Source organism: Loxodonta africana, chromosome 25 (genome assembly GCF_030014295.1).
Source record: "Loxodonta africana isolate mLoxAfr1 chromosome 25, mLoxAfr1.hap2, whole genome shotgun sequence".
Classification (NCBI taxonomy): Eukaryota; Metazoa; Chordata; class Mammalia; order Proboscidea; family Elephantidae; genus Loxodonta; species Loxodonta africana.
In genome coordinates, this window is record NC_087366.1 from 34,664,720 (window position 1) to 34,808,898 (window position 144,179).

At 39.6% G+C, this 144,179-nt stretch overlaps 1 protein-coding gene and 1 pseudogene across 1 annotated transcript; one reads left to right on the forward strand and one right to left on the reverse strand.

The window, feature by feature from the left end:
- The first annotated feature begins 4,438 nt into the window (after positions 1–4,438).
- Positions 4,439–74,443, forward strand: MAP3K21 (mitogen-activated protein kinase kinase kinase 21). The gene is made up of 10 exons (XM_010591015.3): positions 4,439–5,264; positions 26,652–26,835; positions 35,218–35,366; positions 36,228–36,403; positions 45,997–46,237; positions 51,597–51,719; positions 62,627–62,777; positions 63,147–63,244; positions 66,841–67,626; positions 71,261–74,443. Exons 1-10 carry the CDS (start codon positions 4,439–4,441, stop codon positions 71,686–71,688), a joined length of 3,162 nt encoding a protein of 1,053 aa, XP_010589317.2. The 3' UTR covers positions 71,689–74,443.
- LOC100674155 (small ribosomal subunit protein uS2-like) lies at positions 71,765–95,711 on the reverse strand (annotated as a pseudogene).
- Positions 95,712–144,179: the final 48,468 nt, after the last annotated feature.

Below are 144,179 nucleotides of genomic sequence, written 5' to 3' on the forward strand. Positions count from 1 at the left end.
TATTGCCACTCCTGCTCTTTTTTGATTGTTGTTTGCTTGATATATTTTTTCCACCCTTTGAGTTTTAGTTTGTTTGTGTCTTTGGGTCTAAGATGTGTCTCTTGTAGACAGCATATAGATGGATCGTGTTTTTTAATCCATTCTGCCACTCTCTGTCTCTTTATTGGTGCATTTAGTCCACTTACATTCAGTGTAATTATTGATAGGTATGAGTTTAGTGCTGTCATTCTAATATTGTTTTTGTGTGTGTGTTGTTGACAGTTTCTTTGTTCCACTTAATTTTCTGTGCTGAATCATTTTTCTTAATGTTTCTTAATGTATATCCCTTTCATCTTTTTCATTGTAGTTAATTTTGCATTTGGTTTTGGTTTTATGTTTTTCTTGTTTTTTATTTTGGATGTGTAGGATTGTTAGTTTCCTTTGTGTTTACCTTAATATTTACCCCTATTTTTGTATGTTTAAATCAATTTTTTATTTCTTGATATTGCCTTGACTTCCTCTCCATATAAAAATTCTATGCCTATATTATTTAATCCCTCTTTTTTGTTTTAATGTTGTCATCTTTTAGATATTGACATCTCTGTTTCCCTATTTTCAAAGTTTTAGCTTTGATTTATTTTTGTGACTTCCCTGCCTGGGTTGATATCTGCTTGTTTGAGCCCGTGTTCTAGACTTGGGTTGTAATCCGATTTTATTGATTTTATAACTGGAGGGCTCCCTTTAGTATTTCTTGTAATTTTGGTTGGTTTTTAACAAATTCTCTAAACTTCTGTTTATCAGGAAATGACCTAACTTTGCCATCATATTTAAGAGACTGTTTTGCTGGATACATAATTCTTGGCTGGCAATTTTTTTTCTTCAAGGCTTTATATATGTCATTCCATTGCCTTCTTGCCTGCATGCTTTCTGCTAAATAGTCAGAGATTAGTCTTATTGAGTCTCCTTTGTAGGTGACTTTTCATTTTCTCTAGCTGTTCTTAAAATTCTCTCTTTATCTTTGATTTTGGCAAGTTTGATTATAATATGTCTTGATGACATTCTTTTGGGATCTACCCTATGTGGGTTCGATGAGCTTCTGTTGACTATTTTTTTACTTAAATAAATTGAGTATAAAACTTATTTCCATTACTTTGAACAGAAAATTCCTATCACTTGTCATAAAACAGAAGGCAACCATAAATAGAAATATTAGAAATACAAAAACAAATAGAATTTCTGGTCTACCAAGGGGGCCAAGCTAAGGACCTTCCTTCTATCTTTATTAAAAAGGGATATTAATAACACAGCCAACACTTACTGAAAACTTACTAGGTGCCAAGCATCTTTCAAGTCCTTTATGTAGTAACTCATTTAGTCTTCCCAACATCTCCATGAGATGTTGTTGTTGTTAGTTGCTGTCAAGTTGGTTTCAACTGAAGATGACCCTATCTACAACATAATGAAACATTGCCTGGTCCTGTGCCATCATGTTTGTGGGTACATTTTAAGTTCATCATTGCAGCCATTGTATCAATCCATCTCGTCGAGGGTTTCTCTCATTTTTGTTGACTATTTTACTGAACATGATGTCTTATTTTTCTAGTGATTGGTCTTTCCTGATGATATGTCCAAAGTAAGGGAGTCAAAGTCTTGCCATCCTCACTTCTAAGGAACATTTCGATTCTATTTCCTTTAAGACTGACCTGTTGTCAATTTGTCCTAATGTGGTGGCTTGGGTGTTGCTGTGACACTGGAAGCTATGCCACCAGCATTTCAAACACCAGCAGAGTCACCCATGGTAGAGAGGTTTCATTGGAGCCTCCAGACTAAGACAGACTAGGAAGAAAGGCCTGATGATCTACTAAAACAACTCTACGAGATACTCTACAAGATAGGTACTGTTTATTATTATTTCCATTTTACAGATGAGGATATTGAGCCACAAGAGATATGGTATCTTGCTCAAGTTCATAAAGCCAATAAATGGCATGAGCAGGATTGAAAGAAAACCGAAAAGGCAATGAATTTCTCATTATATGAGTCAATATTATTATATGTCCTGTTCTCATTACTCCTAAAATAATCTCTCCTGTCACCCACACTTCAGGAGTGTCTAGCATGCTATAGGATGCTCTTTATAATTTTTATAACTTGACTCTTTTCTATCTTTCTAGCCTCATCCTCTGCCACAGGAACCTGTCATCCTCTTGCCATTGCCTGAGGCCACTATTTACTGTATTTTCATTCTGTCTGCCTGGAATGTCCTTCTTCCCTTGCCCTGTTAATTCTAATCATACTCAGTTCAAATGATGAATCACAAAGCAGTCCCCAGCCACCCCAGTTGTAATTAATTGCTCCTTCACCTTTTTTTTTTTTCACCTTAAGTCCAGACAAGTTGGTTTGTTCTTTTGTTGTGGACCTTTATTCTTTCTTGTCATCTCTAGAGCAGAAGCCTTGCTCATTTGTCCCTGTATCTGCCATTCCTTAGCATAGTGTCTTACACAGAGTAAGTGCTCAGTAAACAGTCAGTGGTTACTTTAAATTTATACTTGGAGAGTTTCTTCCCACATCTCCATCAGTATAGAGAGTAAATGGGGGTAGGATGGGGTTAAGAGGATGGAGAAGGGAAAGCCCCTGTGAGTCTAGGCCTGGGAAAAGTAGAAAACCCAGGAGAGAAAGAGGCACCACACTGCTACCTTTTCAGCTGCAGAGGAAGAGAAGACTGCCTACATCTAACATCTAACAGTAGCAATCTTTTTCATGAGAACTAATTATTTTATTCCTTTTAATAACCCTTCTCATCAGTAAATTCTCAAAAAAATTTTTTTAAAACAAATGCATTCGTTAACAAACTACAGAGTAGGAATGCATGTTCCTATGAGAAAATTCCAAAATTCCTCCCTGTTCTTAGACCAGAAAGAGTTCCTAGCTCCAAATATAAAACTTTTATTCTCTAAATCTGTTAGAAAGCTATACAGGGCAAATAGAGGGAGGTGAGGCCTATCAATCAAGAGAAGCAGCAGTTCTGCTTCCCTGAATGTTTAGGTACACACTTTGTATGCTCTTTATTTATCCCACATGATAGAACACCAAGTAAACACCCTTAATGCATACTCAGGAGTCCCTGCGTGGTGTTAACTATGCGTGGCTGCTAACTGAAAGGTTGGAGGTTTGAGTCCACCCAAAGGCACCTGGAGATCCACTCCCAAAAAATCAGCGACTTAAAACCCTATGGAGCAGCTCTACTCTGACGCACATGGGGTTGTCATGAGTCAGCAAAGACTCTATGGCACTGGTTTAATGAATAGTCAGCACACCATTGAGGACTTGAGTTTCTGTGTATAACGACTCTATTACCTTATTTACCTTTTCTGGGAGAGAATGAAGCCCACCTCCGGGGGGGAAACAAGCCTTAAGAGGTCAGGGCCTCTAGCAGCCAGTCTTTTCCTATGTCTGATCAACCCAAACTGGTGGGTTCACGGGCTCAGGGGCTCCTTTTTCCATTTGAGGAGGCAGTAACGCAAACAAAGAATTAAAGGTTATGATGAAGGGACTTGCGGGGGTGTACAGACCTATAGCTCGCTCTGTACTGTCACCCGCACCCTACTCCCTGTAAAATGCACTTTGATTTCAAATACACCAGGCCTGGTGATGTGGCAACTGCCCCGTCCCAGGTTTGGGACCACTCTCCGACCTATTCAGAGATGTCCTGTCACTCCCTCCGCGCTACAATTCACTCCCTTCCTTCACACCTTAAAGCACCGGATCTTGGATCCTTAAAGCTCTCTAGCCTCTGCCCGTCCATGGGTCAGAATGAACTCTGCTGCAACCAACCACCACCACCACCCTGTACTTAATTTACAATTTTCCAAAAACTTCTCTTCCCTCTTGGACCAGACGCCCCGGCTCGCTCCCTCGCCCCGGCTCGCTCCCTCGCCCCGGCTCGCTCCCTCGCCCCGGCTCGCTCCCTCGCCCCGGCTCGCTCCCTCGCCCCGGCTCGCTCCCTCCCTCGGTCACGTGGCTCGGCGTGCCAATGCCCGCGAGCCCCGACGTCTGGGGCGCGGCGGGGCGGCAGGGGCGCGGCAGGCCCGGAGAGGGGCGGGGCGGCGGGCAGGGCGCGCCGGCGGGGGCGGTGCCGAGGGCGGAGGGCGGCCCGCGCTCTCAGGCCGGCGGAGGACCCGTGAGCCACCATGGAGCGCCCGCGCCCGCGCCCGCGGGTGCAGCTGCATCAGCAAGAGCCACTGAGGAAGAGCTGGGCTGAGGCGGGGGCCTCCGGGTAGCGGACCCAGCGGCCCTGTAACCCTCCTCTCCCCATCCCCGGACCCCCGGACTCCCTCCTCGTGGCCGGCTCCGGGGGCGTGGGCACCGCGACTCCGCCGGACGATGCGCCCGCCCGGCCGCCCCGGAGGCTGAGCCCGCAGCCCTGCGACCCTGTCCTCCTCCTCTGGACCACCCCTCCATGGCCTTCCCGGGCGCCGCGGGGGCGGCCGACAGGCCCGCGTCCCCGGCGCTGGGGGCTCCCGCGGCCGCCGGCTCCTCGTCGTCGTCCTCAGCCTCCTCCAGCGGCTCGTGCTCCGCGGCGGGCGCCGGGCGCCTGTGGGCCGCGCTCTACGACTACGAGGCGAGCGGCGAGGACGAGCTGAGCCTGCGGCGCGGCCAGCTGGTGGAGGTGCTGTCCCAGGACGCCGCCGTGTCGGGCGACGAGGGCTGGTGGGCCGGCCAGGTGCAGCGGCGCCTCGGCATCTTCCCCGCCAACTACGTGGCGCCCTGCCGCCCGGGCGCCTGCCCGCCGCCGCCGCCTCCCGCCCCGCCGCCGCCGCCGCGGCCCGGCTCGCCGGTGCACATCGAGTTCGAGCGGCTGGAGCTGAAGGAGCTGATCGGCGCCGGCGGTTTCGGGCAGGTGTTCCGGGCCACCTGGCAGGGACAGGAGGTGGCGGTGAAGGCGGCGCGGCGCGACCCGGAGCAGGACGCGGCGGCGGCGGCCGAGAGCGTGCGGCGCGAGGCGAAGCTCTTCTCCATGCTGCAGCACCCCAACATCATCCAGCTGCGCGGCGTCTGCCTGCGGCAGCCCAACCTCTGTCTGGTGCTCGAGTTCGCCCGCGGCGGAGCGCTCAACCGCGCCTTGGCTGCCGCCGCAGACTCGCGCGCCCCCGGCCCGCGCCGCGCGCGTCGCATCCCCCCGCACGTCCTGGTCAACTGGGCGGTGCAGATCGCGCGGGGCATGCTCTACCTGCACGAGGAGGCCATAGTGCCCATACTGCACCGGGACCTCAAGTCCAGCAACAGTAAGTGGGAAACAGTGGCGGGCAGTCCTGGGGGTGAGGAGAGAAGTTGGGGAGGGCACTGCTAGCTCCAACCCAGTGCCCTGGAACAGCGCCGGGCAGGCAGCCCACCCCATGCATCCCAGGGTGGACCCTCCGGAATAGGGCGCCAGGTGGAAAGGGGCGGGGACCAGCTCTCACTGGGCCTGGAGCAGCCTTCCGGGGTTCAAAGTTCCAGCTAGACCTTGGCGACTTGCTTTGAGGCCGATAACACACTTAGTTTGACTTGTTGCTTTTGGGCGCTTTTTGAAAAATGTGGATCAGATTTGCATGTAGACGAAGTAGTTGAAACCTGTATCTCCTGAAAACCTTACGGGGAGATTTGGCCTTTAGGTACAATAGGTGGTTCATTTGGGTAGGACTTTGTAGACAGGCCTTCCTGAATTCCTTCCTTGAGGAACCCATGGCCCCCTTTCCTGCGTAATGGCTTTCACCCAATTTCCTCTCTCCTTCAGATTTACAAGTGCTGTATCGAGGTTGCCATTCTCCCACTTGAATATGGCTTTGTGTTCTTGAACTTCTATAGATTTTTCATTCAGACATCTCTGCAAATGAAGTGTGATTTTATTATTGGTTCCGTGGCTTGAGTGTTGGTGAACAGCCTGTAGTCAAGAAACACCAGCTTGTGTTATACGCTTGTGGGTTTATTGAGAGCGAGTGTATTGTCCTGGCACAGACACTTGACATCCTCAAGACCTGGCCTGTATCGTTTAGTGTGTTTATAAATCAGGTTGAATTTTCCAGATGTCCGTGAAGAACTGACATGACTTAAATACAAATCGTATTAAATTTTCACTGTACAAAAGAGCTAATAGAATTGCTGTTTGAAGTTAGTTCTTTAATATGGAAGCTCACTCCATGTGATAGTCTTAGAATAAAGTGAAATCCCATGACAGATTGAATGTTGCAGCCAGAACTGGTCGTGGCCTACTACAGCAGGATGGCTTTTAACCTTGTAAAACCTGCTAGGACAGGTGCTAATGCAAACTGAAACAGTGTCCTTCCTCCCTAAGTCGACTAGAGGCAGCTTCAGGGACAAGAATAAATGATGTATTTGTCATATGTTTTGTGAATTTTTTTTTCTTTTCAAAAATCCTTCAGTCCTGGAAAGTTTTTGAACACGAATAATGTAGTATCTTTATTTGGAAATTATAAATAATTTGGGTATTGATAGGTACTTATAGGAGCCCGGTGGCACAGCTGTTAAGAGCTGAGCTGCTAACCAAAAGGTTGGCAGTTCGAATCCACCAATTGCTCCTTGGAAACCCTATGGGGCAGTTCTGCTCTGTCCTTATAGGGTCGCTATGCGTTGGAATCAACTGGACGGCAACCGGTTTGGGTTTTAGGTACTTATAAGCATTTAATACTTTTAGGTTTTATTTTATGACAGTTCCCCTCCCCCAAGTCTCTTATTATTTAAAATTGCAACTGCTGAAGTGACAGGAGCAAAATCTAACAAAATACTGTATAGAAAAGTGGTAGTGGTAGTGGTGTGTTCTTGGAGCTTCTGACAGGGGCCAGATAAATGACTCTAGAATTAAAGTAGCACAGTTTTCAATGTACTTTTTTTTTTGGTAAATGCTTCAAACCTGACACAGTCTGCCTTGCTAATTTGTACTGATTCCCTAAAAATACCTTTACTGAAAGAAATGTTTAACCTGCTGCCATAGGTGGTGCAGTGGTCTAAGCATTTGGCTGCCAGCCAAAAGATCGATAGTTTGAATCCACCAGCCGCTTCTTAGAAACCCTACGGAGCAGATCTGTTCTGTCCTATAGGGTCGCTTTGAGTTAGAATCGACTCAATGACAATGGGTTCAGTTTGGTTTGGTTTATAGAATAGTGGCGTTCCATAAGCCTGGGTGTCCTGTCGGCCCTCTCGCCTGAAATGCTCACAAGCCTGTGTCTGCTGGGAGTTTTCTGAAGAACCAGGCATTCTAGGGACAGCAGTACCATCATTCCCTCATCTGTCCCTTGGCCCTTGCAGCAGGTCTGGGATAACGTGGCACCAGGTATTCCACAAACTTACTCCGTTGCAGAACATCACATCAGCGACACAGGTAAACAGTTCAGGTTAGATGGATCAGTAGACCCAAAAAAGGTAAAGGACCTATAAACTTTTTTTTTTGCATTTTGCGGTTTTGTTTGGTTGTAATATTACTTCACGTCTATAGGATGGGTGGGTGAAGTGGAGCATGCTTGCTACTAGGGCAGGCATGGGAGGGGAGGTTAACCCGTGTCCTTGTTGTTGCAAGTAGTAAACTTTTTAATATAAAATAAAAACTTTTAAGGAACTCCTAAAACTGTGAAATAGTAAGAACAAATAATCTGACCCTGGAGTAATAAAAAAAATACCTACGGTTAAATAGTTTTTATTGACACCAGAAAAACTTGGAGCACCACGTATATGGTAGATATTATGCAATTTGAAGGTAATTATATGTTGTAACTTAGTTTTTGAAAGACCTTTTCTCTCTGAGAATAAACTGACAGATTTCATGGAGCATTGTAATCTCTGTAGTTGTCAGGTAAGGCTCCCTTTGCTTTAAATTGTTGACCTTTTAAGAAGACTTAACTGGCTAGGCACTAGCCTAGCCAGATATTTGTTAAATGTGATCCTCATTGTAGCTATTGCTATAAAATTACTATAAAATGAAAATTTTGCATAGGGCCTAAAATGGGCAAATCACAGTGCCTAGCACCTTTTTTTTTTTTTCTGTTTTTATTTGTTAATGAATGCAGGTACTGTGGAATTCTGTTATGATACGAAGCTATAACTTCTTGTTTAGACTTTGAGTAGAGCAGACAGTCTATTACAGTGTGATTTGTTTGATTTTATTGGTTATTTGTTCAGACTTTGAGTAGAGCAGACAGTCTATTACAGTGTGGTTTGTTTGACTTTATTGGTTATTTGCTACTGATGGTGGTGAGTTGATAATGTAAACAAGGTTGTAAAAATCAATATTGGATTTTATTTTGATTTTGTAGCTAGCCTACTATGTAACGAAGAGCCAGCATGAGACTACTTGGATCCAAGTCAGTAGAAATCGCTGTTTAAAACAAATGTTTAAATTCGTCAGAAGAATATATTATGCTTGACAGATTTTTGTTCCCCTTTCCCAATGGGCCTTCCGAAGTTTTATTTTGCGTGTTGAAGCGATAGTTGATATATTGTGATGATACAGTTTTGTTGCTTTTCTAACAGATACCAGCAGATTGAAAGTTGAGCCAAATTAACAAGCAATAAGATATGCTAGTCCCTGTAATTCCTGGGGTGCAAAATAAGTACAAAGTATATTATTTGCCCTCAGTTTGCTAACCATCGAGTTGGCTCCGGCCATAGCAATCCTCCATACAAGAGAATGAAACTTTGGGTTACTGGAGGACTGCCAATTTTATGTGTATTCTGAGAATAGGAAAAAAAGTCATCATGTGCTGCATTTATTCACACATTTGAGTGCCCACACTGTGCCAGTCACTTCTGGGTCCCTATAAGGGACACAGGGGCAAACCAAATGACAGTATCCCTGCCATCCTAGAGCTTAATGTAGTAGGAAAGTTAGACAGGAATCATGGAATTACAGATTTTAATAAGCACTCTTAAGACAGCAAAGCATGGAAAGGGGTAGAGAGGGCTGGGGTGGAGGGTGGGGCTGCTATTTCAGGCAGGGGTGGTGGTCAAGTAAAGCCGCTCTGAGGAAGTGACATGAGCGGAGACACAGGTGATGAAGGCTGCTGAGCCACACCAAGATCAGGCAAGGGAACATAACGTGGAAACAAGCCTCGCTGAGCAGAGAGAAGGCAGGTCCTAGTGAATGAGGCCCAGAGTGGAGGGAGAGGTAGGTGCGGCTCAGACCAGCCCAGCCTGGCAGGCCTTGTAGATTATGTGGCATAATTTATATATATATTTTAATATCGTTTACTGTGTTCTACTTTTTTTCTTTAAGAGTGAAATACACATTACATGATAAACTGAGCCACAAATTATGGTAGCTACTTCTTTCCTTTTTATTTCAATAATTGTTTTATTACCTCATTTTTTAGCCTTCTGGGAATAATTATTATCAATATCTACAACTACATCTACAGTGTATAAATAGACATAGTTAATAGGTATACTTAGTATGAAATGCTATTTAGAGCTCCAACTAAAACTTAAACTGTAAAAGGAATCTAAATTTTTTTTTTAATCATTTCTTATTAGTACAATGTAAATAAAGGAACTATTTGAGACAATGATAGCAAATGTAATTTCAAAATAAGGTGCTTGCAGAGCTCATAAGCATGATTCGGGGGGGCTACTGAGTATGCTTTTGTCAGCCAGATGGTACATATCCTCTTCTCTCGTCTGTTCTTTTACTCAAGACTTATTGTGTCATGCCATAGATGCTTCCTGTTCAAATGGGCATAGAGAGGACAGTCTAGATATCTCAATGGTAACTGAGAGTTAAATTGTTTTTTTAAAAACAAAGGTAGCTGAAAGATGTATTTTTCAGAAGAGCAATCACAAAAGAGTTACCTCATCTCCCCCTACCGTTTTCATGCATGAGTATTAAAAAATAGACAACTTCTCATTTTTATAGTTGTGAGGGGAGGCAGTTTAGTTCTAGACTGTGCAAACTTGTTCTTCGTTGTGCACCTTTGATCGTTTTTGTAGTCACTGTCAAGTATATCAGGAGCCCTTGGGGGCTCAATTGCTGAGTGCTCAGCTGTTAACTGAAAGGTGGGTGGTTTGAATCTGCTAGCCATTCCGAGGGAGAAAGGTGTGGCAGTCTGCTTCCGTAAAAATTTAAGCCTTGAAAATCCTATGAGGCAGTTCTACTTTGTCCTGTAGGGTCACTATGAGCTGGAGCCAACTGGACGACAGTGGGTTTTTATCAAGTATGTGAAAGCGTGATAAGGAAAGAGGAGAGGTGGAACCTGTCCATCTATTTCAGAAGGTGATTTGTAAACCCTGCTTTCTCACACTAGCAATTAAGTGTTGAACTTTTCCATAATAGTGCAGGTAATGGAAAGAGCATTGGCTTCAAGTTAGTCAGACCCGAGTTTGAAAATGGTGTTATCATTTACTAGTTGTATGACCTTGGCAAGTCATATAACCTCACTGAGCCTGAATTTCTTAATGTGTAATATTGTGTACCAGATGGCTCTCTTGGAAATTCACAGAAATCCTGTAGGGAAAATCTACTTAACTTTTCTTAACCCCTCAAAGGCAGTTGGGTAAATACTGGCATGGAAGCTTTTGGCCTTTTTAGGGAAGAAGGAATAGGTAGGTGTGGCTGGAATGAAAGGCAGAGAAGGGATTTTATGAGCTAGAAACAGGCATTTAGCACGTGGAAACCAGTGAAGGTTTTTGAGGGGATAATCTACCACTAAAAGACAAACATCTACAAAATATATGTATATATAAGCTTGGAATAATTTACTTTATGACTGTACTATCATAGCTTGTCAGAGGGCAGTAATAAAAAAATAAAATTATTTACTTAGGCATTGGTTTGACGTAAATTATTTAGCATTTACAACTGGAGCCTAGTTTTATAATCATAATTTGTTGAGTGCATTTATGTATGCCACTTTAATGAATCCTTGTGATTTATTAAAATTAGAAGATACTGACTCGCTACTTTGTCAATCTGATGATTAACTCAAATATCAGTGTGTCTGTTCCCAAACTCTCTGAGGTACTTGCAGGGCTCTCAGAAAGTGGAAACACCCCTAAGGAAGGAATTTCAGTGGGCAAACGGTTCCCTGAGAGGCTGGGAGAATTATGGTGGTTTTATTTTGAAACGTGAAAACTTAAATGTGTACAATTGGCCCCTAATCAGTGTGATTCAGTTATTTTTTAAAATTTACCTTCATATATTTTTTCATCTTCTTGTTAGTTGCCATGGAGTCGACTCTGACTCAGGGTGACCCCATGTGTGCAGAGTAAAACTGCTACATAGGGTTTACAAGGCTGGGATCCTTCAGAAACAGATGGCCAGGCCTGTCTCCAGAGACGCCTCTGGGTGGATTCGAACTGCCAGCCTTTCAGCTAGTAGTGGAATGCTTAACTGTGCCACCCAGGGACTCCTTCATCTTGCAAAACCAAAAAGCCAAACCTGTTGCTGTTGAGTTGATACGAACTCATAGCGACCCTGTAGGGCAGAGTAGAACTACCCCATAGATTTCCAAAGTTTGGCTGGTGGATTAAACTGCGACCCTTTAGTTAGCAGCCAAGCTCTTAACCACTGCACTACCAGTGCTTTTAATTAGATAATAGTAGTAACATAACAGGAGGAACAGGTAACATCTATTAAAAAAAAAAAAAACCCAAATCCATTAGCATCAAGTCGATTCCTACTCATAGCTACTGTATAGGACAGTGTAGAACTGCCCCATAGAGTTTCCAAGGAGGGCCTGGTAGATTTGAACTACTGACCTTTTGGTTAGCAGCCGTAGCTCTTAACCACTATGCCACCAGGGTCTCCAAACATCTATTTAGGCCTTACTAAGTGCTGCACGCTTCCCAAACTTTATTGTCATTTAATCCTCACAGCAGCCTTTTGAGGTTGTTGTAATTGTTAGGTGCCATCGAGTTAGTTCTGACTCGTAGCAACCGTATGCACAACAGACCGAAACAGTGCCCTAAACAGTGCCCAGTCCGGAGCCATCCTGACGATCATTGTTATGCTTGAGCTCATTTTTGCAGCCACTGTGTCAATCTGTGTTGTTGAGTTTCTTCCACTTTTCCACTGATGCTGTACTTTGCCAAGCATGATGTCCTTCTCCAGGGACTGATCCCTCCTGACAACATGTCCAAAGTATTACATACAGTCTTGCCATCCTTGCCTCTAAGGAGCATTCTGGTTGCACTTCTTCCAAGACAGAATTGTTCGTTCTTTCGGCAGTCCATGGTATATTCAATATTCTTCGCCAACACCACAATTCAGAGGCATCAGTTCTTCTTCGGTCTTCCTTATTCATTGTCCAGCTTTCACATGCATATGATGCAATTGAAAATACCATGGCTTGGATCAGGCGCACCTTAGTCTTCAAGGTGACATCTTTGCTTTTCAACACTTTAAAGAGGTCCTTTGCAGCAGATTTACCCAATGCACTGTGTCGTTTGATTTCTTGACTGCTGCTTCCGTGGCTGTTGATTGTGGACCCAAGTAAAATGAAATCCTTGATAACTTCAATCTTTTCTCCGTTCATCATGATGTTGCTTATTGGTCCAGTTGTGAGGATATTTGTTTTCTTTATGTTGAGGTGCAATCCATACTGAGGGCTGTAGCCTTTGATCTTCATTAGTAAGTGCTAAGATACTTTATTCCCCTTTTACAGTTGAAGAAACTGAAGCAAGCCATTAATTGACTTGATTAAGGTCACTCAGCTTGGCAGACGTTTACGAATTGAACCAGGACCTCTGATTCCAGAACCTGAGCTTTTATCCGCCCCATATATTACCTAGATTACCAGGTCTCAGATGGTTGGACTCAAGACCACAAAGAGCTTTTGTTTATATGAGTTATATCTATTCACATTTACCATATTAGAAATTTAAAACAATACATTTAAAAATAATGAATTATACAGAATAACAATAGACTTATCACATGTTAGCATAGCATATTTAGTGGGGGAATTTTTTTTTTCCAAATAAGAAAAATTTAGCAAGGAGAGTGGCACTGTTTTACAGTTCTGAAGCTAACTTTAATGCCAGCTTCATGGAAGAGTGATGGATGCTCCTGTCTGCTTCTATATTCAATCTGCTGACATTTTTGGGAGCCCCAGGGGTCCATGGACCATCCTTTGAGAACCACTGGTCTAGGCAATTAGTTCTGTTGTAAAGAATAGCCCTCTAAAGCCGCTAGTTGTTCCTAAACCTAATGTAGCATCAGAATCTCCTTGGTGAGCTTTTAAAAAATGATCTTCCCTGTCTCACCTTGAGACATTCTGGCAGTGGATCTTAGTTGGGAACAAGCAATGGATTTTTTTCTTAGCATTCGATTTTTTAAATCTTCGAATATACAAAATTGGAAGAATTTTAAGTGAACACTTACATACCTATTGGCTGGATTCCACTGAAATTCTCAATGAGATGGATTGACACAATTGCCAAAGCAGTGGACTCAAACCTAGTAACAATCATGAAGATGGTGCAGGACTCAGTGACATTTTGTCCTGTTATCCATAAGGTTGCTATGAGTTGAAGCTAACTCCACAAGAGAGCAGTAAACTTTCTTTACAGGGACGTGGTCGTTTGATGGTAGAATTCTTGCCTCCTATGCAGGAGAGCAGGGTTTGAAAAAGCACCTCAAGTGCAGCCATCACCCATCTGTCAGTGGAAGTTTGTATGTTGCTATGATGCTGAACAGGTTTTAGAGGAGCTTCCAGACTAAGACGGAATAGGAAGAAGGGCCTGGCGATGTACTTCCAAAAATCAGCCAGTGAAAACTCTGTGGATCACAATGACCTGATCCTGTTGTGCATAGTGTAGCCGTGAGTCGGGGACTGACTCGATGACCACTAACAACGACAGAAATTTACTTTAACACAATTTAACCCTTATCCATCTATCAATCTATCTTAGTTTTTTGGTGGAGCAATCTGTTTTTTTAAAAGCCTCCAGGTGCAGAGGCAAGTTTGGAAGCTACTTTTCAAAGGGCCAGATTTATGGTTTCCATCTTATGTGAGTTTTCTGAATTGACAATTCTTCCAAGGCCACAGAGCATGCCTGATGACAGTGTATAGGTGATCATAGAAGGTGCCAGGCGAGCCTACAGATGGCTCATTCTGGGCATGTGACTGTAGGAAAAGTACCATCTCAAAGCGTTTATCCCTTTGACACTACAGACAAATAGTGTTATTGTGGTATCCAAGGTTTGACGGCTCTACTTAACTACACAGCTGTGGGCTCTTGGGCCCTAACTTTCTGAATAGGGTGTTGTGAGGGTCAAGTGAGATAGTGTACACCTGGAGTCGGCACACTTTTTCTGTACAAAGGGTCAGATAGTAAATAATTATGGCTTTACAGTCCATACGGTCTGTGTTGCAATTACCCAGTCCTGCTATTGCATCCATAAACAACACATAACAAATGGGCGTGGCTGTGTTCCAGTAAAACTTTATTTACAAACACAGTCAGTGTGCTGGATTAGTCCCATTTAAACACATATTTATTCATCTTGGTTGGGCGTGGAGGTCTTTTTAATTTAGAGCCTAACTTGGTTAAGGTCAGCCAGCAATGTTGGGAAACAATCTTGAGCTTTGTTCTCTCTCTGAGTGCTGAGATCTGTGTGTTTTGGCATGCCCGCTTATGACTTGGGTTGATAAGTTGAGGGTCAAGGAGGAGGTAGAAGGTACTAAATTCCTACTGTAACTGTTTCAGTACCATGGTTCATTATTAGTTGGTGCATTTTTTAAAACTTTTGGGAAAAGAGCAAATCACATGCCAGTTGGGGGAGTATTTTGATTCTGTATAGAATATTGGAACTGGTATTTGTGAAGATTTGGATTAATATGCAATTCTTAGATCAAATACTATCAAATATCTTACCTTCTGTTTATGAATATATTAGTGCAGAATACTGTGGAAGATTTCTGCCTTGACTGTTAAAATATTAAGACGGTAACAAAGGGACAAATATTGTATGACCCCCCTTGTATCTAGAATAGGCAAGTGTATGGAGACCAAAGTCTACTGTGATTAGAGGGAGAAAAGGAGATTCATTGCTTAGGGGACATTGTTAAGGGTGATGGAAAAATTTTGTAATGGATAATGGTGATGGTTGAACAATGTTATGAACAATTAAAGTCACTGAATTGTGTATATGATGTTGAAATAGCAAATGTTTTGTTACATATGTATTTACTACAATTTAAAAAACAACTGATTCCCCCATACGTGTGTGTGTATACATATATATATACACACACATATACGTACACACACACACATATATATATATATATTAAGGTGGTGGGAAGATAGAACTAGACTTCACATTTTAATGAAATGTAAGAGGCTCTATCGTTAAATTGAGTATTGTGTGTGTCCAGTGGTTTTTGTTTTGAGGCATAAGCAATGTAAATGTATGTTTGGTAGACCACTTCTATATTTTCTTTACAGAAGTCTGTCTTCTTGTATTTAATAAGCTAAATTGTTCATTCATACAATATTTATTGATTGTATACTATGTGCCAGGAGTACTTCCAGGCTCTGGGTATTCGGCAGCAAGTATTTCTCTTGTAATACTTACATTCTAGTGGGTGAGACAGACATTCAGTAAACAAATCAGTAAAATATGTAGTATGCTGGATAGTGATAAGTGCTTAGTAGAAAAAATAAAGTTGAAAAGGATGGTAATGATGTTGGAATGAGCAGCTGAAATTTTAGATAGTATGGCCGTCTTAGTTATCTAGTGCGGCTCTAACAGATATACCACAAGTGGATGGCTTTAAAAAACAGAAGTTTATTCTTTCGCAGTCTAGGGGGCTGGAAGTCCAAATTCAAGGCGTCAGCTCCAGGGGAAGGCTTCCTCTGTCTGTCAGCTCTGAGGGAAGGTCCTTGTCATCAATCTTGCCCAGCCAAGGAACTTCGCAGCACAGGAACCCCTGGTCCAAAGGACGCACTATTCACCCAGCTCTTATTTCTTAGTGGTCTGAGGTCCCCATGTCTCTGCTCCCTTCTTTTATATCTCAAAAGAGATTGACTCAAGACACAAACTAATCTTGTAGATTGAGTCCTGCCTCCTTAACATAACTGCCTCTAGTCCTGCCTCATTAACATTGTAGAGGTAGGATTTACAGCACATAGGAAAATCACATCAGGTGACAAAATGGCGGACAATCACACAATACTGGGAATCAAGGTCCAGCCAAGTTGAGGGTATTTTGGGGGGGACACAATTCAGTCCATGACAATGGCTAAGGAAGACATTACTGGATAGGATGGTTTTTTAGCAAAACCTGAAGGAAATGAAGGAACGAGTCATCTGGGGAAGAAGAGGAACACAAATTACATAATCCTTGAAGCAAGAGGCTGGTATGACTGGAGATGAGGGAAGGAGGGGGAGAAAAGTAGGAAATGAAGGCGAAGAGAGGTCACACCAAGCAGGGTCAGGTAGCCATGTAGGCCTTTGGCTTTTACTGTGACCCCAGAGGGTTTGGCAACAGAGGAAAGCTGTGATCTGACATGTTTTAACAGGATAGCACTGGCTGCAGTTTTGAAAATAGACTGAAGGGGGTGGGTACAAGAGCATGCATATAAATTTGGGAGTTATCAGTGCACACCAAAGCACTGAGCTCCATAGGCTGTGATCTTTCAGAAGTAGATTGCCAGGCCTTTCTTCCAAGGTGCCTCTGGGTGGATTTGATCTACAGCAGCTTAAACCATTTGAGCCACCCTGCAACTCCTCACCAGCATGTAGACGATGGTTAAAGCCCTGAGATGACTGAGATTACTTAGGGAGTGAGTGTTGATAGAAAAGACAAGAGGCCCAAGGACTGAAGTTCTCTAGCAATTAGAGATCAAGGAGATAAAAAGGAACCAGAAAAAAAGGAGCAACTAGAAAGGTCAGGAAAACCAAGAAGGTGTGATACTCTAGATGCCAGGGAAGAAAGGATTTCAGAGAAGAATGATCAGCTGTTTCAAATGCCGCTGATAGGATCAATATTCCAAATAACTGTTATTTTGTTTTTATAACAGTCTTCATTTCTTAATTATGCAATATCCTAGTACTCTTTCAGGAGGGCAGAGGTGAGTTGGTTTTCTACCATTGGCAGGTGACTCAGTATGCAAAAGCTTATCATAATTCATCTTCTTTATACTTATTTTTTCCCTTGTAGTATGCATTTACTCATTCATTCAACAAGTGTTTATTAAGCATATGAAAATGCTAGTTGCTATGCAGTAAAAGAAAAATAATTAGATGCAAATTCTATCTTCAGATTGCTTACAATTTAATAAGAGAGATAGAGACAGGAGAGACATTAAGATAAGGCAGTAATTAAGTGTCTTGGAAGTGGTGCAATTTAAGTGTATCAGATGCAGAGAACTTCTAGAACTGGAGGCTGTGAGGGAAGACACCAAGGGAAAAGCTAAAAAACCCCACCCGTTGCTGTTAAGTCGATTCCAACTCATGGTGACCCTATAGGGCAGACTATGAACTGTCTCATAGGGTCTTCAAGGCTGTAATCTTTAGGGTAGCTGTGAGTTGGAATCAACTCAACGACAGTGGGTTTTAATCTTCATGGAGACGCGCTGCCATATCTCTCTCCCGAGAAGCTGTTGCTGAGTTTGAACCACCAACCTCATGGTTAGTAGCCGAGCACTTAACCACTGCACCACCAGGGTGCATATAATTTATAGGCTTATAGAATATTGGAGCAGGAAGAGATTGATGAAGTTGCTGATTTTTTTTTTTTTAATAGAAGAAGAAATTGAAATTACAACGGCTAGCTGGCCTGTGAGCTGTGTTACGGTTAATGTTGCAGACTAAGACCAGTGTCTTCAGAGTCTTACCCAGGGCTCCTTCCCTGATGCAGGAGTGGGAGGTAGAATGGGAAGTATGGCTTTTAAAGAGGGAGGAAAGGAAGGCTTTCCCCACAGAAGGCACGAGGAGGCATGAAAACAGAGAAATACAATATTTTAGTTTTGGGCAATGGCTTTTAGTACACAGAATTGGTTAGGATATAGGATTCATTTTGAAGGGTACAGGAACTGAAGATAATAATTTAGAAGGAGATTGTGTTGTGAAGGGACTTGGAGGCCAAGATAAATGTCTGGACTTTATTCCATAAGCAGGTCGGTGCGGGGGGCAGTATGGGAGCATGGTGCTAGTGGGGAATGGATGGAAAGAAATATGAGAAATATTCTGTGCTATTTGGTAAATTTAGAAAATTGTCAATCATTTATTCCATGTAAATCATTGATTGCTTTCAAAGTTTAAATTCATAAAGTAATCTTAAAATCTTAGACTGAGAGAAGTGGTGTTTGTTAATACATCCATTCACATAGTTGCATTTCTCAATATGTTTTCTTTCTCTCGCTCTCGATGTATTCCTAGTTAAAGATTAATTGAAACTAACCCATTTGCCTCATTAAATGAAATTCAGGCACAGCAATTGCATACATGTGGAGAAAATGGATTAGATACATTGTGATGGCTTTCTAAAAAATACACATTACATGCTATAATTTTGAAAATACCAACTTGAAACTTCAGAGGAGCCGAGAAAATCAAGGGCCTCGTGGTTCAATAAGTAGGCTGAGTACAAGGTTGTAAAGGCCAACTGTTAAAGAACGGGGCTAACAAGGGTCAAAAATCTTTATTGAAGTTGTACAAAAGGATGCTGAAACACTTGTTGCTAGACTACTAGCGGGAATTTACCATTTCTCTGGCCAAAAATGATTATTTGCTTAGATTGTACGTGATAATTTCTTGTGGATGGCTAACATGCTGTAGTTCTTCCTGCAGGAATGACAGGAAGCGGAAGTTGGCTGCCACCTGATGTCCCTAGGCCGAAACCTGGCAGCCTGCCCAATTATACTACCTGTGGTGAGACAGGCTATTTTTGGTTTCGGTCACATTGCCCAAAAGATAAGGAATTTCAGGAATTCTGCTGAACACTTTTGAAATAGAATCCAAAACAATGGGCCTTTCATGGCACTCTGAACGTTTGACATTGAGGTTGTTATTTTAACATGTTTTCTTTTAGTTCAAAGTGTCAAGGCTCTCTCTTAGTTCCTATGGAAACTTTGGACCTGGCAAAGAGAAGAGGTGTTCTAAAACTGTGTGTCTGCAAAGTTTGCTAGCATTGCATCCCGCCATGACTTTTTAATGTAGAAATGAAATTTACTTTTAATATGTAGGTTTTAGTTCATATTTTAGTTGTTTTCATTTAGTTCAGATCTGCCTTGGTTGCTACGAGTCGAAACCAACTCGATGGTAGCGGGTTTGGTGTTTGGTTTCATTCAGCCTTTACTTCCTAAGGAACACCAGGGTTTATTTGGTGTCTGGGTGTGGGTCTGTGGATATGGAATGGTTTTAATGCCTATTTTAATCAGTACTTGCTTGAATGGCTTCCTATTTGGATGTTTGTAAGAATAATGAGATAATGTTAGAAGGGCTTTGGAAAACAACATTTTCTACATCTGCAGCTAATACTTTGGGGACTTTTTAGTGGTAAGAAGAGATATTGTTTACAAGTGAAATTAGTAGTTAGGGAAAAAATATATAGCTGAGTAAGTAGCTAATTTACCTGTTTCAGCTTTTGTTTCTGTGGACTTTTGAAGAATTGGAGGTCTAAACCTGTTTTTCAATAGATATTTATTTTTCTCGATATTTGTGAGGAGAAAGAACTGAGAAATAAATACGCCTTTAGTTGACATGGGCCAGTTGCCATAGAGTCGATTCTGACTCACAGCGACCCTGTAGGACAGAGTAGAACTGCCCCATAGGGTTTCCAAGGTGCTGGTGGATTCGAACTGCTGACCTTTTGGTTAACAGCCAAATGCTTAACCACTGTACTGCCAGGGCCCAAGTTGACATGAAAGGAAGGAAAATTCAAAAATTAGCCTCATAAGCAAGACACAAAATGAGAATTCTGGTTGTTTGGCCCCATTTTATAACTGATAGCTTTATGGGTCACACAGAAGAGGGTAGGGAGATAGTCATACAGACTGAATATGAAACCAGCACTATGTTTGTAACCATAGGATCTTGGCCTAACATTTCTAAACTGTAAAATAGAGATTATAATTCCCTCATAGAATAGTGTGAGGATCAAATGAGATGTTATGTAGACAACAAGTATACATAGCAGAGAATCAGTAAATGGTAGGTAGTATTCTTATTATTGAACTGGTGATAATTATCATTAATAAAAATATTCCATATTCCATTGACCTGTGTGATATACAGGATTCTGTGATGTGAGTGACAATAAAAACTAAGCCAAACCCATTGCTGTTGAATTGATTCCAGCTCATAGCAGTCTCATAGGACAGAGTAGTACTGCTTCATAGGGTTTCCAAGGAGCGGCTGGTGGATTTGAACTGCCAACTTTTGGTTAGCAGCTGAGTTAACCAGTGGGCGACCAGGGCTTCTGGACCTTTAAAATCAGTATAATATAGATGGACAGAGAATAAGAGCAGTTATTCCAAATGGAAGTGAGTTTCTTATTTCTTTCTCTACTACCTCCCATTCCTTCTTTCCTTTCTCCATCCTTTCCTATTTAGTATAACATTAAAAGTGGGAAAGATGGTAGAATTTTGGCCTTACCACTTAGCAGCTGTATAATCACGGGCATATAACCGCCCTAAACGTGATTCCTTATCTGTGTAATGGACGTACGAATAGTAGAGGGTCTTCACTCTCTAAGTCTTAAAGTGACAAGATGCTACAACACAATAGTATTTATTATTTACTGTCCCCACTCAAATATCCCTCCATGTTTAAACCTGGTGTGGTTCCTTCCATATTCATTAGATCTTCACCTTTTATTGTGAACATTTGATAATACACAACAAATATAAATCCATTGCAAAGTGAAACTTCAAGCCTTGCAAAGGATACAGGATTTCCTGAAATGATTTTGAAGACTCACTAAAACACTTTCAACCCATTGATAAAGGTGTGTGTGTGTTTGTAAAATGGTTACAAGGTTTCAGGACTGTTCTGAGCACTTTACGTATATTCGTTGATGCCTTACTCCCATCTTATGACATAGGTGCCAGCCTAATTCCCATGATAGACAAGGGACCAAAAGCACAGGGAGGTTAGTCCAAACCAAGGAGTCTGGCCCTGGAGCACGTGTGTTTCATCACTACACTCCGCTGTCTTTAATTAGATCAGTGGAGAATGAACCAGTGACAGGAAATCCAAAGGAGGAGAATGAGCACCTCAAAAGAGAAGAGATTTCCAAAGGATGAAGAATGCTTTTGTGAAAAATTGACGAAAGCTGTCGACTAAGCAGTCTAGGCACTGGTTATGACAATGGGCTCAGGGGACAGAGTGCTTGAGCTTCAACAGCTTCTCAACTGTGTGACCTTGTACAGGTTACTCAACAGCTCTGTGCCTCAGTTTCCTTATCTATAAAGTGGAGATAATAGTGTCTACCTAAAACATTGTTGTGTGGGTTGTATGATTAAAATAACTGTAAAAGTATGTAACATATACAATACACTCAGTAAATGTTTATCATTATAAACTAATAGTTGAAAAAATAACTGCTTTTATGATCTCTTCTAACATTTAAGCATGAAAAATGTCATGTCTTACTCCATTCTCCAAATTTGGTTGCATAATTTAGTCTAGAAAAACTCCAACACTTGTTTCATTTTTTTTCCTTCCAAAATTACCATAGGGTTACAATTATGACAAAAATGTCTTTATATAAAACATGAAGTAAATTTATTTTCATGATTTTTAGTTTTATTTTTCAAAATAAAACTAGAATAGCAATTTCTTCATACGCATACCCTAAACAAACAAACCAAAAAAAAAGAAAAATTGCTATGATCAGTTCCGACTCATGGCGACCCCACGTGTGTTGGAGTAGAACCGCACTGTATAGAGTTTTCAGTGGCTGAGTTTTAGGAAGTAGATCACCAGGCCTTTGTTCTCAGATGTCTCTGGGTGGACTTGAACCCCCAATTTTCACTTAGCAGCCAGCACGTGAACTGCTTGTATCTCTAGGAGCTCCCTCTGTGCCCCCACACATACCCTACTTACTCTGAAGTGTTTTTTTTAATTATTATAAAATATAAAAAAGTTTGCCGTTTTAACCATATTAAAGTGCACAGTTTAGTGACGTTATTTTCACCTTGTTGTGCTACCATCACCACTGTCCATTTCCAGAAGTTTTATGTCACCCCCTTAGCAGTAACACCCACTCCCTCCTGCCCCACACCCTGGTAACGACTAATAAACTTTGATCTCTATGCATTTGCCTATTCTAAATATTTCATATAAGTGGGATCATACAGTATTTATCCCTTTGTGATTGATATTTCACTTAACATAGTATTTTCCAGGTTCATCCATGTTGTGGCATGTATCAGGACTTCATTTCTGTTCATGGCAGAGTAATATTTCATTGTATTATGTACCACACTTCATTTACCCATTCATCTGTTATGGAATATTTGGGTTGTTCCACTTTTTGCCTATTATGAATACTGCTGCAGTGAACACTGGTGTGCAAGTATCTTATGAGTCCCTGTGTTGAAGTCTCTTGGGTATCTAGGAGTAGAATTGCTGGGTCATATGGTACTTTGGGTTTTTATGGTACTTTCATTTTTAACTTTTTTGAGGAGTCACTAAACTGTTTTCCACAGTGGCCTCACCATTTCACATTCCCATCAACAATGAATGAGGATTCCAGCCTCTCCACATTCTTACCAGTACCTGTTGTTTTCCTTTTTTCTGATAATAACCATCCTAGGGAGGCGAGGTAGTGTGTTAGTCATCTAGTGCTGCTGTAACAGAAATACCACAAGTGGATGGCTTTAACAAAAGGGAAGTTTATTCTTTCACAGACCAGTAGGCTAGAAGTCTGCATTCAGGGAAAGGCTTTCCCTCTCTGTCGGCTCTGGAGGAAGGTACTTGTCATCAGTCTCCTCTTGGTCTGGGAGCATCTCAGCACAGGAACCTCAGGTCCAAAGGACATGCATAGCTCCTGGCACTGCTTTCTTGGTGATATGAGGTCCCCATGTCTCTCTGCTCGCCTCTCTCTTTTATATCTCAAAAGATATTAGCTTAAGACACTAATCTTATAGACCTCATCAATATAACTACTGCTAATCCATTTTATTATATCATAGTGATAGGATTTACAACACATAGTGAAATCACATCAGAAGATAAAATGGTAGACAGTCATACATGGGAACCGTGTCCTAGCCAGGTTGACAGAGATTTTGGGGGGACACAATTCAGTCCATGACAGGTGGTAACTCATTGTGGTATTTCTTGGCATTTCCCTAATGACTAATGATACTGAGCATCTTTTCATGGGCTTCTTTTTCTCTCTTCTTTGGAGAAATGTCTATTCAAGTCCTGCTCTGGAATTTTGGTTACTGTCTGTGAATCATCTTGTTACTTTCTTTTTTCAGTATTAATTATCCTCTATAATGAAGACAAAGGATGAAATATAGGCAGTCCTCAGATTAGAAATGAGTTCCATTCCTAAGTCTGTCTTTAAGTTGAATTTGTATGTAAGTCAGAACAGTTAGGTATGGCTCATATCTAAGATCAGTTAGTGAAATGTTTGTCTTAGTATATAGCACATAGTTTACCTTTCTGTGCCTAAAAAACATTATAGAGACACTTCCAGATACACTAAAACATCTTTAAGATAAGAATACAGTAATAATAATGTTTTGATGCACATCACAAAGTAGCACCTATTTGTTATTATGAACCATTGTATGTATCTCAAATTTTTAATATACTAGGCTTTACGGGGGCTGGTTCATAACTGTGGGTTGTATGTAAGTGGGACTTTCATAACATGAAGTGCAAGGCATGGAGTGAACACACAGTACTTGTTAGCAAGTCTGTTACCAACTCGTTATTTCTGATAGGTGGGAATGGAATGAGCAAAGTATAGATACAATAATATACATTGTTCAGGATTTGTTCCATTTTTTCTATAAACATTAAGCACCTGCTCTGAATTAGACTGGACATAGAATAGGTATGTGAATATGAAGGGAAACGGAATATATTTTTCCTCATCTTCCTCTTCTCCCAGCTCACTCACTCACACACACACACACTCACACACTCCTCACATATTTATGCACACATTCATGCATACTCATTCACACACACACTCACACTAACCCACTGCCGTCGAGTCGATTCCGACTCATAACAACCCTATAGGACAAAGTAGAACTGCCCCGTAGAGTTTCCAAGGAGCGCCTGGTGGATTCAATCTGCCGACCTCTTAGTTAGCAGCTGTAGCACTTAACTACTATGCCAGCAGGGTTTCCCACTCACACTAAGAGCTAACTAATTGAGGAGTCAAGTATAAACAAAGATTATAGTACATTGTACTTCATAAGTGCTGTGATGGAGACAAAGTTTATGTGACTCTAGAGGAAGGAGCGTTTGTTTCCCTTTGCTTAGGGGATTTGGAGGGTTTCACCGGGAAGGTAACATTTGAACTGGATGATCACAAACATTACCCTAAAAAAACCACATACTCTTTAGCCATCAAGCTCAGTCTTCCCCTTCATCCCAGGCCCAGGCAACCATGAATCTACTTTTTGTATCTATAGATTTACCTATTCTAGAATTTCGTATGAATGAAATCATATGTTAAATGATTTTTTGTGACTGACATCTTTCACTTAGTATAATGTTTCCGAGGTTTATCCATGTTGTTTCATGTTGTCAGTACTTTATTCTTTTTTATGGCTGTGTGATATTCCATTGTATGTGAACCAGCCTGGTTTCAGCAGAGGAAGCTCACCTATTAAGGAGGGAGGTGTAGAGTGGAAGTGTAGGTCACTGTGCAAATAGGGAGGCTCATGATTGCCCAAGTGTGCTCATTATCCCTGAGTCATGGGAAACCATGGGAGGTTTTAAGGTTTTTTTTTTTTTTTAAATAGAGGTTTATAGAGGTATAATTTATATACAGTAAAATTTACCCCCTAAGCTTAATATTTTGACAAACATATGTAGTCCCATAACCACCACTACGATTAAGGTATAGAATTTCCATCACCCCAGAAAGTTCCTTTGTGCCGCCTTTGCAGTAGTCCAGCCCTCAGTCCCTGCAGCCACTGATATGATTGCTCTGATTTCCATTTCTGTCTCAGAAGGTCATGTGGAGTCATAGTATGTAGCCTTTTAAGTCTGGCTTCTATCACCTGGTGTAATGTTTTTGAGGTTTATCCATGTTGTTGTATGTATTGGTTGGTTGTTCTTGGATAGTTTTTTAAAAAGAGTAATTTCATGACGCTTTAGGAAATTTAATCTGCTCGTGGTGTTATATAAAACAGATTAGAGAGGGCAAATGGCCACGTCAGACCTGTTAGAACGATTGTAATTCAGGTGCGAGGTGATGAGGGTCAGAAGTGATGTCGGGACGAGGGAAATGGAGATGAGGGTATTCACAGAACATTCCATTTAAGTGTGAAGTACCAGGGTAGCACAAAGGTTTAAGCCCCCGGCAATTAGTCTCAGGTCCACCTAGAGGTGTCTAGGAAGAAAGGCCTGGCTGTCTACTTCTAAAAGGTCATACTCTTGAAATCCATGTGGAGCACAGTTCTACTTTGACATGTGTGGGGTCACCCTGAGTCAGAATGAACTGACAGTAACTGGTTTGTTTTGTTTTTTCCATTTAAGTAGAGCAGTAGAGCCAGAAGTTGGAGTGCATTGGACTGCAGAGTTTTAAGGAATGAACAGGGAGATAAGTTAGAAAAATACAGTAGGTTTAAACCATTCACTTAAAAGTTTTTGTAGCAAGTGGAAGGAGGCATGTGGGGAGGTAGCTGCATTAGAGCTTCGTGGAAACCTGGAGAACACTTCTGTGTGATTATGGGCAGAGGAAAATAAACCAGAAGAGAGAGAGAACCTGGAGGTTACCAGAGAGGGGCGAGAAAAACTGCAGGGGGTGGGGAGGAGAAGGGAAACTGCTGTGGGTGGGAAATATTGAGAAGCACATTTATTTTACCTAAAGGAAGAATTCAAGGGCAGACTGAGGTGAGCTCTGCCCCTGAAAGTTGGTCGTGGGGATTCTCTACTTTGTCAGCAATGTGGGGGTTGAGGAGTCCAGCAACTGGATGATGTTTCTCTGACGTTTTTACTTTTTACTGTTTTGAAGTTCACTAAAGCAATTATATCTCATAAGTTATCTTCGTGTGTTAGAATTGCTGTAAGCATTTTGCAGATTTAATTTAAGATGATGTTTGGTAACAATGAATTGTAGTAATATATAATTTATTTGCGATATTTTCTAATATAGTCAATAGAAAAGACTCTACACTTAGGTCAGGAATAAATTCTTGGAAGAAAATAATATCTTTTTCTCATATCAGGTAAACTTTAACAGACTTCTGAGACGACTTATGGTAAAGAGAAATACCCCTGTGCTACTGTGAATTGTGTCTGTGGGTTAAAAAAAATAATAATAAAAACTTCTAACTTCAGGCACAAATGATGCACTAAACGTGAAGAAATCAGGAAATTAAAGGTTATGACAGACACTCATGAAATAAGATAAAATAGTAAAATACAAGTTCAGTGTCATTTACTCTGCCAACCTCAATGACAAAAAATGCAAAAAAAAAAAAAGTGACTGAAAAATTATAAAGACATTAAAATAATCTCACCTGGGATTTTTCTTTAGTTTTGCTCCTTGAGAAGATAGAGCATGAGGACGACATCTGCAATAAAACGTTGAAGATTACAGATTTCGGGCTAGCGAGGGAGTGGCACAGGACAACCAAAATGAGTGCTGCAGGCACGTATGCCTGGATGGCGCCCGAAGTCATCAAGTCCTCCTTGTTTTCTAAAGGCAGTGATATCTGGAGGTAAGCACCACGTGCTTTGTTTTTACAAATTTCCCACAGATACTGGTTGCTCTATTTCACTTAAATGAACTCCAGACTACTCAGTCATTTTGAGCATAGGCCTTTTTGAAGAAGTTTTTTTTTTTTAAATGGTTTTGATCAAGATAGTAACAGGTAACTGGAGGTTTTCCATGTCATGTGACTTCTATTTGATAGGAGAACGTTCCTGTTCAATCTGAGGTTTGAGTTAAACTGGTTTTGTGCTGATGGCAGTGCCAAGATTTTTAAGTCCTGCCCGTAAATGAAAGTAAATTTTCACTGTAAGTAGTTTTGATTCCTTACGGTGTACAAACAGAATATTAACATGGAAGGCATTTGAGAATAAAAAATTTTAAACAAATCCCTTTATTTCTCTACTAGCTGCCCTGGAGCTGACTCCGACTCATGTCAACCCCATGTGTGTCAGCATAGAACTGTGCTCCATAGAGTTTTCAGTGGCTGATTTTTCAGAACTGAGTGCCCTAAGCATTTACACCACCTAGAGACTCCTTTATTTCTATAGATTGTATCGTCTAAGGATTAAAGCCTCCTGTTCCAAGGTGAAGAGCTCGGCTCAAATGGAAGACAAGGTTATCTTAATTTTCATGCAGATAATGTCTAATTGGGGAATGGCGATAAGTAAATAGTGTCAATAAAAGAACAACAAAGAAAATTATCTCTGTTTAATAGTTATCATGCACTGAGAACTTACTTGCCTTTATTTAATGCTCATAAAATCCTGTGTTTCAGGTATTGAAATTCAAGGGTTTTTTTTGTTTGTTTTTAACACATTTATTGAGATTCACATACCATACACTTGCCCATTTAATGTGTACAGTTCACTGACTTTTAGTATATTAATTGAGTTATGTAGCCGTCACCATAATCACAAACATTTTCATTACCCTCAAAAACTATGTACTCTTTAGCCATCATTCTCAGTCCTTCCCTTCATCCCAGGCCTAGGCAACCATGAATCTACTTTTTGTGCCTATATATTTGGCTATTCTGGAATTTCTTATGAATGGAATCATATAATAAATGACTTTTTGTGACTGACTTCTTTCACTTAGCATGTTTCCAAGGTTTATCCATGTTGTAGCATGTATTAGTACTTTATTCTTTTTTATGGCTGCGTGATGTTCCGTTGTATGTATGTACCACATTTTATTCGTTCATCAGTTGATGGACATTTGGGTTGTTTCCATATTTTGGCTATTGTGAATAGTGCTGCTGAGAGCACTCGTTTACAAGTTTTCGTGTAGACATGTGTTTTTACTTATCCTGGGTAGATACTGTTTTAGGCTGGCTTCCTAGAGAAGCAAAACCAATGTAGCATATAAACATATATAGAGAGAGATAATGTAAAGGAAATGGTTTATGTGGTTGTAGAGGCTGGAAAGTCCCAAGTTCTTGGGTCAGGCTGGAGGCTTTTCCTGACCCACATAGCTGAATGTGTTGGCGAATCCAAGATCAAAAGGTCAGATAGGAGGCCTCTGGCTCACAGGCTGTGGAGGCCAGTGAATCCCAAGATTGGCAGATAAAATGGCAAGTAAACTGCTATCTCAAGTACCAAGAACTGAAGGTCAGATAATTAGGAGCCAGCTGCAGGATCCAGACCCAGCAAAAGCTAGCAAATCTTGCCAGAAAGCCCACCAATATTGGATGCAGGCCACTCCCTCAAGGAAACTCCCTTTCAACTGATTGGCTGCTCATAACAGATCTCATCATGGAGGTGACCACATTGTATCAGATCTCATCATGGACGTGATTACATCATTAAAAAGCTGCCAGACTACATCGTAACTGCCAGACCACTTAGGATCCTGGCCCAGCCAAGTTGAAACACAACTTTAAGCATCACAGTTCACCCTTTGTCAACTTAGCACCACCTGTACACATCTCCTTAAACCATATATAATCTCTGAATAAAGACAATTATAAAGTCATACTTGCACCTAACTTGATACAACTAACACGTATAGAACCAAAAATGCATTAGCCATGTTTGCATCTTATATTTTACAAATGAAGAAAACAAAAATATTTGATGTACACGTACAAAGCAGAAATACACGTAAGAATTACAGTCTTCGTTTCTGCAACCATTCATGTTGTCGTAACTGGTGTTCATAACTACCTTCTTCCACCACCCTTTCTGTATTCCCTTTGTCCTCAGCAAGTGCCTCATCTGGTCGTGGTTCTTTGCCTGGTGGGGTGACCCAAACCTTCATTCCTGAAGTGTCTGGGCCATTAGTAGTCATGTCAGAATTGGGTTGCTGTAGTTTTCCATTGACTTTAATCACAGGGCATGGTAGTACTAAGATACACCTTAAGGGATCACCTGCATTCCAGAATACTGTTCTTTACCTCCATTATGTATTTTCAGTATGCTTTCTTCTTGGTAGTCAGGATCAATAACTCCCTTCTTTGCCTGTTGATCCAGAGGCATAAGGAGCCCAAAGTGGCCAGGTGGCATTCTGAGCTTCCAGTTCAGTGGAATCAATGATGTGTCTCCAGGTAGGAGCATTCCTCCCTTTAGAATAAGACCTCTAGACTCGCAGGGCATAGGGTCGTGGGGACAGGGAGCAAAAATTTTACAAGTGGGTCACTAGGGTTAATAGTGAGTAGTGAGAGGTGCCACTCCCATTTCCGTCCCTTGATTCCTGAACCAATGAATCCTGGCTCTGGGAGAAACAGTACCATATGGGCCTACTGCTGCACTTCATTTCATGTGAGGTGAGTCCCTTGATCTAAGGTGATGCTGTGTGGGATACCATGACAGTGGATAAGGCTTTCTGTAAGTCCATGGATGGTAGTTTTGGCTGAAGTATTGGCATACAAGAAAGGCAAATCCATATCCATAGTAAGTGTCTATTCCAGTAAGGACAAAATGCTGCCCTTTCCATGATGCAAGCAGTCCAGTGTAATCAACCTGCCGCCAGGTTGCTGTCTGAGTACCTTGAGGAATGGTGCCGTATTAGGGACTCAGTGTTGGTCTCTGCTGCTGGCCGATTGGGCACTCAGCAGTGGCTATAGACAAGTTGGTGGCCGTGGTGAGTGGAAGGCCATGTTGCTGAGCCCATGCATAGCCTCCATCCCTGCTGCCACGGCCACTTTGATCATGAGCCCATCAGGCAATGATGAGAGTGGCTGGGGAAAGAGCATGACTGGTTTCCATAGAACGTGTCATCCTATCCACTTGATTGTTAAAATCCTCTTCTGCTGAGATCACCCTATGGTGAGCATTCGTATGAGACACAAATATCTTTACTTCTTTGGCCCATTTAGAAAGGTCAGATAGGAGGCCTCTGGCTCACAGGCTGTAAAAGCCAGTGAATCCCAAGATTGGCAGGTAAGCTGCTAGCTCAGGCCCGAAGAGCTGAAGGTCAGATGAACAAGAGCCAGCTGAAGGATCCAGACCAAAGCCAGTGAGCCCTACCAGAAAGCCCACTTAGACTGGATGCAGTCCACACCTCAAAGGAAACTCCATTTCAGCTGGATGGCTGCTCACAACAGATTTTACCATGGAGGTGATCCCATTATGCCAGATCTCATTTGGAGGTGATTGCATCATTAAAACGTAGCCAAACTGCATCATAGCTGCCAGACCACTTAGGATTGTGGCCTAACCAAGTTGCCACACAACTTTAACCATCACAGATACTAGGAGTGGAAGTGCTGGATTGGATTGTAACTCTATTTAATCATTTGAAGAACTGTATTCCAAAGTGGCTGCACCGTTTTTCTTTCCCACCAGCACAGCATGCAGGTTCCAGTTTCTTCATGCCTTTGCCAACATTTGTTACCTGACTTTTTGAGTCTAGCCATCCTAGTGGATGTGAAGTGTATTTCATCGTGATTAAAATTCCTGTTTTTTTACGTAAAACTAGAGGTGAGAGAGGATATGGCAGTTGCTAAGAGTCCATATCCTGGAAGTGGCAGAACCCTATTTGAACCCAGTGTCTGACTTCCAAGTTCATGATCAATAAAATAATTTCCCCTCACAATCATTGGATACACTAGAAGTTACTCCCTCAAGTTAGTGGCAGAGCCTCTGACAGTATAAGTTCTGTGATGTTTCTTTAAAGCTTATACTATCCGTTTAAAACATGATTTAATTGTTCTGCTTGTAACTTTTAAGAAGTTTATCAACTGTGTAAGGGCTCTATAACCTCTTAGGGCCATTTTAAAAAACACAAATGTTTGAGCCTCACCCCTTACTTAGTGAATTAGACTCGAGGGATGGAGCCTGAGTGCTTTTATAAAGCATTAAATGAATTTTCTCTGAATTAATTAAACTAATTTTTGATGATATAACAGTACATAGGCTATTCATTTAAGAAATCAGACTTTAAGACTCTAGAAACTATCCAAATACATAATGAATTAATTTTACATTCATAGTAGTATATCTTAAGGCTATTTTGTGTGCTTCTGTTATAAACTGTGCAATTACAACCTGTACAAATGCTGTATAATCTATATAAATACTTTATAGAAGCCTGGTCTGTTGTAAATATAGAAGAGAACCAGTAAGTAAGAAAAAAAAAAAAAATCTAACATCAGTCAGAATATGGGTCTTCAAATCTCTTCACTCATTGGAGAGGCCTTCTCTCAGAATCTATTTATTTGTAACTTATTATCAGTTTTGAAAAGCTTGATTGTCTGACTTTCACTAAAAGCAGCTAATTAGAAGTTTGGGAAGGGCTGCTAAACTAGTAATAGTAAAAAAAATGGTAGCCAAAAGCAAACAGGAAAAGAAAAAAGGCATAAAATATTATGAAAAGGACTTGAAACGCTGACCTCTAGGGCCACCTAGTTGTGGAGCCAAACATCCCTACACATCTCTCGAATGCATTGATCTATGTTTTTTTTTTTTATTTTATGAAAGCATAATAGAGTTGTAGCGTGTCAGGATGGGCATCTGAACTACCCATACTACTGTTTTATTAATTGCCCATAAAAACAGTTTCATTCAGATATCATCGCTTACTCTCTACAGTGCTAGGCATTAGTGATTGTGTTTTTATTAGTTGTCGTCTTCTCTTCCCCCTCTCCTTCTAAAATACTATGAAAAGTTGACTGCCCTGTGTACTCAACATTATCATTTAGTTGTTACACAGCGAAACCCATGAGAACTGGAACTTGACAGGACTGCCTTGTTTTTCTGGGTCTCGAAAGCTTTCTGCCCTTGACAGGGTATGGCTTACCACTTTTCTGTCACCGTCTGTCAGTGGAAAATATTTGAGTTTACCTTCTTTGGCAGGTTTCCACCTTACAGTTTCTGGCTTTCTCAGGTTTTACTGTAATTGCTCTTGTTATTACTCATATTTACAGATTAGGAAACCAAGACCCTGAGAGGTTAAGAAATTTATTCAGGGTCAAAGGCAGGAAGTGCTAGACTCAGGTACCAGAGGCGAGATCCATGACTCGTGGTACCAAAGCCCTTAATCATTATGGTACTTTAGTTATTTGGAGAGCAGTTTCTTATACTATGTCCTCCCTAGTTTAATAGAACAGAAAAATATGTACTACACTTTAGAAAGAGTTTTTTCGAAATATTTTCATTCTTTTTACATTGATATTTAATGGAAAAGCCCTCTTTGGAAAAGTAACTTATCCTCAAGTACTCATTCTCTAAAACTTGCAACTACAAGGTTTTGTTTTTTGTTTCAGCTTTATTTGCTGATGAGAATAACAGTGAAGTTTCTTTGAATTTAGGCATAACAAGGAAGTTTCTTTGAATTTAGACAAAGTCCGGTTATTCTTTCTAAGAATTTTTTTGTCCTCTGCCGTGATTTTTGTGATTGATTTATGAGTTAAGTTTTCTCGTTCTTGAAATTAAGAAGATATCTCTACTAATGAACAATAATACAGATACTAAGCAGATTATCTTTGAAAAATACTCTTTTCAACTTCATAGCTAACAGTTAAAGCATTACACAGTTTACACGGGCTGCATTGTGTATTTCCTTATTTATTTTTTATGAAACAATGCTTTGAGAAGGTAGAGCAGATATCATAGTAAAAAAACTCTGAGACAAATTAATTGAAGACAAGCTATAAGGCCTCTGAGTAGAAACAGCAGGCAAGTAGTGATACTCCCAAAGCTCAAACTCAAACCGTCTGCCTCCACTCCCAGTCCTCTGTCATTGGTGCCCTGTTACCTCTTCTGTTCACAGCAGGAGCCCTGGGGTCAGTGGCCTGGGACTCAGATGCCTCTGTTTAGGGCTAGTAGCAAGTTAGCTGGAAGACCCCTAAGGCCCTTTGATGGAGCACATTCTGTCGTTTTCTACAGTCTTTTCTGTATGTTTTCAAAGCATAGTCTTTGAGTCCAGTGGCACTTGATGGAGAGGCCTTTAAGTTTTCACATCCAGGGATGACATGAGCCTGGAATCCAGATAGTGTTCCAACTCTGTAGAGCAGCTCTTCACTGTATTGTTGTCCTTTCCCACTCACTGAAGATGAGAGGAAAATCGAATGAGACTCATAAATAGATTCTGTAGCCAAATTTACATAACTTGTGTGTGTTATTCTGACTTGCTTTGCCTTCCCTTAAGGCGTTTCTTTTCCTTAATGCATATTTAACTACCTTCTCTCTGATATTTTTTTATACTTGTACAAGCAAGAGAAGAAATGAGAATTACGTTACTTCTCTAAATTTAGAATATTTTTTAACTTAAAATTATCGAGGTTTTAAAAGATTAGGTTTCATGGATTGAATTATGTCCCCCCAAAAATGTGTGTATCAACTTGGTTAGGCCATGATTCCCAGTATTGTGTGGTTGTCCTCCATTTTGTGATTGTAATTTTATGTCAAAAGGATTAGGGTGGGATTGTAACATCACCCTTACCCAGGTCACCTCCCTGATCCAAGGTAAAGGGAGTTTCTCTGGGATGTGGCCTGCACCACCTTTTATCTCTCAAGATATAAAAGGAAAGGGAAGCAAGCAGAGAGTTGGGGACCTCATACCACCAAGAAAGCAGCATCTGGGGCAGAGGCGTGTCCTTTTGACCTGGGGTCCCTGTGCCTGAGAAGCTCCAGGATCAGGGGAAGATTGAGAACAAGGACCTTCCTCCAGAGGTGAGAGAGAGAGAAAGCCTTCCGCTGAAGCTGATGCCTTGAATTTGGGTTTGTAACCTACTAGACTGTGAAAAAAATAAATTTCTCTTTGTAAAAGCCACCCACTTGTGGTATTTATGTTATGGCAGCACTAGATGACCAAGATATTAGAGTACAAATAGAAATTTATTATTAGTACTAATGGAATTAAGAAAAAAAAAAAAAAAACTACGCCTGTTTCTTATATGCTTGTGTATTTCAATTTAAAGTCAAGTGAATTATCTGGATTGACTCTAATTTTTTTATGTATTAAAAAGGGATAGTTTGAGTGTATTTTACGTTTTGAAGTAGAAGAAAGCTAAGATACTGGCCTGTATAGTATAGTAGAAGAGAATAAATATATACAAGCCACAGGTTTATTTCTATGTTATGGTATGCTATTTGTACTGTGTATGGATGTATAGTGAAATTTGGTTTTTCACCTTCATCTAAAAATTTATTTAGAAATTCTTTATGTGTGTATTCATTTGTCCTTGTTTATAATTGTATTTGCCTTTGAAGAACTGAAGAAGCAATTATCAGTGAACCCCGCACCCCAACTTTGATGTTGGAAGCTGTCATCCTTCATTCTTTACTCCCATTTCATTCCATCTTCCTCCATAAAAAAAGAAATATATGTCCTGCCAGCCCAGCAGGCTCAAGGAGGTCCCATTGATTTCTTTTGTTGGTTACTCTGAAGCAACATAGTGAAAACATTAGAAACAGGTCTCCTAAAATATAGAGGGGGACAAGACAGTTGAGCAGTTTCAAAAAACTTTAAAAATGGTTGCATTTCAGTGCTGTAGGATGTAGCATAAGATTTTCTTAGGGCCAGGATCTTCATTATCTTACAAGTCCTCTGGAGTTTTTATTTAAATGTGGAAAAATGAGATATAAGGAAAAAAATTCTCTTGATAAGTCTTATCAAAACCACCATGTTACTTTTAGTGTGTGGACTGGCTCTGACTCTGTTTAACTGAATTTTTTACTGCTCCTAAGCTTTCCTTATTCACTAAAAAAAAGTAGTTTTAATTCCGACCTATAATGGCTGTGTGATTTCTGGAAGGAGTGTGTTTGCATTTGTTGAGTTGCTGACCAGAGCAGCATACCTGCCACATTGGGGCAGTGGCCATTTATGGGCTTTGTTGGAAGAGAAGGATTCCTTTTAGGAAGTGGATGAAGGTACCGATGCATTCATCCCACCAATGAGGTCATAAGGAAAAGACACCATTTAACTTTATGAAAAATTTACCTTATAGTTATGGAGTGCTGCTGTGGGAACTGCTCACGGGAGAAGCTCCTTATCGTGGCATTGACGGTCTTGCTGTGGCTTATGGAGTAGCAGTCAATAAGCTCACTCTGCCCATTCCATCTACTTGTCCTGAGCCGTTTGCTAAGCTGATGAAAGGTATCAGTGTAGCTGTGTTTGCGTTTTGGTGGGAGGAAGGGAAGTCAGTCATAAGTACATCTCTTTTTAACCAAAAAAATAATTTCTGTGATTCTAATTTTCAAATACTTTGGTAATTACACTCTATTAAGAATTAGAAACCTTGCCTTTGATCTAAGATTTGAGGTAAAGTTGTGATGAACTAAGTAACTTAAAACAGTCCTCTTTTATCACTGACTCATTTACATATAAAAAGTTTCACCAAATACATTAGTAGAGTTCAAACACAATATTGAATCAGCTCCAAATTTGCTGCTTTAAATTTGATGAAGTAATCATCAATGTTTTACAGTCTTAACTGTCATGGTTTTTCCATGACCTTTTCTGTTTGATCCTTATCTTTTTTAAAATTTTAACTCATCCCGTAAGCACGTTACTCTACATTATTAAGCTCTTTCTTAGAACTTCTCTTGTGCCTATGACATTTCAGAGTCTTTGGTTTTCTTAGGTTGAGTTATATAACCCTATAGCAGTAAGCCATCTTTCCAGGGGAACTTAAGCCCCTCACACACAGAGTTCATGGTAAGGCATGGAACCCACATGGCCATATATTAAGTGCAATATAACATTGAAAACAACAGCCTCATCTAACAGTAATTATACATGCCTTTGACATGGACGCTCTGTGAAATGAATTATTAAAAGTCATTGTCAATAGGTTCTTAAAATCTTCAGTAGACACTTATGTCATGGACTGATGGTTTAGAATGACAAATGTTAAATTAAAAAAATATTTCAGTATAAAACATTTCTTAGAAACTCTTGTTGGAGTTCATTTGAGTTATGCCGAGAGATGGAATTAATGGGTTCTGGTTATTTTAGAATGCTGGGAACAAGACCCTCATATTCGTCCATCATTTGCCTTAATTCTTGAACAATTGACTGCTATCGAAGGAGCCGTTATGACTGAGATGCCTCAAGAATCTTTTCATTCCATGCAAGATGATTGGAAACTGGAAATTCAACAAATGTTTGATGAGTTGAGAACAAAGGAAAAGGTGAGAGATACGTATTTTTTAATAATATTTCATTGTGTTTTTGGTGAAGGGTTACACAGCAGTTCAGGTTCCCATTCAACAATTTCTACGCAAATTGCTCGGTAACATTGATTACATTCTTCACAATGCATAAACATTCTCATTATTTCCGTTCTGGTGGTTCTATTTTTATTAATCTAGTTTCCCTCTCCCCTTACACTCTCATTTTTGTTTTAAATTAATTGTTGACTGTTTGGTCTCATATAGGTGATGTTTTTAAAGGAACAGAGTACTTTCAGGTGATACTGTTTTTTGAGCCAATTTGTTATTTATCCACAAGGTGACCTCCAGTTAGTTTCAGTTTAAGGTTTGAAGAGTATATCAGGGCAGTTATCTTGGGAAGTCCTCCAGTCTCAACCAGTAAGTCTGGTTAGAATGGTCTGTAGTGGTAGCCGGGCAGCATCTAGTTCCTCTGGTCTCAGGGTAGATGAGGCCATGGTTAGTGTAGACTGTTTGTCCTGTAGACTAGTTTCTTCTTTGAGTCTTTGGTTTTCTTCTTTCTTTTTTGTTCTGGAGGAGTAGAGATTAATAGTTGTATCTCAGATGGCTGTTCACAAGTTTTTAAGACTCCAAACACTACTCACCACATTGGAATGTAGAACATATACCTTATGAACTAAATTATACTAGTTGACCAAGATGTTCCATGAGACTATGGTCCTAATCCTTCAAACCCAGAAATCCAATCCCATGAGGTGATTGGTTGTGTCTAAGACTGTCCATAATTATGGCCCCTTTGTGCTTTATTTATACGAGTATATGCAGATAATAGTCACACAGATGCATATACATATGCATACACCTATAGGAGTATATTTGTAATTGTATTATTACTAACATTTATGAAGATTATGAAAGTTATGAGCCAAGGACCACTGTTAGCATCATTCTAAAATATTTTCAGACATCAATACTTATGGATTCTTGCCTTCAGGTTAAAGAAACAACCAAAACAGAACTGTACTCAAAATGTATAATTGGAAAAACAAACTTTGATTAGGGGAATTTTCTAATGTCAAAAAAAAGTAGAGAGAATAGTATAATAAACCCTTTGTGTATATTAACCATCTTCAGTAATTGCCACTGTTCTGCCAGTTTTGTTCCTCTCTCTTCCCCGTCATTACTTTTTTTTTAATCGGAATATTTTAAATAGAATCCTAGATTCAGGTCATTTTACCCATAAATCGTATGCGTCTTGAATTGCTAAGGATTTTTGAAAATAACTCCCTTGCTATTACTATCTGAGAAAATTAACAATAATTCTTGAATATCATATAATCCTGTCATTTAGGATATATAATATTTAGTTTATGTAAGTATTTGAGTACTCTTTCAAATATCACGATTTGAATCTTTGCATTTTGTTGGTGCAAATCAGAATTTAAACAGTTTCTGCATTGTTTTTGGTTGTTTTATCTTTTAAAACCTCTTTTATGCTAGGTATCACCTCTCCCCCAATACACATCTCCTATTATTTTTATTATTTCCAGTGCCACTGCTTTGTTGGAGGAACCAGGAAAATGTATAAATTTTGAATTTTTTAACATGATGAATTAAGAAGGAAAAAAAAAAATTTGTATGTTAAATGGAGTCCCTGGGTGGTACGAATGGTTAATGCTAACAAAAAGGTTTTGTTAACGAAAAGGTTGGAGGTTCAAGTTCACCCAGAGGCCTGCTGATCTACTTCTAAAAATCAGCCATTGAGAACCCTATGGAGTATAGTTCTACTCTGACACCCATGGTATCGCCATGAGTTGGAATTGGCTTTACCACAACTGGTTTTGGCTTATATGTTATATATGCTGAGGCTGCAGTTAAGTTGCCACATACAAGGTAAAATATGAGAGAAAAAACATGTAATTTTGAAGGAAAACTAGCAGGAAAGTTAGTTCAGTTAACATAGTCTCTTTTTGAATGGTGACAAATGACCGTTACTGGGCATTAAAGAACCCTAAATTCAAGACATGGTTCTGCGCTAAAATTGTAGAATTTGTTTTTTTAAAGATTTTTTAAGGCTTTTTTAAAATTTTTATTGTGCTTTAGGTGAAAGTTTACAAATCAAGTCATTCTCTCATACAAAAATTTATGCATACCTTGTTATATACTCCTGGTTGCCCTCCCCTTCACGAGACAGTACACTCCTTCCATCCACTGTCTCTTTTTGTGTCTGTTCGGCCACCTTCTGACCCCCTTTGCCCTCCATCTCCCCTCTAGACAGGAGATGCCAACATAGTCTCATGTGTCTACTTAATCCAAGAAGCTCAGTCTTCACCAGTATCATTTTCTATCCCATTGTCCAATCCGTGTCTTAAGAGTTGGCTTTGGGAATGGTTCCTGTCTTGGGCTAACAGAAGGTCTGGGAACCATGACCACCGGGATCCTTCTAGTCTCAGTCAGACCATTAAGTCTGGTCTCTTTATAAGAATTTGGGGTCTGTATCCCACTGCTGTCCTGTTCCATCAGGGGTTCTCTGTTGTTTTCCCTGTCAGAGCAGTCATCAAGTGTAGCTGGACACCATCTAGTCCTTCTGGTCTCAGGCTGACGTGGTCTCTCGTTTTTGTAGCCTTTTCTGTCTCTTGGGCTCATAATTACCTTGTGCCTTTGGTGTTCTTCTTTCTCCTGTGCTCCAGGTGGGTTGAAACCAGTTGAAGCCTCTTAGATGGCTGCTTGCTAGCATTTAAGACCCCAGACGCCACTCTCCAAAGTGGGATGCAGAATGTTATCTTAATAGATTTTATTATGCTAATTGACATAGAAGTCCCCTGACACCATGGTCCCCAAACCGCCTCCCCTGCTACGCTGGCCTTTGAAGCTTTCAGTTTATTCAGGAGACTTCTTTGCTTTTGGTGTAAGTCCAGTTGTGCTAACCTCTCTTGTATTGTGTGTTGTCTTTCCCTTCACCTAACATAGTTCTTATCTACTATCTAATTAGTGAAAACCCCTTTCCCTTCCTTCCTCCCTCCTTCCCTCATAACCATCAAAGAATATTTTCTTCTCTATTTAAACTATTTCTCGAACTCTTATAATAGTAGTCTTATACAATATTTGTCCTTTTGCAACTGACGAATTTCACTCAGCATAATGCCTTCCAGATTCCTCCATGTTATGAAATGTTTCATGGATTCACCATTATTTTCCATCGATGTGTAGTATTCCATTGTGAATATACCATGATTTATTTATCCATTCATCCGTTGATGGGCACCTTGGTTGCTTCTATCTTTTTGCTATTGTAAACAGTGCTGCAGTGAACATGGGTGTGCATATATCTATCTGTTCATGTAAAGGCTCTTATTTCTCTAGGATATAGTCCAAGGAGTGGGATTGCTGGATTGTATGGTAGTTCTATTTCTAGCTTTTTAAGGAAGTGCCAAATCAATTTCCAATGTGGTTGTTCCATTTTATATTCATACCAGCAGTGTATAAGTATTCCAGTCTTTTTAGAGATATTTTTGTAGTACTTGAGCATTTTGATGAACCAAGGTTTATTCTTGTCTCAAATATATAATGGTTCAAAGGGTTAAATTCTTCTGTCAAATGTACAATAAATGTCTGGGCTAAAGTAAACCCTAGAAACCCTGGTGGTGTAGTGGTTAGGTGCTACAGCTGCTAACCGAAAGATCAGCAGTTTGAATCCACCAGGCGCTCCTTGGAAACTCTACGTGGCAGCCCTACTCTGTCCTATAGTGTCGCTATGAGTCGGAATCGACTCAACGGCAATGGGTTTAAAAGTACAACATTGTAAGTAATTCCATGTAACCTTCTAGGGAGGCATTTTAATATCTCATGTATTTGTGATGCTAAAATAATAGAGTTATTTTTAGGTAGGGGACATTGATTTGATTAAATCAATAGTCCATGTGTTTATTCCAGTTTATGACCTTGAAACGTGGAATTATGGTATACCTGGGAGTCATTCTCCTTGCTCATGTTATTGTGACTTATGTAGTGTGCTCTGTAGCACATCTCTAGACTTTCATATTTGCTTCTGGCACTGAAGACCCCATAGCCAGCCTGAGCCGAAAGGAAAAGGCAATAGAGGGAACAACAAGTTGTGGCTTGAATATATATGCATAAACATGTCCTGAGCTGCTGTATATAGTACTGTGTGTGATACCAAGACCTCATGTTCCAGAATTCTGTTCTTAAGTTATCCTGTTCTTAACATGCTAAACTAAGTATTAATACAAATTATGTCATAGGCATTTCCCCAAATACAAATTGTTTTGCATAGCTTCCTTGTGTCTTTGGGGAAATTGTCCTGAGTTTCAGTGGTATAAATTTTTTTCAGCAAACAATATGTTCAATATTGTTGAACATACTGTGTGCTGAGCACGGTGCTGGAATCCCAGGATACAGAGATGAATATGGCAGTCTTTATGCTTGAATGCTCCTTTGAGTGCCAGGGTGGGGATCTGGACTTTCTGTTGACAAGTTTTAAAAAGGGGCTTGACAGCACTTTCAGGCCAAACATGGAAGTTAGAACCTCCTCCTCATTTCTTCCAAGAGAACTGCTTTCCAATTCTGTTCCTCATTCTGCTTCCTTTTTTGTGATAATGGAACCACTGTTTTCTCAGGTACCCAGTCTTCTAAGCTGTTACCCACAGTCGTCTTCTTGTAACAAAGATCATCAGTGGTAATTCACTACCCTAACCCATGTTGTCCTCGCCTGTGTCCAGTCCTGCTTCCTTCATCGATCCCCCTCACCACTGCCAGTGACCTTCCTAAAGTCCTGCAAAACTGATCATCCTTGTTTCTAAGAGTCAACTTTCTTCATTATTAACTTCCATTCTCCTTACATAATTAGCCTTACTTTTCCGCTGTCTCCTGTACCCACACATGCCGCATTTCTTCTAGTTGCCCTGGTGTCATGCTCTTGACTTTTGGCCTTTGCACATACTGTTTCCTCTGAGGAGAATACCCTCCCTTCCCTAGCTTTATCCCCACCTCATGATTGCTGGCTCCTTCATTCTCACTTCTTCATATCTCCCTTCCCTCACTCCACTGCACAAGATAAACTGTATGTTATCATAGTATCCTTTATTTCCCTTGTCGTGGCAGGGAATCATACTTTATCATTATTTGCTCATTTAATTGGTGTGCCTTTTTCACTAGATAATAAGTTCCTGAGATACACTATTTCATTCTTGTTCATTTACATCCACAGTGTTGAACAAAGTACTTGACTTGGCACTTGGTAAGCATTAAATAAATATATTAAATAAACCTAAGTACAGTTTCTCAGTTTGCTCTTTAACTGTATCTAAACAGGTGGGAAGACTTAGCAGGTGAATGCAGTTTAGGCCTGACTATGAATAAATACATAAGAAATACCAATCACATGTTACTCTGTTCAGATCACACCCACAGTATTGTGTTTGATTATGAGCATCATGGGATAGCAAGCCTCCCAAGGAGGATGGCACAGAAGGCGAGGAGCCTGGGCATCTGAGCACACAGCCAGCAGTGGAGGACACGGAATAGGATGAGGAGTGTAATGGCCTTCCTCAAATACTGGGGAAACTGTCAAGTGGTGAGGAAGGAGATATGTTTCATGTTTGTTTCTGAGTTCAGAAGTCAGATGTCTTGGGAGAGTACTCCAGGGATTGAAATTTGGTCTCCAAGTCAGAAACCTTCTAGCACCTGAAACAGTGAGATGAAGGGCTGCATTAGGTTTTCAGCTTCCTTCAGTCAAGGAATTTAAGCAGAGACTGAGGGGTTGTTTATATGGAATTCTAAAAAAATATAATAGACAACCTACTCCCGCCCCCACCCCTATCACCCTATTAAGTCTTTTGCAGAATGCCAGAATCTATAGTAGCCTAGTGTGGTGGTTAAGAAAGACCAAGAACTCTCAGACAGCCTGGTTGAATTCTGGCTCAGCCATTTGCTAGCTGTGTGATGACCTGGACCCTGTGTTACCCTCGTTGCCAACCCACATTAAAATGGTAATAGAAATTGTCTACTACAGGGCTGTTGTGAGAGTTAAATGAGCAATATATGCGAAGTACTTAGAACAGTGCCTGTTGTTTTGTGTGGTCGAGTCAATTCCGACTCATAGCAACCTAATAGGACAGAGTAGAACTGCCCCTTAGGCTTCCTAGGCTGTAATTTTTCCCAGAGCAGATTGCCAGGCCTTTTCTCCCTCAGAGCTGCTGGTGGGTTTGAACCTCTGACCTTTCCATTAGCAGCCGAGTGCTTTTTCATCGCACCACTGGGGCTCTCGGTAAGTATTTGCCTTCTTAGAAAATGTGGTTGCTTTGATTGAAGCCAGAGCAGGCACTTCAGGCTCTGAGGAATAATTCTTGAAAAGGCTAACTGGATTACTTTTTAAAATCTTGCAGTTCTTTGAAAGATTACTGCTGTCAGTGATATTTTGATATATTGATGCTTCTGATAACATTTGTTGGGAAATGTGATTGTTGAGTTCAAAAGATAGGGAAAGTATTTTCAGGAATTTTTAAATTAGATGTTTAATAGCAAAACAGAAAAGTTTTGTGATGTGGAAGAGAAACTTGAAGAAAAAAAGAAACTTAAAATCACAGAATTTGAAATTGGGAAGTGATTATTAATAATTACTGCTATTTGAAGCTTTTTTATTTTTAATTATTGATAATTCATGAAACTGCAGGATATAGATATATAATGAATTGATTCTTTTATGTGGTATAAAAATCAAAGCATGCTTCAAAACTGGATGCCTGTGCCTCCTCCATTTGAGGCTTATAGTTCTTTCTTATCCTTTGACTGGTTTTTGAGCTGTCCTAGAGCTCTCGTTGCTTTTTGTTTTTACTTGACTTTTGTATAGTGCTCTTTGCAGTGCAGCACTTACACTATCTTTGAGCCTTTTTATTTTCAGTTGAAGAATGTACAATATAATTTGCTTAAAGTTTCTGTGTCCTTTTTGATGGGTTAAAAAGCCCAAGGTCCATGCTCTATCTCCCGTTCTTGCTCGCTGATTGCCTGCAGTGGGAGGCATCAGACTTGGAGTTAATGGGCAGTGACTTGGCTGTGGTCTGTGTTACTCAGTAGCCTGTAGGCTCCATAAATACAGGTTCCTCCCCAAATTCCTGGCTTCTTATCTCTGTATGTCTGTCTTTGTGCGTTTGTGCGTGCACCTGTCTTTGAACCACTGTATGAAGGCATGTGGCTGTTAATGGTTAACATCTGTTGCCAGGAATCTGGATTTTCCATTACCAAGAATGACCTGTGCCAAGCAATCAAACAAGTATTACTGCTAGTAATCTCATCAACTAAAAGAATTTTTTGTATGCTTCATAATTTCAAAGTATTCAAAAGGATTCTAACACCCCAGGCTTTTTTTTCCTTTACTTTTGAGTACTTAAAATCTATTCAGAAGGAAGATTACTTTTGTTACTTTCCTCTTTGATCTTAATTTTTTTATCTTATGAAGTCTTAAGTAAATTTTATTATCATTATTATTACTCATAAAGTCATGATAAGAGGATTCACATTTTAGCTTGGGACCTGGAATTAAAAATGGTTTTTTATTCCAATACTGTAGTAGTGGTACACAAAAAGCCTAATTGAGTTTGCTTTCCTTACCTAGTCTACGTGCCATTTCATTTAACAATAGCTAATTGGATTGTTATCAACACCACTGGGAGGTAATATCTTAACAAAAGGGCAGATAATGGGTGAATTAGATTAGACAGTTGATCAGAAATTATCTGCTGTCTCCAGACATAATAACAGTAAAATAATCCAATTTGGATAAACTGATTGGGGAAGGCCACCAGTTAAAAAATGGGTTCCAGATTTTTTTTTTTAACGTGTAGCATTTTTCCTTTTTTATTTTCAAGTAGTAAATAGTATTTGGCACCGAGTAATGAAGAAATACTGGTCTGCTTAGAAATAAGAATCAGCTGGTACGTATCAGCATGAGTGATTTGTGTATCAATTGTTCTTAAGTAAATCATTTCTCCCACAATTTTGTTCATGCAGTTCAAAAAAAAAAAAAAGTTTTAAAAGTAAATTTCAGTTTGCTTTGGTACAGTTATCACACATTCAGAATTAGTTTGATCTGAATAAATACATTTCTTTGTCATCAAGACTCCCCAGTCTTTCTTGATGTTGTCCTGTTTATTTGTGGGAGGATGATCTTCTGTGTTTATTTCTCTTCATGATAATTATGCTGACAGTTCGACTCGAATTACCTTTGAGCTCATTGTAAAAAGTCTGAGGGATTAGTCCATTGAATTGTCATTTTAGTCCCATGTTTGACTCTGTAGTTTTTTTCCATGAGCCTCTGTTTATATAGTATTTCTTCTTCAATCAGTGTTTTTAAAGTAGGCCTATTCACAGTGTGGCCTACATAGGCAAAGTAGGAAATGTTTGGGCAAAGCCCAGAACTCCATTTATGATTAACATTCCACCTGGGAAGGCATCTGCTGTGCTTAACAAAGGTGTTGGTGTTAGGGTAGTATAAGATTAAGGTTAAATTTGTCTCGAGCAGCATATAAAGGCTTGCGGATGCCTTGATTTCCATGCCAGTGCTTGATTTATTGCCAGGGTAATCTAGAATAGAAAGTAGTTCATCAATAAAGGAATATTCACGTCTCTGCCAAAGAACAAAACAGTTTGCAGAAATGAAATAAGAATGGGGACATAGTTTAAAAGCTTTGTAGAGTTCTCAGTTTTACTGTTGAATAATTTATTTCTAACAAGATTAAAATATTCCTCAATTCATAGATTTTCTGTTTCTAAGACTTTCAATAATTCTAAAACCAAAACCAAGGGAGAGTTAAACTTTAAGCAATAAGTATGATGGCACTGGGTTTTTTTTTATGATGACAGGAGCTTTTCTAGACTAATTTGTAAGATCTAGCATAATGCTTTTCATATGTTAATGTGATCCTAAAAACTTCTTTGTATACTGAATATGTTTTCCTTTGTCTTATAATTTTTAGAAGTGTCTTATTTTCATTTCCATTGGGGCCACAGCTGACTTGTAAAACATGAGCTTTGTTTCCCTCCCCCCCTTAATATCCCTACCAAGATGTGGTCACCTCTAAACTCTGAAGCACCCTAAGGAAGTCCTTATATAAAGATCAACTGCAGTCTTTTGTAACTAGAATAATTATCCTTTAATTAGCCAAGTTTTAACTTTTGGCCTTATTTTAAAATGGATCATTCACGTCTATACTTCATTGGTATGTGTTAATGTACATTTTCTGTGTCAGGTGATACCAAAGCTAGAGGTAAAAAGAAGTGTCATGTTGAGTTGTTAAAATTTGTTACGCTTCTTTTAGGATCATAAAGATAAAAGAGCAAGATGGAGCCTCTGCATCTTTTTTAGGTTTAGTCCAAGGTCTTAGCCCTGGTTTTCTTATCTATGAAGAGCTCTGTCCTGTGTAGATTTGAATGACCAGGTGGTTGGTTGAACAGAGGAAGAGGAAATTTTTGCTTCTCGGATGTGCACGGAAGTCAAATGGCTAAGGGGGGTGTGGGTATAGTGTTGAAGTAAATAATGCCTGAGAAGTGACCTTCTTCCTACTGGGAGTGACTCACGTTGGTGTGAATCTTTGTCTCAGGAGCTGCGGTCACGGGAAGAGGAGCTAACTCGAGCAGCTCTTCAGCAGAAGTCTCAGGAGGAGTTGCTAAAGCGGCGTGAACAGCAGCTTGCAGAGCGGGAGATCGATGTGCTGGAGCGGGAGCTTAACATTATGATATTCCAGTTAAACCAGGAGAAGCCTAATGTGAAAAAGAGGAAGGGGAAGTTTAAGAGAAGTCGTCTAAAACTCAAAGACGGACATCGAATCAGTTTACCTTCAGGTATGATTATGTCCTTAGATTTCGTAACGGTTTTCATGTGTCCCGTCAGCTACTTTGTTTCATCAGAGCTGGAAAATAAGATTTTAAAACATTAAAGAAATAAGTGTCTTCAGTTGTTTACTTCAGTTCATATTCATGATTAACCAGTTAACCAGGTGCTGTCAAGTTGACACTGACTCGTGGCCACCCCATGTATGTCAGAGTAGAACTGTGCTCCACGGGATTTTCAGTGGCTAATTGTTCAGAAGTGGATTGCCAGGCCTTTCATCTGAGGAGTCGTTGCCTGGACTCAGACCTCCATCTTTTGGTTAGCAGTGAGCACATTAACTATTTCCACTACCCAGGGACTCTGTATTCATAATAGAATGAGCTAATTAATTTTTCATATATAAAATAGCATAAAACAGTAGTACATTTCATGAGTTTTTAACTGTCAGCAGACTTTCATATTAATGAACTAAATTTATTTCTTTTGAAGTCAAAGTGGACCTTCTTTTTAGCTGATTGCCCTGAATCAGTGTTTTGTGGCATTGTAAAAGTCCAGACAATAAAATGACTGATGTTTCATTAAGTTTATTGCTTTCAGAGAATCTAAGAAGTCAACTGGTAACAGCTCATTTGGAACACTGATGTTGTTAGCACTTTCAACAAAATATAGCAAATACTTCAGTTTTGTTGCTGCTTTCATCTGAGGGTTTAGTGTGCTCGAGGTACAAAAATGAACCAGCAAATCTAGGAAATCTGTTAAAACAGTTTTAAAACCTTGTGACAAAAACTTAGAATAATTACTTGTTTTAGGAAAAATTAAACAGAATAGAAAATGCAAACATATTAACTCACTAAATGAAGTTCTTTAATATTCTGTTATACTTGATTTAGGGACAAACCAAATACCCTCACTGTATTTTGTGATTCTTTTTAATGCCAGGAAAGAATGGTAACAGAACAAGAGTAAGCTGTACTTTTATAGAATTTGTATTAAGTATCTACATCTCTATATCTGTCTGTCTCTCTAAATATATATATTATATACTAAAAAAAAAAAAAAAAATTTTCCTAAGGTGTGTGTTAATGGCATGGCATTTTGATTTAAACAACAGTAACTTGACAATTTTTTATATAAAATGCATTTATATAGCACTTGGCTGCTAACCAAAAGTTAGGTGGTTTGAACCCACTAGCCACTCTGTGGAAGAAAGATGCAGCAGTCCGCTTCCGTAAAGATTACAGCCTTGGGAACACTATAGGGCAGTTCTCCTATGTCTTGTAGGGTCACTATGAGTTAGAATTGACTGAGTGGTAACGGGTTTGGTTTTTAGGTTTTTTGGTGTATAAAAATGTCTTGTAAAATAATTACTGCGAAATACTGGAAGCCTTGAAGCATTTTTTTTTTTTTTTTGAAGCATAATGTGACTTTTTAGATTATTGGAGATGTCCTCAATTGATCAGAAAATTGCTAGTAAATGGTAGTCATGAGTATACAGCATTCATTATTAATTACTGGTTTATTGACGCGAGAATAGATGATGGGTCTTTATTGATTTTACCTTTAACCTCCCTGAAAAAGAAAAAAAAAAAAGATAATTTTTCAGGTTCTTTTCTGATGGTTGCTTTTAGTTGAAGTGTAACTTGGAGGACCACTTACTGAAATGTCTTATGTACCAGTCAGCCATAATTCAAAAATAAAATATTTTATTTATGGTGGGACATACACTTTCAAGTACACAGGGTGGAAAAATTCAGAGTCACTAAGCGTGAGTTTTCTTCTCCATTTCTCAGTTATATTAGCTTTCTTCTTCTATCTGTGTTGTGACAATGTCGTAATAATTAATACTCACAGTTTCCCTTGGGAAACTGGGGAGGGAGTAATGAGAAATTGATGGAAAAGGAAATAAACTCAGAAGAATAAATGAAATAATTGCAATAATTCTTTAGTCTTCATTGGTAGAGTGATTAAATATCTCAGGATTCAAACTTTCACTCTTGGTTTTCTTCTCCAGTGTTTCCTAGGTTAATAAAAAAAAAAAAAAGGTTAATATCTTGAGTTTATTCAAAGTTGACAGAGTATTTTTGACTATTTTTGCCAGATTTATTTTATTCCTGGATTGTACTGTTTGACTTTCCTCCTTCTGAGAATACAGGGAGCAGTTTAGTTACACATTTATTTGCCTTGTGGCACTTAATAAAGACTCCAGTTAAAACATAACCAAAAAAATCTTTATAATCTTAATCCATCACGAAGGAATGGAGTCCGCTTCTGGAATTTAGTATTACAGTTACCTCTCTTGTCCACAAGGTGGTGTTACATTGTTGTAATACTGGTACTAATATGGAAACTTTCTTTTTCTCCTTAAACCTCTTGCTATTGAGTCGATTCCTACTCATGGGACTGAGCAGAACTGCCCCTCATAGGGTTTCCAAGGAGCAGCTGGCTAGTAGATTTGAACTGTCAACCTTTTAGCTAGCAGCTGATCTCTCAACCACTGTGCTACCAAGGCTCCTTTTTCCCATTAGAATTCCCAAACTCTCTGTCCCCCGCCTCCCCACAATACACACACATACATTTAGAACAGACATCCAAAAAAGAGGAATAGCTATAGAAATATTTTTCTTCTTCAGGAATTTTGCTAAAAGAGAAAATTATTGGTACCTTAAGTTCAAAGGAGTTTGTTGCCTCTGATGTTATTTTCTACTAGAAAATTCTTTGAATTATGAAATCTTAGCACTGTTTAATAGTATAGTATTAAGAAAGAAAACATCTGATAGGTATTAGATTGAGCAGTGATCCTTTACCCTCAGGGACTTGCCTTGCCAAATTACTTGAACTCCTTTTGTAGGATTTTTCCACATATGTAATTAGCTTAAAGAATTTCTCAGAAACATATTTGAGATTTCTACAAGCTGACCCTTAATATTTGTGCCTGCAGATCTTTTAGAAACTTGTTACTAAATGTCAGTAATTGGATTCACTTATAATTTTGTGCTTGAGAGTCAACCGATGGTAACTTTTAATCTTTTGGTTCTTTCTAGCCATGGTGGCTTATTACTGTAAAACTCAAGTGTAGTTATTCCTGCTAGAGTTCCTTCATTGGCTACAAAATAAGGACGATTAATGCTTTAAAAATGAGACAGCGTAATAAAGGATAATAGGCTTTAAATTATACTTTGTGAAAATTTAGTATTTATCTTGGCATTTGTAGAAAGAAAAAGTACAGCCGTGGTGGAGATATTTATTCTGCAACTGCTTTATACCACCCCCTCTCTATTATGTCTGTTTCAAGCCAAGGTATGCTTTTAGGAAGTGTAAAAAGAAGGCAAAGTGGTTTTAAAGTTTCCAAAAGTTGCTTTGTTTCTAGAGCAGTGGCTTTATAATTTCAGCTACTTCACAAATGCATAAAGCCTGCAGAGATCTCCCTACCGTGTATGCGTGCGTGAGAGTGAGTGTGTTCATGTGTAGGTAGGGGAAAGAAGGTAAAATACCTCACAAGAATTCTTTCAAGAATACTACTTTTATTGCAAAAATGATTATTCCCACTGAGGGTATATTAGCTCTGCCCATGATCAAGGAAGTATAAATATTAGCAATAAAAACACATGTATAGGTTTTACTTAAAAGTCTGATGGTCTCCATCAGTGAATTTCTGGAGAATCATTATTCTAACGTGTATAAAGAAAAAATGAATGCCAGCCACAGTTACTTGTCAATTAGGTGTTAGTTTTCCTAAATGTAAAATTGGGGCAGAATCAACCTTTTCCTGCTTTATAGAGACAAAGATACTTATGATAAAAAAAGGGTTTTGTTTTTGTTTGTTTTAAGTGTTAAGTATGTAACTTTCAGAAGATCAGAAGCACTCTGAACCCGAATCTTAGGTATTGTTAAAATGTGGTGTTGCACCTATGATACACATCCTTGGCTTTGCAAATGCTCCATGTGGCCTACCTGATGGGCGTTTAGTATCTCTTCTCCCATCGGTGGTACAGATGATTTATCATTCAAATACTGTGGCCTGGTTCTTGCATTCTAGTCCTGGGGCATTCAAGAACACACCTGCCTTCTGCTGTAGACTGGAGGGCTCATCCTGCTGTAAGCATCCACAGGGCATTTGCTTTCGTAGTGTTGGAATGAATCACATGGCTAACTAGACCTATCTAAAATAAAGTTCCATATCTTATGGGTAAAAATATTTCTTTTTATCACCTCCTTTCCTTCCCCTGTCCACTCAGTCATCAAGTCCTACTGAACTGTTGTCTTGCTTCATTCTTTCCTTTACTAAAAGTGCTCTGCCCTGGTTAAATCTTTTATAATTTCTTATTTAGTCTACTGAAGAAGCCGCCTCTCTGGTACTTCGTTTCCATTTGTTCTGTGTTCCGTACCAACATCCATCCTGGTGTACGTTTCTGGGCAATTAACTCTAAGCAGGAGTTTGATTGTGTTGAAAAATCTTACAAAATTTTTTATTCAGCAGACACTTGAGGATCTACCATGTATGTACAACTACTAAGGGATATGATAAATAAAATAAACATGATCTCTGCCCTCATGTTACTTATAATGTTAACAGAAAATGGTTTTTCAACAGAGATTGATTCAGCCCCTTTTATGTGCAAGGCACCGAGCTAGTTTGGAGTGGGATAGAGCAGTGATGGAGACAGTAGTGGGCCCTGCCCATATAGAAGCTAGATTGTATTGGGGGAGAGGGAGTGGACCTTAAGCCAGTAATTAAATAATTATTTATTTGCTGTAATTGTTAACTGTCATGAGGTAAAAGTCATATGACGATAATTAGCAGAGATGTAACCTGGTCTAAGGGAATAATAGAAGCCTCCTTCTCAAAGAAGTGACATTTAAGTTGAGACTTGAAGTAGGGATTTACCAAAATAGGGAAGAAAGAGAACAGACAGAGAGCACATGTAGTCACCACAACAGCCCTGAGAAATATTGTTATTCACATGTAACAGATGAGGAAGCAGGCTCAGAGAGGTTCTTTACTTGTTGAGGTACATAGTTTGTTAGTGACAGAGCCAGGACTCATTTAAATCCAGGTCCTATTTCAATTTCGTACTGTTGTTGCTGTTGTTTTATAAATTGTGTCAAACTGAATAAGGGTAACTTCTCCCCAGAAGACTGTAAGCCCTAAAAGGGTGGAATAATATTTTCTTTGTATGTTTGTGTGCGTGTCTCTCACTCACTGTATCTAACATATGCTGAACTCTGGATTATTTATTGACTTGAACCTTGAAGATATACTTCACACTTGCTATCTTGCAGTTTTGCTTTTATTGCTATATGCTAAAGGCAGGATATGATAATAACTTAAAACCATGAAACCTCTATTTTTTTTTTTTTCTCTTCCAACAGATTTTCAGCACAAAATTACCGTGCAGGCTTCTCCCAACTTGGAAAAACGAAGAAGTTTGCACAGTAACAGCTCTAGTCCACCAAGCAGCCCAACGATAATCCCCCGACTCCGAGCCATACAGTGTAAGCCTTTCCTCCTGCTTTGACGTTTATTTCTGACATTTACTTGACTCGCATTGAAATTCTAGCAGAACCTTTTTATAGTAGGTTGTAAGTAAATATGTGAAATGGAAAAGGTGTCACAACTATTTGGGAAATAACATTTAATCTTAGGTCCTTAGCAGCAACAACAACAAAAAAAACCAGTTGCTGTTGACTTGACTCCAACTCCTGGCGACCCTATGTGTGTCAGAGTAGAACTGCGCTCCACTGGGTTTTCAAGCCTGGCTTTTCTAAAGTAGACCTCCAGACCTACTGAGGTGCCTCTGAGTGGATTCAAACCACCAACTTTTTGGTCAGTAGCCAAGTGCTTAACCATTTGCTCCACCCGGGGTTCCTTCTTAGTTCCTTAGAGAGTCTAATTTTCTTGTACGCAAATGATTTTTAGATTCAGTGCAAATGGCAACGTGACCAGGCTTCAAAGTAGAAAGTGAAGTAACATATCTTGAGACATTTTATTAAACACTTGCATGCAAAATTAACCCACTGCAATCAAGCCGATTCCAACTCATAGCAACACTATTGTTGTTAGGTGCCGTCGAGTCAGTTCTGACTCAAAGCGACCCAGTGTACAACAGAATGAACCAATGCCTGGTCCTGTGCCATCCTCACAATTGCTGGAGCCCATTGCTGCAGCCACTGTGTCAATCCATTTCATTGAGGGTCTTCCTCTTTTTCTTTGACCCTCTACTTTGACAAGCATGATGTCCTTCTCCAGGGACTGATTGCTGCTAATAACATGTCCAAAGTATGTGAGATGTAGTCTAGCTATCTTTTTTTCTAAGGAACATTCTGGTTGTACTTCTTTTAAGACAGATTTGTTCCTTCTTTTGACAGTCCATGATGTATTCAATATTCTTCGCCAGCACCACAATTCAAAAACATCAGTTCTTCTTCAGTCTTCCTTATTCGTCAGCCAGCTTTTGCATGCATATAAGGCGATTGAAAACACCATGGCTCGGGACAGGCACACCGTTGTCTTCAAAGTCACATCTTTGCTTTTCAACACTTTAAAGAGGTCTTTTGCAGCAGATTACCCCAATGCAAAACACTATAGGAGAGAATAAAACTGCCCTGTAGGGTTTCCACCTGTGGTGTAGTGGTTAAGTGCTACAGCTGCTAACCAAAAGGTCAGGAGTTCAGATCCACCAGGCGCTCCTTGGAAACTCTATGGGGCAGTTCTACTCTGTCCTATAGGGTCGCTATGAGTCAGAATCGACTTGATGGCGCTGGGTTTGGTTTTGGTTTGGGTAGGGTTTCCAAGGTGTTTTCTTCCACAGAGCGGCTGGTGGGTTCGAACCACTCACCTTTCGGTTAGCAGCCAAGTGCTTAAACACTGCGCCACCAGGGCTCCTTCATGAAAAATTAGAATAGTCTAATGATATCAGTAGCATATTTATGAATATTTTGAAAATCAAGTCAGGAATTTAAGATCACTTCCACCTTTTCCTTACTTTGTGAGGAAAAAATTATTTTTAACTTTAATCTACTTTAGGTTTAATCAACTTAATAGTACAAAATAGTATTTTTTTTTTTAAATAGCACAAAGTAGTATTTTCTTTTAATAGCAGAAAAGTAATATTTTGGTTTTAAAATGAGTGTCCAGTCTTGTGGAGAAAATACATATAGCTAATTTGCCTGGCACCTTTTGACTGGGGTAGGTAGTTTCAGCTAGACCCTGAATAAAACTTCGTTGTTGTTGGGTGCTGTCGAGTTGATTTTCGATTCACAGGGACCCCGTGTGACAGAGCAGAACTGCGACAAAGGGTTTCCTAGGCTCTTATCTTTATGGAAGCAGATTGCCCATTCTTTCTCCCATAGAGCCCTGGGTGTGTCCCAACTGCCAGCCTTTCAGTAAGCAGCCTAGCGTTTAACCATTGTACCACCAGGGCTCCTTGGAACTTTAGTGGAATGAAATAAAATTATTGATTTTTTTCAAAGTGGAGGCAAAACAAACCCCAAAACTAACCTAGGCCCGAGAAGAATGCAATTAATGTGGAGTTGCAAACAGGTAAATGCTTGTCTGCTAATGGAAAGTTCGGAGGTTCAAGTCCACCTAGAGGCACCTCAGAGGAAAGGCTTGGTGATCTGCTTCTGAAAAATCAGCTATTGAAAACTGTGGAGGAGTTCTGCACCGACACACATGATGTCGCCATGAGTCAGTCAACTCAAGGGCAACTGGCTTGGCTTATGTAAAGAAGCACCTGGTAATCATTACTAAATTACTTTATTAAATCTTTAATTTAGATCCCTCTGTTTGCTCCCTCAAACTTGATTTTCCACTGCATACCATACTCATTTGGAGAAAAAAATTTCGAAAAAGATGTTTTCTCTGATCAGGCCTGCAATCAGTTTTTTAAATTAATTCATGTCTCTTCTCTCTCTCCCTCCCTCCCTCTGTCTCCCTCTTAATCCCTCCCTCCTCGTCTCCCTCTCTCCCTCTCTCTTTCTGTAATGAAAACAGAATTTTTTTTTTTAAAGTTCTAAGGACCCCAGTTCTCTTCACAGTTAAAGGGAAATATGGTATAATAATCTTAGACCTTAAAGGGCTGTCACTTTATTGTAACTGACTTGTCTTTCTGAGAGTGCATTTCATAGAGCCACACCATGTACCTTGCCTTTCCCTGGATGGGTAAGGGTTTAATTAAAGGAACAAAGCCATGGTGAGAAGACAGCTCGGTGAGAAGACAGCTCGGCGAGAAGTGGCAATGCCATCCATTCTTGCCCAGCATTTTCCCTGTTCTCTTCCTTGTTGACCTCACCTTCTTCAGTTGTGAATACCAGCCTGCTTGAAGTGTTGAAGTTGCATTGGAACTGAGCCCAAGATTTGTACTTGTTAAACCGAATACTTTTGGAATTTCAAATATATTCTAACCTTGAAGGGTTGAAATGACACCAGTTTAGGGAGCATCCCCACGTTCCCCAAACAGCAAGTTTCTCAGCATTCAACCTCTGAAGTAATAAAGTAATGAACTACAACTGCCTAACAGATGGAAACATTATAATCCAACTATTCTAAACAGGACTTATTTTATATATAGGAACTATTCATTCAGGCCTGTAACCTGAATCTTGATCATCTTTCTGGCCCCAAACTGCTTGAACATCTTACTCTTGTCTTCATTTTTGTGTCTTCCCTGGCCGCTAGTTTGCATAGATGTGACCCCCACCTCTTACCTTTTTTCCCCCACAACTCACTATAGTGAGACAGTTAAGAGCCTGAACTCCAGAACCAAACTGCTAGGGGTTGAACCCCAGGACGGGTTACTTAACCCGGCCGTACCTCAGATTCCTTTTCTATAAATGGGGAATAATAGTAGTTTATCAGGATTTATCAGGGTTTAATATATATGAAATACTTAGAACAGTGCCTGGCATGTGGTAGGAGCTCTATACGTGTGGACAGTTGTTACGATCATTATTTTTTATTATTACTCTGAAGCTCTTTGCGCCCTTGAGGCCTCTCACTGTTATCTGCCGTTCGTGGCATTAGCATGTGTTCACTGTGAAGCTTTCGCCTCTCTCAGGTGGACCAGGGTACATTTTTGTCCATGTCCGATTTAGTGGATTCTGTGCCTTTTCACACTGAGCTGCAGATGTCGCCTGGCACGTTTCCCCTGGACCAAAGATGGGCAAATGTGAGTCAGCCTGAGTGTGAAAAATTGATTTTAAAAGCCTCATGTGAAGCATAAAACCTATGAAACTGAAGGAAAGGACACGTGTATGGGTTGAGAGAGAGGAAAATCGTTTCAGTAAAACTGAGCAAAGAAGAGATTACCACAAAGACCATTTAAGGAATAGCAAAGAAAAGGACCTTATAATATAAGCGTGACTTTGGATAAAAACGTTTCACCATTATGCTAAGAATCATTGTCTGCTAAAGAGAACACCATCTAATAGTTGCACAAAAATATTTGTTTTTTTACTATAATTTCCTCTGGTTTACTCTAACGATTAGTATTGTTATGTGATATCATATTTAGGGCACACTTCTCTTTGAGAATAAGAAATACTAGTATTAGCTAATCCTCTGAGAATTTCAGGTTTCAAAGTGTAGTCTTAGGGTTGATGTGTTAAAGCAGGGCAAAAACACGCCTCTCCCAACTGTTGAATAGAATCAAGTGGTAGAAGAGTCAGTCACAGAGCCTTCTGTTATTTCAGGAGCCTGCTGCTGTTGTATAGCCTTGGTGTAATTTCCAATAACAGAGTATCATAATGGATAGTAAATATAGAGCACTTATTTTTCCAAAGCGCTGATGCAAGTTGAAATTACCAGTAATCCTCCCTTCCCCCTGTCCTCCCTGTCCTACTTAATAAACAAATAATCAAGAGTACTTTGCTTAACTAAATATAGTAATGACAGGTATATGTACTATGTCTGATTTGTTCAACACCTTTTAATCGGCCCCCTGCACAACTGTAGTAATTGTTAATCTCTAGTGAGCACTTTTGTGAGAAACAAACCAAACCAGTTGCCACTGAGTCAGTCCTGACTCTGATGACCACATGCACATCAAGAGTAAAATTGTGCTCCATAGGGTTTTCAGTGGCTGATTTATTGGAAGTTGATTGCCAGGCCTTTCTTCTGAGGCACCTCTGGGTGAATTCAAACCACCAACCTTTCAGTTAGTAGTCGAATGCTTAACCATTTGCACCACCCTGGGGCACCCTTACTTTGTGCCAGGCATACACTAAGCTGTTTCCATGCGTTAATTCATTTAATTATCAAAACAACTCATCAGATGGGTAACTATTATGATCCCCAAATGAGGGACCCAGAGACTGTGAAATGTGATCTGAGTCAGTAGCTACAAAAATGGAGAGGCTGGCATTCACACACAGCCTCAAGAGCTCGGGCTCTTAACCATTCCCTGCCCAGACTCTTAGTTCAGCAAATGTTCAGATAATGTTGAAACAAAAGAGGAAACAGAAGAACAAATCAAGAGAGGGAAGAAAGTGTGGAGGGAGGAGGAAGAAAGGAAAAGAGAGTATGGGAAGAGAGAAAAATGAGAGTCACTGAGTTGAAACTGAAGGAAAGCAAGAGAGAGAGAGAGACCCTTGGGATGAAGTCCAGGGAACGCAGTCACGCACTATCACAAAACCCCTTTGCTAACACTGTCAACCATCTTTCTAATAACTGTGTACAGACTTCCTGTTTAACCCACGATTACAGATCACATCCCAAGGAAGTTTAGTTGGCTCAATGGTATTTTGAACAAATGACTTTTTTTTCTTTTCACTTGGAAAAATGAACTTGGTAGTAATTGCTATATTTAGTAGCATTGAGAGAATGTACAGTCAAAAAGCATCTTTCTTGTTGATCTTGAAACTTAAAAGAATGCTGGAAATAAACAATTTGTTTTACACTCCTTATCTGCAGAGACTAAGTAGGAAGAAATGTGTAAGTCAGAAGTTCTTAATCGCTTTCAAGAAATTTAGAGAAGGTGAGGTCTAAATGATAGAAGTAATACTTTCTGTTTTATCCCTAGCCCTTTGTAGTTACTTCAGGGCAGGGTCAGAAACCCCACCTACATTATTTTACTGATAATCTTGACTAGTTTTGTAGATTTGTTGATTTCTCCTTTTATGCTTAAAACAACTTAAAAACACTTTTAAAACTAACTATAAAAACTTCTGAAATCAAGTCTAGTATATGAGAGTATTTTTTCTTTAGCTTCAAATCTTGTTCTAGAAGTTACTATCTGAAGTGAAGAAGATAAAGCTGTTTTTTTAAAAAAAAGTGCTTCAGGATACATGTGTGCAGTACAGTGAGTTTCTCTTCATACATTGCCTTTCTGGCCTTGGGTTTATAAGTATGCCCAAAATGGTTGGGTGGTCCACAATCCAACAAGGGATTGGTTAGTCTACTAATCAAATAGGGTGTGTAAATCCACCCAGTAGGATTAAGTGACCTTGTGGGAATTGGTTGATTACTAAATTACTATGCAGTTTAAATGGCTGCGGCCTACCGAGGGGATTGGTTAGTTCGTGGTCCTGGTGGGAGGATCATGACTTGAAATTGATAAGAGTTAGGCTTACATAAGGACCAGTTGCACAGAGTTTGAGGGGGGCCTCACTACCATCAAGAAGAACCTGGAGTGGAGCCCTTCTTTTGGACTTGGGGTCCCTCTCTGAGAATCTCCTAGATATGAGAGAAAGAGCTGTAACACTGAAGTTGGCGAGAGATGGTACAAAATAGCGCAGCAGTACAAATGGCAGCAGTATGAGCATCAGGAAGCAGGAGGCCAGTGCAACGCGGCTGCAGTGGGCTTGTGGGCCCAGGGAGTGAGAGAGAGCTGAGCACCATTGGGCAGGAGGCTCGCTGCCAGAGTGGGTTGCCTCTGGGCACTTGGAGGAGCTAAAGAGCTGTAACACTTGGCCAGGCAGGGCAGAGGCTGAGAGAAGGCCAGGCATTTATCACAGCCATGAAGGAGCTGAGAGCTGCCCTGATTGGAAGCTGTCATAACTGATGTTAATCCTGTCTCCCAAGCTGTATCCAGTTCTTTCCAAGTTGATCTTGATCCCAAATTGTAACCTCTTACTTCCCCCAGTAAGCCACATAATTGTGAGTATGGTCTGTGAGTTCAGTGTGGCCATTGCAACAAATTATTGAACCCAGTAGAGAAGTGTAGAGAGTGCATTGGGAGGATGGCTGGTGTCAGAAATAGTAAAAAAAAGCTGGAGAGTGGAGGTATGTCTGCCTTCTATCCCATAGGAATCAGATCCTGATTCTCATCTCTCCTCTTGAAGTTAGATGGCTTTTGACACTACTAGATTGGAATATGTATGTATTTAGTTGTATAACATGGATCAGAACGCTAGATTTTAGAAATATTCATGTGTAAAATTGTTGTCATTGGCTATTCCTTCTACCAAAGATCCTTAATTATTGAATCTTTTCTCTTAAATATTATGTAAACAACATGTAGTCACTTGTTTAATCAACATGATTTTCTAAAAAGTGTTTAATAACAGAATTAATTATTATAACTCTCATTCGCTGAGCTCTTAGTATACATTAACCGCTGTGTTCCGTACTAAGTATATATTATCTTCCATTGACTATCTTATTTAATCCTCACAACATCTCTAAAAGGTGGTAGTATTACCCCCATTTTATAGATAAGGATTCTGGAGTTACATAGTTTCAAAGTTCATACCCTAGCTATCACCCAGTTTGACTCCAAAGCCTTCCTTTGCCTATGTATCATATTCTTCACTTGTCTTCCCCTTGCCTTTTTAGATTAAGAAAGAAATAGATGCAGTGGTGTGGGATAAAATGCACCATAGGTTTTGAAGGTGTGTGTTTTGTGCTTGCTGAATCATTTATCAGTTATGTGGCCCTATGGCAGAGCCTTAACCTCCCTGAAGCTGTGTCTGTATCTGTAAAATGGAAATAAAAATTCTTGCCCAGTCACCTTGCAGGGGAGAAGCATTATTTGTTTGAGAGAATATATTTAGACACTTTGATTACTAAAATGTGTTAGGAAGGATATTTAAATATATTCAATTCAACTTATTTCAGTGACAGTTATTATTGCCAGATGTTCTTATGTGTAATTGGTTTCAGTCTCTATATCTGGTATAGCATTCTTCAATTAAAAAAAAAAAAAAACAGTTGCCATCCAGTTGATTTCCATTCATGGAGGAGTCCCTGGGTGGTGCAGACAGTTAAGGGCTCAACTACGCATCAAAAGGTTGACAGTTTGAACCCACCCAGAAGTGTATCCAGAGAAAGGTCTGCAATCTACTTCTGAACGATCACAGCCTCGAAAACCCTGTGGAGCAATTCTACCCTGTAATGGGGCTGCCATGTGTCTTCAGTTATAAACTGCATTAAATGTATTCTGAGACATATACATGATGCAGATGTTGTCCACATATACAGGCCTTTGAAGCTATAGGAAAGTTTAATTTTAGGCAAACTTAATAAAAAAATCTTTCCAAAGATCTTCTAAATAAAACTAGGCATTTATTTGTTGGTCAAAATAAATGAACAAAATCTTGTTGATGGATCATTTAACAAATATAAGACTATTTCAGTTACTAGATTTGTTAGAATAAATGTAACTAGTTAATTGAAATTTATAACTAGGGCTTCTAACCCTAATGAGGAAGACTGGAGAAGAATATGATGAATTTGAATTATGGTATTGGTGAAGAATATTGAATATACCGTGGACTCCCAGAAGAACGAACAACTAGTCCATTTTTATGGTGCAGGACTTTGCATTCCCTTGAAAAGCATGTGACTGGACAGATTCTCAAATGGAAAGATAATTGAATTACTAAAGTATGTTGAAGTCATTTCATCTTAAACTTTTACTTTACAAATAGTAACATTGCTTTATGTAGCATTGACAGTTTATGAAGCACTTTTATAGACACGATCTCTATTTTCTTACAACAACCCTCTGAGTTAAGCAGATTGGCTGGTATCATTGCACTTTAAGAAATGAGGAAGCTAAAGCTGAGAGACTGTTGTTAGCAATGGGAACACAACGAGGTGAGTTGTGTAGTTGAGATGAACTCAGGTCTACAGCTTTCCTACTCTACCCTGCTGCTCTCATGTAAATAAAAATTGCTGATCCACTCCTCTGTAGTTCTACTATAATTTCTTATAAATAAAAGAGTGAATAATGTATTCAAAATTACCAGTGTTCTTAATCACACACATAAATACTCATACCTACCCCCCAAAAAAACCAGATATACATAAACACAAATATGTATATACACACATGTATATATATCTATTTAATTTCATATATTTTGTCATTGAGAATATACACAGCAAAACATGCACCAATTCAACAGGGTCTACATGAACAATTTAGTGACATTGATTATGTTCTTTGAGTTGTGCAACCATTCGTACCCTCTGAGTTGTTCCTCCCCCACTAAGATAAACTAACCACCCTCTATAGTTTCTAGCTAGTCTTTCAAGCTGCTCTTGTCACTTGTGATCCCATATAGATAACTCTTAAAAGAATGTAATGCTGAAGGCAGACTTTTTTACTAGTTCACCTAAACCATTGTTTGGTTTTAAGAAGACTTCAGGGGATGGTTTTGGTTTAAGGTTTAAAGATTATCTCAGGGCAGTAGTTTCAGGAGTTCATCCAGTTCCACAGCTCTAGAAAGTCTGGAGTCCATGACAATTTGGAATTCTGTTCTGTATTTTCCCCCTTTTGATCAAGATTCTTCTACAGAATATTTGATCAAAATGTTCAGTAATAGTAGCTGGGCACTATCCACTTCTTCTGGTCTCATGGCAAAGGAGGCAGTTGTTCGTAGAGGCAGTGAGCCACACATTCCATATCCTCCTCCTATTCCTGACTCTTCTTTTTCTGTTGCTTCAGGCGAATAGAGACCAATTATCCTGCCTTGAATGACTGATTGTAAGCTTTTAAGAGCTCAGGCACTACTCAGTGAACTAGGAGGTAGCACAGAAGCACTAAGCACATTATTAAGCCAATTAACTGAGATGTCCCATGAAACCATGACCCTAAACCTCCGAACCAAGGAACCAAATCACATGAGATGTTTGGTTGTATACAGGCAGCCTCAGCAGCTACTCTTTTTTTTTTTTCTGTTTTTGTTGTAAATATGTCTATAACACAACTTTTGCTAGTTCAGCTTTTTACAGGTGTACAACTTATTGACAGCACTTACAGTGATTGGTTGTGTAACCCTACCCTCAATTAGATATGATTTTTTTTAATTAGATAATACATAGAACAAAAGCAAGCATCACCCATGATGCCTGAGATTGTTAAAAAATGATAAAAATAAGTTAAAGTTCCCTCTTTACATCAGCAATCCTCTCCCTTTTCAGTAAAAACGTTAATAAATTTTTATATAAATATTGACTCCTTTTCTGTGTATGTGTGTATATATACACACATTCATAATTTTTTATTAAAATAATATGTAATAAACATTTTTTATTTAACTCATTTTTTATGGCAACAACATACTCTTATGTAGGTACATATTCATGTTTTACACTGTTTTTAGAACATTTGCTATGCTACAAAAACCCACTGCTATAGGACAGAGTAGAACCATCCCGTAGAGTTTCCAAGGAGTGGCTGGTGGATTTGAACTGCTGACCTTTGGTTTGCAGCTGAGCTCTTAACCACTTTGCCACCAGGCTCCCACTGCGGGACCAGGGATCCACTGTGCTACCTTTTTTTTTTTTTCGTTAAGTGTGTAGTGATAATAGCAGCCTTCCCCAGTGATACCTAAATCCATTATAAATGTACTTAAAGGCTGGAGAGAAAGCATATATGTGTTTAAAAAAAAATGCAGATATTATGTAGGAAAATAACCGCCCTGTGAGGTGGTACAAAGGGAAAGGCACAGTGAAACTCAAACATTTCAGATTAATGTGATTTTAAAAAGGCAGGTATAGCCAGACTCTCATGATGACTCAGCAAAGTTGTGATGACTAATGAAAAATTAGCTTAAATTGGAATTTTAAAGTATACTTTTGTGTCTCAAGTTCAGAACTTTAATAGATTTGGTTAAGAAAAATTGCAATGCTAATAATAAGGTCATTTTAAGTTAAATGTTCAGTTTAGCCATTTTTTGCAAATAAAGTGAAACTATAACTGTCACAAAATGTTGAAGACATCAACAAATAAATAGTAATCAGATCTTTGCTGTTAACTTGGATTTGCATCATTTCTGTTAATTTACTTTTCCTCCTATTTTTATGATTGGAAAGAGAAAGTTGCCATAGATTGGATGAAATAAATTATTTCTTCCCTTTTTTCATGTTTTGAGTAAGGTGGTTTCCCACCTGATTGGATTCATTGAACTGTTTTAACAAAGCTGATACAGGTAACTGAATGAAGCTCTCTGTTTAGTGACTTCAGATGAAAGCAATAAAACTTGGGGAAGGAACACAGTCTGTCGCCCAGAAGAATTTGAAGATGTAAAAAGGCATTTCAAGAAAAAAGGTTGTACCTGGGGACCAAATTCCATTCAGATGAAAGAACGAACTGACTGCAAAGAGAGGTACAAGTGTGATAACCGTGATATCCCAGCGTTTGCTGTGACAGAGAGCAGTGCCTTTTTCAGTGTGGCCTTGGTCAGACTAATCTTTTAAATAGCAGTGAATACAGAGAGATCTGAATATTAATTTTATTTTCCAGGATGAGCTTATCATTACTAATTATGATTTAGTTAAACACTTTGAAAGATTCGCTGATTTATTTTTATCTAATTTTAAGGTTTTATTTGTACTTAGTTAGATTTTCAAAACTCAGAGCACGTATGTGTTCTCTTTACTACCTTAAAAATATTGTAATTGGCATGTATTCCCCAAAGCCTAATCTGTGTGTCATGTGGTTCTATCATATGAAAATAAACATCTTTCTTTTGTAGAATAAGACCTCTCTCAGACGGCAACAGTCCTTGGTCAACCATCTTAATAAAAAGTCAGAAAACCGTGCCCTTGGCTTCATTATTTGTGGACCAACCAGGTAAATGCGTTTCAAGAATTTGAGTTAGACTTGGCATCTGTGTGTTCTGCTGCTTTGCTTCAGTGGTCCTCATGTGGTTGTTAAAGTATCATAGAGAAGCTAGCAAGTAGTAACATTTACTTACAGTTTTTACTTAAGCTCAAACATTATTTTCTGTCCCATGAGACTTTAAGGTGGAAAATAATTTGGCTTTTATTTTTGATAATTTGTAACTGCTTTTCTTTACCAGAAACATTAGTATCAATATTAACTACATGGAACCGATTAGTTTAGTAAATAGGAAAGTGTAGACCGTCTGCAAGTTCCCCTGAGCCTGGAGAGTGGAGCTCCTGAGTGTGTTGCTACCTCTAGATGTGATGAAATCTTAAGAGGAGTTTAACTTAAAACTACCGCTTCGAGAGTATTGCGTGGAAATTTCTCTTTAATTTGAATGAATCATAATGATACTCATATTAAAAGACTGAAAAGATATGGAAATTACTGAAAAGGATTGTTAACTACCAAAAAAAAAAAAATTGGTCTTAATACTTAACAATTTAAGGTAGCCCCTTGCCCTTTTGATGCTGTGGCCATATTACAGATGTTTTAGCCAAACACAGCATAGATTGCTTGGATTTATCAGTGCTGTGCTCAGTTTGACAAGTACCATTTCACCCACTATCCATGTTGCATTTCTTCTTCTATATTGTCATAAAGAAGTGGTTTCAGTAGAAATATCTCCATAAATACATTCAGGTGTAATTCTGGGACAAATGCCTTTTTTTTTTTTAAATAAATAATTTTTTATTGTGCTTTAAGTGAAAGTTTACAAATCAAGTCAGTCTCTCACACAAAAACCCATATACACCTTGCTACGCATTCCCAGTTACTCTCCCCCTAATGAGACAGCCTGCTCTCTCCCTCCACTCTCTCTTTTCGTCAGCTTCTAACCCCCTCTACCCGCTCATCTCCCCTCCAGGCAGGAGATGCCAGCCTAGTCTCAAGTGTCCACCTGATCCAAGAAGCTCACTCCTCACCAGCATCCCTCTCCAACCCATTGTCCAGTCCAATCCATGTCTGAAGAGTTGGCTTCAGGAATGGTTCCTGTCCTGAGCCAACAGAAGGTCTGGGGGCCATGACCACTGGGGTCCTTCCAGTCTCAGTCAGACCATTAACTCTGGTCTTATGAGAATTTGAGGTCTGCATCCCACTGCCCTCCTGCTCCCAAAGGGGTTCTCTGTTGTGTTCCCTGTCAGGGCAGTCATCAGTTGTAGCCGGGAACCGTCTAGTTCTTCTGGTCTCAGGATGATGTAGTCACTGGTTCATGTGGCCCTTTCTGTCTCTTGGGCTCGTAATCACCTTGTGTCCTTGGTGTTCTTCATTCTCCTTTGATCCAGGTGGGTTGAGACCAACTGATGCATCTTAGATGGCTGCTTGCTAGTGTTTAAGACCCCAGACACCACTCTTCAAAGTGGGATGCAGAATGTTTTCTTAATAGATTTTATTATGCCAATTTACTTAGATGTCCCCTGAAACCATGGTTCCCCAGACCCCTGCCCCTGCTACGCTAGCCTTCGAAGCATTCAGTTTATTCAGGAAACTTCTTAGCTTTTGGTTTAGTCCAATTGTGCTGACCTCCCCTGTACTGTGTGCTGTCTTTCCCTTCACCTAAAGTAGTTCTTATCTACTACCTAACTAGTGAATACCCCTCTCCCACCCTCCCGCCCTCCCTCCCCCTTCTCATAACCACAAAAGAATGTTTTCTTCTCAGTTTAAACTATTTCTCAAGTTCTTATAATAGTGGTCTTATACAATATTTGTCCTTTTGCAACTGACTAATTTCACTCAGCATAATGCCTTCCAGGTTCCTCCATGTTATGAAATGTTTCACAGATTCATCACTGTTCTTTATCGATGTGTAGTATTCCATTGTGTGAATATACCATAATTTATCCATTCATCCATTAATGGGCAGCTTGGTTGCTTCCATGTTTTTGCTATTGTAAACAGTGCTGCAATAAGCATGGGTGTGCATATATCTGTTCATGTAAAGGCTCTTATTTCTCTAGGATATGTTCCAAGGAGTGAGATTGCTGGATTGTATGGTAGTTCTATTTCTAGCTTTTTAAGGAAGCTCCAAATCGATTTCCAAAGTGGTTGTACCATTTGACATTCCCACCAGCAGTGTATAAGTGTTCTAATCTCTCCACAGCCTCTCCAACATTTATTATTTTGTGTTTTTTGGATTAATGTCAGCCTTTGTTGGAGTGAGATGAAATCTCATTGTAGTTTTGATCTGCATTTCTCTAATGGCTAATGATCGTGAACATTTCCTCATATATCTGTTAGCTATGTCTTCTTTAGTGAAGTGTCTATTCGTATCTTTTGTGCATTTTTTAATTGGATTATTTGGACAAATGCTTTTTTATTGTTCAAATCCATTATTGCATTCTGACTCTTGCCTTTTATAAAGAGATTCTCTTCTGATTTACACAATGCAGTTTATTGTCCAAGATGATGTGAAGGCTAATGAAGAACCCAAAACCAAAAAACCCACTGCCGTCAAGTCGATTCCGACTCATAGCGACCCTATAGGACAGAGTAGAACTGCACCATAGAGTTTCCAAGGAGCGCAAGTAATAGTAATAAAACTGTTATTCCAACAGTATATTCTTCATTATTTGTGGGCTTTTGACAAGATAAAGGGATTAAACAGAGAAATCTTCCTGCATTTTTTTGCCCCTTCTTTTGTTCTTTCTTAGGATATTTTGGTCTTATTAGCTCACTTCAGGGATTAAGGAGCAGAAGGCTTTACACTTGTCTGCTCTGCCTGAAAGCCCTCCTCCCACCACCCCTGCTTCGTATGATCACATCCTTCTAATTATGTATATCTCAGCTCAAGTGAAATCCTTTCCTGGCTACCTTAGCTAAAAAGTAGTATTCCACTCTCACCCCCTCACTCTCTATCCTATTACCCAGTTATACTTATTCATAGCTATCATTTTCTTTGTCACCCCTGAACTAGAATGTAAGCTCCACAAAGGCAAGGGTTTTATGTGTTTTGTTCTGAATTCTGCTCTTAATGCCAGGAACATAATAAGCACTCGGTGTTTATTGAGTGACTAAATGAATGCTAAGGTGATGCAGTGCTGCTGGTCCAGGCAACACACTCGGAGAAACACCCATCTGTTACCTAACCATTCTTTTAAACACAGGCTAGTTATATGTAACAGTATTCAACATTTTTTTTAGATCTGAGGAGGACGTTTTTTATATATCATAATGCCCATGTATATGTGTGTGAATTTTTTCTTGATAAGTTTGCTTCTATATACTAATTTCTATTATTCATTCCAATGAAGGACAGTCTCCTTAATGATGGAAGCCAGCAGGAGACTTACTCTCTGGTTCATCTGCAGGGAGTCTTGAGCAGTCAGGCCCTGGGCCCAGTTCCTTGGATGACTCCTGGATGAGTCATTTGCTGAACTGAAAAGAACTTCAAAACTTTTGTTTTAGAATAGTTAACTTATTAGATTTTAGCTTTATGTTACAATATAGTTTAAGTAAGTTTTACTGTGAAACAGAACTACAGTGTGTATATTTCTACCTTCATTTAGGTGCTTGTGAAGAGCCAAAGCTTTCTCCTGATGGATTAGAGAACAGAAAACCAAAGCAAATGAAATTGCCTAATCAAGCCTATGCTGATCTACCTCTTTGCAAAGATGATCACAGAGAGAATTCTGTGGAACCTGAAAGCTTCGAGGAGGGGGGCTCTGCAGGTTCTGCCTCGGGCACTCCTCAGGTGACTCCTACAAACAGTCTGAGTAGGGCACCCCAGAAAAAGAGAACAGAATCTGCTCTGTACGGGTGCACCATGCTGCTGGCATCTGTGGCTTTGGGACTGGACATTAGGGAGCTTGGTAAGGCACCGGCTCCTGAAGAATTGCCGCTCAAGGAAGAAAAGAAGAAACGAGAGGGAATCTTCCCACGTGCCTCCAAGCCCCGCAGAAGTGCCAGTCCTTTGACAAGGCTGCAGTCCAAGAGAGGGGAGACCAACAGTCCACCCTCACGCCCACTGTCGAGTGCTGTGAACCTTCTCTCCGTGCCTTCGCTTTCCACCAAGTGCTTGTTGCAGACCGATAGTGAGGACCTGTCTGTGGGCAGCACGCATGTCACCTGTCACCCAGAGATTCCTGCTCCACATCTCTGTTCTGCCTTCCAAGGAAGTTGTCATGAGCCAACCTCAGCGTCAAGACTTGAGACTGATCACGGTCTACTGAAAAAACGGTTTCCTTCCCCTGTAAAGCAGACACATGGGAAAGTGCCTTATTCTGCATCTTCCCAAGGAAGAGCCTCGCATCACAGACGGACCATGTCTGATGGAAATGCTTCTCAGACCTCACGTAGGTTGTGTTATTTGGATAAAAGTTGTAGAGTTTAGAATGTAAAATCGTATGTATATCTGATTTTTTTTTCAAGTGAGTACATTTAAAAATGCTTATATTATTCACATAAGATATTTGATTTTACCCTTTTCTCTTTTTTTCTTTGATTTTAGTTTAAATCTGTGTGGGCAGTGGTGGTTCAGTGGTATTGCCATGCAGGAGACCTAGGTTCAGTTCTCAGCCAGTGCCCTGCAAGCACAGCCACCACCTGCCTGTCAGTGGAGTCCCGCATGTTGCCCTGATGCTAAACAGGTCTCAGCAGATCTTCCAGACTGAGATGACTGTGATGAAAAGTCTGGTGACCTGCTTCCACATATTAACCAGTGAAACCTTGTGGATCACAACAGTCCGATCCCATTGTACGTAGGGTCACCGTGAGTAAAGGGCCAACTCAATAGTGCTAACAACAGCAGCTTAAATCTAGAATAGCGTATTGAAATAAAACATGGAGAAAGTGAACCCAAGTCCCTCATATAGAAGACAAGTCACTTGCTCAAATCTAAACCAGACACGAGTGGGAGAGCTAATACTAACGCTGGTTCTCCTATCTCCGGTGAGAGCCCTTGTGTTCTGCCGCGCACTGCTTCAGTGCTCAGATTATGCTGAGACTGATTTCAGCAGGTATTGCCCCTATTGACGTGTACAATACACCTAATCCTTCAATGAAATATATGTGGAAGCTCAAAAACAAAAATAAATTTTATAATTTTTCTAGTCTTTAAAATGAGAGACTTGACTAGAAGGCAACCACTAGCATTCCTATAGCACTTTATAGACAATAAAGCACTTTCTTATGAATTGTCTCTCTCAGTCTTTATAGCGACTGTATTATGCACATACCCTCAATTCAGAGCTAAAAAAATTAGAACTCGTGGGAAATCAATGATTTAACCAAGATCACAGAATGAGTTAAGTAGCAGTGTCAGGATTTGAAACTGGGGCCTTTTGACTGAATAATGATGCCTCCTTCTTCCTCACATCTGTGTCCCTTCCTGCTCTGTTATTGTTGTTAGGGGAGATAGAGTCAGCTTTGACTCATAGTGACCAATTGGTTGGCCGGGTTGCTGTCTTCCAAATTTCTTTCCTGCACTAATACACATTATGTGAGTATTTACATGATTAGATTACACCGTTTTGTGCTAGAGTGGTACTCACTTTTTAAATATCTGTGGTTATGTGGCACTTAGGAACAACAGGTGATCTGAAGTTGTGGGACTAAGGTTGAAGTTCTAGTTGTACCATTTGATTAGTTTGTGATCCTGGGAAAATTATTTCACGGGCTTCCTCATTTTATTCCCTTGAGAGGCATCTTAGCGTGATGGTTAAGAATATGGAAATTGTCTCGGTCCAAATCTCAGCTCTGTCTCAGCTCTGTGATTTATTTGCATGTGACCTTAGGCAAATCATTTAAACATTTTGTGTCTCAGTTTTTTCATCTGTAAAATGTAAACAATAGTAATATACTTACCTAATCTATTAAGATAGTGGTAAAAATTCAGTAACATACTAAGGGCTACTATTGTTGTTAAAAAAAAAAAAAAAAAAACCAAACCTGTTGCCGTCAAGTTGATTCCGACTCATAGATGTTAGGTGCCGTCAAGTCAGTTCCAACTAATAGCAGCTCGATGTACAACAGAATGACACGCTGCCCAGTCCTGCACCATCCTCACTATCATTGCCATATTTGTGCCCATTGTTGCAGCCACTGTGTTAATCCATCTCATTGAGGGTCTTCCTCTTTTTTGCTGACCTTCTGCTTTACCAAGCATGATTTCCTTCTCCAGGGACTGATGCCTCCTGATAACATGTCCAAGGGTACTTGAGATAAAGTCTTGCCATCCTCGCTTCTCAGGATCTGGCTGTACTTCTTCCAAGACAGATGTGTTCGTTCTTCTGGCAGTACATACTTTCAGTATTATTAGCCAACACCGTAATTCAAAAGCATCAGTTACTGTTTGTTCGTCTTATTCATTGTCCCGCTTTCACATGCATAGTAGGCGATTGAGAATACCATAGCTTGGGTCAGGTGCATTTTAGTCCTCAGCGTGACATCTTTGTTTTTTTAACACTTTAGAGAGGTCTTTTGCAGCAGGTTGGCACATTGCGATGCATCATTTGATCTCCTGACTACTGCTTCCATGAGCATTGATTGTGGATCCAAGTAAAATGAAACCCTCAATAACTTAAATATTTTTTTCGTTTATCCTAAGGTTGCTTATTAGTCTAGTTGTGAGGATTTTTATTTTCTTTGTATTGAGGTGTAATCCATACTGATCTTCATGAGTAAGTGCTTCAAGTCCTCTTTGCTTTCAGCAAGCAAGGTTGTATCTCAGGTTGTTCATGAGTCTTCCACCAATCCTGATGTCCTGTTCTTCATAGAGTCCAGCTTCTCAGATTATTTGCTTAGCATATAGATTGAATAAGTATGGTGAAAGGATACAACCCTCATGCACACCTTTTCTGATTTTAAACCACACAGTGTCCTCTTGCTCTATTCAAACAACTGCCTCTTGATCTATGTACAGGTTCCTTAGGAGCACAATTACGTGTTCTGGAATTCCCATTCTTTGCACTATTATCCCTAATTTGTTATGAAGGGGTTACTGTTACTGTTCCATATGAAGATGATTACATCTGCCTGATACAGCTCATGAGTAACGTGCATGGAAAATCTTTTTTAATTTGTTAAATGCTGTGTTTTCATTCCCTTTTTCTTTTCCTCTACCTCTTCTCTTCAAGTACTACACCTGGGCATTTCTTACAGTAATTTTTTTTCGGATTAGTTTTTATTGTCTTTTGAAAAATTAGTTTATTTCTCTTTCGTAATACATTAGAGTATTAGTAATTTATAAGTGCACAAGCAGAAATCCTAGTACAATTGTCTCATAAGCAGCCATTCTTCTTCTCTTACGAGCCAATAATTGCTTGCTAAAACGGTAATAAGTCAGTTCTTCAGAACAGAGAAGGAGTAACATGTGAATGCCTAACTGCTTCCCTCCTTTATTAATTTTTCCAAATCATAATCTAAAAGTAAAGTTTGATCGTATTAACTGTCATTTCTGAAAGTCTTAAATTTATTTCAGCCTAATCCATTTTGAAATCTACTCTGTCCATAAGACAACTATCATTGGCCCACGAGCTGTGAAGGTGGTACAGATGGGTAAGTGCTGGGCTAACTGAAAAGTTGGTAGTTCAGACCCACCCAGAGGCATCTCAGAAGAAAGACCTGGCAGTCTGTTTCTGAAAGGTCACAGCCACACAAACCCTGTGGAGCACAGTTCTGCTCTGACACATGGGGTCGCCTTGCGTCTGAATTGACGTGATGGCAACTGGTTTGGTTTTATGCACTATGAAGATTTTTTAGTTGTTTTCATATAGTTTCCATATGTGGAAGCACTGTTACCAACCTTGTACTTTTTCATAAAAAAAAATCATATCCTAACAGTTCTAGAAAATTTATGTTCGTATTTTTTGTTAAAGCTCACTTTAAAGATTACTAGTTGAATTGTCATCGTAGTTATTTTTCTTGATGGTCATTGTCTTAGAAGTCATTGTCTTTCTAATTGCATACTGTCTTTGCCTTCTCAACCAGCTGGTGCAACTATTTTCTCAGACACTGGAACCTCTGAACTGCCACTTAGGCGGGCTGTGGGGCTGCTGCACCCCCCTTGTGCTCCTCACAATAACTTGTCAAGTGAGGGCTCACCTGCAAGAGGAAGAGCTGTCAACATTGTGCCTCGGCCTCGCCCTTCCTCCCTGAGAAGCCGATTGGATCCGCTGCAGGCCGCCCCGTGGAGAACAGAGTCTCTGCCTGCACAGGCAGACAGTCTGGTGGGTCACCAGGAACCAACCCCTCCCTGCCTCTCTGGTACCAAGGAGAGAAGTGAATTGCACATGCCTTCCTTACTGGACACGGACGTGGAAGGTCAGCCCAGGGACCACACGGTGCCTTTGTGCAGATTGAAGAGCGGAACCAGCAGGCCATATATATATGAGCTGGAGAAAGAATTTCTGTCTTAAGTGCCTTATACTGTTAAAGCGTTTTCCTTTTTTTAAGGTGAACAAATTAAAACAGTGTGTCTACCTTTGAATTGTTTCATGCTGCTGTGTTTTCAAAAGCTGTGGCCACGTCATCAAAGTAGTAATGCAGAATGTCTGGCTTCTCAAAAAATGTCCAGGATTGCTGTTCGCAGTCTATATTGATTTTTCCACCGGATTTATACCGAGTAACTTGAAATGCACAGAGCTGTAAAATAAGACATGTAGAGCAATGTAAAACTATGCTGGGTAGAATTACGTTAAGTACAATTTTGATGCTTTCTTTGTTCTCATTTGTGTCCTTGTCTATCAATATACAAAAGAAATTGTAATGATGGGAACTGTTTGTTTTTTTTTCTTTTTTTCCTCCATTCTTCTTCCTTCTCTCCCTCTTTGCCTCTATTTTTTCTTTCCTTTTCTTGTTTCTTTCCCTTTTTGTTTTTTGTGCAACAAAAAGCTGAGAAAGAGCTGTTATTTTCTTGGTATGAATAATGTGATACGAATAAGGAAAGGGTGTCTATTAAAAAAAAATCTGATGACTGGAATAGATACAGAGTCCTATTTAAACTACCTAAGCTTAAAAAAAAAATTTTTTTTTTAAGCTTAGCAGTAGGCTTATAGTGCATAAATATTTCAAATTCTCACCTAAATTGTGCAATGATACTTCTCTATTTGAGGACGTTTTACTGAATGTAACTTATGAAAGTTTTAGTGAATGTAACTTAGAAGAGTTTCATCTATGAGAGCTCCAAAATGGATTTTCGAAAGATCAGTCATTGACATTTGGCTAAGACCATATGATATACACACCTGAGAGAGGTTAATCTGTAGGTACTTTCTGTGGAAAGGGTTCTTGCTTCATCAGTAACCATATTATGCTTGGTATTCAGAAGCGTAAAGCTTTTTTTTATTTTGCAGTACAATTTTTAAGCATGAGGTTACACATGTCTAGCTCTGTTCACAGATATATTGTAAACATTCAATGCCATTTAATTTTGTTTCTATTAAAAAGCTTGATTTTCTTAATAGCCCTAAATACAGTTATAAACACTGCCAAGTTAAGAAATAGTACTGTTAGAACGTAAGTATTTTGAAGTTATTTCACATTTCACTAATGGTGGAGAAATGTAAGGCACGTGTTGAGATAAGCTGAAGTGATGGAAATGACAAATGTATTACACATTATTTTTTTTTTTAATAGGTTATAAAATGGATCTTTGAATAGAGGACCAGGATTTTAAATCATTTAAAATTATTTATGAATGAATTTTATAAATCATGCATATACGATACAAATAAACTACTGAGTTATTGAGCTGCATCACGTCTATCCAGGAATTTTTAAATTTCCGTGGGTTTCTTTTGTTAAGTCTATTGTGTTTCCCTTCTTTCAGTAGAATGTGAATATTCAATTGACAGACAAGAAATGTTTAATTTGTTCCATACAATAAAAAAAAAAGTTACAGACCATGCTTATATTTCTTTTAAAATTGTGCCTTGGTTAAGGTTTACTGAATAACTAAAATTTCAGCAATTTAAAGTAAATTTTAAAATTACGTGAAATTTAAAATATCTCACCTGTAAGAATATGAAAAGGGATATCATTGGAGCATTTTGAACTGTCTTTGTCACCTAGTAGGTATGCCCACCCTGTGGTGAGCAGAGCATGGAAGTGTTAACAGCAAACGTGTTTTGCCCTAAGGAAAACGATCATGTGTTTCAGCTTCTTGCAGAAAAATCTCAGGTACTTATTAAGGTTTGTAATATCATTGCCAGTTTTATTCTTTGGCTTCATTTCGGGTGGTTATTGAATTATGCAATTGAGATTCGGTGTCCTCAAAATGAAATTATGGTTGACTACTGTTGTATTTGGTCATTTGGGGTATGTAATTTCCAACTAAAAGTAAAGGAAATGCATGTCTAAAGTAGAAATAAACTCATGGAAGAAAAAGTGTAGAAACTATGTCCTCAGTTTTGCTTCTGCCAAAACAAGCCGTCCATGAGTGCATGCATGTGTGCACGCGTGAGCGATATGGGTGTTTGTCTTCTCCTCTGCTCTCTTCTGGCTCCCCTCTAGCATTATTTTAGTCAACTCTATGTCCTGATGAATTTTAAAATGAAAGCATATTAAAAAATAATTACAGTATATGCATTCAATCTCACACGTTACTGCAGCTCATTATCTTTGTGGAGATATATTGTACTATTTGCGATTTTCTGTGTGTATTAGTGTACCTGGCTGAATCTGGTTATTTATTTTCGTAGAGACTTGATAGTTGACTGAAAGATGCATTAAGCTGATTACTGTTTGTCAACAATTAAGGTGCTGCCACTGCAGAGCTTTAAGGCATGGCCCTGATAACACTGTTATTATGAAGCCTATGACTGAGAGAGATGTTTACATATGCCGTTTATTTTTTTAATAAACTTTTTTATAGCCAGTCTATTTGCTCAGCGCTTTGATCTTTTCCTGATAATTGTGACTATGGTTTGTAATACTTTATTTTGTATTTAGTAAGGAAAAATATGTTAATGAAATAAAGATTATTAATGCTTAATAAGCCAGATATTAGCCTGCTCGATTCCTTTAAGCTGAAGATGACTACATGAGTCATGGGATTAGTTACTTTAAAAAGGTATAATGAATTGCTGAATTTAAGATTTTTTTTGGTACATATATGCATTGAAAAGTTACATTTCATTACGCATTACAACTTCAGCTCTTCAGAAGGCACACCTTTTCTGAATGGAATTAGTATATGAGCTAAATCTCAGCTGATGCTACAGAAATATGGTTAATGAGACATATTATTAACATAGGGACCTTCCCAGGATCCTATATGTCAAACCTCATATAATTCTCTTCAATAAAAATGTAAAGGTAAGAAGTAGTACCCCTATTTCATTAGATATGAAACTTCTAAGTTCAGTAATTTTTCCATAGACATAGCTTGTATCAAGTCATCACCATCATCACCTGGTCACACCTGTTGTAATCATAAGCCTAGTATAGAAGAAGAAAACACGTCTTAAGTGTGAGTTTTGTAAGCCTCTAAGACCGAGGCAGTTTTTCACTCATCAAAAAATTTGGAAGTTTAGAAATGTATGAGTACATATTTAAAAGTAAAGCATTAGATCAGCTAACAATGGATACTTCCTAAGTAAATGTGAGATGAAGGGAAAGTAGTAAAACATACATGACTAGTAGATCAGCACAGAAAAACGGAGTATTCTGTTCAGTGGATTTATAAATATAACAAAGTTACCATTTAAGAACTGCAACATAAATGTTAGCTGCCATCAAGTTGGGCCCCAACTTATGGAGACCACAAGCACAATGGAATTGGACTGTTGTGATCCATAGGGTTTGTATTGGCTGACTTTTCATTTAAAAATTGTCAGTGAGCTTAAGCTGTGAATGAATGTAAGGATCAACACAAAGCTGGTTCCTGGAAGGCCGAAGTTAAAGATGTCTGAAATGTCCAACTTTTCCAGTTTGCTGTACCACTTCATCATCTCCAACACCAACTACTCCGCCTGCCCTCAGTACTCTCCCTCCCCTCTTTGGGTTCTGTAATTCACTGCAACTTCTCACAGAACTCAGGAACCATATCCAGGAAATGGCTCATGCCATTGTGGAGGCTGGCAAGTTCTAAATCTGTGGGTCAGGTGTAGACTTCTCCTGACTTATTTGGCTGTAGGGGCCGATGAACCCAAATAGGAAGGCCGGATGACAAGGCTGCTGGCTCACAAGGCTGCGGAAGCTGGTGAATCACGTCAGACAATATGTTGCTGACCTACTGGGCTACGGAAGCTGGGGAGTCCCAGAATTGGCTGGTCAGATGGCAGGCCATTGGCTCAAGTCCAAAGAACCAGAGGTCAAACAGTGACAAATTGGATGCAGGATCCAGATGCAGAGAGAGACCCCTGCCAGAGCACCCATACATACACATTGGATGCAGGCCACACTCCAGGGAAGAGTGTGACTTGAGTAAGGGTGGGACTTGAGTTACACCCCCCTGCAAGGCTGTGACTCAAAATACACCCCACACTAATCCTGCCTCATTAACATATAGAGGTTAGGTTTTACAACACATAAAATGGAAGATAATTAGGATAATTACATCGAATCACAACATGGAGGACAGCCACACAATACTGGGAATCATGGCCTGGCCAAGCCAACACACAACACCAACCATCACAGTTTCCATATACCTTGTTTGCATAGCCTCGATCACTGTGTGGGAGTCACAAAGACTATGGCTAGAAGGGCCATATTAAGTAACTCACTGCACTGCTTGCTGTCTATACTGTGTTCTGAGAAGACCGACACACTAAAGCACAGTGATGATGAAGCATTTATGCATGGAACAAAGTAATAAGTATATTAAAAAAAAAAAAATTCTCGCCGAGTCGATTCCAACTCATAGTGACCCTATAGGTATCAAAGTTTGGCTGTTTCTTATCTGCAAGAAAAATTGGTAGGTTGAATTAAGGAGCTCCCACATGCTGACAAACTCTCATTGAGTGGCTACTCTGATAGGCACTATGAAAGACACTGATTTAGTAGCGAGCAAGAGGGAGACCACCTGTGTCCCTTACCTACAGAGTTCTTATGGCCTAGTAAAGAAGACAATGAAAGGAACTGTAAGCAGGTGTGGCTTTGTAGGGGTGTGACCTGTGCAGTCCCATGGGGCCCCGAGCTCAGAAGTTTCCCACACTTGGTTTACGCTCTGCTGTCACCATCTGAAGATTCGTAACAACTTGAACAGAGGCTTTGCATTTTCATTTGCGCTGGGTCCCTCAGATTATTTAGGTGGTCCTGACAAGTGAAATGAGTTACGGGAGGGGAAGCAGGTGCTGCTTTGGTAGCAGTGGAGGAGCTCATCTAGTCTGGGGAGCCATGAAAGGCCCCTGAGGAAGCTGGGGACTAAGCTGGGTAAGGAGTGCCCTGTGCTTATGGGAAGTCCTTGAGGCAAGAGAGGAAGTGAGACTAGAGAAAGCAAGGGAGGACTCTTGATTGGAGAGTAGGGGGAAAGGAGGTAATTGGACATGGGTCAGATTGTTTTGGGCCCTGTACTCAACAGCAAGGCACGTGGATTTTTATCCTTACACGATAGTATCTATTTATGGTTTTAATCAAGGGACAAAGTGATAGGACACTTAAAGAATATAATTCATTTTCATAAAAACACATTTCTAATATAACTAAGTTGAAGCCTAAATTTGGCACAAGTGTTATTTGAATACCTTTAAAATAAAGATTATCTTAACTGTTTTGTAAAATGTAAAAACCTGCTGTTCAGTCCTAGTTTTTATATTGACCTGTGAGTTTTGGATTGACCTTTGAGGGCTGAGAGCAAAAATTGTAGTGAATTTACATATGGGAACTGTCTTAGTTTTCTAGTACTGTTAAACGGAAATACCATAAATGGGTGGCTTTAAAGAACAGAAATTTATTTTCTCACAGGCCTAGAGGCTGAAAGTCCAAATCAGGGTCTTGGTAGTGCCAATCCCTTCCTTTTCAGTAGCTGTGGGCATTTCCTGGTTCGTTGGCAATCCTCACTTGGTGCCTGTCTTCCTCTGTGTATGCCTCTGTGTCAAATCTGTCCTTTTAATAATTTAGAAGTCATTAGATTTAGAGCCCACCATACTCAGGTATGATCTAATTAACATGACAAAGAAAAGCCTTTTTCAAGACAGGATTACATCCACATGTATAGATATCAGGGTTCCAACACATATTTGGGGAGGGGACACAATTCAATCCATAACACCATCTGAGATTTACATTTGTAAGTTTATTGATGAGAGTATCACCTCATATTAGTACCCACATGGAATTCACTTCTGTGCTGGAAACCTACTCTGATGGAATCTGCAGTTCATCAATACCTCTTCATTGTTTCTCCCTACCGTCACTGGAAGTAATGCAACCTGTGTTAGAATTCCTAAAATTCTGGAAACATTATGGAAATAGATATGCACTCCCTAGGATTATAATGTTTTATTTGAAAGAGGAATGTTTTGCAAAAATGAGGACTCTAACTGCATAAAGAATTCATTTAAATTTATTTTAGTAAAGAACCTATGATAACTTAAAGGGGAAAGACATAATATTTAAAAAGGTTGTTATAAACTATATTGCTGTTGTAGCAGAAAACAGCACAAAAATATTTTGCTATACAGGAAATGTATTAAATTACATAAAGAAAAAATAGGGAAATAATGCACATTTTATAGTGAATTTTATGATGTCATATTCTTAAAAGTGTCAACTTGTCACAGTCACAATGTTAATAATTGAGTAGTCCTGCAATGATTTTCTTAATTGCTTTAGTTTCTAGTTTGCTAGGATAGATTGACCCAAAATTAGTTTACAACCGTATGTTCTCTAATACAATATGGGAAGATGAAGTTGTAAAGCCAGTAGGGAATTTTTCATAGTTCTAATATCTCATACACTCTACTCCTGGTAAGGCAAGGTAAGACAAAATGTAATTTAAAATGTTCAATTCCCCTCAATTTGTTCTTTTAACAATTTCATGTAATGATCACTGGGCATAATCTGCTTTGTTCTTTTTTTAATTGTTAAAAATTTTATGTTCCAAACAGAGTATGTTTCTTTGTAGATGGTTTTTCAGTCACTGGAAAATACTCCTTAATTGTCTCCTCAACTGTACGTCTTCCCCAATGTACTGTAAACTCCTTGAGTCCAAGAAATATGCCTTCCTCAGCTCCTCTAGTCCCCCAAGTGTCTGTCAGTTTGTCATACTGTGGGTGCTTGTGTGTTACTGTGATGCTGGAAGCTATGCTACTGGTATTCAGATACCAGCAGGGTCACCCATGGAGGACAGGTTTCAGCTGAGCTTCCAGACTAAGACTAGGAAGAAGGACCCGGCAGTCTACTTCTGAAAAGCATTAGCCAGTGAAAACCTTATGAATAGCAGTGTAACACTGTCTGATATAGTGCTGGAAGATGAGCCCCCAGGTTGGAAAGCACCCAAAAGATGACTGGGGAAGAGCTGCCTCCTCAGAGTCGACCTTAATAACGTGTATGGAGTAAAGCTTTCAGGACTTTCATTTGCTGATGTGGCACGACTGAAAATGAGAAGAAACAGCTGCAAACATCCATTAATAATCGGAACGTGTAATGTACGAAGTATGAATCTAGGAAAATTGGAAATCGTCAAAAATGAAATGGAACGCATAAACATCGATACTCTAGGCATTAGTGAGTTGACATGGACTGGTGTTGGCCATTTTGAATTGGACAATCATATAGTCTACTATGCTGGGAATGACAACTCGAAGAGGAAAGGTGTTGCATTCATTGTCAAAAAGAACATTTCAAGATCTATCCTAAAGCACAATGTTGTCAGTGATAGGGTAATATCCATATGCCTACAAGGAAGACTAGTTAATACGGCTATTATTCAAATTCACGCACCAACCACTAGGGCCAAAGATGAAGAAATAGAAGATTTTTATCAGCTGCTGCAGTCTGAAATTGATCAAACATGCAATCAAGATGCAATGATAATTACTGGCGATTAGAATGAGAAAGTTGGAAACAAAGAAGAAGGATCCATAGTTGGAAAATATGCTTGGTGATAAAAACAATGCCGGAGATCGAATGATGGAATTTTGCAGGACCAATGACTGTCTCATTGCAAATACCTCCTTTCACCAACATAAACGGCAACTATTTTTTTTTTATATACATGTGGACCTCGCCAGATGGAACACACAGGAATCAAATTGACTACATCTGTAGAAAGAGATGATGGAAAAGCTCAGTATCATCAGTCAGAACAAGGCCAGGGGCCGACTGTGGGAAAGACCATCAATTGCTCATATGCAAGTTCCAGCTGAAACTGAAGAAAATCAGAGCAAATCCACGAGAGCCAAAATATGACCTTGAGTATATCCCACCTGAATTCAGAGGCCATCTCAAGAATAGATTTGATGTATTGAACACTAGTGACCACAGACCAGACGAGTTGTGGAGTGACGTCAAGGACATCATACAAAGAAAGCAAGAAGTCATTGAAAAGACAGGAAACAAAGACAAGACCAAGATGAATGTCAGAAGAGACTCTGAAACTTGCCCAAGAACATCGAGCCACTAAAGAAAAGAAATGATAAATTAAAAGAACTGAGCAGAAGATTTCAAAGGGTGGCTCAAGAAGACAAAGTAAAGTATTATAATGACATGTGCAAAGAGCTGGAGATAGAAAACCAAAAGGGAAGAACACACTCGGCGTTTCTCAAGCTGAAAGAACTGAAGAAAAAATTCAAGCTACAAGTTGCAATCGTGAAGGATTCTATGGGGAAACTATTACACGATGCAGGAAGCATCAAAAGAAGATGGAAGGAATACACAGAGTTATACCAAAAAGAATTAGTCGATATTCAACCATTTCAAGAGGTGGCATATGATCAGGAACCGATGGTACTGAAGGAAGAAGTCCAAGCTGCTCTGAAGGCATTGGCGAAAAACAAGCCTCCAGGAATTGACGGAATATCGAGATGCTTCAACTAACGGATATAGTGCTGGAGGTGCTCACTCATTATGCCAAGAAATATGGAAGACAGCTTCCTGGCCCAATGACTGGAAGAGATTCATATTTATGCCTATTCCCAAGAAAGGTAATCCAGGTGAATGTGGAAATTATAGAACAATATCATTAATACCACACACAAGCAAAATTTTGCTGATGATCATTCAGACACGGCTGCAGCAGTATATCGACAGGGAACTGCCAGGAATTCAGGCTGGTTTCAGAAGAGTATGTGGAACCAGGGATATCATTGCTGATGTCAGATGGGTCCTGGCTGAAGGCAGAGAATACCAGAAGGATGTTTACCTGTGTTTTATTGACTATGCAAAGGCATTTGACTGTGTGGATCGTAACAATTATGGATAACATTGCGAAGAATGGGAATTCCAGAACACTTTAATTGTGCTCATGAGGAACCTCTACATAGATCAAGAGGCAGTTGTTTGGACAGAGCAAGGGGATACCGATTGTTTTAAAGTTAGGAAAGGTGTACGTAAGGGCTGTATCCTTTCACCATACCTATTCAATGTGTATGCTGAGTAAATAATGTGAGAAGCTGGACTATATGAAGAATGGGACATCAGGATTGGAGGAAGACTCATAAACAACCTGCATTATACACATGATACAACCTTGCTTGCTGAAAGTTTACAGGACCTGAAGGACTTACTGATGAAGATCAAAGACCACAGCCTTCAGTATGGATTACACCTCAACATAAAGAAAACAAAAATCTTCACAACTGGACCAATAAGCACCATCAGGATAAACGGAGAAAAAATTGAAGTTGTCAAGGATTTCATTTTACTTGGATCCACTATCAACAGCCATGGAAGCAGCAGTCAAGAAATCAAACGACACATTGCATTGGGTAAATCTGCTGCAAAGGACCTCTTTAAAGTGTTGAAAAACAAAGATGTCCCCCTGAAGACTAAGATGCCCCTAACCCAAGCCGTGGCATTTTCAATAGCATCACGTGCATGTGAAAGCTGGACAACGAATAAGGAAGACTGAAGAAGAATTGATGCCTTTGAATTGTGGTGTTGGTGAAGAATATTGAATATACCATGGACTGCCAAAAGAACAAACAAATCTGTCTTGGAAGAAGTACAACCAGAATGCTCCTTAGAAGCAAGGATGATGAGACTGCATCTTACATACTTTGGACAAGTTGTCAAGAGGGATCAGTCCCTGAAGAAGGGTATCATGCTTGGCAAAGTACAGGATCAGCAGAAAAGAGGAAGACCCTCAACGAGGTGGATTGACACAGTGGCTGCCACAATGACCTCAAACATAACAACGATTGTAAGGATGGTGCAGGACTGGGCGGTGTTTTGTTCTATTGTGTGGCACCTAACAACAACAACAGCTCCTAGTCATGCATTCAAAATCCATGTACTCAAATTTGCCTGGCAGCACAATAGGTGTTTAACAAGGACAACAGTAACAACAACTACTAACATCTTTGAGACTTACTGAGGGCCAGGTTCTCTGCAACGTATTTAAAAAAGAGGAGCTCATTTAACTGACAACAACCTCTGAGACATACTCATTTTCATGCCTTTTTATATCCCGATTTTAAAAATCTTCCCTGATATGCATTCCTCTTCTGTAGCCCTTCACAGTAGTTTTAATGGAGTGGTTTGTAATCATTTCCTCCCCTCACATTGACTCCTGAAACCAATCCTGTTGGACTTCTTTTTCCGTCACTGCCCTGAGATGGACTTTCCAGAGTCTCCAGTGGTATTCTGTGACCAAACTCAGTGGTCATGTGTCTATAGGCATTTCATATAAATGAAATCACACAATATTTACCCTTTTGGATCTGGCTTCTTTCACTTAACATAGTATTTCTAAGATTTATCCACGTTGTTGCATGGATTAGTACTTGAGTTTTTTTTTTTTTCTTTTTTTAAGAGATTGATGTTTATTTTCCACCAACTTTATGTCTGTTTTCTGTTTAAGAAGCTGTGGAAAAACAGTTTAAGATCACACAGTGGTTGGTGCTACCCATTCAGTGGTCTGAGCAGTGGGAGCATTCATGTGCAGGCTGGGCACTTGTCTTCGGCAGGGAACTGTTCAATGGGCAAAGAGGGTATCTGCATACCTTCACGCCAGTCTGCAATCTCAGGTGGAATAGCAGTAAATTCAGGAGCTGAAACACTCCATTCATTCTGAAATTATTCCTTGGTTGAAGCCTTTTCAACAGTGGTCTGCTCTTCCTTTTCAACCTCTTCAGGATTGCCATAGAAGTAGAGATCAGGCATGGCCTCACATTCACAGAACTTCCTGGGCCAGCATCCACCACCAGACCCACTGAGCAAGCTCCCTCTTGTTGCATGGCATAGCAATGTACACGTAGTGCAGAGGAGAATCTGTGTTACACAGGACAGTGGTAGGCAGGTTCACATAAAATGCCTCTGTGAAAGGCTAGTGATCAGCCCTGGCAGCAGTAACCACCAGAAGATCAAGATCCTAGTAGGTCAACAGGCAGGTGTGGCCAAAAAGGCAGGACACCCTCTCCCCTTAGCTTCCAGTCAATGAATACTGTATCTCACTGGGTGAAATATATTGAAAGCAGGATTTGAAGTTTCTCATTATTTTTGTTGGATCGTTTATTTCACCCTTCATTTCTGTTAGTTTTCACTTTATGTATTTTGGGGCTCTGTTGTCAGATGCATATATGTTTATAACTGTTATATCTTCCTGATTATAAAATATCTCTTTTTATCTCTAGTAACAATTCTTTTCCTTCAAATATATTTTGTCAAACATCAATATAGCCACTCCAGCTTTCTTACGGTTGCTGTTTGTATATCTTTTTCCATCCTTCTACTTTCAACTTATTTGTATCTTTGAGTTGTATCTTATTTTTTGTCCTGACAATCTCTGTCTTTTGATTGAATTGTTTAATCTATTCTCGTTTATTGCTATTACTTACACAGTTAGATTTACATCTGCCATTTTACTTTTTGTTTTCTATGTATCTCATGTCTTTTTTGTTCTTCTATTCTTCCTTTACAGCTTTCTTTTACCTTAATGGAATATTTTTTAATGTAACATTTTAATTCCTTAATGATTTTTTTTTTCATTATACATGTTTTTTAGTTATTTTCTTAGTGGTTAGTCTCAGATTTATCATACACATATTATTTACTAGAATTGACTTTCGATTTATACTTAATTTTAGAAGGCATAGAGATGTTACTGTTATACTGCTTTATTCCCTTTTCCCCTTTTTGTGCTGTTATTAGTACATACATTACATCTATATATGTTACAAATTCAGTGCTAATCATTACTTTGTAAAATTGTATGTCTATTAAAAAAGCTACAAAAAGGAAGGAGAGAAAGTAGGTACTTTCAGAATGTGTTATATTAATCTTCTTATTTACCATTCCATTTTATTTATTTCTTCCTGTGGATTTGAGTTACCATCTGAATTGTTTACTAACTACAGTATAGCTTTGCTGTCATCTACCTGTGCTGTCACTGACAAATGCATTGTATTTCTGTATGTTGCAGGTTCTACAATACAATAATATTTTGTTGTTGTTAGTTGTCATTGAGTCTGCTCCAAATCATGGCAACACTATGTAAAACAAAATGAAACGTTGCCTCGTCCTGTGTCATCTTCTTGATTTCTTGTATGTTTGAATCCCTTGTTCCAGCTATTGTGTCACTCCACCTCATTGAGGGCTTCCCTTGTTTCTGTTGATCCTCTAACAAATATGATGTCCTTTTCTAGTGACTTATCTTTCACGTTGAGGTGTACAAAGTAAGCAAGACAAAATCTCACCATCCTTGCTTCTAAGGAGCATTCTGGTTGTATTCCTACTAAGACTGAATTGTTTGTTCTTCTGGCAGTCTACGGTATATTCAATATTCTTTGCCAACACCACAATTTGAATGCATCAGTTCTTTTCCTGTCTTTCTTTTTCATTGTCCAGCTTTTGCATGCATATGAAAAAAAGGCAACTGAAAAAATCATGGCTTGGTCATGTTCACCTTAGTCATCAAAGTGACATCTTTGATTTTTAAAACTTTAAAGAGGAATGTTCTTTTATTACCAGTACCAGTTACCTTCTATTTGATTCCAACTCATGGCGACTCCACAAGTGTCAGAATAATACTGTGATCCATAGAGTTTTCAATGGCTGATATTTCAGAGGTAGATTGCCAAGCCTTTCTTCTTAGGCACTCTGGGTGGACTCTAACCTTCAACCTTTCAGTTAGCATTGAGTGCGTTAACCGTTTGCACCATCCGAGGACTCATATTGTTTTAAATCAGTTAAGAGAAGAAACAAGCACTTATTCTGTTGTTTATAAGTATATGATTATATAAATAAGTGTATTTTATAAGTACATGACAGCCAGTGCTGTCCCTCTGTGTACATGTGTGTGTATTAGAATTACTGTCTTTGGTCACTGCTTTCTGCCTGAAGAACTTTCTTTAGTGTTTATTGTAAGGTGTGTCTGCAAGCAATAAATTATCTTTTTTTTTTAACTCTTCAAATGTCTTTGTTTTTTATTTCCAAAAACGAAACCAAACCCTTTGCTGTTGAGTCAATTCTGACTCATAGTGACCCTGCAGGACAGAGTAGAACTGTGTCATAAGGTTTCCAAGGAGCGGCTGGTGCATTCAAACTGCAGACCTTTTGGTTAGCAGCTGAGCTCTTAACCGCTGTGCCACCAGGGCTCCGAGACTATTTTAGCAAAGTTTATTTCCACCATGGAATCTCTGGGTGCTGCAATCAGTTAATGAACTCGACTACTAACCTAACAATAGGCTGTTTGAGTCAACCCAGAGATGCCTTGGAAGAAAAGCCTGGTGATCTATTTCCAAAAAATTAGTCACTGTAAATGCATGAGCCCAGTCCTACACTAACATATGGGTCGCCATGAGTTGGAATCGACTCGATGGCAACTGGTTATTTCCTCCACAGTGTGAAGCCTTTGGTGTCACCCCTTTGAAGGCACAACCTTGGGTGTGCACAGCCACCTGAATGGCATGTTTTAGTAGGGTTCTCTTTGACTGACCTTTCTGTTAAACTTTTTGCTAATTTGTTATCACACCCAGCTATTAGACTCCACTAATTGCTGATTTCTCTATTGTTTTTTATTATGTCCGGGGGCATAAATTGCTTTGCAGTTTATTTCAACTACTTTCAGGCTTGAGTAGTTTAGGGGCCAGTCTTTGAGGTTTGTTATAATCCGAGGAGTGCTCTTTTTAGCTGTCCCTTTTCCTGGATCTCTCTGGTAAACCAGTTGGCCTATGGGTTATCATGTTTCTCTTCATTAAGAGGAGCCATGGTTTTCAAGAGTGCTCTTAGATTTCAACTCCCCACATTCTGTTTCAAATAAAATCACTTCTTTCGTGGAGAATTTTGGAGCCTTCTGATCTTATGGAACACCTCTTCCCCTCAGCAAAATATCTGAGCCACTATTCCAGGCACGGAGTTGGGTGCCAACCTCAGGTCTTCTTGGCTTGCCTCTCCCAGAGTGAAGTCTCCACCCTATGAATGATGGGGTGAGGGCAATCAGGCACCTGGTGTTCTCACTGGGATACAGGCTCTACCCTATGAGTGGGGTCTGAGTGGAGGAAAAGAGACCCCTGAGCTCTAAACCACACTTACCAGGAATTTAGCCTCTTAAAATTGGAGTTGAAGAAGATAAGAAATGCTGGTGGCCTGTCCCACCCAGTTAGATACCATATCTGAATGGGTACTGAGGGCAGAAGGAGTCCTGTTCCTTTGGTTACGCTTAACCAGGAGTATATCCTCCATTAAGCTGAGCTAGGGGTGGAGGGCGTATCATGGCTCAAATGCCATAGACTATTACAGTTCTTACCAAGATTTAGTAGTTTGCTTTTTTTTTTTTTTTTTTTTTGAATAAGCATTTCTTCATTTGTTCTATTCCCTTAGGACAATTTCCAGAGACTTCAAAAAATTTAAAAGTTTTTCCCAGTTATGCTGGTTTTTCTGGGGAATGGGTCCATGGAGCACCTCACACTGACATCCTGTAAGTGGAACTTCCTGGTAGTATTTGAAAAAGCCGCTCGCTGACTTCTCTGAAATTTTGAAACTTATGCTCCTCTTGGCTCATGTAACACCACACATTTAATTCCCCCCCTACCCCCCGCCCCACAATGGCTTTAGGTACATTTCAAAGCATTTCAGTTTTCTGTCTCCAGGCTTCCTGTGTGTGTATACCCAACTGCTTGCTTGTTATTTCCTCTTGGATGTCTAAGAGGAATCTCTGCCTGCACATGACCCAGATGAAATTCTTGACTTACCTCCTATATTTGCTCATTTCCTCAGCCTTCTTCTCAGTAAATAGCACCAGCATACGGAAGTTAGAGGCCATCTAAGCAGCATCGTGAATTTATTTGCATAACTTACAGTTGTCAAATAACTATTTGTAGAATGATTGAATGAATTATTCTCATTTTACAGAAGAGTAAGCTGAAGCTTGAGGAAATTCAATAAGTTGCTGGATTTGAATCCAGTCTGACTCCAGTCCATGATTTTAAAGCACCGAAAAGAAAAAAATTGTTAAATGTTAAATAGTGGTTTTCAGTAAGTATTTGTTGTTAAAATGTTTATTCAAGGGTGGTTGAAAGAAAATTGTATAAACTCTTGTTGAAATGAGAGTTTGGGCCATTATTAAGGAGAACTTTTGATGTTAGTCTAAGGAGTTTGCACTGTATTTTCATTAAAAGGAGCAATTGTAGGTTTTTAATTTTAAGTGGAATTCCAAATATTTAATATGACAGGGGTGTGTAAAATAGATCAGAGAGGAGAGAACCAGAAGAGTTTATCAGATTTTATAGCAAGAATCAAGAGGAAGGGGAGTATGGAGAAGAAGTTTATAATTTCTGAATTGGAGACAACTGGTTGTGGATGGCAAAGAAGAGCAAGAGGTTGTTTAGAGCAGAACAGTTAGCCAACTGAGAGGTTGTGGGCCATGAACATAACTGAAAAAAATACAGGGATAATGTGGTCACAGGTAAAATGAGGACCTGGCCTTGGGCAGGCAAAGTTTGCAGTACTTATGACAGAAAGTTATGAAGACATCCAGCTGGCAAGTGGGACTGGAGATTGAGACAAAAGTCAGAATTGGAGACAGACATTCTGGAATCATCTGAATTTTAGTGATAGATGAAGATACTGAATGACTTAGGGAAGGAACTTAGAGAGAAGCAAGCTCAAGAAAGCTCCCTGGGAAAGAGGAGAAAGAGCCAGAGGGTGATGCAAAGAGAAAGGAATAAAAAAGACTCCAGAGAGTATAAAGTGGTGGAAAATCATATCAAAACTTCTCAAATACTTTTGCTAATCCATAATACTACTTTTTGGGCCTAATATTATCTGAGAATTACTCCCATTCCCTGAAACCATCGAAACTTATATTTCTCCTAAATGTAAGTGAGAGAAGTAGATGGTCACTGATTTCATTTAAAAAAAAAAAAAAAAGTCCTGTTGAGTTCTGTCTACCTGCACAATTCCAAGGGGATGAGGTCAAAGAAATATGATACCCTGGTTTAGAACCCACTACCATCCATTACCTTTCCTTCTGTTTGTTTTTTTGTAAAGTGTAAAGAGAGGGAATACCAGCACAAACCATATGAAAGAGTTCCCCATTCCTAAAACTATAGGGTCAGGAACCCATATTTTATTTTACCATTATCTGATCTCAGACATACTGATTAATTTTCCATGCCCCAATGGCTGCTTTTCTTCTTGCCACTCCCTATAAATGGCTGTTGGTCTCTGTCAGTTATGTTATTTCCTCCTGGCATTAGTCTAGCCTAGGGATATTTGTTTATTAGTTGGAAACACCCCTAGATCACATCTGTAGAGCCAGCCAAAAATGAACTACTGACAAGGACCCAGGAGTTACAATTTTACCACTCGGAATGTCAAAAAACCAGGATGGCTTCTAATGTAGCCTCTCCAAAACATTTGAACGTACTTATACACGTGTAAAAATGATCTGAATGAAAGAATTTGGTAATAAGTGTTCCTCCAGTCTATTGCTCAAACTCAGCATGCTGATTTCAAAAATTAAAGAATCCTATTTATTTAAATTTGGCTTAGATTAGGATTTATGCTTTCTGCACACTAGATGGCACTATACACGTACTATTTCACAGAAAAGGAGCCACCACAGTTTAATTACTTGAGAAATTGCATCCAAATTTACATCCTTAGAAGAAAAAGGAAAATAATGTAGGCGATTTGAGAGGGTACTGGAAAAGTGATGATTTTTCAAAGATTATTACAAAGATTGTTATTAAGAAGATCTTTGGAAAGTAATCTCATATATATCTGTTCCAAATATTGAGGCAAGCAAGGTATATTGAGCAATATAAAATTCACAATATCCAGCATTCAATTAAAAAAAAATAGTAGTTTTCTCAGAAACAGGAAGATACAACCTGCCACCAGGAAGAAAAAAAATCAATAGAAACAGATCCAGAAATTATAGAGATAATGAAATTATCAGATAAGTTGTTAAAAAGCTGCTATACACGTGTTCAGCGTGTGCAATGATTTGAAAGACAACATGAACACTAGGCGAAGAGAAATGGGAGATATTAAAAAAAGTATAAAATAGGATATCTAGGGATGGAAAATATAATATCTAAAATGAAAAATATATTGGATATGATTAACAGTCAGACACTAGAGAAGAAAATATCCACGAACTTGGAGTTATAGCAATAGAAACTATCGAAGAGAGAAAAATAATACTACAAATGGAGCCTCAATGGTCTGTGAGACCATATAAAGTAGTCTAACAGATGTGTATAAAAGAAGTCCCAAAAGAAGGAGAGATGGGACGACAGCAAAAGACATTTGAGAAAATAATGGCTGACATAGATTTAACCAGACAAACAAAAGCAGAGAAGTCTTATCACCAGCAGACTCATGCTACAAGAAACATTAAAGGAAGTTCTTCAGGCAGAAGGAACTCAATGGCAACGTGGGTCCTCAGAAAGGTATGAAGAGCACCAAAAATGGTGAGCAACCCAAATATTAAATAGAAATTTTCTCATTTAAAAATTTTCTTTAAAAGATAATTTGTTGTTCAAAGTAAAAATAATAACAAAGGTTGTGGGCTTATGACACATGTAGAAATAAAATGTATAGCAGTGACAACACAAAGAATTACGAGGTGAAATGGAAGTGTACAGCTGTGAGGTGTTTAGATTATATGCTAAAGGGTATACCCATTGCTGTTGAGTCGATTCCAACTCACAGCGACCCTGTAGGATAGAGTAGAACTGCCGCATAGAGTTTCCAAGGAGCGCCTGATGTATTCGAACTGCTGATCTTTTGGTTAGCAGCTATAGCACTTAACCACTATGTCACCAGGTTTTCCACGAAAGGGTATAAAAAAAAAAAACAACCCAGTGCCGTTGAGTCGATTCCGACTCATAGCGACCCAGTAGGAGAGAGTAGAACTGCCCCATAGAGTTTCCAAGAAGTGCCTGGTGGATTCGAACTGCCAATCCTTTGGTTAGGAGCCGTAGTACTTAACCACTTTGCCACCAGGGTTTCCAATGAAAGGGCATAGTATTATTTAATTACAGACTGTGATAAGTTAAAGACGTACATGAGAAACACTACAGTTACTACTAAAAATGTAAAACAAAGAGGTATAATTAATAAGATAGAACACTAAAAATTACTCCATTAATTTAAAAGAAGGCAGGAAAAAAGTAAAACATTAAAAGTAACAAAACCTAAGCATACCAATACTTAAAATAATTGATAATAGTCGGAACACCTATACTGAAGACAGAGATTGTCCATCTGGATGAAAATGCAAGCTCTAACTATATTCTGTTTACATAACGCTACTTTAAATTTTATCTACTTGTAAGAAGCCTACCTGAAAAAAGATACATCATACAAACGTGAGAATGTAAAGTGGCTACATTAGTACAAGACAAAGTGGACTTTAAAACAAAGAATATTACCAGGGAAGAAGACAGACTTTTCATAATGACAAAGGGAACAATTAATGAAAAAGATATAACTCTCTGAAATATGTATGTACCTTATAATAGAGCTTCCAAATGCATGAAGCAAAAACTGATAGAATCAAGAGAAAAATAGACACATCCATGGCTATAATTAGAGATTTTAATACCCTCTCTCAATACTTAATAGAACAAGCAGGCAAAACATCACTTAAAATATAGAAGGCTCACCATTAGATTTGACCTAACAAACATTTATATAACACTCCACACAACTCAGAGATTACACATTCTTTGTAGTTAGTTGCACATGGAACATTCACCAAGATAGATAATATTTTCTGCCCTAAAATGAGTATTAAAATATTTAAAAGGATTGAAATCGTACAAAGGTTGATTTCTGACCAAAACAGAATTTAAAATGAAATCAATAGCAGAAAGATATCTAGAATATCCTCAAATATTTGGAAATTATTTAACATACCTCAAAATAACCCGTAAGTAAATAATATTTATTACCATAAATCACAAAGGAAAATAATAAAATCCAACTATTTTATTTTATATGAAACTGAATTAAAATGAAAACATAAAAATTTAAGGGATGCAACTATAGAGAGAAATTTGTAGCTTTAAATCTGTATATTAGAAAAGGAGAAAGATCTGAAATCAATGACCTCAGCTTCTGCCATAAGAAGCCAGAAAAAGAAAAGCAATTTCTATCTAAAGAAGGAAAGAAATAATAAAAGAGTAAAAGTGGAAATCAACGAAATTAGGAAAGGACAGAATAAGGAAAAAATCAATTAAACCAAAAGATAGTTCTTTGAAATAGAATTGGTAAGCTTCTTTTAAAAGGAGATAAGAAAATTACCAAATACATAAACATAGGTCATTGCTATAGATCCAACAGATGTTAAAAAAATACAGAAATAGTGTAGATGACTTTTTACAAATATATTTGACAGGCTAGATGAAATGGACAAATTTTTGAAAGTCACATTACCAAAATTGACTCAAGAAGAAATAGAAAACCTGAATGGGCTTATATCAAGTAAACAAATTGAATTCATAACCTCCAGATTCAGATAGCTTTACTGGTGAATTTCATCAAACATTTAAGGAGGAAATAATATCAATCCTACACAAATTGCTTCAAAAAACAGAGGAGAAGGGAACACTACCCATTCTTTCTTACCAAAAACTAGACAAAGCTTCATAAAAAAAGGAAATTACACACCAGTATCCCTTACTAACATAAACACAAAAATCCTTAACAAAATATTAGCAGATCAAATCTAGCAAAATATCAGAGGGATGATATACCATGATCAAGTGGGGGTTTATTCTAAGATTGCAATGTTTGTTTAACATTTAAAAATCAATGATGGTGATGCAGCATATTGACAGAACAAAAGAGAAACAAAACTAAACAAAGCATACGATCACCTCAAAAGATGCAGAAAAGCATTTGGCAAAGTTGATCCCTTGTCAATAATAAAAACTCTAAGCAAATTAGGAAAACAAGAGGACTGCCTCAATCTGGTAATGGGCATCTATGAAAAATCTATAGCTAGTATCGTAGTTGAAGGTGAAAGAGCGATGCTTTCTGTCAAAGATCAATAATGACACAAAGATGTCCACTCTCACCACTTCTATTCCGCATTGTCCACAAGGTCCTAGCTTGTCAATATAACAAGGAAAGGTAATATAAGACATACATATTGAAATGCAAGACTTAAAACTGTCTTTATTAGCAATTGTACAATGCTGAGAGAAAAAAGCCAGACAGAGAAGAGCACAAACTGTAAGTGGCCATTTATTTTAAATTATAGAAAAGGCAAGCAGCTCATTTGGGCTCCTGTTGATGCAAGTAGTGTGGGATTTGACTGAAAAGTAGTTGGAAATATTGAATATCTTTATTTTGGTGATGACTACATGGGTGCATATGCTTACCAAAATTCATTGGACTTTACATTTAAAATGGGTGCTTTTTATTAAATAATATAATTTATATTTTATTAAATATAAATTATACCTGCGTGAAAACCCTCCAGTGAAATACCAGGAACATACCTGGAGTTGAATGAGTCAGGTTTGTTAGAGTCAGGTTTATTACTGAATGCAGCAAGGGAGATGCACACCATGGGGAACTGCAGGGAGTCTCTGCAAGAGGGTGTTAGAAAGGGCTTACAGAATTTGGGCTTGTGTGAGGTGATTCTGGGGAGGGGTGTAGTTACAGGAGGCATTCTACCAATGGTGGTAGAATTCTCACCTTCCGTGAAGGATGCCCAGTTTGATTTCCTGCCAATGTATCTTATGCAAAGCCACCACCAAAATATATTTATTTCTTCAATCATTTGAGGGAAAATACTGTTTTCTGGTATGGGATTTATATTCCAATTACAGAAGGAATATTTGACAGTTAATGCTGCCAGTAAATTTCCTGCTGAATAAATTCATACATAAGAAACTACGGATCCCTGGGATGTTATTCTTTTGGAATTTCACATTATTTTCTGAGTGGTTTAATTTTGGCTAATTGTAAGAATTCACACTCTTTAAATGAAATATTTAAAATCTGCCTGTTGTCATTTATGGAATGAAGTTTTTTCCACTTTTTTTTTTATGAGGAAATCAGGTCTTGGACATGATGTTCTCTTCCCTGGGGAAAAACACCCCTTGGTAATTGGAAACACATTTCATCTTATTTCCTGCTGCTCAAAAAAAAAAAAAAAATTAAATGCTAATTCAAAAGTTTGTGCTGATTCTGTTTCAAATCTGGTATGAAAAGAATTTTTATGTCTAATCTGTAGATTCAGAGTGGTTAATAAATAAGATGTGAACATTAGTTTTATTAATATTCCCTTTAAGTGTTTGGAATCAAAAGGTGAATTTCTTTCGGTGGTGGAAATTTGATAACACACAATGTAATGGCAAACATAAGCTCTATGTGTAAATTACTTTCAATATATCATGCATTTGTTGGATAAGGTTCAGTATTTATGTTGAAACCATGTGAATATCCTCATTTATAGTACATTCACCCCTTGGAATACAAATAAAGACATCTCTCTTTTAACTGTAACCAGCTTATTGAACGAGTTGAGTTCAGGAGAGTACAAGGAGAAAGCACCTTTGTTCTTTCTTACGATTTACCATTTCAACCTGCTCTATCAACTTGTTTTCCTGCCCTGGAATGAAATCTCATGCAGCTCTTAGGCTTGTGCAGTTACTTCCAGGTGTTAAAAAGTTCAATCTAACCTTCTGAAATTTCTCATCCAGTTTAACTGCCGCCCCTCCCCAGCTCAACACGGCCTAAGGCTGGGAAATCTTCAATGAGGAATGGAGACGTTGGTGGCTTCCTCCCCATCTTCACCCTTGCACATTGCTCCCACCCCCGTTCTTGCTGCTGGCCCTGGATGCCAGAGGATTGGGGAGCATGGAGAAAAGGGGAAGGAGTGATTACTTAACCAGTGCATTTATAATTAGGGTTGGCTGGTACAGCAGATGTTTGGAGCTGACCTTCTCATTGTAGGAGGTTTTCGTAGCTTCCTCTGAGGTCATCCTTCCGGGGACCACCAGTGGCAGATACCCAGCACTAGTGTGGTCTTCTCCGACTGGCTGTCTGCATCCAGGCCCTGCTTCCAGCAACCAGACCCCAGAATCACCAACAAACAGTCCATCAAGGCAGAGTACCTTTCAAGATGGCTCACTGTGCAAATTCATATCTGGCCCATGGGAAACATGAACTTTTGCCTTTTTGCACTCCAGTAGTGTGTTCTTTCCCAACATAGCCCATGTCTTTGCTCTGCGGCCGGGCAGTCTGTTCCAGTCAGGCTCTCTTTTTTAGACTTTTAGGTATAAGACAAGTAGTAGTCCCCCCAGTTCCCAAATTCCAAAAGACATATGACAAGCTCTCTGAGCGATTTGAAGTCCTCACCATTTAAAGTTTGGAAGCACCCCCATCCCCACCCTCAACAGAAGAGAGGTAACAAAGATAAACAGAACACTACCAACCCTTCAAGAAATCCTCACTCTCTAAACTCGCCATCTCAACTATCTTCAGGCCACCCCTTATAAACCTTTTTTATGTAGTGGGGTCACCAACTTCAGGGTGTTTTGTGGGGTCATTTCTTAGTAATTTTTGGACAGGTAGTCTGGCCCTTAAAACCTTTGATTCTCAGCCTCCAGATCCCAGCCAAACCTGAGACAATGGGAAAAGTTCCATTTAATATTCACTAAAGATAAATTTAAAAAAAAATTTATTTTTTTAAATGTATCTTCCACCCACTGGTCTGTCACTTTGTCATACTTTTAAGGCTTCAGTGTTATTATGATGCTGTGAGCTATGCCGCTGATATTTCATATGCCAGCAGGGTCACTGTAAGCTGTCCAAACCATTTGGAGTTGTGAAAGCAGTAGTTACATTTGGATCAGTTTGTCAGAATGACAATAATATTAAGTATATTAATGTACACTCCAATCAACGCCCATGTACCTGCCCTCTCTTCCTCACTCACTGCCAGCACACATGCACACACACGCACAAGTATACAGACACACGCACAGACACACTAGAATTTGATATTGGTGGTCACAAATCTGCACTGGAGAACAGGGCTCTTGATTGCCCTCCTAGTTCCTTCCTGATCTTGTATGTGACTGCAGACATAAGCACCACTCTTAAAACTGGACAAGCTTGCCTCCTGTTCTGGTTCTGTGCCTCAGACCTCACTACCCCAAAGCATTGGCATGCCTTCCTCAAAGAAAGCTCCTACTGCCCCCAGTGACTGGGACTTGCCAGGGTGTCCAAGCAGGGCATTGGTCCTGAGTGGGTTTTGGTTGCTGGAAGTGCCTTCCTTGAAATTTCCTGAGTCACCCCCAGTGCCTGGGAGTATTCTGTGTCCTTGCCCTTGTTTTTCCATTTGGGGTACTTTCTTCCCCCTCCAGCATATTATCGCTATTGGCTAACACACTATTTCTTTTGTAGGATTGTGTAGGATTGGACTGCCAGAATAGTAGCTGATTGGATACATAAGGAGCTCAGAGCTTTGGGCTTCCAGCACTCTTCCTCTGACCTTTGGCTTTGAACTACATGTTGGGTCCATCTGTTGGCTCTTGCCAATCTGTTATGTCCCTACTGCAGGGCTCTTCTGCTCTACATCACCAAAGGCAGCAGGCTGTCAGGAGGTGTTCTTTACCCCATGAACATCCACTGCTAGACTCAGAGCATTCACCCCATGTCCTCTGCAAGCTCCGCACCATGTTAGGCAGTCTTGGAAATGGCCACATCTATCTGTTCTGAGGGCTTTCAATACCATTGCTCCATAAGCCAGTTCTTCCAAGTCGTGCCCTCTCTTGTCTCTGACTGATGTCATGACATAGTTCTCTCCCAGGTCAGTCTTCAGCCATGCCAGATGAGAGGTGGACATTTCTTGGGCAAATGGCATTGCCTTCTCACTCAGCCCACAGGCCCTTGCCTATCCTACTCCTGGTGTTGGTGTGTGGGAAGCAGAGCTTGGTCAGCACTGAAAGAGAAACACTTTAAGAATGCTCCTTGTCAGGCGGCCTAACAAACTCAAGAGAAGGTAAGGTTGGAAGCTGCATTGTTCCTCATATACACTATACAATTCCAAATGGTACATTTGGACCAGAATCATTTTAGAACACATTTCCCTGCATACTCTGGGTGAAACCTGAATTTGTGATCATCATCATGGAGCATAATAACTATCTCATGAGAGTCATCGGAAGCCAGTGTTCGCAAGTGGTGCAGTGGATGGGGCAGTGTCATGGGTAATGATGGACCCAGCACGAGATACATGGTACTGGGGAAACTCAGAGACACGAAGGTCTATATCTTGTCAACATAACCAGATTTCAAAGAGCCACTGCAGGGTAAGTAATAGTAGCATTGCTACTTTTTTCTTGTGATTAAAGATATAAAATTAACCAGGAACAGCACTTTTGGCATTTGAAGAGATGGTTACCAGACCTATGCAAGAAGAAATGGTGACTAGACACTCTGAAGAATCTCATGTACGCTAGTTAGACAAAAGAACAAATACGTTATCTATCCACCATCCTAAATCTTCATTAATAAATCACTGTCTCATGTGAGCTCATGAATTTTGTAATACATTTCTTAAATCATCTATTCCCATAAACAGGAGTCCCACAAAAAATATGTATTTTCCCAGGGCCCCAGATATTTTGGGGTGGCCCTGTGTGTGACTTTGGGCAATTCATTTCATTTAAGGCCCCTGGCAGTGATCACAGCTGACTCTGAAGGACCCTGTCATAATGGCAGATATCAATAGGAGAAGTGATTTGCCCCTCAAGCTTGATACATTCCAACCAATATTTTGTTACATGGCAAAATTAATACTGACCACCACCCCCCGCCCCACACATACACACAAACATATTCAGAGTTTGAAAGAAAAAACTGAGGTCACTGAAAATATCTTTCAATTCTTGTTTTTTAATAGGTTTTCTTTTGTAAACAAAGTTAGAGAGGGCTTAGACAGTTGAGGGAATCACAAGTCTAGAACTTTATATAAACTAGTTAAAACACACAGGAGGGAAAGAAAAACCTCATAAAAGGTAAATGGTCCAAGTGTGAAAAGAATAAAAACTATTTCAAGGCAGTTGAACAGACAAAAAGAAAATGTGATTCTCTGTGTGATTGTGTGGAAGGAGGCTTGAGAACAATCATCGAAAGACTATGCAGGGAGTCTATAGGAGTTTAATTAATTGTCTTCATAAACTTTCAGTGAGAGTGGTTTCTCCCCAGAAGTTTGCCAATGGTCTAAAAAGTCCTTTTACTGGAGATCTATACAAAGCACTTAATAGGTGACAGAGAAAGCCAAAGGAATTAAGAAACAGCCTCTGCTCTCTAAATCAAAACCCATTGCCGTCAATTCTGACGCATAACGATGCTATAGGACAGAGTAGAACTGCCCATACAGTTTCCAAGGAGCAGCTGGTAGATTTGAACTGCTGACATTTTGGTTAGCAGCCGAGCTCTTAACCACTGTACCACCAGGGCTCCAAGGTCTCTGTTTAGTAGTTTTGTTGTTATATAGTAGTATGATACAAGAAAGTTGCAAGGACCAGGAGAGTACAGAACAGAGAAAGAGCTTGTTCCCCAGGCAGAAATTCTTCATTAAAAAGATGAAATTTAAAAGCAACCTTGAAGGCTGAGTAAGATTTTTGGCTTTGTTTATCATTATAAAAGTAATGTTGAGCTTACAGAAAGTTCAGAAAATAAATAAAACTCATCCATAATTCTATAACTTTAATATAGCTATTATCACCTTTGTGTATTCCATTTGAGACTCTTTTCCTCTGCATACATATGTTTTTATTTATTTAAATTAATTTATTGTGGTATAATTTGCATAGAGTAAAACACACCCACAGTTTTTACAAAACTATGCAATCACTACCACAATCAAGATGAAGAATATTTCCAACATCCCCCAAAGTTTTCTTGGGTCCTTTCCAGTCATTTTCCCCCTCCTACCTCCAGGCCTGAGGAATCATTCTTTTCTATCACATTAGATATGTGTATTCTAAATTTTCATACCCAATGAAACCATTATGTATAAATTATTTTTGTCAAATTACTTGATAGTGTTGTTCAGCTCTTCTAAATCCTTACTGATTTTGTGTTTAATTATATTAATTACTGAAAGAGAAGTGCTAAAGTCTCCACAAATAAATATGAATGTGTCTATTCTTTCAGTTTCTGTTGTATGTACTTTGAAGCTACATTACTGGGCACATGCAGATATGCTTTTGTTGTCATTAGGTGCCGTTGAGTCAGTTTTGACTCATAGAGACCAGATGTGCAACAGAATGAAACACTGCTTGGTCCTGTGCCGTCCTCAGAATTGTTGCTGTGTTTGAGCCCATTGTTTCAGCTACAGTGTCAATGCATCTTATTGAGAGTCTTCCTATTTGTTGCTGACCCTCTACTTTACCAAGCATGATAATGTCACTCTCCAGGGACTAGTCCCTTCTGATAACATGTCCAAAGTATGTAAGATGAAGTCTCCCCATCTTCGCTTCCCAGAAGTGCTCTGGCTACACTTGTTCCAAGAAAGACCTGTTTGTTCTTCTGGCAATCCATGGTATATTCAATATTCTTCACCAGCACCCTAATTAAAAGGCATCAACTCTTCTTTGGTCCTCCTTATTCCTTGTCCAGCTGTCACAAGCACATGAGACAACTGAAAATAATATGGCCTGGGTTAGTCCTCAAAGTGACATCTTTGCTTTTCAACACTTTAAAGAGGTCTTTTGCAGCAGATTTGCCCAAGCAGATTTCTTGACTGCTGGCTGCTTCCATGGGCATTGATTGTGGATCCAAATAAAATGAAACCCTTGACAACTTCAATATTTTCTGATTTATCATGATGTTGCTTATCGATCCTGTTTTGAGGATTTTCGGTTTCTTTATGTTGAGGTGTAATCCATACTGAAGTCTGTAGTCTTCGATCTTCATCAGTAAGTGCTTCAAGTCCTCTTCACTTTCAGCAGGCAATGTTGTGCTATCTGCATATCACAAGTTGTTAATGAGTCTTCCTTCAATCCTAATGCTGTGTTCTTCTTCATATAGTCCAGTTTCTCAGATTATTTGCTCAGCATACAGATTGAATAAGTATGGTGAAAGGATACAACAGTGACACATACCTTTCCTGATTATAAACCATGTAGTATTCCCTTGTTCTGTTCAAATGACTGCCTCTTGGTCTATGTACAGGTTCAGTATGAGCACAATTAAGTTCTGAAATTCCCATTCTTCACAATATTATCCGTAATTTATTAGGGTCCACACAGTTGAATGCCTTTGCATAGTCAATAAAACACAGGTAAATGTCTTTCCAGTATCCTTTGCTTTCAGCCAAGATCCATCTGTCATCAGCAATGATATCCTTTGTTCTTGTATTTTTGACAGTTCTCTGTTGATGTACTACTGCAACCCCTTTTGAATTATCTTCAGTAAAATTTTGCTTGCATGTGATATTTTGAATTTTTTCTTCAGTTCTTTCAACTTGAGGAATGCAGAGCGTGTTCTTCTCTTTTGATTTTCTAACTCCAGATCTTTGCACATGTTGTTGTAATACTTTACTTTGTCTTCTCGAGCCTCCCTTTGAAATGTTCTGTTCAACTCTTTTACTTCATCATTGCTTCCTTCCACTTTAGCTACTCTATGTTCAGAAGCAGGTTTCAGAATCTTTTCTGACATGATGTCTGTTTGAGCAACGTCCGACCCCATGCACATCTGAGTTCCCACACTTTTTTTTTTCTTTTAAGGAAAAGCATGTCTATTTTTGCTTATTATTTTCCCCTAATGGTTTAAAAACCTCAAATTGCCAGAGTGAATGACCAGCCAGCAAGGCTCCAGGGTGCCTTCCAATCCCCACAGCATCTCCTCCTCCTTCTCCTTTACCTCCTCCTGGCTTTATTCACCCGCCCAGAAGCTGTGCAGCCCTTCACTCCTCTTGCAGGGCAATGCCTACCATGGCTCCTTCATTCATGTCCACTTGCCCAGGGAGCTCTCATGCTCCCTGCTCTGGGTAATAGCAGCAGCTACATGATCAAAAAGTGACTGCACCAACAGGGCAGTGACAGCTAGGGCCACCATTGCCAGCCGTACTCTAGGCAACTGTACACCCACTCCCTGCCTGGTCCCTGCAGCCACCTCTCTGTGCCCTCTGCCCCAGCCCCATGCACCCCCCCCCCACCCTCATGCCCGGACTTGCACAGAGTTCTGATATGGCTTCTGCTGCAGCCCTTGCCCAGCCTGCACCTGCATTCCTGGCAAGACTGACCTCCTGTATCCAGTGGATAGAACAGTTCCCATTCATACTAACTCATCAAAATGATATAATTTAGCCCCACTATTACGGTAAAAAAAAAAAATTGTGGGTCTCTAGGTTTTTGACTGGATCCCTGACTGGTCACTGAGGACTTTTCTTTCTTATCGATCAGAACTCAAATGCCTCCCAGTCCCATATGAGCTCTGGAAACAACTGTTCAATTCACAGATTACTGGTCACTCTTTGCCAAGCTTTGTGGAATTCCAGGCCACCTATGAGTGTCTAAGTATTTGGCATAGATTAAAGGATTTGTGGAGCTTGCTTTTTCCATACAGCTTCCTCCTCTCCAGAATTATCCTCCTTAACTTTCAGCCACCTCAGCCTTCACAAACTCCTTCATCTCTGAAACTCAGCAAGACCTCTATAGTCAGTTTGGGATCTACCTTTCTGTCCATGGTTCTGAATGTGCCTCCAGGCAGTATTCCAAAGGAATCTCAGACTCGCATCAATTGTTGCTTTCTCTCAGGGATCACAGGCCAATGCTGCCGTTGTCCTATGTCTGAAATCAGATATTTCATAGGTTTTATCCAGTTTTCGAGTTGTTTATGGCAGGGGGTAAATTCAGTTTCTGATACTCCATCATGGCTGAACGCATCAGTAGTCTAAATACAGTGAAACCTGTGAGAGCCAGAACTTGACAACACTGCCTTGTTTTTCCAGGTCTCAAAAGGTTTCCACCTTTGACAGGGTGCAGTCTTACCACTTTTCTATTGCTCATTTTCATGGAAAATATTTGAGTTTTCTTTCTCTGACAGGTTTCTACCTTACATAGGTTCTGGCTTTTGCAGGTTTTGCAGTATGTATTTTAACAGAGTTTTCTAGAGTTAAAATATATTAAAAAAAAAAAAAACCTATTGTTATCAGGTCAGTTCCAACCTATAGCGACCTGGAGGACAGTAGAACTGCCCCAGGGCATTTTCAAGGAGTAGCTGGTGGATTTAAACTGCTGACTTTTTGGTTAGCAGCCCTATTGCTTAACTACTGTGCCACCAGGGCTCCAAAAATATATATAGTTTCTAGTATATATCCTCACTGGGTATATGAGGACCAATGACATGAAAGATATGAAGTTTTTTTTTTTAATCTCAAACAAGTTATTTAATTTAAAAAGAAATTATTCAGCTTTATTAAAGATCCTTCATCCTAGCCACCATAATGTATGTATCATTGGATTTACTACAATTCAATAGAAAAAAAAAAAAAAACTTTCTCCTGAACATGATCTCTGCTTAATCCCACTTATTTACCTTCCTGTATATTACAATATTCCTATCTAAAAGCCTATGTTTTTATTGGATAGTATGTTGGCATTCTGAAATGAGGCTTGAGGGAGATGCTGGCAATAAGAATAGTTCCCATTCACAGCAACCTGACTAAATGGCATTTTCCATCAGATAAAAATGTGTTTGTGTGGTGGAGGGAGTATTATAACAGAAAAACTCCAGGGAAAATTTATTCCTGGGATTTTTTTTTCTCTTTAGATTTTCACAGTATCAGCTACTTTTTTATTTAAAACTCTTTTGGGATTTATCAGGCAGTTCAAAGGCCAAAAGTTTCTCTCTTTTGAATAAAATGCTTCTAATTTCGTATTTGGAAACCCTGGTGGTGAAGTGATTAAGAGCTATGGCTGCTAACCAAAATGTCAGCAGTTCAAATTCACCAGGTGCTCCTTGGAAACCATGTAGGGCAGTTCTACTCTGTCCTATAGGTCGCTATGAGACGGAATCAACTTGATGGCAACAGGTTTGTTTTTTTTTTGTGTGCGTGTGTAATTTTGTATTTATATCTAGCTTCCTAGAAAGCTTATTCAAATTTCTAGGGCCCAAATAAACTGTTCTTGGACATTTTCATAAGTAGAAGAATAAAAAAGGATGGAGTTCTATTTCTTCCATGTAGACAATATCTCTTTATCTAATCCTAATAAAATAATTTATGAATATACCTTTCTTATTCAATAAATAGAGCTTCTTGCTGATCAAAAATCATTTATTATGTTATACACCAATGCTCTTTTATTCACACATAGCAGTCATAACTTTGTACTTCTTGTTCACAATTAGTCAAGATACTAATTTTTTTTATGCCCAACACATAAAAAACTTTCTCTGTCTTACATGTAATAATGGATCTTTCTAAAACAGGAGGAAACCACAGCATTGCTATGTAAAAACCGTTTTGTTCAAAATATTTTTAAAAGGCAAGTCAACCTCAATGCCCAGAACCAGCAGGTTCTCCCCCATCCCTGAGCCAGGATGCCAGAGCCACTGTGGCTGTCTTTGTTTAGAAGTGATGAGGTTGAGAGTCAGCCCACTCCCTTTTTCTGTTCCAGCTTGGTTTGCAAAAGGCACTGCTATGTAAATCTTCTCTATCGTAAGCTTTTCATTTAATTTGCTCCTGGTGATTAACTCTAAGCCATTTGGGGGTGGGGGGGGGATGCATCTAACCACACAAACAAATTCAGAATAAAATATGTTTAGACTTTTAGATTTCAGTCTTTTTTAATCAAAAGTTGTAAAAACAGTTGGAGGTATCTATTTAGGTAAGCAAATCGTTTTTATACTAACAATTTAACTTTTATATATTTTGAGAAGATTTACGAATGTGCCAGTATATTAAATGCAGTGAAGCATCTGTGAATTGTGCCCCTAGGTGATGGGACGTGGAGGCTGCATTACTTTCATGAGCAGTACCTGACGGCGGTTGTCTAAATTGCAGTCATAGTGTCAAGAGCAGTGTTTTTTCAAATTTCAAGGTACATAGGAATTGTTTAGGGCCTTGTAAAAATGTAAATTACATAACTTAACCTGAGAGAATCTAACTCTGTAGGTCTGCAGCTAGACTAACGAATCTACATTTAAAATCAACACCGTACCCCGAGGGGATTTTGATGCAGCCTACTTGGACCACATATAGAGAAATTCTGGCCTGGGAAGAATTAACTTTACTTCAAGTAGCATGCTTTGCAGCTCCAACACTAGTTTTGTGGCAGCAAATATTATATACACACATACACAAACATACACACACTCTCCAACATACTGTCACACACACCTAAGTCCACACTTCCTGTGGTTCATGCAGATATTTATTATTCCATTGCTATTTTCATAAGTGAGACAAAATTCTGTCTTTTATTTCTCCTCTGGAAACCTGTTTCTGCCACAGGTGCCTCCTTCAGTCTTACAAAGAATTGCCCATAGTTCAGTGTCAAACTCTGCTTGTGAACATGAGAATTTTGGACAAAATGCCAACTATTTTTGGGGGGAGAAAATCTCTGCTTGAATATGTCAGGTTGAAAGTAATTATTACAAAATTTTTAATTCCATACATCACACAATCATTTGGAGCCCAGATATTATTTGTTTAAAATGAGCTATTTGAAATTGTTTTAATGACTGTTTAGTATTCATTTTTCTTACAAAAATACTCTTCTCTCTTGTCACAAAATAGGAGGGACAGATATAGGGGAGGAGAGAAGCTGGGAATGGGAAGGGGGTATTGTTCATTTTAGTTTCTGAAAAGATCCCAACAAAGCTATGATAAGTCAGTATTTCAAGACAGTACATCAAGTCAGTACGTAAGCATCTCTTTTGGGTGCTGTTAAGCAGTGCCATATTGTCTGAGCCAAGGACATACCACAAATCTCATCCAATTGTGTAAATGTGAAAAGAGCTTGAACACCTGCTCCACTGCAGACTGGTGTATTCCCTACCATCTGCTTTCCTATGTCTGAACTAAACATCTGGACCCCACAGTCACACCTCAAACAAGTATAGTCTTAAAGTTGGCGAAAGTAGGTGAGGGCTGGGTGGAAAAAATAATTGAAGATACTTATTGCTCAGGGAGTTCTTTTTGTGTGGTTCGTTTTGTTAAGATTCTTAAACAAAATGTATTGCTGACCCCATCCCACTTTACCAATACAGCAACCAAAGCACAGAGCTAAATTTCTGTTGAGGCCGTGAAGTATGCCAGCAAGCTCTCCTTTTTCTACCTTACACTTGGCTTTCTGCTTCCAATTTTTGTGACAAAGTGGTTAGCCTTAAAGTAAAAACTCATCATGGAGTCACACCTGGAAGGGAACTCTGGAATTTGCTCCACACTAGTTGTTTGAAAATGACCGCAGATGAACCATCCCAGGAAAGGATCTGGTTTTAGTCTAAGCTTGAAAAAAAAAAAACAAAACACTGGTAATTCCCCCCCCAAAAAAAATTGCCTTTAAGTAGATTCCAAATCATAGTGACCATATAGGGTAGAGTCTGCCCCATAGGGTTTTTTTTTTTTTTTTTTTTAATAATTTTTATTGAGCTTTAGGTGAACATTTACAAATCAAGTCAGTCTGTCACATATAAGCTTATATACACCTTACTCCATACTCCCACTTACTCTCCCCCTAATGAGTCAGCCCTTCCAGTCTCTCCTTTCATGACAATTTTACCAGTTTCTAACCCTCTCTACCCTCCTATCTCCCCTCCAGACAGGACATGCCAACACAGTTTCAAGTGTCCACCTGATAAAAATAGCTCACTCTTCATCAGCATCTCTCTCCAACCCATTGTCCAGTCCCTTCCATGTCTGATGAGTTGTCTTCGGGAATGGTTCCTGTCCTGGGCCAACAGAAGGTTTGGGGACCATGACTGCCGGGATTCCTCTAGTCTCAGTCAGACCATTAAGTCTGGTCTTTTTTGAGAATTTGGGGTCTGCATCCCACTGATCTTCTGCTCCCTCAGGGGGTCTCTGTTGTGCTCCCTGTCAGGGCAGTCATCAGTTGTGGCCGGGCACCATCTAGTTCTTCTGGTCTCAGGATGATGTAGACTCTGGTTCATGTGGCCCTTTCTGTCTCTTGGGCTCATAGTTATCGTGTGACCTTGGTGTTCTTCATTCTCCTTTGATCCAGGTGGGTTGAGACCAATTGATGCATCTTAGTCGGCCACTTGTTAGCATTTAAGAAACCAGACGCCACACTTCAAAGTGGGATGCAGAATGTTTTCATAATAGAATTATTTTGCCAATTGACTTAGAAGTCCCCTTAAGCCATAGTCCCCAAACCCCCGCCCTTGCTCCACTGACCTTTGAAGCATTCAGTTTATCCCGGAAACTTCTTTGCTTTTGGTCCAGTCCAGTTGAGCTGACCTTCCGTGTATTGAGTATTGTCCTTCCCTTCACCTAAAGTAGTTCTTATCTACAACTAATCAGTAAATAACCCTCTCCCACCCTCCCTCCCTCCCCCACCTTGTAACCACAAAAGTATGTGTTCTTCTCAGTTTATACTATTTCTCAAGATCTTATAATAGTGGTCTTATACAATATTTGTCCTTTTGCCTCTGACTAATTTCACTCAGCATAATGCCTTCCAGGTTCCTCCATGTTATGAAATGTTTCACAGATTTGTCACTGTTCTTTATCAATGAGTAGTATTTCATTGTGTGAATATACCACAATTTATTTAACCATTCATCCATTGATGGACACCTTGGTTGCTTCCAGCTTTTTGCTATTGTAAACAGAGCTGCAATAAACATGGGTGTGCATATATCTGTTCGTGTGAAGGCTCTTATTTCTCTAGGGTATATTCCGAGGAGTGGGATTTCTGGGTTGCATGGTAGTTCTATTTCTAACTTTTTAAGAAAACACCAGATAGATTTCCAAAGTGGTTGTACCATTTTACATTCCCACCAGCAGTGTATAAGAGTTCCAATCTGTCCACAGCCTCTCCAACATTTCCCATAGGGTTTTTAAGGAGCAGCTGGAGGATTCGAACTGCTGACCTTTTGATTGGCAGCCAAGCTCTTTAACCACTGTGCCACCAGGAGCCAAAAATGTACTGAGTTGGAACATTGAACTTCAGGAGTAACGTGGGGAGAGCCTAAAATACCTGATATTTATTAGAAGACTAAGAATGTAAAACACATGTGTGAAATTGTACATAATGTTCTTTTATTTTCCTTTTAATGTCTATGGGGTAACTTCTGATAGCTATTTTCTTTTCTGATATTAGTAAACTGTGTATTCTCTCTTATTTTCTGGGTTAGCCTGGTTAGTGGCTTATCAAACTTATTGATCTTTTCAAAGGGCCAGTTTTTGGTTTTGTTGATTTTCTCTGTTGTTTTTCTAGTTTTCAATTTCATTGATTTCTGCTCTGCTTTTTATTATTTCATTTCGTCTGCTTATTTTGGATTTAATTTGTCTCTTTTTTTGAGAGTTTCCTAAGGTAGAAGCTTAGATTACTGATTTTCATACTTTCTTCTTTTCTAACATATGTATTAAAAAAAAAATTAGTGCTATAAATTTCCCTGTAAGCACTGCTTTTGCTGCATTCTGTACATTTTGACAGGTTGTATTTTTATTTTAGCTTAGCATAATAAACTTATATTTCCATTGAGATGTCTTTCATCAATGTCTGATTTAGAAATGTGTTCTTTAATCTCCAAATATTTTTGTATTTTCCAACTATCTGTAATTGATTTCTAGTTTAATTCCATTATGATCTGAAAGCATACTTTATATAATTTCTATTCTTTTTAAATTTGATAAGGTGTGTTTTATGGCCCAGAATGTGGTCTCTCTTGGTGAATGTTCTATGTGAGCTTGAAAAGAATATATATATTCTGTTTTTGTCAGATGAAGTAGTCTATGTCAATTAGAACCAGTTGGTTAATGCTGCCGCTCAGTGCAACTATATCCTTACTAATTTTCTGCCTGCTGAATCTGTCAATTACTGATAGAGGGGTGTTCAAATATCCAACTATAATAGTGGATTTGTTTCTTCCTACTTGCAGTTCTAAGAGTTTTTTACATTGTGTATTTTGATGCTCTGTTAGGCACATACACATTAAGGATTGCTATTTCTTACTGGAGAATTGACCCCTTATTCATTATTAATGCCCCTCTTTATCCCTGTTATGTTGTTATGTTGCTGTTATTATTTTGAATGAACTGTTATCTATTAGATCAATTAATAATAAGAACACTGTGATGGTTAAGGTTGTATGTCAGGTTGGTTGGGCATGATTCTCAGTGGTTTGGCAGTTTTGTAATGATGTGCTATATTTATATCTGTTTTCTAATTCTGGTGAGTCAAGATGAAAAAATAGGTTCATAGAGGGCTGTAGATCTCAGTAATTAATTGACATTACCCAGTGGTAGATTGTAAATTTCTATTTGCGTACATAGCGGTTAAGATGCAAATGAATGGGGTAAGATTCATTGTGGGTTCTGACTCCCTCAGACCCCTGTTCCAGGGTGAGTTGATACAGAAAATCTCTTCTGCACACATGAGGCTTCAAGTTTTCACTGCAGGCAAAAGGCCATGAGGCAAAGGGGTCTAAAGGTCTTACACCTCAAGAGTGCATGAGAACAAGGAAGAGGGTAGGAGGAAGGGACCTTTTTTCAGCTGCACCTGGCCTGACCATACTTTTGCTAAACTTTGTTCAGATTCAAACAGCACAGCAGTTCTGTGACCATGGATGCATGACCAGAAAGAACATTTCTTCCCCCCACTAGCTACAATATTAATTACTTTAGTACAATGAAGTAGTCATAAAGATAAAGTCACTGGGAGTTCAGAGCAGGGAGGAAGCTATTCCTGACAAGGAGAAGGGAATGGCAGAGAGAGACTCACTTCACAGCCTATCAGAGGCCTCAGCTTAGGCAGTCTGGATGGAAATCATCCTCCCAGCACTAATCGTTGCGCTTGTTCTTTGTTTCTTTTCCTTTCTTCCACTCTTTTTTGCCTTCTCAGATTTTAATTGAACTTTTTATGATCCCATTTTCTTTCCTCTCTTAGCATGGCCATTATACTTCTTTTTAAAGTATTCTTTAGTGATTGCCCTAGAGTTTGCAATATACATTTACAACTAACCTAAGTCCACTCTGAAATAACACTATACTACTTTATGGGGGGAAACCCTGGTGGTGTAGTGGTTAAGTGCTACGGCTGCTACTGCAGGTACCTTATAACAGATATATTTGTTTCTTAGGGATGCCATAACAAAATGCCATAAGCTGGGTGACTTATAAGAAGAGAAATTTATAGTCTCATCATTCTGGAGACTAGAAGTTCAAATCAGGTTATAGGCTGTGTTAATTCTGAGGATCCTAAGAGAGAAGCTGTCTCTTAGCTTCTGGTGGCTTGCAGCAATCCTTGTCTTGCTGCTATGTCTGTCTGTCATCATATGTCTGTTCTTCCTTTGTGTATATCTATGCCTTTCTTCTCTTTTGCAAGACACCATGGGTCTTAAAAGACCCTACTACCAAACAAGGTCATGTTCCCAGGTACCAGGGGTTAGGGCTCCAACAAATCTTTTAGGGAGCACAACTCAATCAATAACACAGAGTGTTCACAATTCCTTCTTCCGATTCCTTTTTACCTCACTGCCACTCATTTCACTTAATTCAAAATTCATAATTACATGACACATCGTTGCTATTATTTTGAATGAACTGTTATTTTTAGATCAATTAATAATAAGAATACTGTGATGGCTAAGGTTGTGGTTCATGTTGGCTGGGCCATGACTCTCAGTGGTTTTGGCAGTTATGTAATGATGTTGTTTGGTAGTAATGTAATGATGTGATCATCTTCCATTTTGTGATCCGATGTGAGCAGCCAATCAGTTGAAAAGCGAGTTTCCTTGCAGGTGTAGCCTGCATCCAACATATATGGACATTCTGGCAAAGCTCACTCCTTGATCTGGATCCTGTACCTGGCTCATCATCATCTGATCTCCAGCTCTTGCTTGGGACTTGAGCCAGTAGCCTGCCATATTGCCTGCCAATCTGGAATTCATCAGTCTCTGTAGCCTGTGAGCTAGTGGTCTGCCATCTTACCTGCCAATCTTGGGATTCGTCAGCCTCCACAGCCAGTAAGCCAGCAGTCTGCCAACTGACCTTCAGCTACATGATTCAGGAGAAGCCTCCAGCCTGATGCTTGACCCACAGACTTGGAACTTGCCAGCCTCTACAACCATGTGAGCCATTTCCTTGAGATAAATCTCTCTATATATTATACTTATGCTCATATGCTTCACTGGTTTTGCATCTCTATAGAACCCAGCCTAAGACAAACAATAAAATGTTTTATTTCGCCTTCATATATTCATTCTTTAATGCTCTTTTTTTCTTTATATATATTTGAGTTTCTGACCTAGAATCATTTTTCTTCTCTCTGAAGAACTTAACATTTCTTGCAAGGTAGGTCTACTGATTGACAGATCCCCTCAATTTTTGTTTGTCTGAGAGCTTCTCTATTTCTCCTTTGCTTTTGAAAGATAGTTTTACTGGACACAAAATTCTAGGTCTTTTTTTTCTTTTCCTTTCAACATTTTAAATATTTCACTTCACTCTCCTCTTGCTTACAGCTCAATTTCTGAAGAGAAGTCTGATGTAATTCTTATCCATGTTCCTCTATAGGTAAGGTGTTTTTTTTCCCTTTGGCTTCTTTCAAGATTTTCTCTTTTTCTTTGTTTGTAGTTTGAATGTAAAACGTATACATATAAATTTTTTTTTGGTAGTCATCCTGCTTGTTCTCTGAGCTTCCTGATTTTGTGGTTTGGTGTCTGTAATTAATTTTTGAAAATTCTCAGCCATTATTACTTCAGATATTTCTTCTGTTTCTTTCTCTGTTACTTCTCCTTCCCATTACACATATGTTACACCTTTTATACTTGTCCCACAGTTCATGGATATTCTGTTCCTTTTTTTTTTTTTTTTTTTCCAGCCTTTTCTCTCCTTACTTTTCAGTTTGGGAAGTTTCTATTAATATTTCTTCAAGCTCACTGATTCTTTCTTCATCCATGTCCAGACTACTAATGGGCCCATCAATAGTGTTCTTCATTTATGTTACAGTGTTATTTATTTCTAGCTTTTTTTTTTATTCTTTATTGAAGTTTCCATCTCTGTTTATGTTGTCCACCTGATCTTTCATGTCGTCCACTTTTTCCATCACAGCCCTTATGTATGTCAAGCATAGCTATTTTAAACCCTTAGCCTGATAATTCCAAAATCTCTGTCATATCTGAGTCTGGTTATGATGCTTGCTCTGTTTCTTAGACTGCATTTTGTGCTTTTTAATTTTTTTCTTTTTTTAAAAATCTGAACATAATGTATCAGGTAAAAGGCATTGAGGTAGATATGTATTAGTGCGAGGGTTTAAGTTTATTTTGATACAAATGAGGCTGTGTTTACTGTTTGGTGTAACTGTAGTGTTAGGGGTTAAGTATTCTGTTATTCTTATTTTGTCTCTTCTGTTGGTTTTGAGTTTCCTTAAATACTCCTTCTTAAAAAAGGGCATTAAGCTTGTGTCTTAGTCATCTAGTGCTGCTATAACAGAAATACCACAAGTGGATGGTTTTTACAAAGAAAAATTTATTTCTTCGCGGTAAAGCAGGCTAAAAGTCCAAATTCAAGGTGTCAGCTCCAGAGGAAGGCTTTCTCTTTCTGTAGGCCTTCTCATCAGTGTTCCCCCACACTAGGAGCTTCTTCACACATGGACCCTGGGTCTAAAGGACACGCTCTGCTCCTGGTGCTTCTTTCTTGGTGATATGAGGTCCCCTTGTCTCTCTGCTTACTTCTACTTTTTTATCTCAAGAGACTGCCTCAAGGCACAATACAATCCTGTAAGTTGAGTCCTGCCTCACTAACACAACTGCCACTCATCCTCCCTCATTAACATCATAGAGACAGGATTTACAACATATAGGAAAACCACACAGTACTGGGGAATCATGGCCCAGCCCAATCGATACACACATTTTTTGGGGGGACATAATTCAATCCATGACAGCTTGCATTTCTTTTAGCTGTAATCTACTGTTATTATGTAGGAGACTTATTGATATGGTGGTAAGGTATGAGGGGAGGGAAAGCATTCTTCAGTCTTACAATTAAATCTCAATTTTTTTATGAACTTGTGCCCCTGGGCTGTGATCTTCACAAGTGCTTCTCAGTATCCTCCACCCATTACATAAGACAGGAAGGCTTGTTGGGGGGTGAAATTGGAGGTTTCTCTTCTATCAAGTCAAAGGCTTGAAGGGGCTAGAATTGAGTATTTCCTTACCCCAGGTCAGTTAGTGTCTTAGTTATTTAGTGCTGCTGTAACAGAAATACCTCAAGTGGATGGCTTTAACAAAGAGAAATTTATTTCTTCACAGTAAAGCAGGCTAAAAGTCCAAATTCAGGGCATCAGCTCCAGGGGAAGGCTTTCTTTCTCTGTTGGCCTTCTCATCAATCTTCCCCCAGTCTAGGAACTTCTCCATGCAAACACCCCAGGTCCGAAGGACATGCTCTGCTCCTGGCACTGCTTTCTTGGCGGTATGAGGTCCCCTTGTCTCTCTGCTTGCTTCTCTCTTTTATATCTCAAGAGATTGCCTCAAGACACAATCCAATCTTGTAGATTGAGTCCTGCCTCACTAACACCACTGCCACCAATCTTCCCTCATTAACATCATAGAGGCAGGATTTACAACATATAGGAAAAGCACAAAATACCAGAATTATGCCCAGCCAAATTGATACCTACATTTTTGGGGGGACATAAGTCAATCAATGACAGTTAGGAACTTCCACAATTTTCATAGTTGTTAATATTAACTTTCTCTGTGGTAGCGATTATTACAGAACTGAAATCATGATTTGTGAGTTCTAAGTCTGCTTTAGGGCTGTATTTCAGTAGAACACTCAGGCTTCAGTCTTAAATGATATTTAATTAAATAAACAATTAAAATGAAAATGACAATATAAGACACGGCCTCAAGAAGACTGATAATTTATTTATTCTTCCTTAGGGCTTTCAAATTAAGAAATTTAAGAGCTGGTTTGTGATTGTGGTAGCTAATTTCCAAATAAATGGCAAAAATGCATTTCATTTTCACATAAAAAAGTGTGTTTAGTGAGTTTCTATCCCTAAAAGTACTAACATTTTTTATTTGGATACCTGAGAAGTTCTTTATTTTCTTTTGAAGTCAAATAGCCTCATGCCTCTGTACTATAAATATTTTTGTGACCGGCCCTCCTCTTTACAATTCTCACCAATATCATTCTCATTTCAGTGGAACCCTTTCTTTGCTCTGTTGGTCAGTTCCTTTCTGTTCCATATTCTTTTTCATTCTATCTTGAGTCCTTCTTCTTGAAAAGAAAATGAAGTGAAAGAAAAGAAAAATGTTTCAGTTAATCTTTCTACCTCTCAGAAAAACAAAACAAAAACAGAAGAAACAAATTTATCATTTTAGTTTGTCCTATTGCCACTTCCGGCTGTCATCTTCTTTTTCAGCGTTTTGTCCTCTATCTTAGGAATCCGTGGTCTGTGGCCACTGTCACTTCTGTAGCCCAGAAGAAAAACAATGACCATATATATGTATTTAATAATATTTTATTGGGTTTTCAACGAAAGTTTACACAAGTTAGGCTCACATTTGACAATTTCAACACAAATTTATCAATAACATCAGTTAAATTTATCACAATGTGTCAACATTCTCTTTAATTGTGTTGTTTGTTCCCTTTCCAGCACCTGGTTTCATTGCCTCCTTATCTTCTCATCTTTGCTTTTGAGAAATTTTTGACCTTTTGGTCTTCTACGGATGGTTTTTAAGTGGGGTGCCGATCTTACAGGTAATATCCTTTATTTTGTGTGCCACCCTGGTATTCCACTAAAAGGTAATCTCAGGGAATAGACTGAGTGTCCTTGGTAGAAATAGTCAGTGGTGGTAGCCAGGCACCATGTAGTTCTTCTGGTCTCAAGTGAACAATGATCTCTTGATTGCAAAAGTTTTCATCCCATTTTCAGCCCTTACTCTTTTGACTTTTCCTGTGCTAACCAAAACCCATAACACTGGTAGTAAAATGTTTCCTTAAAATTGAAGATGTTTTACTTAGGAAAAGTGAAAAGTACAGAAAACCTCAGAGAAGAAAAAAACTCTCTTTTAATCACAATTAAAAAAAAAAAAAAAAAACCCTTTGCCATCCAGTTGATTCTGACTCATAGTGACCCTATAGGACAGAGTAGAACTGCCCCATAGGTTTTCCAAGGAGTGGCTGGTGGATTCGAACTGCCAGTCTTTTGGTTAGCAGCCAAACGTTTAACCACTATACCACCAGGGCGCTGTAATCACAATACTTAGAGATAATTACGTTAATATTTTGGTCCATATTCTGATATTTTTCCCATAGTATATATATTGTTTCTAATCAAAATTGGGATTACACTAGATGTCTTTTGATTGTATTTTATATTTAATATGTTATGGATTTTTTTATGCCAGTAAATATTCTTCTGTAATAACTTTCTTTTTTCATGACAGTAAATTTGATCCACCATATTGATGTAATAAAATTTATTTCATCTCTTCTCTGATGTTAGATATTTAGGCCGTTTCCACTTAAAAAAAATATGTTATCAACAAGGCCAAGTTCAAGCAGGGGTAATGTCAGTGAATGGGTTACTACAAATTCCCTAGGCGGAGGAGCAGCAAATTCTAAATCGGACATTTTAAGCCTCTGGAGCTAACTCACATTTTTTATCACTCTGTCTCAAGGTAAGAGGACCAAAAAATGTGAAGACTTCGCTCTCAATGCTGGACTAATCCAGAGTTAAGATGTGTTGTGAGGTTAAATGATCTTGGGAAGAATGGGTTTGACATTGGGAAGATTTTTTTTTTTCTTTCCATCTTTGGTTAAGTCTTCTATTTAGGTGCGTTTGGTCTTGGAGTAAGGTAAAAATTTACCTCTCTGGGCTTTAGTTTTCTCATATCTAAGGTGAACGTGTGATGTTAGACAATTCCCAAAATCCTGTCCAATTCTGAAATTCAGTGATTCTGGGCAAAGAAATGAATAAAAAAGTTCTCCTTCTATCTCATTTATGCAGATTATCTTGATGGCTGCCCATGTTCTATTAACAATTCTCAAAGAAATATGCAGTCATTAGGCATAGAATGCTTTGTGGTGGAAGATGAAAGGCTAAACCAATAAGCAGTAGGGCTTTCTGGGAACTAGAGAGGCCCAAAGGTGAGCTTTTTCTATGTAAACAAGAAGTAAATAGTAATTTGGGAGGTATAGTAAAGATCAGTGGAAGAGTACTAGCTTAGAATAAACAAGCACATAATTGTAGAAACCAGGGCTTTTCAATTTTGACAAAATTCACGTTTTGGGTTTGCTAATTCTTTGTTGTGAGGGCTGTCTTGTGCATTGTAGGATGGTTGGCCTTCACCCACCCAGTAGCAACCTCCACTGTCATTGTGACAATCACAAATGTCTCCAGGTGTCTCCTGGGATGCAGATTCCTCCTCAAGCCACTTGAGAAGTACTGCTTTAACCTATCATTCTTCTCATTCAGGGTTCCAACCGGTAAGGAAGGAATTCTTGGAGAATTTACTTTTGTAATGAACCACCAAGTTAAAATAAAATAATAAAAATGGACATAATTTCTTTGGAAGTAAATTGTTAGCTTTGTAAGAGCAAACAGAATGAGATTAATTCCAGCAAGTTTAGGTTACCCATGTTAGGTTAACAACATATGGTGGGTAGTCTTAAAAAGTGGTGGTAACATTTGACCTTCTAGAACAATTGAAATAAAGTCTTTCTGTATCAGTCAGGGTTAAGAAAGGAAAATAGAAATGATTGTAGGTGTTTTAAGTAGAAAGAAATTTAATAGAGTGAATTAGGTACTTCCAACACCGTTGGTAGAGTTGGAGGAGTAAAATAAGGGGATGGGGCACCACAAGCTTTCAGGTCCACCTCTGCATAATGCAGTCTTGGTTACAGTCAGAATGTGGCTTCTTCCACCTACAGGTCAGAAATCTTCATAAGACCACTGCCAGTATCCTGTCTGCCACATGCCTCTGTGTAGATGGCTAGCGGGAGACAGAGACGGTCAGGCTCTGCAAAGATTCCTAGGTGCTGAAACTTACATATGGACGCAGCTCCTGTTGGATGAAATAGAATAGGTTCTATCTCATTTCTGACTTCTAAATCTTGTGCAAATCCATTTCACTGACAAAACTATTATCAAATCCCCACTGTCAAGAAGTCTGGGATATGCCATTCCCAGGCTTTCAGCTCTGCAGGTCAGGGGAGACCATAGGAGGGAGTGGTGGTGCAGGCTGACAAAGACTATCATATTTTCTTTCTCAAGTGTTTTGTTTACTCAAATCTTCCAAATAATATATTTTCCAGTCTTTGCCATCCCTTACCTTGAGAAACAAAAAGTTTTTCCAAGCTTCTATCAATTAGCTCTACTTTTCAAGCATGTGAACTCAAGCAGTTCGAATAAATTACCTGAATAATAGTGTCATGAGGGAAAAGTTCCCTAGTGATGACTAATTGTGCACAACTAAAGTTAGGTTCTTTCCCACTGGAAGGCGTTTTGAAATTGTTTTAAGCGTGTAGGTGAAGGGCCTGGACAAAATGATTACATTTCTTTAAATTTCAAGATCTTATTAATCCTCTGAAAATTACTGTGACCATGGTTCTCGTGTATCCAAGCCTTCTTTTGATTTTCTCTGTTCTACTAAGTTAACGTAGGAGGTATTTGCTTAACATTTCCTAAAAACACCACCACCAAAAAGATCTCTCATCAGAGGCTTATCAGCTGCTGCCACTTAAAAAGAATAAACTCTGACTGTGAGCTTCTCTCAGAAAAACGGTGAAACCGTTTTTTGATTTTTAAATTTTTCTCTATTCCTATTCCGTTTTCAATTGTTTCTACCCTTATCTTTGACTTCAGTTTACTTCTTTTTTTTTTTTTTTTTTGAGTCCTTGAGGTAGAATTTAGACCATTGCTTTGATACTTTTCTTCTTATCTGCTGTATGCATTTGTTGTTGGTGCGATCGCCGTGGTGTTGATTCCGGCTCATGGAGACCCATGTGTGCAGAGTAGAATTGCTCCATAGAGTTTTCAAGGCTGTGGCCTTTTGGAGCAGATTGTCAGGTCTGTCTTCTGAAGCACGTTTGGGTGAGTTTGAACTGCCAAACTTTTGGCTAGTAGTCAAGGGCTTAACCATTCACACCACCCAGGGATCCTGTATATGCATTTAACCCATTGCTGTCTAGTCAATTCCTACATACAGAGACTCCATAGGACAGAGTAGAACTGGCCCACAGCGTTTGCAAAGCTGCAAATCTTTATGGAAATGGACTGCCACATCTTTCTCCTGTGGAGACATTGGTAGGTTTGAACTGCCAAACTTTCAGTTAGCAGCCAAGTGCTTAACAATTGTGCCACCAGGTCTCCTCAGCATTTAAACAAACAAACAAAAAACCCAAACCCACTGCCATCAGGTCGATTCTGAGTCACAGAGGTCCTATAGGACAGAGTAGAACTGTCCCATAGGGTTTCCAAGGCTGTAAATCTTTATGGAAGCAAACTGCCACATCTTTCTCCCACAGAGCAGCTGGTGGCTTTGAATAACCAACTGTTAGGTTAGCAACCAAGTACCTTAACCACTGCACCACCAGGGCTCCTATATATGAATTTAGCATTGTGAACTTCCCTCTCAGCACTGTTTTATCTATGTCCCACAAATTTTGATACATTGTATTTTCATTTTCATTCTGTTCAATATATTTTCTTATCTCCCTTGAAATTTCCTTTTTGACCCATTGGATTATTTAGAAGTGTGTTGTTTATTTCTTAGTGTTTGGAAATTTTTATGTTGTCTTTCTATTATTGATTATTCGTTTGATTCCTTTGTGCCTGGAGATCACACTCTATATGATTTCAATTCTTCTAAATTTGCTGAGTTTCTTTTATGGTTCAGAATGTGGTATACATTGGTATACGTTGAAAAGAATGTGTATTATGTTGTTGGTTGAAGTGTTGTGTAAATATCAGTTAGATCTTATTTGTTGAGTTCTTTCACGTTATTGCTATTTTCTGTGTAGTTGTTCTCTCAGTTGTTGAGAGGGAGGCATTGAAGTCTCCAACTGTAATTGCGGATATGGCTATTGTACCTTCCATTTCTATCAGTTAATGCTTGATATGTTTTGCAACCCTGTTACTTGGTGCATACACATTTAGGATTTTTTATTTCCTTTGCTATTTCTTCTTGGTGTTGTTAAATATTAACTAACAATGAATAGCCATTTGTGCCAGATGCAAAATCTTTCCAAGAACAATAAATCAAAGTGGTCAATTGTGCCAGGTACAATCTTGACCGAACAAGTGGGAGTTTTCGAAGTGTTCTAGACACAGAGAGTTTCCAAAAAGAACAACTTGACAGTTAAACATGTATCTGACTTACCATGCTCACAATTCCTAACAGGCAAGTAGACCTATAAAACCAGTGGCAAAAAGGTTCCTTTGTAAGACCCTTCTTTTAATTTTTTTCACCAGTGCCTTCAGTGAAGCTTAGACTTTTTCCTTCAGTACCGTCAGCTCTTGATCATATGCTAACTCCTGAAATGGTTGAACGTCAACCAATTCTTTTTGGTACACTGACTCTGTATATTCTTTTCATTTTCATTCGATGCTTCCTGCATCATTTAATATTTTCCCCGCAAAATTCATCAATATTGCAACTCATGGCTTGAAGTTTTTCTTCAGTTCTTCTGGCCTGAGAAATGCTGAGCATGTTCTTCGCTTTTGGTTTTCTAACTCCAGGTTTTTGCACATTTCATTATAGTACTTTATTTTGTGTTCTCGAGCTGCCCTTTGAAATCTTCTGTTCAGCTCTTTTTCTTCTCACCATTTCTTCCAGTCGCTTTAGTTACTCTATGTTCAAGAGCAAGTTTCAGAGTCTCTTCGACATCCATTTTGATCTTTTCTTTTTTTCTTGTCTTTTTAATGACCACTTGCTTTCTTCACGTGTGATGTCCTTGGTGTTACCCACAACTGATCTGGTTTTTGGTCATTAGTGTTCAATGTGTCTAATCTGTTCTTGAGATGGTCTCCAAATTCAGGTGGGTTATACTCAAGTTCATATTTTGGCTCTTGTGGACTAGTTCTGGTTTTTTTCAGCTTCATCTTAAACTTACATATGAGCAACTGATGGTCCGTTCCTCAGTCAGCTCCAGCCTTGTTCTGACTAATGATACTGAGCTTTTCCATTGTCTCTTTCCACAGATATAGTCGATGGGATTTCTGTTTATTGCATCTGGTGAGGTCCATGTGTGTAGTCGCTGTTTAAGTTGTTGAAAAAAGGTATCTGCAATGAAGAAGTTGCTCTCACAAAGTCCTATCGTGCCATCTCCAGCATCATTTTTGTCACCAAGGTCACATTTTCCAATTACTGATCCTTCTTTGTTTCCAACTTTCACATCCCAATCACCAGTAATTATCAATGCATCTTGACTGCAGGTTTGATCAATTTCAGACTGAAGAAATTGGTAATCTTTTTGCAAAAGTAGGGTATTGAGTCAAGGATAAGGACCTCAGGGACGAAAGAAAAAAAGAACAACAACTTTTAATACCCCATTTCTGCACTGGCAATTCAGAGCGTGGTAGGCAGCTTCCGAAATGGCTCCTAATAACCCTCACCTGCTGGTATTTACACCCTCGTGTAATCCCTTTCCTTGTGGGGGCTGGTCAGAGGACTTTTATCTAATGAATATAATAGAGAAAAATGATTGAATGTCACTTTTGCAATTAGGTTACAAAAGATTGTCCTGTCTTGCTCACTCTCTTGCCTCTCGTTTGCCATGCTGGGATCTCTCTGTGGAGAGGACTATTTGGCAAGGAACTGAGGGAGGCCTTCGCTCAACAGCCAGAAAGGAACTGGGCCCCTCAGTCCTACAATTGAAAAGGGAACTGAGTTCTGCCAACAGCCACTGAGTGAGCTTAGAAGCAGACCTACTCCCAGTTGAGCGCTTGTCCCTCACTAGGGCCTCCAGTATTCTAGATACCTTGAGTATTCAGTTATCTAACTGAATCCACATAATGTCAGCAACATAATAGAACAATATGATGTTTTGCAGAATGTCGAAATGGTTTAGAGCTCATCAGACTATATTACGACAGAGGAAGAGAGAGTTAACACAGCATCACACATCATGAGTCAAATCATAAATTAAGAGTCCATATGTATTATAGGTATGTTTCTGGATTCTCTATTTTGTTCTATTTGCCATTCCTTCCACTTATACCACATTGTTAATTGTTACAGTTTTAATACGTTTTAAATGTGTCATACAAGTCTTACAATTTAGTTTTTTGTCAAGGAATTTTATTATTCCTATTATTTCTATACATATATTAGAATCAGCTTGCTAAATTACACACATACACACACACTTCATGGAATTTTTTTTTAATGAAGATTGCGTTGAATCTATTTATTGGGGATAATTAACATCTTTAAAACATTGAGTTTTCTGATCTATAAACATAGTATATACTCATTGCTGTCAAGTCAATTTCAACTCATGGTAATCCCATGTGTTTCAGAGTAGAAGTGCACTGCATAGGTTTTTCAATGCTGTAATCTCATGGAAGTAGATTGCCGGGACTTTCTTCCATGGTGCTGCTAGGTGCGTTCAAACTGCCAACCTTTTGGTTAGTAGCTGAGCACAAACCGTTTGTGCCATCTAGGGGCCTACCTACACTTATTTACATTTTCTTCAATTTCTGTCATTAATATTTTATAGTTTTCAGCATTGATAACATGTTCATATTTCCTTAAATATGTTCTTAGGTATTTGAAGATCTTATCAACGAAATTTTTAAGTTTATTCTTCTACTTGTTATTGGTATGCAGAAATGGAACTACTCTTCTATTTGACATTTTATACAAGGATTGATTAAATTCATTTGTGAACTATAATTCTTTACCTGTAGACTTTTTTGGATATTTTATTAACACTGTCATGATAACGAGGCACCCTGGTGGCACAATGGTTTAGTGTTTGGGTGCTAACTGAAAGGTTGGTGGTTCAAACCAGCCCAGCAGCTCCACAGCAAACAGAGCTGATCTTCTGTTCTTATAAAGATTACAGCCTAGAAAACCCTATGCAGCAATTCTACTCTGTCACACGGGTCACTTGGAGCTGAAATGGACTCAATGGCACGTAACAACAACAGCATTGTGGCTGCTTTTTTTCCTCTCCAATACTTATTCTGTTATACATTTTTCTTGCCTTCTTAAACTGACCAGGGCCTCCAATACAATGTTGAATAGAGGCGTTGATAGTAGGTAACTTTTTCTCACTCATGATCTCAGGGGGAAAACTTTGAAAAATTCATCTTTATGAATGACGTTCACTGTTAGTTTCTACTTATGTTCTTTATCAGATTAAGAAATTTCCCCTTTTTCTTAGTTTGTTAAGAGTTTGATTCATGAGGGGGCATTATGGTTTATCAAAGGATTTTTCTTCACCTATTAAGATAACTTTATGATTTTCTTCTTTCTTCTGTTAACATAAAATGTATGTTGACAGATTTTTAAATATTACCCCATGTTTGTTATCCTAGAATAAAGCAGATCTGGTCATGATGTATTATTCTTTTATATATCACTGGATTTTAATAGCTGATAATTTGTTTAGATTTTTGTATCTATGCTGGCAAGGGTGATTAGCATGCAATTTTATTTTTGAAGTCTTTGTTATGTTTTTAAAAGTCCGATTTGTATTGTTTTATCAACAGAAGGTTTGATGTAAAACAGGTTAACCCATCACTGTCAGAAACAGAAAGCCAATAGCCCTTATATTCTCCAGTGACTAAAGAGTAAGTCCATTACTCAAGGAAATGAACGCATCCACTTACCCTCAGTTATGTCTCCTTTTAATACATCATCATCGTTCAAATGTAGGTTTTGTGGCATACTTTCCCTCTTATATTAGAAAACCACTCAAAGATTGAGGTGTCATTTTAAGCTAATAATTTTCCTTCGGAGCCCTAGTGGCACAGTGGTTAAGAGATCACTGTGATGTTGAAGACACTACCTCAGTCAACCCAGGAGTTGAGTACAAGAGTCAGCAGTGTATTGGCCTCTAAATTGCCTGTTTCTTTAACACAGACCAAAAAAGCCTGTCTTCATCTTCATTTTGATTTTTTTTAATACCAAAAACAAAATTTAATGAGAGACTTAGAATCCATAACATTTTGCTGTTGTAAAATGATGCCACTGTAACGGGAAGAAAAAGAAAGACAATGAGGAGAAAAGCCAAGTGAGGAATACTCCCTTCAAAGAATATGCTGGGGAGGAACTTGAAAGAAAACGATGTTGACAAAAAGGTCAAAGGAGGCAGGGAAAGACAAAGGTAAAATCAGTGCCGGTATAATTCTGCTGGCAAATGTTTCAACTGTTGAAACGGTGCCTTGTATAGCAGCACTTTCTATAGAATTCTCTCATGTTCGACCATATATCAAAAACCAGTTTTTAGCTGAAAGCCAAGGTACTGTATTTCCTTTTTCTGATTTTGAGGGGTTTTTTTCCTTCCTTACTTACCTAATCATTGTTGTTAGCTGCCATCGAGTCAGCCACTGACGCATGGTGACCCCATGCATGATGGGATTGGACCATGGTGATCCATAGGGTTTTCATGGGCTGATGTTTCAGAAGTAGATCACCAGGCCTTTCTTCTTCGTTTGTCTTAGTCTGAAAGTTCTGCTGAAACTTGTTTAGCATCATAGCAACACTCAAGCTTCCACTAACGGATCGGTGATAGCTGTGCATGAAGGGCACCGGCTGGGAATCAAACCCAGATCTCCAGCATGGAAATTAGGAATTCTACCCTGAATCACCACTGCCCCTTATCTAATAATAGTATGTTTCTTTCACAAGTAACAATAGACAGAGCCCAAATACTACTATTCTTGGTGGCTTGGCAATCTGTCCTCACTCAGCGTCCATCAACCTGCATCTATTGTGGGCTCAGCTGGTTCGGGCCCTCCTGGAATGCTTATGGTGCTTGTATGCCCATGCTGAACACAGTGCCACCAGATCACCTGCAAAACCTTTTAGTAGGTTTTTTAAAATGGTCTGAAATTTCCCTAACAGCGTTTTCCCCAGATAGGTGAGGTATTTATTAGTTGCCAAGATCCAATTACCTGAGAATCATTGGGCTTTTGAAAAAGAAAACAAATGTAGTAACTGGCCACTGCCCGATCTAAGTTTCAGTATCTTAGAAACTGAAACCCACCAGAATGAGATAGAACTAAACAGGTTTACTTCTCAGCCCGTAGCACTGCCCTTATCCGGAAGAAATCCTTGAAGTTCAAGTTATACTGCTTTAAATGCAGAGTCAATTCTATTCGCCAAAAGCACACAATGGTTTAGGGGAGTGGCACTCATTATCACATATATAATTGCCTTTTGAACCATAAAATGTGCCTTCGCTTTTAAAAAATTCACATTCAAAAATCAAAATTCATGAGATAGATAAAAAATCAAGTGGGCAACTTTTGGCTTTCAAATATGAAGCCTCAGAGTTATTTCAAAGAATGAAATTCACTTTTCTGTTCTAGATTACCTTAAAGATCCTTAACCACTTAATGGGAAAGGACAAAGCCACTGCAGTTGACAGCACGTTGGGAGTCAAAGAAGCTAGTGCCAAAAGAAATCAATCAAAACAAAGATAGGACAGGGCTGAGGCGTTACTATAAGTCAATGAACCTGCCTACAACATAATCTTATGTATCCCTTGGGTTTAAAACGTATCAGTGACTCTAGTCAGGTAGAGAATACAGCAGAAGTCCCTTTAGTCTGGCATGGGGCTCTCTTCATCATCGTCCCTAGCTGGTGTCTTGAGCCATGTTTCCCACTGCCCTACCATTGCCCTCTCACTCCAACTTGGGGCCTCCTGGACTTGCAGTGTAGTTTCATGGCACTTGCCATTATACAAGCTGTCAGCTCCTCCTGGGCTGCCTTTTCCACTTTTTCTCCATCCCCCGCCCAAATCCGTCATACATACAGACATATTGTCCTCCTGGGAAACTCGTAGGCATCCCTCAAAGTCTACTTCATAGTCTTGCTTTTCTGCAAAGCTGTCCCTCTCTTCCCTAGTTTGATTCTTCATTGCAGCCAGGGCCTGAGGATCTGTCTCTTAGTAAACACTCACTGAATGTCTATTGAACTAAAATGTATAAAGGATATAACCTGATTATCTAGAACAAATGCTTAAGCTCTCATCCTCCTGAATTTAAAGTAATTGTAACTAGCTGTTTTAACTAAATGTTTTAGCTAACATAAATTTAGAGCCCTCAATTAGAAATAATGAAAAAAATGTGATTCAATGCTATTACTTCAGTACTTAATTGCATTTTTCACATCAAAACACTGTTTTCTTTTTTCAATTGGGAAATCAAGATATTGAGACTTGTATTATTTACTGAAATGCTCCAAACCTATGGCTTTCTCAAAACTGATTAGGACATTTTTCACCATTAATTGTTTAAGTCTAAAGCTGCCTGCATTTGGAAAGTTTCCAGGCCTATCAACCATCTACTGTGTACAATTCCAGAATCTTGTAAGATTGAAGAGAATGTAAAACAGGTACCCTCTCCAACACTTTGAAATTGGGCTGAATCAAGAAAGATAATGCTGTCTGTTTTACCTTGCTGCCTGCGGGTGATTTATAATACACTGTGCTAGTGACGACCCAAGGCTATTTGATATCCAATATCTAAAAGAACGGGGCTTGAATAGTGGGTATATAATATTAGTGCTCTCTTACAAAAGGAGATGGAGAGCATCGATAACAAAAGCGTACTTGTGACAAAGGAAGAGAGAGAAAATGAAGATACGCAGGTGGAGATGCTATAAATATTATTACTTACCTAACTTATATTCTAAATGTAGCCAGGCCTATGGCTGCGGTTCTGTATTTCAGTCAATAAGCGAAGAGGTCACTGCAGATTTATAGCCTTTAAAGGTGTGCTGATTAACTCATGTTGTGATCAGGCGAAGGTAGTTTGCTTTCTATTTTATATCCCTTTTAGTTGTTATCCACTCTGGTTATTCACTCTGGTATCTCCACCAAGTAGCACAAAGCGTTAGGCATATGGTAGGTATTCGATAAGTGTTTGTTGAACAAATTGGTATTTACATAATATCAAATCTTTGTCATATCATCTACTGTTGTATCTCTACTACCTAAAACAGCATCAGTATGGTGAATGTTCTCAGGGAATGTTTATTAAATGAATGAATAAATGGATTAGAGATTGTTCTCTCCACCCCCCATCTTTGGGATGAGAAAAGAATACATGCTATATGCCTAGCACAGTGCCTGGCACATATTAATGCTCACTGTGTGTGCTTTTCCTTCTTGTTGCCTTTGAAAAACAAAATGAGGTGAGCAAGTAGGAAAAAAAAAAAAAAACCCAAATCCATCATTAGCATATGACAGACTCTCAGATGAAATGTGGTGACCATCAAAGAAATAGAACATTTATCACCTATTACAAAGACATGTGCTTATCAGACCCTTTAAGAATGCACATTAATATTTGATATTTATGACGATGGAAGAATAGAAGTGAAAAGACCCAGAGATATCACCAATGTTGCCCCAAAATTCCACAGACAAGCTAATGGAGGCTCGTGGGGATTAAGTCACTGGTTGATGAAACCGAAACCAAACCCAACTCACAGTGACACTATAGAGCAGGGAACAAAATACTGGTCTCTTGTTTCTTAGTCTAGAACTCTTCCCATATACCAGGTTGCTTGAATAATAATTTGCATCAGTTAGAAGAAAAATATTGTGCCTTTTACTTATCATCTGTATAGGTGATTCTTAGAGTTTTTTTTCCCTAAAAACTCAGAGAAAATACCATTACTTCTAAATTTTAGGAAAAATGTTCTTTTGTGGGGGGGCTAGGAGAAAGAGAGGAAACCCTAGTGGCGTAGTGGTTAAGAGTTATGGCTGCTAACCAAAAGGTCGACAGTTCAAATCCATCAGGCACTCCTTGGAAACTCTATGGGGCAGTTCCACTCTGTCCTATAGGGTCCCTATGAGTCAGAATTGACTCATCAGCAATGGGTTTGGTTTTATTTGGTTTAAGAGGAAAAGCTATCTGTATAAGAAGCATGCATTGAATTGTGTTGCTGCTCAAACGTTTATGGATTTTATGAAGGACTCAGAGATGGAACTTTTAACAACTAGGGCTGCTGAAGCCCCACCTCAAGGAAACTCTGCTGTGTGGGTCTGATGGGATCTCCACACCCGCACTTTTGAAAAAATCCACAAGAGAGTCTGAGGTGTGATTAGATTCGGCAATTGTTTTAGAGTAGAGAGCATCTTTTACAGTAGGTAGGGAAACTGATCCTCAAAAGGTTAGGAGCCACTGCCAGTGCAGGCTTAACCCCCAAAGCAGAGAATGGATTTTAGGAATTAGAATGCCTATCGGAAGCAGAGCAGGGTGATTTCACAGTCTGGTTTCTAGAGTCAGAAAGCCTGGAGTTTGAATTCCAGTTCTACTCCTTACTGGTTTATCTTGGCATTTAAAATATTCAAAACTTCAATTTTCTAATTTGTAAAATGAGTATGATAATACTAATGTATTTGAAGTATTTATCATAATGCCTGACATATAGTAAGTTCTTAATAAGGATGTAGTTGTTGCTGTTAGGTGCCTTCCAGCCAACTCCGACTCAGAAGCGGCCCTATGTACAACAGAATGGAACACTGCCTGGTCTGTGCCATCCTCACAATCACTGTTATGCTTAAGCCCATTGTTGCAGCCACTTTGTCAATCTATCTTGTTGAGGGTCTTCCTCTTTTTCTGCTGATCCTTTACCTTACTGAGTATGATGGCCTTCTCCAGAGACCGATCCTTCCTGACAACATGTCGAAAGTATGTGAGATGTAGCCTCATCATCCTTGCTTCTAAGGACATTCTGGTCATACTTCTTGCAAGACAGACTTGTTTGTTCTTTTGGTAGTCCATGGTATATTCAATATTCTTCTCCAACCCTACAATTCAAAGGCGTCAATTCTCCTTTGGTCTTCCTTATTCATCATCCAGCTTTCACACGCGTATGAGGCAAGTGAAAATACCATGGCTTGGGTCAGGTACACCTTAGTCTTCAAGGTGACATTTTTGCTTTTAAACACTTTAAAGAGGCCTTTTGCAGCAGATTTGCCCAATGCAATGCATCTTTTGATTTCTTGACTGCTGCTTCCATGAGTATTTATTGTGGATCAAAGTAAAATGAAATCCTTGGCAATTTCAATTTTTCTCCATTTATCATGATGTTGCATATTGGTGCAGTTGTGGGGATTTTTGTTTTCTTTATGTTGAGGTGTAATCCATACTGCAGGCTGTGGTCTTTGATCTTTATTAGTAAGTGCTTCAAGTCCTCTTCACTTTCAGCAAGCAAGGTTGTGTCATCTGCATATTGCAGGTTGTTAATGAGTCTTCTTCCAATCCTGATGCCCTGTTCTTCTTCATATAGTCCAACTTCTGGAATTATTTGCTCAGCATACAGATTGAACAGGTATGGTGAAAGGATACAACTCTGACACACACCTTTCCTGGCTTTAAACTACATAGTATCCCCTCGTTCTGTTTGAATGATTGCCTCTTGATCTATGTACAGGTTCCTCATGAGCACAATTAAGTGTTCTGAAATTTCCATTCTTCACAATATTATCTGTAATTTGTTATGATCCACAGAAGAATGCTTTTGCATAGTCAATAAAACACAGGTAAACATCTTTCTGCTATTCTCTGCTTTCAGCCAGGATCTATTGGACATCAGTAATGATATACCTGGTTCCACGTCCTCTTCTGAATCCAACCTGAATTTCTGGCAGTTCAAGTTCTCTGTCAACATACTGCTGCAGCCATTTTTGAATGATCTTCAGCAAAATTTTACTTGTGCATGATATTAATTATATCATTCAATGATTTACACATTTGGTTGGGTCACCTTTCTTGGGAATAGGCATAAATATGGATCACTTCCGGTTGGCTGGCCAGGTAGCTCTCTTCCAAATTTCTTGGCATAGATGAGTGAGCACTTCCAGCACTACATCTGTTTGTTGAAACATCTCAATCGGTATTCCGTCAATTTCTGGAGCCTTGTTTTTAGCCAATGTCTTCAGTTCAGCTTGTATTTCTTCCTTCAGTATCATCAGTTCCTGATCATATGCTACCTCCTGAAATGGTTGAACATCAACCAGTTCTTTTTGGTACAGTGACTCTGTGTATTCCTTCCATCTTCTTTTGAAGTTTCCTGCATCGTTTAATATTTTCCCCAAAGAATCCTTCAATATTGCATCTGGAGGCTTGAATTTTTTCTTCAGGTCTTTCAGCTTGAGAAATGCCAAGCGTGTTCGTCTCTTTTGGTTTTCTATCTCAAGGTCTTTGTGCACATCATTATAATACTTTATTTTGTCTTCTCAACCTGCTCTTTGAAATCTTTTATTCAGCTCTTTGACGTCACCATTTCTTCCTTTTGCTTTAGCTACTCAACATTCAATAGCAAGCTTCAGAGTCTCTTCTAACACCCATTTTGATCTTTTCTTTCCTTCCTGTCTTTTTAATGACCTCTTGCTTTCTTCATGTATGATGTCCTTGATGTCATTCCACAACTCGTCTGGTCTTTGGTCATTAGTGTTTAACGCATCAAATATATTCTTGAGACGGTCTCTAAATTCAAGTGGGATATACTCAAGGCCGTACTTTGGCTCTTGTGGACTTGTTCTAATTTTCTTCGGTTTTAACTTGAACTTGCATATGAGCAATTGCTGGTCTAGCCCGCAGTCAGCCCCTATCCTTATTCTGACTGATATTGAGCTTTTCTTCAGCTTTTTCCACAGACGTATTCTATTTGATTCCTGTGTATTCCATCTGGCAAGGTTCACTTATATAGCCACCATTTATGTTGGTGAAAAAACACATTTTCAGTGAAGAAGTTGTTGGTCTTGCTAAATTCTATCATGCCATCTCCAGCATCATTTCTATCACCAAGGCCATATTTTCCAACTACTGATCCTTCTTCTTTGTTTCCAGCTTTCAAATTCCAATCACCAGTAATTACCAATGCATCCTGATTACATGTTTGATCAATTTCAGACTGCAGAAGTTGGTAAAAATCTTCAGTTTCTTCATCTTTGGTCTTAGTAGTTGGTGCATAAATTTGAATAGTTGTATTAACTGGTTTTCCTTGTAGGTGTGTGGGTATTATCTTATCACTGACTGCGTTGTACTTCAGCCTAGATCTTGAAATGTTCTTTTTGATGATGAATGCTATGCCAGCCCTCTTTAATTTGTTACTCCCAGCATAGTAGACCATATGACTGTCCTATTTAAAATGACCAATACCAGTCCATTTCAGCTCAGCAATGCCTAGGATATCAATGTTTATGTGTTCCATTATATTTTTGACAATTTTCAATTTTCTTAGATTCATACTTCATACATTCCATGTTCCTATTATTAATGGATATTTGCAGCTGTTTCTTCTCATTTTGAGTCATGCCACATCAGCAAATGAAGATCCTGAAAGCTTGACTCCATCCATATCATTAAGATTGACTCTACCTTGAGGAGGCAGCTCTTCCCCAGTCGTAGTTTGAGTGACTTCCAACCTGAGAGGCTCATCTTCTGGCACTGTATCAGACAATGTTTCACTGCTATTCATACAGTTTTCATTGGCTAATTCTTTTCAGAACTACAGCACCGGGTCCTTCTTCCTAGTCTGTCTTAGTCTGGAAGCTTAGCTGAAACCTGTCTGACATGGGTGACCCTACTGGCATTTGAATACTGGTGACATAGCTTCCAGCATCACAGCAACACCGAAGCCCCCAGCGTGTGACAAACTGACAGATGCATAGGAGTTAATAAGGATAAATTATTGAAGACATGGAATTTTAGTTGCAAAATATTTCATTTGCAAAGAAATTTCTAGGGGAAGATCTATTCAGAAATCTAAGCTCCATCTAGCAGGAGCTAATTTGTCAGGGTTATGTCTGATATAATGAAATGAAACAACAACAACAAAAAAGCCATTGCCGTCAAGTCAATTCTGACTCATAGCGACCCTATAGAACAGAGTAGAACTGCCCCATAGGGTTTCCAAGGAACGGCTGGTGGATTTGAACTGCCAACCTTTTGGTTATAAGCCAAGCTTTCAACCACTTCGTAAAAAAAACAAACTTGTTGCCGTTGAGTCTATTCCGACTCATAGCCACCCTACAGGACAGAGTTTCCAAAGAGCGCCTGGTGGAATCAAACTGGTGATCTTTCGGCTAGCAGCTGTAGTTCTTAACCACTATGCCACCAGGGTTTCCATTTGTTAAAAGAAGACTATTTTACTATAGCTAACATTTCTTTTTTAAAATGACTGTATCCTATCTATTCCACCACCTGTCTGCAATTTATTGTACTGTGGTGGCTTGCATTTTGCTGTGGTGCTGGCAGCTATGCTGCCAGTATTTCAAATACCAGCAGAGTCACTCATGGTGGATGGTTTTCAGCACAGCTTCCAGACTAAGACAGACTAGGAAGAAAGGCCTGGTGATCTACTTCCAAAAATTAGCCAATGAGAATCTATGGATCACAACAGAATATTGTTTGATATAGTACTGAAATATGAGCCTCCTAGGTTGGAAGACATTGAAAATACACAGTGTCTGCAACAATAGATTTGAGCATACCAACAGTTGTGAAGATGGTATAGAATTAAACAATGTTTTGTTCTGTTGTACATGGGGTTGCCATGAGTTGGAGCCACTAACAACAACTGGATGGCAACTAGCAACAAGAACAACAACATTCGATTCATTAGCATAATGAGTAGGAAGCACACGGAGACAGATACCCATTCACCAGCTTGTGTACCCTGAAAACATCACAGAACCTCACCTTTGCCTTGTGAGCACTGGAAGTCACACAGTTTCCAAAGGAAGAAGTGTCAAGTGTCCTATTTCTTAGCGTTCTGAACAATGGAAAGGTTTTCCCGGAAACCAACTTAAAGCTGAATATTCTTGGAAAACACATAAATGAGTCATATTTACCACATCTGGAGAACAGCTGTTCAGTGAATGCCGAGAATGTACAGGCTCCTCAGAGGGCAAAAGGAAACATGAAGCTAAGTCTCACAGGAGTGTGAGGTTGGCTCTGGGCACAAAGGTAGACCACGTGAAGTGTGTTTTACAGCCCAGTTCCTTTTCACTGACTTTTCATTTTGTCATGGTAAGCCCGTGAACTTATACAGCCCAAATCTCTTTGTTCCTGGAGGAAAGCATCTAATAAATGAGTCTAACATAGTTGTTTAGCGATTTAAAGTTAAGTCAAGCTTAGCTTTACCCTTTTCCAAGGGCATTTGGAATTTAAAAGGTAATTACTGGCAGAACCAAGCGTAATTCAAAGGACTGGGTTCATAAAGGTGGCGCTTCAGAGCATGGTGAGAAGGTGTGTGAGGGCCAGGAGCCTCTCTGGTGATGCTATTAGGCACTCCTCCCCACCCCTTTCCACACCCACCCAGGATGTTTGGTCTAGTCTTAAGAGATAAGGGCTGAGAACAAAGGCAACTGTAACCCTCTAGCCCTTCTCCTCTCTCCCTCTCTTTCTTTGTTAAGTAGCTAAACCATATTTCTCACCAATCACTCAACAGAAGTAACAGATAAAAAAAAAGTTTTTTTTTTAAACAGATAAAGAACAAAAATTTTTTAATTTAATTTTTATTTTTATCTGTTTAATAGGAACCGTGTTTTTCAAAGCGCAAAACCTTAAGTGGCCTATAGCTGTCACTGTTGGTCTCATTTAGCTTTTTCCAGTTTTTAAATGTAAGGTTTCTCGTAGTTCTTTGGAACAGATGCCTGGGAGGAATGGGGCTTTTTGACGTCAGAGGCTAAGGAAGAAACCTTCCTTCTTTTCAGAATTCTGCAGAATGTTTGCTTCTGGAAGACTTCACAGGAGGCAGGTGTGAGCCAGAGATGGAGGCAGAAATTAGATTTCTCTGTGTTCATGCTTCTTTAATTTAAAATAAGCTTGGTCCTGCTGAACTTTTCTGCCTCCACCACACTATTGTAGTGCAGTTCCTCAGGTATGGAAGGTCTTCCATCGTTTCTTGACCTTTGGCTAGCAGCTTAGTTGTTCTTTAGTACAGGGCTCAAAGTATGATCCACAGACCAGATGGTGGTCTAGGACCTGCTTGTTGCTGGTTTGGGACAAGACAAGGAGATTACACCAGAACATAAATCAACTAAATCACTAAGCATACGGTTTAGTTCAGTTCCTTTCTTTCTTTTGTTTCCTTAGCAAGACTTCTTTGACGAAGAAGGCTGTGTGTTGATTTATATTCTGACATACCTTCTTGTTTGTCACAGACAGGCGCTTTGAGTAACTCTGCCTAAATGCAGGGTTGAAATCCTCCTCTGGGACACCTTCCACCCTTGCCCCATGCCTGTGTCTTATCTTTTTAACCCTCCTCCCCAAACTGTCATTGTTGTGTACCCTTGTCAGAACACCTACCAAACTGGGCTCTAATTGTCTGTCTTCCTCATAAAGTTTATACCAGTGCTGGTACCAGCTGCCAACAAGTCAATTTCAACTCATGGCTACTCCCTGTGTGTCAGAGGAGAACTGTGTTTCATAGGGTTTTCAATGTCTGACTTTTCGGAAGTAGATTGCCAGGCCTTTCTTCCGAGGTACCTCTGGGCCTCTGGGTGGAATTGGACGTCCAACCCAGAGGGCATATTAACTGTTTGCACCATCCAGGGACTCCTCATGCTGTGCATAAGTATCTTTAAATATCCAGGGTTTGACATATAATGGGTGCCTAAGAAACCTCTGTTGAGTAGGTAAATGAGTATTTTCAATCCTGGTAATTCCTTTTATATAGTTAACAACTTGGGTAAGAATTTTTAAATAACTTTTTATGTACTTTGCATATTGTACTTTTAACTTCCTATTTTTTAAGTCTTTAAGAGGTTTTCAGAGAGAGGATATATTTAGCCCCTGAAAAAAACACCCTTCCATGACTATCATAAGAAATTGGAAGTTTAAATCACTTCACTTGGATATGAGATAGCTATCATAAGACGTTGCAAATTATTAACCATATTTATAGCGGGGTCTAGAATGTCTAGATCTCACACCCAAGTTCTTGCCTCCCATCTCTCTGCTTTGGATGCCACACCAAAGGCCTACTGCACTATCGAATCTTCCTGGAGTCTGGATTATACCCTCTTCCCACTCAGTAATTCCTCACTCAGCACTGTGAGAAGAGGCAGGGTGAAGTGGAGGTCTTCTCCTTCCTGTAATGTTTCCAGGACACTCCTTGTTTCTTACTAAAGCCTGGGTTTCCTTAAACGAGTATCTGGAGTTTGTGGAGCCATGAAATCCAGGGAAGTGGATGTGATGTGCCAGAAGCTGTCATTTAAATAGTGTGTTTGCTTTCCCCTTCATATTTTGCTCCCCTTCCACAGAATAAGCCTTCCTCTGTTAGATAACAGGTCACCCAGAGCTCCAAATTTGAGAGTGGTGACATACCCACTACCCATGGAATCAACACCATGTCTTCCCACCAAAAAAAAATGAGTGAGAAGAATGCAAAACTTCCCAAAAGAAGAGAAAAAAAAAACTGATATGAAAAAGAGCTGGAAAATCAAATCCCCAAGCCTCTGCCTCTTGACACAAATCTACTTGCTCCTTCCTTCCTCCATGCCATGTATATTCATCACAATATTTAGGGTGTGTGTGTGTGTTAACGTTTTAAGTAAGTATTCCAGGTGAACATCTAAGTTTTTTTTTTTTTTTTAGAGTTAAATCTCCCTATCCCTAACCCTGTCTTCACACCTAAGCCTTTTAAGACTAAAATAATCCAATGGGCTAGGTGCCCTCAGTGCAGTAGGTGCTCCTGCAGTGGTATTTCACCCTGTGTTACATGACTAATTTAATAAACTCAGTTTTCTATCCCCTTGTTTCTGGGAGGAAACTACCTTCCTTCGGGAATCGGCCTTCCAGCCAATAGGATCCCAGATTAATGACAAAAATATTACTTGGTTGTTGGCAGCCTTTGAATTATTGGCAGAGGAGGTTTTCATTAGCAGACATTATACAAAGCTGACATTTCTAAAGTGTTTTTAAAATGTATAAAGTACTTTCATTCTCATTATCTCCTTTGAGGCTTCAAAACAGCACACACTTTAGGTTATTTTAAAGATGAAGAATTTGAGACTCAGAGATTTCAGGTAATTTTGCCCCAAATCACAAAGCAGTAGGTGGCAAATCATGACTCAAAACCACGTATCCTGACCCTGGTCCGAGGGTCTTCCCAGCCTGCCTTTTGCTTGGTACCCAGCTGTAAGAGGCAAACTCCAGGAAGCTGAGGAGGAAAAAAAATCTGCATATCCATGGCAGATAATCACAGCCCCGTTCTCTTTCCCCCAGACAGCCAGGAAGACTGAGAAACCAGCTCCTGATCTGCAAGGGCTGGGCCTGGTGGCCTCCAGCAAGCCCACTCCTTGGTGAGTCTGACTGCTGTCTGGGTATAGGTCTGGGCATTTGGGCTTTTTTCAGCTGAGTCCATGGCAGCACGGTCTGCAGAGCCTTCCTTTCTCTCCAACATCAAGAATCATGAAATGCGACCAACAGCTTCTTCCAACTGTCATTTGCCTCTAGGATTTTTTGTTGTTGTTGTTAAGTGCCTCAGAATCAGTTTCAACTCATAGTGACCATATGTATAATCAACAGAACAAAACATTGCTTGATTCTGAGCCATCCTCACAGTAATAGGTATGTTTGAACCCATTGTTGCAGCCTCTGTGTCAATCTGCTTTGTTGAGGGTCTCCCTCTTTTTTGCTGGCCCTCTACTTTACAAGGTGAGTTTAACTATTTGGGGGCAGAAGTAGAGACAGTGGACACTTAATCACCTTAAAAAACAATCCGTACTTTCATTTAGAGATTACACCTTTTCATTATAAGTTCCTACAGAGCTCAGTATTAGCAGCTGGAATCTTCTTAGGATTAAATGAAGAGTTTCTGAGATGTCCATTAGCCTTGTCAGTAGGTGGTAATATTACATTGGAGCTATAATGCAAACTGGAAAAGATCACACTTTTTAGCACAAATAAAAGATGGCTAGGAAAGTCAACTGAAAATTTCATCTGCTTTCACCAAACTTAACTTTGAAAGTTTCAGTGAAAAGGCAACACTTGAAAATTGCTTATCACTGTGCATGCCCAAGCTATGCTGATTTGTGTCTGAAAGCCTAAAAGCGGAATATTTAATAATGGGGTATACTGAAAACAGATTAAGATAAAACCTTTTGTCTCCCTTTGTGTTTAGAATACTCAGACTGTAGGAAGATTCCAAAATTAGTTTCAGAGGAAGGCTAGACAAGCCACCCCCGAAGAGCAATAGAGACAAGAGCAAAGCTCTCCTCTATCAGCCCTTGGGCCTCAGTCCTGAGAAGGGGTTCACAGGAACTTCGGGAAGCAAGGGAATAAGTAGGCCTGGAGAAACCAAAATCACCTGACCGACTGGCCAACCAACCAACCAACCAGAGAAATGGAAAGAAAGAAAAACAGGGAGATAAGGAAGAATAATAAGGGTAAAAAACCGTGACCTCAGCATTCACTGACAGGCAAGTGGGACCTGCTATAGCCAGGAAGGGCCTTCTTCCTGTGAGAGGCCCCTCAGAATCTACCCACACTCATCGTTTGGCTATAGAGTTGACCCTAACTTCCACATTGGCTCCCAAGCAGTCAGGGCCGGCTGACCAGGACCACTTCTGAATCCTTATGCTCAAATCAAGTCTCATAGGCTTATCAGAATGTACAGGTCTCTGACTCTGCCACATTTCTACAGGGGCCAGCATGTTAGATGATAAAGGAAGGGGGCCCAGCGCTCCTGGATGGAAGTTCCACTGCACATCACAGCCAAGCCTCTCCCTATGGCATGCTCTGTGGCTTTAGTAGGAGCGAGGTAGGCATCTAGGTCCTGACATGGAGGATGCTCATGAGGCTATTGAGTTCATCAACCATGTTTTAAATGTTTCCTGTCATTTAATGTGTTCACAACAACTGTGTGTTATTCAATCCTTAAAACTAAAAATTCACGCAGAAGTGGAGCACCCACACTGAGAGAGAGTGAGAGACAGAAAGAAGCCAGAGGAATCTTTCTTCAAGTACCACACTTGACCCTGAGATTCCTCTGTCTGGACATTAGCAATCTGGGCAGTGGGTATTGCCTTATAGGATCAAGTCCCACAGTACAGCCTATAATCAATTTCCCATCTCACCATCTTCTTTATTGTCTTCCAGGTAAGAATGTCTAACTCCAAGGTGTACACACAGAAAATGCCCCATAAATGCTTGTGGAATCAATGGACTCAAGCTCTCACTTGTTGGTATCTATATTTTTAGGCCATATGAACATTTTATTTCTTGGGCTGGTACAACCAGAAGGACAAAATTTGGACTCTAATGAAAAACAATTAATTGCCCATCTATAAGAATTTAATGCCATATTTTACCCTCTGCTTTGTGCAGGACTTTTAAGATCAGTCAGAGATAATGACTGTCTTTTAGGAATTTTCACTGTTGATGGAAATACATAAGTGTAAATAGGAAACAAAAGCTTGTAGTAAACTGCCCTCAGGCTCCTGTCCTTGTTGAGGAGTTGTCACCTGAAGAAGAGAACATCTGGCTGTTTCCCCAGAGATCCCACATGGTGGCACTCCATGCCTTGGTGACTTTGCTAGGCCTGCCTTTCAGCACTGCAGGCTTGGAAATGTAATTTTGCCACTTGTGTCTTAGAGGCAGACTCATCTTAATTAAGCTGAAAAGATGGATACAGAAGGCTGTAAGTCAATTTATTCATTCATTTGAGAAATTAAGGAACCAGAACACTGACATTTTGTACAATCAGTAGATTTTTCTGACTGTTTAGGGAAGTAAGCTGAAGCCTATTCAGGGTGAGAAGGCTGATGAGGACGGTGAAACAGAACAGTAGGGATCGATGAAGCCGACCCAATGGCATTGGCTGCTCAGGCCCAAGGCATCCATCATCTCCTGCTGGGTATGGCCAAGGCCTTATCCAGGGGACCAAGGTGCTATTCAGCAGTACTTCATGAAGGGGCGGGGCTTGTGCTGAGCTAAGTTAGTTGAAATCCTATTCACATGAGTGCTCCTGCACATTAGGATTGCAAAAGGAACATAAACCGGGTTACTGAGCTCAACAGGAAGGCTGCTGGTAGAAAAACAGAAATTGATTTTATGACTTTCTTTCACAAAGAGAAATTGATTTTAAAACTTTCTTTCACAAACGTTCTTTCAAATAGACTGGATTCTAATTCCAGATTTTGCCAGCTAACACTGTGTCAATGACAATTCACCTTAACCTGTTGATGCCTTACTTTTTCTTTCTATGAATGAAATCCACGCAGTGCTTGGCCTCGTCTTACTCAAGAGTGTAGAGAAGAAAGAAGAGTTGCTTAGGCTAGTAACTTACCTTTATTTCAGAGAAAGTAGAGAAGAACTAAGTACCGTATTGCCTAAACCTCAGGCTTCAGGAAACCCAGTATCTCTGAAGCCCACAGAAAAAATTAAATAAATAAATCCACTCTTTTTCTGAGAGAGAAAATAACCATTACCAACAACAATAAAAGCTCATGCACTTTATTCAACAGGAGAGACCTCCACGCCCTCGTTTAAGTCAGTGGTGTCACTAGGGGGCAGGGATGTGTGTATGGATGGCATCCCCTGACACTGTCAGAGAGGGTGACACCAAAGTGACCCCGGGGTCCAGGCGGTGCTGGTGGCGGCGGCGGATCTGGCACCACTCAGGGAGAGGCTGCCAAGGTAGAGGCATCACTAGGGTTGGTGTCACCTATCACCCAGTGTGTAACTCGTCATCCCCCGTCACCTGCCAGTCGCTAGGGTTGGTGTCACCCAGTGCAATAACTCGCCACCACCCTCCCCACACCCCCCTTCACCCTCATCCCCCATCCCTCCCCCACTCCCTCGCCTGCCCACCCCCACCCCCCACCCCCACCCGCCAGTTAGGATGCTGGTGGCCAGGCCCAGCGCCGCTGGCCGTTGGGCGGAGATGGGGGTCTCTGCCTTGGCCAACCAGAGAGGGGAGGAGCTTCGGGGTGCTGCTGGGGCGGGGAGGGGGGGAGGGCAGGGCCGGCAGAGTCGGGGTGCACATTACAGCGCTGGGCCCTCTGTGGGGCCTGGGCTGGGCTGGGCCACTCCACCCACCAGAGGGGAGTGAGGGGGGATGACACCATGAGTTATCACCAACCCTAGTGATGCCACTGATTTAAGTGAGTTCCTACTTGGCTTATTTTTACAAGCAAACAAGTTTAATTGACAGAGCTTATTAGAAGGCATAGCATATTAGAAGATAATAGTATTTGACTAAAAGAGGAGAGGGTAATCAATCAGCTTTTGCTCTTGTGGCTTCTAAAAGGCTGCACAAGAAAAGACAAATAGGTACTTTACGATTAGGCTCGTGGGCCCAATGGCAGGCTGGCACCATTTCTCACGGGCACAGCTGTGCACCCCTCGCTGGCTCCCGGGCACCCTGTGTCCTGGCCCAGCGCTGGCTGGTGATCACACTCAGGATCCTGACTCAGGAAGAATAAAAATTAAATTATGCTTACTCTTCCTCATCGGACCACTCAAAGGCTGAATTAAAAAAAGTATTTTCTCTTAAATGATCAGAAATGTTTTAAATAAGTGCTTTAAGTACTTGAAGTGTTATATTTCCATTAACTGCAAAATTCCTTTAAATGAAACAGCTTTTTTCTATGTTGCTGATACAGGGGGAACATTCCCTTGTCCTTGATTCTAACTACCTTCGCTTTAAACTTACGTTGAATTTTTAATCTCTTTAAGTGTAGGAACATTTTCAGTACCTTCCTATGTTTCTTTAAACTTCATCCTCACAAAAAATGGCTGCATACATTTTTTAAAAATCAGCAACAACAAAAAATAAAATCTTGAAGAACATAGTGAAGGCTCTGGATCCAGGAAAAGGCTCATCCTTTATTTTGGGGTGTTTTAGAATGAGCTGTCAGTATAGTATCTGTGTCAAGTCAACAATACCTTCGTCTTCAAGCTGTTCACTAGGTTATGTTAGAAAGAACCACATTATGACAAAGTCTTTATCAGAGAGGAGCATCCTAGCAGAGGAATCAGGTATAAAATGGGGGCTGAAAGCCGAGGGCCCTCGCAGACGCAGGAAATGGGTCCTGGATGAGGTGGAGAAGTGTGTTCTTAGAGGAAGGAGTCAGTCCACAACCACTGATAACTCATGTGAACCCTAGGTGATCTTGGGGTAACTCATAGTGAATTCGTCCACTTCCAAACTAATTTTACTATTTAAAAATTTCATCTTAGTGCTCAATTTTATATTTTAAAACAGTAATGTATCAAAATAAGGAAAGATATTTTACAAACTAACTATTGACCTCGTGTCCTCATGCTGGAAGTAATGTGCTTCTTCTGTGGAACACTTCCTGGCACAGTTAGGGACAAATGGCCTCTCCTCCTGCAGCATCACTCTGGCCTGGGCACCCATGATATTTCCTTCATTACCTTGTTGTAGTGTCAGAATCTACTCCACCAGGTGTCTGTCAGTTTGTCGTACTGTGGTGGCTTCAGTGTTACTGTGATGCTGGAAGCTATGCCACCGGTATTTCAAACACCAGCAGGGTCACCCATGGTGGACAGGTTTCAGCTGAGCTTCCAGACTAAGACACACTAGGAAGAAGGACTTGGTGGTCCACTTCTGAAAAAAATGGCCAGTGAAAACCTTATATATAGCAGCAGAATATTGTCTGATACAGTGCCAGAAGATGAGCCCACTCAGGTTGGAAGGCACCCAAAATATGAGTAAGGAAAAGCTGCGTCCTCCAAGTAGAGTTGACCTTAATGACATGGATGGAGTCAAGCTTTTGGGACTTTGATTTGCTGATACGGCATGACTCAAAATGAGAAGAAACAGCTGCAAACATCCATTAATAATTGGAACGTGGAACATACGAAGTATGAATCTAGGAAAATTGGAAATTATAAAAAATGAAATGGAACACATAAAGATCGACATCCTAGTTATTAGCGAGCTGAAATGGACTGGCATTGGCCATCTTGAATAAGTCAATCATATGGTCTACTATGCCAGGAATGACAAATTGAAGAGGAATAGAGTCGCATTTGTTGTCAAAAAGAACATTTCAAGATCTATCTTGGAGTACAACACTGTCAGTGGTATAATGAGGGAACTGAGGTTCAGAAGAAGCAACTTGCTCAGCCATACATTTAGCAATGGCACAGTTGGGGTTGGAGTCCAAGTCTCTGGCTTGAAAATTCTTTTTCCCAATAATTGTAGTATTCTATACTTACTGGCTTGGGTTTTATACTTTGAGATAAATAAATCAGAAATGTTTTTCTCTAGAAATAACTGCTTTTGTGCTGTTTGTGTTTTCTAAGTGGTGGACTAATGAAAAGAGGACTGGATTGGCAAGTCACTTCTGAGTTCAGTTTCCTTTTCTATAGAGTTTGGATAATGATACTGCTTATTTCATGGAGGTTTTGTGGAGATAGATAAAATTAGACATTGAGTGCAGTGATTCTTTTTTAAGGGTAAGTAAAATTAGGCCTTGCCTAAATATTGTCCCTTGGTGTTGAGCAGTTTATTTGTAAAATGTTGGTCTGGCTCAGCTGGGCAAAAGGAATAGCAGTAAACAGGTTAAGCATGTGTCTAGTGCAATATTTCTCAAAGAAACAACATCAAAGGTGCTACCATTTGTTGGTGCTCAAAATATGGTAACACTGTCATATCCTTTCTTGATTTGGGCAGCTGTATAAGTTTGTACAAGAATTTTAATTTCTTGAGTCCATTAGCAAGAGCTAGTCTCTGCTTGGTGTGAAAGCTGGTCCTTTAAGAGATTAAGGAATCCAGGATCTCCCTACGAGGGGATGGACTCACCTTTGGTGTTTGAACTTCTAAGTCAGGGAGATTATGAACAGGGAGGCCTTGAACAGTGTCCAGAGACTGGGGGTGCGGGGGCAGGGGGTTGGGATACAGCAATGGAAAGAAAATACCTCTGAGAAAAGAGTCAAAGCTGGTGGCCCAGGCTTAAAAAAAGGGCCTTAGGAGCCACCGAAAGGGTCATTTTGGGTCCAGGCTAACATACACTGAAGATCTTCTGGGCCTGGGCTCAGGGGTTATGCTTTGAAGAACAACGACTCCATATGCAAGGGTGAACTAAAAGAGAGTAATGTGATGCTCTCTTGTGATATTCCCCTGCCGTGCTGGGAGATGTGTGGACCCACAAGGCTGTCCTCACAGAAAACCAGTGTTGATTCCACTACATGGGGTCAGCATTTATCAGCAACACAGAGGGACAGGGAGAAGCAACAGTAATGGCGAATGGGTCACACAGACACCACTTTTCTGCCTATCTAGAATTCTCTGAGGACTGGCTACCTTTGAACCAAACCTCCAGAGAGCTTGGGCAATGTGGAGAAAGAGTGGAAGGACTCTCAGGGGAGAAATATCAGACTTCCTTCTAACAAGGCACATGTGCTTAAGGAGCTAATCAGCAAGAAGCTTTGTGACCTTATTAACACAGGTCACACAGGTTACATGTTGCTATCCAGGATCACTTAGGGGGCAGTGGTGGTTTGGTGGTAGAATTCTCAACTTCTGTATGGGAGACCTGGAGCCCTGGTGACACAGTGGTTAAGAGCTACAGCGAGCTATGTCCCTAACCAAAATGTAGGCAGTAGCTGCTCCTTGGAAACCCTATGGGGCAGTTCAACTCTGTCGTATAGGGTCACTAGGAGTTGGAGTCGACTCCACGACAATGGTTTTTTTGTTTACTTGTTTGTTTGTTTTTTAATGTGGAAGATCGGGGTTTGATTCCAGCCAATACACCTCATGTGCAACCACCACCTGTCTGTCAATGAAGGCTTGTTTGTTGCTAGGATCTGGAGCATGTTTCATTGGAGCTTCCAGACGAAGACAGACTAGGGAGAAAGGCATGGTGATCTACTTCTGAAAATCAGCCAATGAAAACCCTATGAAACACAATGGTCGTATCCCCAGCTGATCAGGTGGATGGCACAGGACAGGGCAGCATTTCGTTTCATTGTGCCTGGGTTGAGCATGAGTTGGGGGTTGACTTGATGGCAGCTACCAAGAACAACAACATCCGCAAACACTAGGGGTGGATTGTGGCTGTAGTGATAGTGATTAGAGGGAGAGAGACCCCTCAGGAAAAGCTGAGAAGGGGGCAGGGGTGTGGAGGGGTGACCCTGGGGGCTGAGTCAACCACCACCCCTTTCTCCCCGACCTTCTCTGCACCTCTTGTCTAGAAGGGTACACACAACGCAGCAGCAGAGCTGTCTCTCTGCCCGGGCAGACTCGGGGCTCTACCCTGAGGTCTGCCTTCCTGCTGCTGGCTCTGCTCCTCTAGTTGAGGTCCTGGGTCTCCAGACTGATTAACTGTGTCATGCCCAGCCTACCCAGAGATACCATAAGGCACTACAATTCTGGAAAGGCTGGCAGTCCTTGCTCTGCTAGCCCAGCCCTGAAATATCATTGTGCTGACTACTGAGTGATCATGGCACCCTGAATACTAAGTGATCATGGCACCGAGATGCTCCTTCCAACTCAATTTTCATAAACATGCCATTCCTTTCTCTAAATAATTACAGGCTTTCTGCTATAATTTGCAGGGAATGTCCCTACAGATCATTCATCTTCCACACAGAGAGAGCTCTTCCAATTTCAAGAGAAGTCTGTTCTCTCTTTCTTTTTTTGATTATTTTCTTTGTCTACTTCCTGGGGACAGATAATTTAAAAGTGTTTTAAGAGAAATAATGGATTCAGAGAGAATGTGAGGACTGTAGGGCCCATGATGGATTTCTCCTCTTTGTAAGGTCATGTTTAGATTCAGTGTACAGAGGCAGGGTCATCTGGCAAAAATTGGGTGACATAGATGGAGCAGACACCATTCCCCAAAACCCCTCATGGCTGTTTCTAGCAATCGAGAGAGGGAGAAGGACAAGACCAAAAAAAAAAAAAATGCTTTGTTGCTTCCTTATTTTTGTGTTTTCCTAATTGCTGTGTCTGTGTAAATGCTGTAGGAGAGTCTACCAAAGCAAAGCCATGGTGTCTCTTGCCTCCCAGGACTGGGTTGCCTTGAAAGCAGCGGTGGTTGGAGGTGGGTGGGTGAATTAGGTTCACGACGCCATTTGTAATGCAGACTAATACCAAAACCAAACCCATTGTGGTGAGTCTATTTCAAGTAATAGAGACCCTATACCAAACCTGTTGCCATCCAGTCAATTCTGACTCATACAGACTCTATTAAAAAAAAAAAAATACAGCCCTGTGTAAATACAGACCTTCACTCCACCACCTGGTCGGCTGCTGTGGAAGGACCCTGCTACTTATGTCAAGCAAGCTGCTCTTGGGCAGTGGGGAGGTGTGCAGACTTGGGTAGAGAAAGCCCTGAGCCTGGAGGGAGGAGAAAGAATTCAGAAAACATAAGCTCTGGCCTCCCTCCGTGGGATCTGTGAGCTGTGGACCCCTCAGGGCCATTGGCCTCCACCTGAAACATGAGGAGCCTTATGCTTTGTTGACATCCAGGAACAAATTCATCCATGAAAGCTTCATCATAGCTCTTCATTCTAATGGAAATTCATAGCCAGTCTCTGCTCTTATGCCCCTGCCCAGTCAGTGGTCAAGGCTGATTGCTCAGGCCCTATTAGATCTTTCAGAAGGCCGGGTCTCAGTCACTTAATTTATACAATGAAGGGCTTGCACCAGACAGCCCTTTCCAGCTTTCCCTTTGGTATAAAAAATAGTGGAGAAATTCAAGTGGAAGCTTCTAGAAAACAAACAGCTACTTTGGGCTCTAACATTTCTGGTAATGAGTTATAAGGGAACTTATTAAATACAGAGAATGACAGTGCAGTCATTAATGCTATTGTGTCACTCCTGTGGTTGTTCACTTTAAGAGAAGAGGTGCCCTCCATCTGCCTATAGCTCATACATTACCTGTGATCTAGGTGTCTGCTCCTGCTTCCACGTCAGCTTCTCTGCTCATCAATCATCTTTTCTTTCCCCCATATTTTCAACTTCTCTCTCCCTGACTCTTTCTCCTCAACATGTTCCAGTCTCATCTTTTCTAAAGAAACAAAATATGTAACACAAGCACACACACACAGATCTTTTTCTTGACGCCTCTCCAGCTGTCACTGTACTTCATTGCTTCCCTTCACAACCAGGTTTGTTGAAAGAGAATCCTGGGCTCATCATCATCTCCTCTCCCACTTTAGTCAAGTTTCAGTCCCCACTACCTACTCTCACTAAGGTCACCAACGAATGTATTTCAATTCAATGCTAGTTGACATTTTGGCAGCATGGGATGTTGACTGTCGGGCTTCCTCTTGAAATCTTTTCCTTCCTACCTTTCTAGCTGATCCTTTTCAGACTTCTCTGCCCAGTCTTTATAGGTTGGGTTTCCCACTGTTCTGTTCCCAGCTTTCCCCTAATCTTATCTAACTTTTCTTCCTGCAGGTCTTGATCACACAGATTCAATTATTGTCTACTCACGAATGAGTTACAATCCATATCCCTAGATACTTCACATGAGTTCTGACTATCTCCTAGATTTATTCATTTGGGTTTCCCCAGGTACTCCCAAAGTTAACATGCCTATAATTAACTGAAATAATCAACTCCCCTCACCCTTTCCCAAATCTTACTGAATGGCACCACCCACCACCCATTCCTTTCTCTAGCCAGAACTCTATAAACATTGCCAATATAATTTTTGTTTCATTCTTCTTACCCAAACAGTAGGAGCCCTGGTGGTGCAGTGGTTAAGAAGTGGGCTGCTAACCAAAAGGTCAGCAGTTCGAATCCACAAGCCACTCGTTGGAAACCCTATGGAGCAGTTCTTCTCTGTCCTATAGGGTCACTATGAGTCAGAATCAACTCGACTGGTTTTTTATCCAAACAGTCCACACAGCCCTTTCCATGTTCTTGACCTATGTCATACCTGTCTTCTCTTCTCCACTTGCCTTGCTTTCCAGGCTTTCATCATTTCCTGCCTGGATCACCTCATGGGTAACTCCATCTATGTCCCTGCTTCTGGCTGTGCTCTTCTTCAGTCCAA

Excerpts from the sequence above, each read along its gene's own strand:
- MAP3K21 (XM_010591015.3), top strand. The coding sequence starts at position 4,439 with ATGGCCTTCCCGGGCGCCGCGGGGGCGGCCGACAGGCCCGCGTCCCCG. Across the intron at positions 62,778-63,146 it reads CGAACTGACTGCAAAGAGAG|AATAAGACCTCTCTCAGACG; the intron begins GTACAAGTGTGA and ends TTTCTTTTGTAG. Across the intron at positions 67,627-71,260 it reads AAATGCTTCTCAGACCTCAC|CTGGTGCAACTATTTTCTCA; the intron begins GTAGGTTGTGTT and ends CTTCTCAACCAG.